This window comes from Colletotrichum chrysophilum (assembly GCF_026319265.1).
Source record: "Colletotrichum chrysophilum strain AFK26 chromosome Unknown scaffold_22, whole genome shotgun sequence".
NCBI lineage: Eukaryota > Fungi > Ascomycota > Sordariomycetes > Glomerellales > Glomerellaceae > Colletotrichum > Colletotrichum chrysophilum.
Window position 1 is genome coordinate 1 of NW_026517309.1, and position 134,617 is coordinate 134,617.

The following is a 134,617-nucleotide window of genomic DNA, read 5'->3' on the forward strand; positions in this document are numbered from 1 at the left end:
TACTCACTTTTAGATCTAGTTAATTTAGATTTTTCGTTATAAGCTTTAGTTAGATAAGATTACTTATAATGCCTTATAAAGTTAGAAGTTAAAATGCTTTTAACTTTAATAACTTAATCTTTATTATATCTAATAGTTAAATAATTCGTATAAGTATATTAATAAAACTAATTAATATAACTAGTTATGTATAAGTAGTTAAAGTAACTAATTATATATAATTAATTATATATAGTTATAAAAATAAAATACTTATATAATATATTTAATTTATATTTCTCTCTCTTTTTCCTTATTAATAAGTAAAAAAGTCTATATAAAAAGGTTATTTTCAAATATATAAGCTAAAGATTTATTATTAAGCTTTAATTTATAGTCCTCTTTATTATATAAAGAGTTTATAATATTATTATTAGCTATAGTTACTACTAATAAGGATATTACTAGTAGTAGTAATAAAAATAAAGCTAGAAAGTTAGGAGGAAAAATAAGAGAATTTATTTTAATATTCTTATAAAAGAATAAATAAATAGGTTTTTTTTAAAGATTTAAGTAGTAGTTATAACTTATAATATAATAGTAGTTATAGTATTTTATTATGTAGAAGGAAAAAAGGAAAAGTAGTAAGAAAGGGGAATTAATAGTTTCTTAATACCTTTACCATATTTCTAGAAGTTTCTAAGAATTAATAATATAACTACTAAACTACTCTTGATTATTAATTATTAATTATTAAGCTAGAATTAGTAATTAGATTTAATAGAAAGCTTTAAAATTAGTAGTTGAGTAGTTTAGTTAAAGTAATACCTATTAATAATCTTTAATTCTAAAAACTTCTACTTCTTACTAATTAGAATTTCTAGAAACTTCTACTTATTGATTAATATTAATAATCTATACTATTAACTAATAATTATAATTAATAATATAATTAGATTTCTAATCTATATTATTAATTGAAAGTGTTATTAATATATATTAGTAATAATAGTTTCTAGAAACTTCTACTTCTTATTAATTAGAATTTCCAGATCTTTCTAATTACTAATTAGAATTAGTAAATTATATTATTTATTAATAATACTAAATACTTTATATTAATAATATAGTTAGACTTTTAATTTATATTATTAATATAGAGGACTAGTAATTAATCTTAAGAATATTCTAAAAACTAAAATCCTAAGATATATACTTTCTACTTTCCCTTACTTCTTACTTCCTAAATTACTTCCCAAATTATTATAACCTTTTTATCTAAGTAATATTACTATATTACTTATAAAAATACCTTTTTATTATATATTTTCTTTTATATAAACTTATTTATAAAGTAAATTCTTATATCTTTATATTCAAATATTTCTAATACTTAATAGTTAATAAGACCTTTTTATTATTAATATTAATAAAAAAAAAAAACTAAAAAAAACTCCGTATTTATAAGTAAGTCTTTATATAATTATAAAAGCTTTTATATCTTTATATGTAAATATTTCTAATACTTAATAGTTAAAAAGATCCTTTTATTATTATTAATAAGGAAAAAAAGAGGAAAAAACTACTTTTTCTAAGTAAGTTTTTATATAATTAGTTATACCTTTATTAACTTATACTAATATTAATATTCTAGATATATAGTTTCTTTTTTAATATAGATTATAATATATACTTATTATACTATAAAGGTAACTATAAGTTATTTATAGTTAATTAAAATAGAGTTTCTATTAGTCTCTATTATTTGAGCCTATATAATATTAAATATATTTATACTTAATAAATATATAACGCTTTCTTAATATATACTTGCTATATATATAGTTAGTATATATAAATACTTTTTTATAGTTAATTAATATAATATTAATTCTCTATAATATCTAAATGTTAATTATACTTAGTTAATATAATATAAATTTCTATTATTAATAAGTATTTAGTAAAACTAATTAATAATAGTTATAATCATTATTAATTTATTATTACTACTATTGTTATCATTAGTCATTATCATCATTAGTTATTATTAATATTAATTAATTATTATTATAATAAATATAATATTTTACTTAATTTTTATTAATTTAACTAGTTATAACTAGTTAACTAGCTAGTTAACTAGTCCTAGTCTAGTTAAGTCAATATAGTAACTAAGACTAGGCTAGTCAAGTTAAGTCAACTAAATTAGGTGACTTAAGTCTGACTAAACTAGTTGACTAACTAGTCTGAATAAATACTAGGTGACTAGTTTCCCAACCCTGGTCGGGCCTCAAAATACAGTGTTAAAAAATATGATTGCCCATTCCAAAGTAAATACACACGGTACAATTTCGCCTCTGCTACCTGGGCTTCCCGCAATGAAGGCACCTTACCTTAGGTACCTAAGGTAGGTAGGTACAGTGTAGGTATGTTTGAGATGGAAATCTCCACTGAAACCTGAGCGACCAATTCCACCATTCGTTCATCCAATTGATTCATTCATTCCACCGTAACCAAGCACCCTTCCATCAATCAGTACGTCAAGTTCACCATGACCGTCTTCGGCTCTGTGAAGGCTCGCAACGCGTTGATGGCGTTCTCGCGACCCTGACCGCTCTGCTTGCTTCCGCCGAAAGGAGCCGTCAAGAAGCAAAGGCTGACACAATTGATGCCGACCATGCCGCTCTCAAACTCGGACGCCACTCTCAGCGCCTTGTTGATGTCCTGCGTGAAAACGCCAGCCATAAGCCCGTACTCCGTGTCATTGGCTTTGGCGAGCACTTCCTCTTCTGTCTCAAACTTGTGGATCACAGCCACCGGCCCAAAGATTTCCTGCTTGTTGATCTCAGCATCCTCTTTGCCGGCCTCAAACACGGTCGGCTGCACAAAGTACCCCTTCTCGCCGACCCGTCCCCCTCCAACCAGCAGCGTACCCTGCCCCTGTTGGCCTCTCTCGATGAAGCCTCGCACTCTCTCGAATTGCGCTTTGTCAACGAGGGGCCCAATCACAGTTTCCGCCTTCTCGGGGTCCCCAACAACCTTGATCTTCTCCTCCATCGCCTTCTTGTAGCCTGCCAAGAACTCATCGTATATCGATGACTCGACGTACACACGGCTGGCCGCAAAACATACCTGCCCAGTGTTCATGGTAATGGCGTTCGCACACCAGGTGACGGCATTCTCCATGTTGCAGTCTTTGAAAACCACCGCCGGAGACTTGCCGCCCAGCTCCAGTGTGACGCGCTTCAAATTGCTGCTGGCTGCCAACTTCATGATCGTGCGCCCCGTCGTCGTCGATCCTGTGAAGCTGACTTTGCGCACTTTCATGTGGCTAGCGAGAAGAGCCCCGGTACTGCCGTCTCCTGCAACGACCTGGAACACACCAGGTGGAAAACCAGCCTCTTTTATTAGACTGCCGAGGGCCAGGGCCGCAAAAGGCGTCTTTTCCGATGGCTTCAGGATGAAGCAGTTGCCAGTCGCGAGTGCCGGACCAGCCTTCATACCGATGTTTCCGATGGGCCCGTTCCAGGGAATGATGCCGCAAGTTACCCCAAGTGGTTCGTTGCGCACGATCTTGAGGAACCCGTCTTCTTGCGGATATGTCTCTCCGGCAAACTTATCGGTCCAGCCGCCAAAGTACTTGAGGCATTCTACCGACAGTTGGAGTTCAAAGGTGCCGAAGGACTCAAAGGGTGCCCCGAGCGTGAGCCTATTCATCTCTGCCAAAGCCGGTCCGTTCTTCTCAAGCAATTCCGCGAGTTTGAACAGCATATCGCGGCGTTCGTTCGGTGGTGTCTTCTTCCACTTCGGAAAGGCAGCCTCTGCTGCTGCTACTGCAGCATCGACATCCTCTTGCCCACCGAGAGCGACGTCGTTGGCAACGAGAGACTCGTCCTTTGGGTTGAAAAGCTCAAGCTTCTTGCTATTCTTCGAATCCACGTACTGCCAATGTCTCAGTCAGATGCATCGCCTTCAGGGGCAAGCGCCTCTTACTTCATTGTTAATGAAATGTTGCTTGGGAAGATTGTCTTTGTTCCAAGAGAATGCGGACTTCTGGCCGTCCGTGGCTTCATTCGATGAAGACGTGAAAAGAGCCATGTTGAAGAGTGAGTCAAATGCTTTCTACTGTAAGCCGGTTGATTTGTTGACCGACTAGAAGCATGAGATCCAGGGTCGGGCGTCAGCGATATTTTCAAGGACCACAGTGGTCGTATGTCTTCCTGTTTTCCTACGATGCGGGCAAGAGTTACGGACTGGTGTGAATGGGGAGCAGATGCATTCTCCTACGTGCTTATTCATTCCAGCTCCTTTACGAAACCTCTCGTTGCATCCGTAGTGAGGGGCCTGCGCCTTCTGATGTGATACGGAAGACATCCGGCTGCAAGACGAACTTGGCGCAGCGCGAGGTCGGCTTCTCAGGTACTGATGGTTCCACGGTAGTCCGCGGCAGACGTCACCTACCTAGGTCCGTGACAGCCAACGGCCGTCCAACAGCAAGCATCATAAGCTGGCTATCAATATCCTGTTGAGTCATGAAGCCAAGAGAGCCTTGTCAATCTGACTCGGGCCTCGGGCGTGATGAAGCTCCCGCGACGATCAAGCAATACCCAGTACCCCGCATGGGCTCCCGCTTGAGGTGGGGCATACAAACGTGGTGGAGGGGGGTGTATCTGGAGACCAACAGTGCAGAGGCGTGTAGCAAAGTTCCATCACTAGCACCCCGCGGAAGGATGAGATATGGCCCACTGTCAGCACTCTAAGTCTGCGACCGATGGATTGTCCAGGAAGAGGTGTTCCGGCGCAAGCATTCAGTGTTAACATCTTCCAGGTTAAGCTCTGCTGAAGTGGAAGATGGCACTGGCACGGCTAAGCATTACTTGGAGGTGTGTCTTGCGATAATAGACATGGTGAGTGATGCAGGTTAAAGCACATCGTCCAGGCTGTCGTACCTCTGGCTCACGAGGACCATCCACCGAGACTAGTAAGCTCCTATTCAAAAATCGAGACCAGCTTCTATCAAAATGGGTTCCATTCAGCCACAGCTTCCTAAGACCATGAAAGCAGGACAATGGAATCCCGTAAGCACATATATGGCTTCGGATAGCAGATGTAGAATTTTCGCTAACATTCCCTGCAGGAATTGCGAAAAGTTGTTGTAAATGAGATTCCCGTTCCAGAACCAGGCAAGAATGAGTTCCTTGTCAAAATCAGATCAGCATCATTGTGCCATTCCGACGTGCTGGCCATCCAACAAGCGGAGAAGACCGTAACGCTTGGTCATGAGGGTGCCGGTCACATCGTGTCGATGCATCCTTCAGCCGAAGAAAGAGGTTTCAGTATTGGAGACGCTGTAGGGTTTCTGTACATCCGAGGTTGTTGCTTCACGTGCTCCGGATGCCAGGTTCACAACCTCCACTGCGAGACGGGCAAACAGCTTCTCCAGGGCTTTGTTGTCGATGGATTTTTTGCAGAGTATGCGCTCGTGGACTACCACAACGCCATCGTTCTCGACGAAAGCAAGTGGAATATGGATGCTGCCTCGGCTGTGTTCTGTGCTGGTATTACCGCATTCCACTCTGTCGACAGCTGCGAGCTTTCACCGGGAGACTGGTTCGGTGTAGTTGGCTGTGGTGGTCTCGGCCAACTTGCGACACAATACGCCAAAGCCATGGGACTGAAGGTTGTGGGCATCGACGTCGCCGACGCGAATCTCGAGGAGACCAAAAAGCAAGGCGCTGATGTTGTCTTCAACTCCATGTCAAACTCGGAATGGGCCCAGGACATCAAGAAATTGACGGGTGGTGGCGTCCAAGCTGTTGCTGTGTACACCAATGCACCGCCCGCATTTGCTTCTGCTACCAGCTGTCTGACCTTAGGAGGCACATTGATGATTATCGGTGTATCGAAAGAGCCTATCAAGATTGACGGAATGGATCTTTTGCTGGGGAGATACAAGATCAAGGCAGACAGCACAAGTATTCCTCAGCGCATGGAAAAGGCTGTCGAGTTCACAGCCAAGCATGGTATCATGCCCGTAGTGGAGATACGGGACGGGTTGGAAGATCTGGCGAGCATGGTGGAAGATATGGAGAAGGGAAAGGTCGCTAAGAGGCAAGGAATCGCCTTCAGATGATTTATCGATGGCTTCTCACGCGGGCTCTATGGATATACGGTGTGGAATTCACTCTCATTTTGTATATATTGATAACACGACAGACTGATGATGAAAAATGACTGGAGCGACCACTAGTTGTAAGTGATAAATTTCTCTCCGTACATGTCTGCGAACTCCTTGTACCTTTCCGTGTAAGACTGGTGTCTTTTTGCGACCTCCGCTGCCTTCTTCATCTCTTCTCTTCCCACTTGATGTCTATGAGCTGCGTCCGGTCCATCAGCAACCCTCACGAAACGAGCATATGTCCACATCTCGGGAAGAGGGGTGTGCTGCGTGAGGCCCTGGCCGCCAAACATTTGCATGCACTCATCGATGATCTTAGTGGCCATGATAGGCACAAGGATCTTGCTCTGAGCGATAGCTCGCTTGCCCGCCTTGTTGCCGAGAAGATCCATGGTGTCGGCAGCGTTCAGGACTACCAAGCGGGCAGCGTCTAGCTCAAGACGCATTTGCGCAACGCGCTCAATGTTAGAATCGAACTCTCCAATGAGCTTACCGCGAGGCCTCTTGCGAGCATCATTGCATCGAATCAGCGCAAGTTCATAGGCACGCTCGCACTGTCCAATCAGACGCATGCAGTGATGAATGCGACCTGGTCCGAGACGGCCTTGGGCAATCTCAAAGGCGCGGCCCTCGCCAAGGATGACATTTTCTGCCGGCACGCGTACATTTTCGTATAAGTATTCGCCGTGTCCCTCCGGAGCGTGATCATATCCCATGATGGTAAGGTTCCGAACTTGCGTGATGCCGGGCGTGTTGCATGGCACGATGATCATCGAGTGGCGGGACCACTTGTTGGGGTTCTCCGGGTCGGTGCAGCCCATGAGGATGTAGAAAGATAGCTCTTTGTTCCACAGACAATTACCGTAGAGCTTTCTGCCGTTGATGACGTAGGAGTCTCCATCACGCTTGATGCGGATTCCAATCTGTGTCGCATCTGAGCTGGCAACATCTGGCTCGGTCATGGAATAGGCGGAAGAGGCCGTGCCATCCAGAAGAGGTTGAAGCCACTTGTTCTTCTGCTCCTCATTGCAGTACTTAGCCAGAAGCTCGATGTTGCCCGTCTCGGGAGCGTGGCAATTCATGGTCTGGTAGAACAGTGTCAGTGTAGTCCCGAATGAGCATAACTAGGTCGAGCCACGCGTACCTGCGCTGCCCAGTAACAGCGACCCATGATCTCTGCGCAACACGAGTATTCCAAGTTTGTCAATCCGGGACTTTCTTTGAAGTGTTTGGGCAGAAACAGGTTGAACAGGCCGCGTTCCTTGGCTTTATCCCGTAACTCATGTATCAACCGCGGCGTCGTCCACCGCCGACCCTCAAGCTGTGCCTTGAAGATTTCTTCTCTTGGGATGCACTCATTCTCAACCCACTCATAAACGGCCTCAATCTTTCCGATGGCCAGAGGAGAGAGTTTTGCTTTCACCCATGGCGGGAGATGATTGAAGGCTGGTCCATGCAGGGCTGCGGTGTCCATCTTCAGGGGCGACAAGATGGTGTTCTCGACTCAAGCGTCAAATGCAATTGAGTTTTCAGTGACCAAAATCAAAAGTCCCTATGTCTTCTAGAGTAGGCTCTTTTTGAGCAACTGCTGCTGTGAGAGTGTAACCGGTGGCGGGAGTCTTGTTCCCTCGCCGTGTCGAACCGCGGCACGAGAGCTGGGACAACGCCCCCGGCACGAACACAGGGCACTAGGTATGGGGAACCACAAAAACCGTTTCGCAGACAACGGCCGGGAATATTAAGGCGCTAATGATTCATTGGGGTACTTTCAGCCAAGAATGGGGTGTGATCTCCCTCTCCTGGCCATGTTTGGGGGAACCTTGACCTCGGTCTCCTGCGGCTCCCTTATGGAGGCTGCGGGGGTCGCGCGGGGTAGCTATGCGCCGCCATGGCCCACGGGTATCCGTAAGGTAAGGTAGGTACCTTAAGGTAGGGAAATCAATCATGCACTCCCATCAGCATCAGGATTTGCGGGGTTTGGGGACAGCTGGAGAACTAAAGGGTGCCCGTGTTTGGCTAAGAGACCACAGAGTACCTTATCTACAAGGCCCCCCCTGCCCATCACCACCCAGTACCTGCCATGTACGCCTGCGTTCCCATTGCCCCCAACGATCCATCCAGGAACTTCCTACAACTAGTGGATGATCCTAGCCTTCTTGAACCTGTCCAATGTGGTATACCAAGACTGCCTTGTGTCAATCTCCTCCGTGCTGGAACCCCACATCTCATGACACTTGGAAAGGTCAAGCTGCCGATCGAAGTTGAGCATGGTCATGATGAAGCTTGCGAAGCCACCGAAGCTTCGGTCGTTAGCAACGCGGCCGCTAACGAGACCGTGTCTCTGCTCCAGCGCTTTCCATTCGTCAATGTGGTCTGACAGGTACTGCGTTGGTTGGGGGGCCTGTCCGTCCGCTGGAGGCGACGTTCCCCTGAGGCCGAAGTACTCGCAGATGACTGGCCATTTCTTGCTCCATGATGAGGGCTGCGAACTGTCCGCAACGTTGTATCGTTGCTCAGAGGTAAGTTCCGGATGAAGTGAAGCGTAGATGCACACTTTGGCAATGATGTCTTGGTTGCACTCGCTGCTCAAATTGTTCCAAGACTTCTCGCTTCCGGGGAACGGGCATTCAGCCCCTTTCCCATGAAGCTCCGCGAACAAATTGAGATACGTGCCAACTGTCTGTGCAAGGCAGTAGATGTTGTTATTGGGCACGAAGCCAATGATATTGTCAGGTATGATTTCACACCAAGTCCAGTCTTTCCCTTTGGCCATCTGCGACAGCATGTCGGTTTGGTCATAGTAGAACATTTGGGACGCGAAGGGCTCTGGGATCCGCGGCAGAGTCTCGTGTAGGGGGACGTCCTTGGGGAAGGGGAAATGATCCAGCAAGTGAACTCCGTAAGCTTTGGTGCCGGTCGGCAAGACAACAAACTTCAGGTTGGGGGAGAGTGCCTCGACAGCGCTGACAGCTCGTCTGATGAGCTCCTTGTTGATGTCGCATTCCTTCGCAGGGTCGGCGTCCATAATGTATGCTTTCAACACCGTCAGCACATGATGACCAACGGGAAATGAGAGATAGGTCTCTACCAAAGAAATAAACGTGGCTGATGCGACTCATGTTCTTGACTTTTGCCTTGAGATCGGCCTCGAGGCCTTCCACGCCTTTCGGGGTCATGATATCAACGCCACTGGCGACCTGGAGCTGCGGCCTCTCAGGCTTAGGCCACAGGGCATCTTCAGTGTTCAGCGGTCGGTTTGTGAGAGCCGTGACGGAGGCGAAAGTGTCCTCGGTTGGGTAGCCATTGAGAAGCGCATTGGTGATAGACCATCCCGTGATCCCGCTTGCTCCTAGTTGTTGTCAGCACTGAACCTGAAGACTATCGCTCGAATGTACTGCATACCGTAAATGAGGGCGTGATTTTCTGGCATTTTTGCAAGCTTAAGCTAAGGGAGAACAGGCGAGGATATGGTGTTGAATGAGAAACGAAAAAGTAGCATAGAAATTTCTCAATGAAGGACACGATGTTCACGCAGGATCGTTGAATAAATGCATCATGCGCTCGGGTGGGGAAGCAGACCAAGTCACTCCGGTGTACCTACGGGTATTAGAACGCAGAGAGGCAGCAGCTCCCTCCATTACCTACGCACTGTTGCTTGAGTGTTGGCACAGGTGAAGGTCCAGACGGGCCAACCCCTTCAAATTCTTCCATCTTTTGGTCATGTAAGTCAGATTCCCAACAATGCTACTCTGACCGCAGGCACGTAATCAAGCCAGGCTTGGTTGAAACCCTTGGCGTGCGCAGCTCAAAAATCACCACACATCAGGTACAGCCTCGCACTTCATTCCCATAAACCATCGTGAACGTTGATGTTGGAAAACCCCCCAACAAGTCAAAGGGGCGCAAAGCTCCGAGCCGATGGAGATTGCGCCGGGCGTGCCTCCCGGCCAGGTACCCACTCATCCCGACTCAGTACGTACCGGATCCGGCCAGTGTACCGCCCTCAGATGCATTCTGGAAAATCTTACCCAGCTCTGGTACCAAGGAGAAGCTTGCCACACGACCCTTAGAACCAACAAACGCCGCCCAATCATTTGGTAGCCTGACGCGTGCCGTGCTCGGCTGTTCACCGACAGACGTGTCGCCCTAGGGGGAACACGAAACCACCGATTGCGTATTAGGCGCCGGCTACCTATCAGTAACTTTCGATGCGAGGCTCTACTCCTTGTAAGTCATGTATACGTACCGTATCCAGGCTGGCTGTCCTATTTACCCGCCGGCAGGAAATGCACATCCCGGACATGAATGCCACTGTGCCTGCTGTGTGACGCCCGTTAAACGGTCGAGGTTGGACTGCTTCCGTCGGCCACGATGAAATCCTCTGAAGATCGATACCCGCGCCGGAAACTCACTTGCGCCTTGGAACGGACCCAAGACAACCGCAATGCGTCTGCCGTTTTCCTGATCACGCCAGGAGCCCGCCATTATCGCCTCAGAAGTTGCACTCGCAACTCAGCCTGCTTGGCCACAACTTCATATCTCCCATCAGGAGAGCGACGTCTCATTCTTGAAATTCAGTCTCAGAGCCGTATCGATTCCCCCAGATTCATGCCCGTGGCTTCCAATCATCGTCTCTTCGCGAAGGATCGTTTTGGCACTCCGGCATCGATAGGCTGCAACAGCACACCATGGCTCCTTCAGCAGTGCCGACCGCTGCGAATCAAGAACTTGTGAATGAAAGCTTTGATGGGCATGGCAATGGACATACGAATGGAACCAACGGTCAAACCAAAGACAGCGCATCTGACTTCTCATACCCTCCCTCTATTCAGCCTGATGCCCCTTATCGAGTTCTGAAGCAGTACCACTCAAAGCCTACAAAGCTACGAGTGGCATGCATCGGAGCTGCCGTCTCAGGCATGTGCCTGGCTTACAAGATGGAGAAGCAGATGGTGCCTGGCTCCTGGGAGTTGACACTGTAAGCTTCATCCGGAAGATGTGGACGTTGCTGTTCTAACTCGCTATAGCTTCGATAAGAACCCGAGACTAGGCGGGACATGGCTCGAAAACACGTACGTTTCGCCGATGGGTATCGACGCTACTATGGCTGACTCTCGATGGTGATAGATACCCTGGTGTCGCCTGTGACATACCGTCCCACCTCTACACGTTCTCATGGGACCCCAAGCCCGATTGGACCGAGTACTACGCCAGCGGGAAAGAGATCCTCGAGTATCTAGAGGATTTTGCCGATAGACATGGCTCTAGGAAGTACATGAAACTCAACACCAAAGTCGTCGAAGGTCGTTGGGATGAAGAGAAGGGGCTGTGGTGCCTGACGCTCGAGGATCAGATCACCAAGGGGACGTGGCAGGACTGGTGCCACGTGCTGGTCAACGGCAGTGGTATCTTGAACAACTGGAAATGGCCAGACATTGAGGGCCTGCATGACTTTGCTGGGCCCAAGATGCACTCTGCCAACTGGGATCACTCGGTCGACTTCAAGAACAAGAACGTCGGAGTAATAGGGACTGGAAGCACATCGGTCCAAATCGTTCCTGCGCTTCAGAAGATTTGCGACAAGGTCCAGGTGTTCATGCGCTCGTCCACTTGGATCTCGCCCCCATTCGGCGGCGGTGTTTTGGAATCGGAGCTGCGCAAGGACGGTGATCCAGGACACAGGCAGTACAAGTTCACCGAAGAAGACATCAAGAGGTTTCGAGAAGATCCGGAATACCACTTGATGTTCCGAAAGCGCATCGAGGCCGAGATCAACTCATTGTTTGGCATGTACCAGCAAGGCTCGGAAATGTCGGACCTGATGAGAACCGTCATAACCGATGAGATGAACCGGCGCATTGGCGATGGGCCTGGGAGCGAGGAGTTGAAGAAGTTCATCATTCCTGACTGGGCACCTGGTTGCCGGCGAATCTCACCCGGCGACGGGTACCTCGAGGCCCTGGTCCGACCCAACGTCAAGCCCGTCTTTGGTAGAATCAGGAAGGTGGTCCCGGAAGGAATTGTCACAGAAGACGGCGAGACGCACAAGATGGACGTGCTCGTGTGTGCGACTGGCTTCAAGGTTGCCTTCCGACCCGCATTCAAGCTGATCAACGGAAGCGGGCAAACACTTGACGAAGATTGGGGCGACAGCGTCAACCTTTACTTTGGCGTATCTGCGCCGCGGTTTCCCAATTACTACACCATCGTGGTAGGTGGCAATGATGCGCTGCTGCATGCAGGTGTGGACTAACAACACCCACTAGGGCCCCGGTGCAACATGGTCATCAGGCACTCTCCTGCCGTCCATCGAGACAACCGTCGAGTATTCAATCAAGATGATGAAGAAGATACAGCATGACAACATCCGGTCAATCGATGTAAAGCAGGAGGCTGTAGACGACATTTATGGCCACTTTGACGAGTTCCACTCCAACACGGTCTTCCAAGAAGGGTGCCGAAGCTGGTTCAAGGACGGCAAGAAGAAGAACCGCATTTACCTGTGGCCTGGCTGTGTAAGAATAAGACTAGATCCGCGTCTCGCATGATTTTGATGATGAAATGGGTACTGATTTCGGCGGCTCTAGACCATCCACTTCCTCAAGACAATCAAGGACCCTCGGTTCGAAGATTACAACATCCGATACCGGTACGGAAACCGGTTCGCCTTCCTTGGCAACGGCGAAGTGAAGGCGAACACAACCAAGGACGTGAAGGGATTGAGCACATATGTGCGAGACGCCGATGACGATTGGACGGTTGAGTGAATGGACAGCTTGGAGAGCAGCATCCCGCCGGGCAGCCAGATGCGGGGGTGGGATATGACGATGCTGTTGTGTCTCGGCCAGATATTCCTCGAGAAGAAGCAGGAAACTTGAAAGGGAAAGGGACATAAGGTAGGTAGGTAGGAGTGGGTGCTGCGTGTGGGGGCACATGTGTCACACACATCTGTGGCCTGGTGGCTTCACTTGAGCAGGAGTCAACGAGGCCAATGTGCAGCCTGATGAACACACACTTAATTTCAATACGATTCAATCACACAAGATGCATCTCGAGTGCTACAAGAGAACTTTCTCGTCAACTAAGAGGGGTAGAGCAGACTCACCTAGTTAGGTCGGTAGGCGAACGAGGTAAGGTAGTGAGAGAGTGGGTGACAACACATATGCTGTAATGCGAGAGACGGATACGAACGACGGACCTCTCAACTACCGGCATATCATCGGGCGTAAAAGAGGACGAGCAGCAAACGAGTGGTGGCTGCGAGGCAGCACTTCGGTTCAGTGATTGCGCGTCGGAGACTCAAGAGTAAATAGGTTGGTTGCATGAGGTGATGGATGGACGGGATAAAAACCGCGACGCGACGCGGAGGTGGTGAGTGTGGGCGGGGACGAGCGCCCTGCAACACATTTTGATTGGCTCAACAGCCAATGGTCGGAGTTCAGGGTCCACCTGAGTCAGGCCCTTCGAGGTCGCATCTCGCTCCTGATTCAACACCGACCTGTCCGTCATGGTCTGTGCTTCGGCACTACACTGAGTGTGGACCACCCACACGCTTGGACACCACGGCTGGAGGAACACCACGACTGAAGGAGATAGAACGGATTTGCCCCGGGTGGGCCACGTGTCTGATTGGCCCCAACGTCTCAGAACGAACCCCACCCCACGATCTCAGCCCTCACTCAGGTGTGGTTGCCTTTTTCGACCTCAGCACTTCCGCTCGTTCGCTCTCAGCTCCCGCAGTCGTCAGTCGTCAACTCTTCTTCGACTCGCACGCCACAGCCTTCATCGAGGGTAGTTAGTTGGTAACACAAGTCTGACTGACAGGGACCGGGACCGGCTTTGAGGCCTTTCAGCCAATCTATCCCAACCAACCAATTCAACTCCCTTCCCCTGGGCCACCTCACTCATCCAGCCGACGGCTGCCCCTCCCCCCTTCCCGACCCCCCGTTGCTTGGAGAAAAGAGCCGGGGCAAAACCTCACTACCGCGGCCATCTATCGGCAATCCTCCTCGTCTCATTTGCCCTTTCCCTTTCCACGATACCGGTCAATACCTGCACTTTTCTAGTTCTGGAGGAACAGGTGGATCGAGCGACCACTTCCCCGCACTCAACGTGCCCTACCTAGTGTCCCTCTCCCTTTCAGACCTTTCCTCCTCTCATCCCCATGCAGCAGCCATGTCCATTACCTTTACCTAGTCTACACAGAACCAGCCCCCTCTCCCTCATCTCGTTTGTATCCCCCGTACGACCGGTCCAGTATCATAGCGCCCTCAATGATCCACTCATCCCCAGACCATCCGCAATGGGGGCCATGTCAGACTGGCCTTGCTCCTCGTTGAAATCCGGGGTAACAGCAAGGGTTGTTTCCCTTAGTCGCGTTCCAGCCTCAATCCTTCAAACCCCACTCCAGAGACACTTGACAGAACCAACAATACGTAGTCAGGTCTAGGTCTGCTCCGAAACCCGAGTCTCATTGCCTTAGTCGGCCTGGGGTAGTGCCCGGAAGTCGGAGCCTCCCCGGTGCCCTGTCTGCTCCAAGGACATCAATCCAAGAAACAGGCAGCCCACCCAGCCCGTCTGGAGAAGCTGCCTGTCTCATAATCTTTTCTGCTCATGCAACTACGTCTGCACCAGCCCCATCCCACCGCATCTTAGCTAGTTCGGGGTCCCCAGACTTTCCGCCTGCTCTACTACCTACGCTGGCAACCCTCTCTTGGGATAAACAAGTGGAGCGAGCCATGGGGGGAGAGGAGGGGCCGCATACGTGACGTTTCCACAGGTACCGCATGTTCGTCGTCACAGCGGGGGAAACCCGCCACACCCAAACATTCTTTTTATGCTGGACCTGAGCAACTCCTCTGCTCCTTTTGCTGGCTCTTCAATTCCACCTCTGAATCTCTCATTCAAAACAGATACTGAATCTGTATCTTTTCTTTGCCGCCCGGCTTTCCAACCTGACCCCTGCTGACCTGACCGTCTCTCACACCCTCTAAACCTGGCATCGATCGCATGTGACTGCACGAATAGGCTCAAGTCCCCGCCGAGATCAAGCTGCGTGACCATGGCAAGTCCGAAGGGAGAAGGAAAAACCTCCACGGAACAGGCTGGCGTTGCTGCGCAAGAGAATGTCTCACAGCGTACGCAGTCGTCCCGTCAGGCAAACAAGCAACAGGTGAGGCATCGGGCATCTGTTGCCTGTGCATCATGCCGCGATAGGAGAATCAGATGCGTCGTACCCAAGGGCGAGTCCGAGTGTGTGCAGTGCAAGAAAGCAGGGAATGAGTGTATAATCAAGAATGACGATGAGAGAAGAAGGTGCGCTCGACCATCCAATATATGACCACTGCCAGAATATCCTTGAACCTAACCCATGTCCAATAGGCCTATATCCAAAGCCTACATGTCTTCCTTGTCGGATCGCATCTCTATGCTGGAGGGAATGTTGCTGGAAAAAGGAGTCGCACCTCCTCCTGCCGCCCACCCCCCCAAGACAAGACACGAGGCTCAACCAAAGACCTCCGAAGAGGAGCGAAAGCATCATGGCACACAACAGAAGGCTCGCGAGTCATCCGAAAGATCACCTCAAGCAGAAGTACCCTCCCCACCAGACTCTGCTAATGAGGACTACACGATGCAAGACAGTGACCGCGCAGATAGCGCTCATGCCGACGGACCAGTCTCTGCAAGCCAGATCTTCCAACCGCTGCCGAAGGAGCAGTCTCCATTCCGGATGCTGGACCCAAAACAAGAAGACATTGTCCATCGCCTTCTCTCAACAAAAGGAAACCTCTCATTCGATCAACTGTCTGGGCGGCTACGTTTCTTCGGGCCCACTGCCAACTCACATGTATACGCAGAGCCCTCAGATCAGTTTGATTTCCGCGAACCTCCAGAGCAAGTCCGACGAGCCGAGCGCATGATCAGGTCCATCACGGCAGAAACTCACGATTATCTCATGGACAATTTCTGGACTCATTATAATTCAGTGCTGAAAGTCATACACCAGGAGGCTTTCGATGCCGACAGAGAGTCGCAGAACCCAAAGTTCTACTCTTCGTTTCTTCATATTTGCATCCTTGCCATGGCGTTTCGTTTCGCAGACGCCGACAGGGATGACATGAAGAGAATTGCGTTGGGCGGTCGAGAGAGTACGCTGCATCGGGAGGCCAAATATATGCTCGATATCGAGCTCGAACGCCCCGGCGGCATCCCCAGCGTGCAAGCCCTCCTGCTCCTCGGCGATCTGGAATGCGGTGTCGGCAGGGACAACACCGGCTGGATGTATGCTGGTAAGTCAAACGCGATGCATCTCGCCAGCACCACGGACTAATGTGCTATGAAGGTATGGCGAATCGTCTAGCATTCGACATCGGCCTTCATCTTGACTGTCGTAACACTGGGATCAATGAGCAGGAAGTTGACATTCGTCACATGGTCATGAGAGCCTGTGTTATTTACGACAGATACTGGGCATTGTTTCTGGGTCGACCAACGAGTATCAAAAACCAGGATATCGGAATGGATTTGCTTTCACGCCGCTTTTCTCAATTGACATCGTTGATGGGTGGGCCTGGCGCTGCTCACAAGAAGAACATCGCTGCCGAGGTTTACGACCAGCTGATAGAGTTGATGGAGCTTGCGGGACGAATCGTTGAGACTCGAGAAGTACGAAACAAGCAGCGGGGAGATGGCACAGACAATGTATTCAACACCAACGAAGGCGAAGATAACGCATACTTGCACGCTATAAATCTCGACCGACAACTTCAGAATTGGTATAGGCGGCTCCCTGAGCATCTGCAATGGAAACCATCAGCTATCAAGAGCGCGCCTTTCAGCTATTTCCTCTTACATCAACAGTACCACGTCTCCATGATCCTACTGCATCGTCCTTGGGCCAAATACGGAGCCATTGCTGGCGACGGCACCAGCACAGGATCGCATCCGAGCCCAGCGCCCGCCTCCGAACCCAAAGATGTCCTCGACCAGCACCCCTTTTCTCTGCCCATCAACTCCCCGGGGATGGCAGATCCTCATGCTATGGTGGATGACAGCAGAACAGCACTGTCACGCAGCATCTGCACACAGCAGGCGATTCGTGTGGCACGCATTTTCTGGCAGCATCGCCAACGGTTCGACGGCCGCAAGATCTTCGTCACCGGGATTCAACATGCCGGTACAGCTGCGATCGCCTTGATAGCTGCGCTAGCCTACAATCACAGCGAATCAGATAGGCGCACTTATCTTGGGTATCTCGAAATTCTTTCGAGTGCCGTCAGCGATATGAGCCATACGTACCAACCAGCATCCCGCATGGATGACCTTCTCAAGGCTGTTTTGGTCCAACTTCGAGCTGATATTAACGACTACAACGATGGGATCCAACCACCAATTACCTTGTCGGGTAGCGATAAGAGCCTGCTATCCAGTTCAGGGTGGAGAGGAAATATGGATACAATCTACTCCATCTTGCCAGCAAGGCGTGAAGCGGACGCTGGCAGTAGCCAGTCTCACAAAAGGCGCCGTCCATCCACAACCAGCCGCAGGGCATCGGAGTTCACCCGTCCACCACCGCCGTTCTTCCTTTCCCAGTCAAATACAATAACATCGCGGGCTTCGGGCCATCGGTCGGCCGGTCAGCATCCCCCAATCGACCCAGCAATGTACTCCTTGGGTAGCGGTGACATGCAAGGCTTCAATTTGGATTTCCTAAACGGCTCGGCGATTGAGGCTGACCTTGATGATGCCTCGGATGGCATGTTGAGACCATCTGAAGACTTCGTGCTCGTTGCTTCTCAATCAGATGGATGGACACTCGGCGGGTTGAACGCAGAGAACACGGCCCAACACGGCGAAGCTGCGTATGACGGGACAGGCCTGGGCGAATGGGCTTCAGGAACAACTAGACCGAACGCAAGCTCCGCACTCGGCGGTTCAGATGCCGTCTCATCGGCTGCACGTGACAACGGGCGGGGGGATGGCGGGGGAAAAGAGGGCGGCGCAGCTGTTCCGCGGGGGCTCTTGAGCGAGAAATTGAATCAAGGTTCATCTGTAAGTACAGGAGACGAGGCTGACAAGTCTCAACCTCTCAACTCGGTTGACTCTGGAAGCATGGATTGGATGGGCAGCGAAGGTGGACTGAACGCGCTGAGTCCAGTCAGCTTGAGTGGATTGGTGCAGAGCGCAATGCCGGATAAAGGAGAAAGCGAGTCTTCTGCGGTCAACAGAAACCATGAGCTAGACTTCTTCAGTTTTTGATGCGACGGGCTCGTGCACGCTAGCAGTCTGGCGATGTTTGTGTACGGTAACTACGAGTTGTGTCTCGCAGACTACGGTTGGCTTGTTATTTCATCTGTTTTTCAACGGGTAGGGGTTTGGGATTTCCGGCGTATCGAGGGGGTTTCCAGGGATTCGAACATAGGCAAGAGACGTGTTTTACACCATGAGAGACGTGATCTGAGTTCCGAGAGCTATTGGACCGTAAACCCTCCGTCGACCACCAGGCCAGCGCCTTGCATGAAGCTGCTCATATCAGAAGCAAGAAATGTGATGCAGTCTGCTATTTCCTCGGATTTCGCCATGCGGCCCAAAGGTGTTCGGCTGATATCTCGGGCAAGGGGGGATTCGGCATCCTGGGCCATTGTTTCAAGGACAAGCGGTGTTTCGACGTAGCTATTGGACCTCATTAGCGCCTGACCCATCAAACGACTCGTCTTGGACCTTTTCACCCTGGGCAGATTGCGTTGATGCGGATTGCTTTTGGACCGTATGTGTTGGCGTCAGCTTTCGTCAAACCAAGCACTCCTGAGAGAACGCTTTATTAGTAACTTTGAAATATAGCATGGGAAAGAGCGCGACTCACCATGCTTTGCGGTTGTGTATGCTGTATGCGACATGAATCGAGACGGCGATATGATGCCAAACATGGATGCCACGTTGATGATGGTACCACGACCTTGACGGGATCCCAAATCTCTGTCACAGACACCACAAATTTAGTATTGGCATTGGTATTCGAATCTGTAAGACTTACTCTTGGTTTAGCATGGCATTGATCTCTTCTTGCTGGCAACGCCACACGCCATGCAGGTCGACATCGAGAACTTTTGTAAACTCGGCTTCATCGATCTCATGAGTGGCGCGCCCACTGCCTCCAATGCCGGCATTATTTACGGCAATATCTATGCGGCCGAAGGCGGAAATGGTTGCGGCAATGCCAGACCTAATCTCAACGGCATTTTGAACGTTGAGGGATAAAGGGAGAAGCTTGACAGCAGGATAGCGGCGGCGGAGGAGATCAGTGGTGACGCTGAGGGTCGCCTGGTTCATGTCCGCGAGTGCCAGGCGATTGATGCCGTGCTTTGCAAAAGCCAGTGCTGTATGCTGGCCGATACCTATGATGCTTATCAGTATGAAGTTATTCGCTCTCAAGACCCAATGATGGAGCTAGCTTACCAGAAGCAGCACCAGTGATGAATGCGGTGCCGCGGAGAAGAGATGCCATTTCCAAGGTGATTGTTCTGCTGAACGAACCTCATGCTGGAAGAGGCGCGTCCGAGACCAAGACGTCTTAAGAGCACTGACACCTTGACGGGTGCTCACACCCGGTTGCTTGCTCCCCTCCCTTCAGACATCCTTATGGGTTGTTTGGAGCAATGAGACTGCACCAATCAATTTCACTGCAGCTGAACTGAGGTCGGATTCCTGAGCTGAGACAAAAACGCATCGGTGGATTCGTGATCCGGATGGACTGCGGGGTGGGCAAAGGCATCGGGTGAGGATATCCGGAGGAGGCCGGGCTCCGGGGCCCGGGTCTTCGGCGCCGCAAAGTCATCGATAGGCATTGCAGCTATTTGTACGGACCGTGGCATTTAACTGTGTATCTTCTGATCGAATCTCGCAAAACCCAAGTCAAACCACAACAAGGGATGCACATTGTCTAATGAGATGGCTGGGGGTACAGATGGCACGGCTTATGCACCAACGGGGCAATACGAGCTGGTGTCACATCCTCTGGGCTTTTCCATTGCGCTTTCCCCGTATCTGGAGCGACGGAAACAGCGTGTGCATGGGTAGGTACACCGCCAAGTTTCGAGACGAAAATAAGTGAAGTGAAGTAGAATGAAAGAAGCTATCAGCAAAAAGGAGACATCTCTCCGGGCTGTAGGGAGGACCCCCAGCTTCTTGCCTTGATAGAGTTTGTACTGTGCAGCTGCATTACGCCCGTCACCTCCCACCTCCCTGGGCAGGCACAGTGCTGCTGGACCAGCTCCCCGGAGCTCTCTGCCCGGTGGCCCACTGTATGCGGGCACGTGGGGTAACGAGGTGCTGCACAGACAGTGTGAGGTCATACCCTCAGTCAACGGGCAAGCATTGGATGCCTTCGCCTTTCTTTGGCTTCACTATGCCATGCCGTGCTCACCTTACCTGCCTTACCGTGCCTCGCCCTGTCTGGTGTTTTGGCACTGTACTCGTGACACCTCGCCGCCGACGACAACAACGACAGGAACAATAACCATAGCTGAACTGCGCTTCCACACACAACCACACACAATACCTACGCGTCCTTCACATCTCCACCATTGTCGCCGTGCCCCTGTCCGCGTCCCTGACAACCAGCGCACCGACCAGATACCGACCGCGACGCCTTCACTCTCCTCCGCACCTGGATACGTCGAGTACTTCAATCTTGCGCCTTCCCCCCCCAGTCGGCCATGGTTCACGCCTCTTTGCTGGTCTGACGACCTAGTATGACAACCAACCTGACCGAGTCCCAATGTCGCTTATACCATACCATCCGCGCGAGGGCCGCGAAATCGTTCTGTGAGTTTCTCTTTCGCCTTGGGCGGCGTGTCTTTGCTGACGTCCGTGTTTAGCCGTCACCGCAATGCAATAGTAGTTCGCGACCCCTCTTCCCAGCGACTAGAGATTCGAGGCCTGTCCGAATGTCCTACATGCCGACAACCTTTGCGCTCCTCCTCCCCCGATCGTCAATTCGACAGTGCGCGCCACCACGATTCCTTCGTTGACCCCAACTACTTCCGCATGCTGCGAGCTGGTCACCACAGTGTCCGAGCCGAACATCCACCTTCTAGCCCTATCCGCAGATTCGTGCAGCCTATTCTGGCGACTCCCCAACCCGCCGTTTTCGAGGACACACAAGATGTTGAGTTCATATCAAGCACACCCGCCGTCCAGGAAGGAAGTCGCATCCGCCGCGAAGCCTTCAGTCCGAATTATTTCAAAACCTTCTTCGTCGAAGAGAAAGAGCTTGGCCGAGGCGGAAAAGGAGTTGTCCTGCTCGTCCGTCATGAGATTGATGGCTGTCACCTAGGTACGACGTGTTGCTCACGGATAATCAAACATGACAGTCTAACTGCTCTTAGGCCACTTCGCATGCAAGCGTGTGCCAGTCGGAGACGACCATGCCTGGCTCGAAAAGGTGCTCATCGAGGTTGAGCTGCTTGCCAAACTGTCCCACCCAAACCTGGTTTCCTACCGCCACGTTTGGCTCGAGGACGTTACGTTGACGAGATTCGGCCCCAGCGTGGCATGCGCCTTTATTCTTCAACAGTATTGTAATGGTGGAGATCTGCTTCAATACGTCATCGGCGAGCAGCCAAAGGAGACTACGAAAGAGCAACTCAAGGCTCAAATGCGTAGGAAGTCAAAAGGTCAACTCGAAATTCCACGCGATCAATTCGCCTCTCAACGGCTCCTTTCTTTCGAAGAAATCTTCTCCCTTTTCAAAGACATCACATCTGGACTGGCCTACCTTCATGCAGCCAACTACATTCACAGGGACCTCAAGCCGAGTAACTGCCTGCTGCATCGTGAGGGGAGTGGCATGATCTGCCTGATCAGTGACTTTGGCGAGGTTCAGTCCGAGCACATGGTTCGCAAGTCCACCGGCTCAACCGGAACCATCTCCTACTGTGCGCCGGAGGTCTTGAGGAGGGACTCTGTGGGACGCTACGGCAACTTTACAACAAAATCCGACATATTCTCTCTAGGAATGATTCTCTACTTCATGTGTTTTGGCCGGCTACCCTACCGTAGCGCCAACACTATCAACGAGGAGTTAGAAGACATTGACGCCCTGCGCGCTGAGATTACGGATTGGCAGGGCTTCCAAGATGAGCGCAGAGAGCGTCCTGACCTTCCCTCCAAGCTGTACCAACTTCTCAAAAGGCTCGTCGCACTGGATCCTTCTCAACGCCCAAGCGCCAACGAAGTCTTAGCAGCCATGAAGACCGAATCCACCGTTGATAGCGTCCCTCGAGGCAGAAGCTCAAGTCCGCCGGTGGGTCTTCACAACCGCCGCATTCAGAATCTCGATTCTCCAGTACCTCCTAGTACACCTGTCCCAGGTTCGTCATCCACGGCACCATAGTGATCACGCTTTCTATCGAACTGACTTTGTCACAGATCCTCAAAAGCAGTCCAGATTCTCATCCTCTCAGGAAGGCTATAACATTCCTAGCAGGGCTGCAGAAAATAGCTCTCCCCGTCCAAGCCTACAGACAGGTATGCAAAGGCTCTCGGATCCTAGCTCACCGCGGCATCGTCCCCAGGCCCAGACGATGGTGGCCTCGCGCAGCCAGGACAGCTTTCCTCGTCTGTCTCCGGAAATTGCTGTGTCCGAAGGAAGCGCCGAGTCTGTCAAAGATGAGCCGTTGGGTTCTCCACCGTTGCTGATGCCACCCCCTCCCGGCACAAGATTTGCCGCCTTTCAACACAGGCTAATGGTCGGATGGCTCCGAGCAGGTCATCTAATCCATCACAATGCTAGTCCTCTGCTGGTCGTCACTCGTCTTGGTCTCTTTCTCAGTAAACTTTACAGCCTTACGCGTCCTTGTTGGCCTTACATGGTGGACACAAGTGTAGGGGCGTTTCTGGTCGTAATTGCTGCGCTTGATCTCGGTCTCGCGAACACCGATACGTCGCGGGAGCTGAGATACCGGCAAGATTTCAGGATACACAATGGGCTGCCATGGGCTTGGGGTTTACGTGGTACCGTGCTCCTTGCGGTCATACACCTCGTCGTCCTGTGGGCTGCCGGCCAATGGAATGCTCTGTGCACAACAGGCGGCAGCCGCTCGTGGAGCGTCCACGACGACAACCTGTTGCCATAGAACATCCGCGTATATGCATTTCTCGATGTTTGGGGGTTGAGGCAACGAGTCCAACATTCAGAAGCTCACAGTATATTCTGGTGCATAATCCGCTCAACATCAGGGCGCACATCTCGACTGGTTCAATAGCAGATATCTGTTTGCGATCTCATGTCACGGTGACAAGCGTCAACCACACGGGGCCCTTCAGCGAATCGGCACATTTGATATCGATTATGTTGATCACTAACAGGGGGTATACCTATGGCTATCTTCCGAGTAGTCTGGCTAGCACGGTGGTGTTTCATTATGAGTTTAATTCGGTATGGTGTTAGAGAGGCAATTAAAAACGGACGAATTCTCGAGAAAGATGCCAAATTGGTTTCTATAGGCCGCTTTTAACGGACGTGGCATTTATGGGCGGGCCGGCTCTAAGATGCATGGCACATGTCTCCCCGCCTTTGACCCCCATGTTGTTACGAGAGCTTCTAAGGCTCCACCAGTTCGACGGCAACGGCCGCATCGTACGAGGAGGTACTTTTTGCAGTTTGCCATTCACGACGTCAAAAGGCAGCAGCGCACTGCCGGCGACCTATCCCGTGCCCAAGGCTTATGACTTTTGTAGGGTAGGATGAACGAACGACAGTTCCTTCCGGGTCTCGAACCATGGACGCTTTACTCTTTTCAGCCCACCACAATCGAAGCTGCTTTGGGTTGAGTTGTTTGGCCAGGTGACTTGTCGCATCGCGTCCCGGCGACAAATACCTTCACCACCCCCAACATGTACATGATAGTGACAACATTCAAACGCTTCACCTCTCAGCCAAAGAAAGCATACAGCATAGGACAGTGAGACTCAGGATCTCTCATGAATACAGGAGCACAACCCCCATGCCCCGCCCTCGCAGCATTAATGTGTCTTCGCAAAGTCTTCATTCATCACCGGTGCGGCCACAAGATCACCGAGCTCCTGGAGCCGTGTGATGGCATCGACGGCTGTCCTGGCGTCGTAAACAAGCCCGTCATTACCAATCAGTACACGTGCATCATACGGAGTTGCATCTGGTATGGGCAGTTTTGAGGGTCTTTATCCGGAAAGCATCTGCTAATGGTGAGTTTCGCGGCGATTTCACGATCTTGGGCCGTCGACCTGATGATGCGATGACAGTCTGTACCCCGGTGGGAATATCAAGTTTTCATGTGCCTGAGTTATTTTATAAGGTAGCTGGGCCCCTGCATTAGCGGCCTGCGCTGCGAAGCCAAAAGACATTAGGAAAGGTGCCCATCTTGAAAGAGGGATGATCGTATAAGCCACTGATAGCAATCTGCTCGGTCACAACCAAGGTATATGGTTTTGAATCGTTCAATGTATCCTAAGCACCTGTCTAGTATTCTTCGGGGTATCAACACAGTTTAGACCATGGCGTTCAGGGGTATTGCCATTCAATGCTCCGGACCTACTCCCAACACCTTCTGCGCCCTAAATCAAAGTCAACAGTAAATCAGCGTCTTACGTGTGAAAGAGCCAATGCTAGGCTATGTCTCTCTCGTGGAGAATCTGCCACTTGGTGTGACAGGAGTTGATGTGCGCCGCCAACGACTGTGACGAATCATACGTCTCCGTCTGTCCGCTTGAAACACAAAGAATACACCCATAGACGTCCTTGTCGGAGTGCGACTTGGCAAGAAATCGGTTCGACATGCAGAACCCCTCCTTCAGCACAATAAAGTCTTTCTTCTCGGGCAGGACTGGCTTCCAACGGTAACCGCACGTACAACTCTTATCCTCTGGAATGGGCTTCGACAAGTCAACCTGAAGCACCATTGCCTTGGGGCAGAACATACTGAAAACGCTGACTTTGGGACGGAGGACTGCCGATGCATCACCACCACCACCAGCAGCCTCTGAGGGCGCCAGCGTTGACGGGGCAAAGATGGATGCCACATCGCTGACAATGAGCTTGGAGTCTGGCGGGGTCGGCGGAGGCGAAGGCGGCTCCGACTGGAGGCGGGGTTGATCGGTACAGATGGTCATCTTGTCGTCATCATCGTTGTTGGAATCGATAAAGCTTCCGGAGCGTCGGGACAACAAGCTACTTTGGCGGGACCGAGGCTTTGGGACAGGCAGGTCTTGAGGAATAGAGCGACCCACGGCCATGCGGCCGTAAAGGTCCGTTAGTGCCTTGACTGAGGCAATGCGAATAGCCTCAGATGTTTGAAGGATATCGGCGATATTCAGCGTCGCTGTCAGGCAGGTGGCGTCAACAGCCCGGCGCAAATGGGAAACGCGACTTTTGAGGTTGAACAACTGGTTGCAAAGAAGATCCGTACAAGTGACTGTGCAGTTCCGATATTAGACAAGTCCCTGGTTGTAGTCATGAGGACGATACACACCATCTCCTTTGGAGAATTCGGGCCCTACAATGGAGAAGGCAATATCAAACGTCTCTTTGATCTGTGTTTCGGCAGCGTCAAGAGATGTAGTCAAGGCGCAGGTAACGACGCCTTTCTGCCCAGCGGGACCCGTCCTCCGGTAGTGGTTTTGCCGGGACCGTTTTCTTTTCCACAGCGTGTAGTGTTGCGCGCCCTCTGCGAAGAGGTCGGTCAAAGCAGACACGCATCCGATGACTGTGGTGGGTTCCATTTCGGTTGTCACCTCGACAGCATGATGGAGGTGAGAGGATTGGGAGGGTTATTGCAGCATACACAGCAGAGTGCGACACAAAGACGATGGGATCGAAAATGAGAAGAGTCCTTGAAGGCGAGAAGAGAAATGGGAGCGCGGGCCAGGCCGAGGAGGAATGTTGGAGAGAGACCAGAAAGTGGCACAGCAGGCAAACATGCAATATAAGCTGAAAATTGGGGGTTGAGCTGAGGAGGGCCGGTATGGTCTGCGGCTGCCACGCGCAGAGGGTGCAAACAAAGTGCTTATCTCCCGGAGAGGGGAAGAGGCGTCCACGACTCAAGGCAGGCTTTTGGATGATGGGGTCAGAAGCGAATTATGTCTTGGTTGTGTGAGAAGAATTGGCTTTGAGGCGGATGCGAGGTCAAGTCCCGGCTGGCTGATCGACAGCAGCTAGGCGCCCTAGCACCTGGGTAGCAATGGGGAAGCCGGCTTGGGAGCTGGGGCTGGGGCTGGAGACAAGACAAAGGCACCTCATTTTTGGTGGGCAAAGGCAGGTCGACTGGAGGGAAAGTGTGGCGTTGGTTGGTGGACGCCAACGTGATGAGCGAACGCCAAACGGGCGCACGGGAAGTTGGGGGGCGGGTAGCCGACATGACATGATGCATGGCATGGCGTTGGGACGTGGGAGTGAGCAGGGACAAGGACAAGCGTTGCAGTCGGCTGTTGGTGAGAGTCATGTGTCCATGGACACCACCGTCTCCGATTCCTCTTGCTGGCGAAGATGCTACTGGTGATGATGGTGATGCAGCGGGCAGAAGATGGCCGATGGATGATGGTGTGTGTGGACGAACGGCGGCTTGGATCCCTTACCTACTTAGGTATTGCCTAGGTATTACCTACCTTACTGAGAGGGTCAGTTAATTAGTTGCCAGGCTAGGTATCGTGGTATCTAATGAGATGCAAAGACGGACGCAGGGCGGCTGAAGCACGGAAGGATTCCAGGGTTGTGGTTCACTAGGTAGCTGGACGATTTCTGCGCTCCTGGATGCAAGGAGTCGAAGTCGTAGTGGAGGTGTCTCGGCGTTTCGTGTCATTTTCGAGGGAGTTGGGACAAACATATGTCAAAGAATAGTGCCTGCATAAGTTCGGACGGTCCACGAGGCCGGTGCGATCGATGACGGTGGCATCCGTGCTCCTGGGGATTGAAAGACATCCACACGTGGAAAAGACACACCAACGTTCGAACAACAGAATCAGAAGTGAGGAGAAACCTGGAGGTGTTTTGTAAGGCAAAAGTGCATCCATACTCCGTACCTATCTAGGCACCTCCGTAGGTAAGTCAGGTAGGGAGAAAGTAGAAACCATGATCCATGCAATTGATTTTGGCGAGTCTGGCGGGCGCTACGGCACGCTAGAGAGGCTCCACTAATGTCGATCCGCCAGCGCCGGCGCCGAAGGTGACAAGTCGAGTACCCGACCTATCTAAGAAAATGCCAGCTGGCGACCCATGTCGCGGGCAGCACAGCACCTCACATCCAAGGTAGCTGCTCCCGTCATGCAGCACTTCTCTCCAGGCTGCGTCCCGTCCCCAAAAGTATCATACACCGACATGCCTCTTCCTCCGCGCAATCGTCAGGCATGCGACAGATGCCACAGCCAAAAGCTACGATGTCCGAAGCAGGCCGGCTCTGCCGTATGTGCCCGGTGCTCCAAGGCCAGCGTTGCTTGTGTCTACAGTCCCGCTGGTCCACGTCCGACAACTCAAGACTTCGCCATCCTGGAAGCCCCTCTCGTCGCTGAGACCTCAGCTTTGGACTGGGAACCCTTCTCTTTTGACCAGCTGCTGACTTCTCAGCCAATATCCCAACTCAACATCCCTCTCAGCGAAAACACTCGCGAAGCCCAACTTGATCCGAGAGCCCGATGCTTCGAACAGTTGTCCGCCATGATGCTCAAGCTGAACGAAGCTTTCAATGGCCTGCCTCCAGTCTCGAAGCTACACGTTGCCGCTTCCGACTTGAACTTGTTCTGTACCCAAGTCAACGAATCGTACGGCTTGCGCCGCTCACTCGAGTTGATGCTTGGCCAAACCCAGCAGTTGATCGAATTATATCCCGAGGCTATTCGCTTGGCCGTCGCGTACGATGCAGCCCCTGAATGCATCCTTCCCAATTGTGTCCATACCTTCAAGTGTCATGCTGATTTTGGATCAGACCCATTTGAGGCGGCCGACCGCTCGTCAAGCGTCGACTTCACCTTGCTCAACCAGCTAATCTCATGTCACTACCGCCTTCACGACATTACAGAACTCATATTCTCGCACGCTCAAGTATGCTTCAAAATATCTGCCGCCTCCGCAGAATACGACGGCGTTGAGAACCATCGATTCGATATACCCGAACTTCGCATCGGTTCCTTCACTCTTTCCCCTGGATCCTCGCCTTCTGTCATGTCCGCCATCCTGGTTGATCTTCAGTCCTCCCTAGCCCGCTGCATCCCCAAGATTCAAGCCTCGTTAGAGGGAAGGGCCGGCAGAGAGTGCCAGGTACTGTCTTTGCAGTGCGACATGTTGAAAGAGCGTGCAGACTCCATTGTGGATCGCCTCACGAAACTCAGGGCCGCCGGCATCGAAGCCGGCATCATAACATGAGGCCCGCACTCCACCCATCACCTGCACAACTCCTCTGAGATGCCCCAGAATCATCCAGGTTACTGGAGATACACCAAGAGAGCCTCGCTGGTCCCAACGCTAAGGGTGACTTTACCCCCCGAGACCGCCGCTGTCTCGAATGTCTCCGTGCCGCCGGTAATGCAAGTGCCGTTGTTGAAGTATTGGCCGCCGATCAACGCGTTCCCGCCTCGATCTTGTCTTGCTTCGGCGCTGGCCGCAGTAACCCGCTTGGACCGGACACTCGTCGCTGACAGCCCGCTGAGAACGAAAGACTCGACAGCTCGCGTGCCGGAACCGCTGTAATAGTTGGAATTGTACAGAAGAACTCGAAGTGGGGCTCCCGCGGCGTCATAGGTGGCATACGCTGCAAAGGCAGACTTGCCATCATCCAAGGCGGCGACGTGCTTAGCCCCAGCCAGAAAAGCTGTTGCCGTGTATGCGCCGACATAGGGGTTGCCCATGGAGTATCTTCCAAAGAAGCTGTAGGGGTTATTGCCAATGGTTCCGTGATGGAAGTATACGCGGGAGACGTTTGACGTGGCTAGGCGCACCGCATAGTCCATCACCCACAAGGCAGCCCCAAACGTCGGGGACACGTTTGCCGCACCTCCTCCAGCGACTGTTCAGAGGTTAGCATGTTCAGTGGCTCAATCAAGGGGAGGGCGTCATCTCACCTGAGTTGGTCTCTCCAAAGACATACGGCTTGTTCACCGCCAAGGCACTGGCGATATCGCGATCGAATCTTACACCGTTCAGCATAAAGGCCTCGACGCATTTGCGCACAGAAACTTACAAGTGGATATTGGTTGCAATGTTCGCGTGAGACATCAAGCTGGATACGGTGCCGCCGGGGTAGTTGTGGTGGGCATACGTCTTCACATACTCCCTCACCGTGGCATTTCCGCTGGCAATCAACTCTTCGGCCCCCCACGTGGGAGGAAGGGAGTTTGAGTTTCCGGCTTGGATGATATTCTTCTTGCCAATGGCATTTCCGACGATGATATCCCAATTATTCTGCGACGCGGCATCCACGGCAGGGTTCCACGTGCCAGAAGCAATCGGCTGGACTCCCGACCAATCTGAGATAAACTTTGTCAGTTTGATTAAGAATGGATCCCGGACTTCGAACTTACACTCAGGCTCATTTCCGAGTTCAATCGCATAGAGATTTTTCATCTCTGCGACGGCGACCTTGGCTGCTGCAATGGTGTTGTCGATGTTGTTCTTGCCTCTGTTCAGTCCCAGAGTCACGTCGCCACCGTATGTCGCAGCCAGCTTCATGAAGTTCGGCCCGAAGGTCAGAGTTGCGGGCGCATCGTTTGGGCTCGCAACAGTGTACACAACATACGCTGACGAAGAGGCATCATAGGAGGCTCGGTCCTGGGTTGTCCCGCCGATCCGGATAGGTGGCCAAGCACCGCTCAGCGTCTTGAGGTTGGTCAGACATTGGTTTGTTGCGGTGACGTTCTGGAAGTACGAGGGGAAGGCAAAGAACTCGAATCTGGACGGATATCAGCAAACAAGCATGGCGCAAAATTCAAGTGGACTGACGAGATTCCGACGGGTGCTGCTTCGAGAGGCGCATAAGAGAGGCCGCCGGTGTTCACTTTACTGGGCACAGTGAAAGTGGCGGCCGAAACAAGTTGCGCCGTTGACGCCAGAAAAGCGAGCGAGGGACCAGACAACATGGTTGGAGAGCCTATGGGCGCGACTGAGCGAGTTCCAGCGATGATTGCGCGATCATATGTCCGGCGTTACAGTCAACGTCTTCGGGGCCTTCGGAGCTACTTATACTACTACTCTGATCTCGCCAGCCAGCATGCAGATAAGCCATGCTACAAAGGATCTGCCCATCATCAAGCCTTAATTTTTCCACCACATTAATGAGGTCTTTTCATGACAAGCTCAATACTTGACGTGCCTCAGCCGATAGCCCTTGCATAAGCGCTGGCCTCCTGCCGGTCCGGCCCCCTCATTGCAGAAAGATTGAGCTTGACTCGAACAACGCGTATTACGAGCATCTAGGCTCCGACACCCCCTATTGGAGCTTTTACCACATGCCGTTTTGCCGAGAGGTCAGGGTTCACGATGTCTGCCACGAGGGCGGCGAGGGGCGCAAGGCCACAAGCTTTCCCCGCACCTTAACCCGTCGACTTAAGTAATCAAGCTACTGTAGTGGGTTACATCGTGTCCTTCGCCACGGAGATCAGCTGAAAATGGCAGGATAGAAGTTCTTCACCTAGCCGCACTTGGCTGCGAAAAGCTATGGAGATGACTAGTGTTGCAGGCTCCCTTCGACCTTGTTTGAACAGGATGAGAATGGGCTCCATATTCTGCTGAGTGTAGCGCCCAGATTCTATCAAGGAAGCTGACAACAGGCGGGGTCTGATTTCTCGATATTGCACGTTGTGTCGCCCTGGCTCGAGGACCCACTGATATCAAGAGCACAACAGTTGTCACATCAGAGTTCGGGTCTTGAATGTGACGCGAGTATCATACAACTCTGATCTGATGTCTCCCTAATATGGCTAACTAACCATTGTCTCTGAATTCTGGGTGCTATTGGACGATTTGAGGACGTCAAAATGCCCTTGGCTACACCAGTCGACATTCTTGCTCCCTTTGGGAAGATCTGAAGGCTTTTCCCACGACATGCCGCTCGCACTGCAACCTAACACACCAGTGGATCGCCTCCCGGGGTTTTGTAGTTTTGGGGAACGGGGTAATAGATGTTCACGACGAGACCCGGGTCGTTGGGGCTATATGCGCCAGGGAACGACATCAAGTTAGGCTTGTACGTGCCTGTGCCGCCGCTGACACGGAGCTGGGCGCACGAGATGTACAATTGAGCGCCGCCGACGCTACTAGCGCTGTGAAGAGCAATGTGTTCGACGCGGAGGAAGTACTCGCCATCTGCGAGGCACCTGGGAATCTGGACGTTAAGCGTCGTTTTGCCTGGGGTATAAATGTTAATACGCGCGAGAGAGGCACAACAAGAGATGAAGGTGCTTGCCTGAAGTGGGCCAGGTCAGTCCGTTAGAGGTGACTGTCGGGCCGTCGTTGTAGACCTTGAACCACACTTTTCCGGAGCCATCGAAGTTTGTGATGGAACCAGAAGGCGCCTTGGCCATGTAGAAGTTGACTGGTCCGGGATGGGAGACGGACGCCTTGGCGTTGTAGCCTTTGAGGAACTGAATGTCAGCGAGCTTGCCTTTGATCGTGAATGCCAACTTGAACACACCAATCGTGGATCCTGCAGTCACATCCAGCACCGTGGCACCCTCGTTACCTGGGGCTAGCTGGTAGCATGTCATCTGCTGGGAGGTCACGTCCGTGACCGGTCCGTTGGACTGGTAATTCGTCGTCTTGCGGACGACTTCCCAATCTTGTGTGGTCTTGCCATTGTAAGTGACGGATGGAAATACATCTGAGAGGGTTAGTAAGTAGCACAAGGTGCCCCCAAGATGATAGGAATGTCGTACAGTGAGCAGAGGCAAGGCTGGCCAACGCGACAACCACCGAGGCCTTCATAGTGACGCTTAGGGGCTGTTGTTAATAGGTGGCTTCGAAAGAGGAGCAGCAGAGGATGGAAGATAATGTGCATCAATACGCGCAGGAGTTTCACCCGAATCCGTCACTAGATGCTGAACTTATATCTGTGAAGAGCTACAACGCAGATCCTGAACAAAAGGGAGAAAGTACGGCATCTACATATCAAATGACCAGACCTAAAGCACACGTACCATGGTTGCGATGCTACCGGCGATAGAACAGCCGGCGGGTAAAGTCGCTCATCCAGTCAACAGTGACCTGCAATATCATCCGAGGTGTCCTAACAAATTGATCCAGCCGGCAGTGGCATTCTATATTGCTAATATCTGACTGGAGGTTGCGGGCAAGACGCATGGAGGCATGGGATTTGTTGAACTGGGTTTCGTGTAAACGACATTTGGTTTGGAAATTGATCCCGACGCCCGACAGCCAATTGTGATGCAAACTATCTTGAAATTCGCGCTTCTTTCTTGCGCATACCCTTTCTACGAGAACGCCGGATAATATACAAATCTTGTGTCCCTCCTGTTTGCTAATGTAAAGCCAATCTGGCTATGTAGGACCGGCCACCTTAACTCGTCAAACATCTTATGACGCTGTTTGATCAGTCATCGTCGGTGTATCTAGGCCCGCTGGCCGCCGGTGTCTCGGGCGCGCCATAGGCAGCAGGGGTGGGGGCGCCGTAATAGCCAGAAGAGGAGGCGAAGCCACTGGCCGCCGGAGTGGGAGCGCCGGCCGCTGGTGTAGGGGCCGAATCAGCAGCCCAGCCTCCTTGCCATCCTCCACCAGGAGTCGGAGCACTCGCGGCCGCTGGGGTGGGTGCCGAATAGGCACCCGGTGTGGGAGCATTGAGAGCACCGGGTGTGGGTGCACCCAGGAGGTTTCCACCCGGCGTCGGCGCGTCGTAGCCAGAGTTGCCTGGGGTGTATCCCCATGAATCACTACCGCTGGCGCCGGGAGTGGGTGCAGAGCCTCCATAGGCAGGCGTCTTCGAGCCTGAGCCCCAGGCATCGCTCCCGCCATAAGCTGGCGTCTTCGACCCCAATCCAAAAGCGTCATGTGCAGGTGTCTTTGCGCCTGACTGCCATGCCGGAGTCCTTGAACCTCCGCCATACGCGGTTCTGTTACCATCGCCATAAGCAGTCCTTGAGCCGTCAGCCCAGGCGGGAGTGCGAGAGCCGGATCCGTAGTCCTGGCTGCTAGACTTCCAAGCAGGTGTTCTGCCGCCAGTCGGTGCAGGAGCTTGATTTATATTAGCAAAGTAATCATAGCATCTCATGTTGGGCAGTGACTCACTTCGTGAACCCCATGCGGGCGTCCTCTCCGCGCCGCTAGAGGCGACTGGTGTACGTCCTCCTTGCCAGTCTCCTCCACGCCCGCCTCCAGGAGCGCCGCCTTGGCCCGGTCTTGGACCCCGTCCATTGATGTCGATCTTGGCACCGGTATTCTTGTCCTTGAAGCTAAGATGGTCCTTGGGCACCGTGATGGTCTTGCTCTTGGTGTGCAGCTCAACACGGGCGTGAGTTTCCGTGGCATCTTTGACGATACCCAAAAGACCCTTGTAACCACCCTTCCGAATGATGACAGTTTGGTTGATAGAACGATCACGGCCGAAGGTCTTGGGAGGTGCCATCTTGCTCTCTGCGCCGCCAGGGTTGCGCTTCATCGCCGGGTTCATTTGATCCAAGTTGGGACCCGCTGAAAGCACGCGTCCACCCTTGGCAGCGATAGTTGTGACATTGCTAGCCTTGGTAACGAACACACCGGCGTTCTCGTTATTGTTGTTGCTGTGCAAGAATACGTATGCGCGGTGGATGTGAATGATTTTGCCCTGCCGTTGTTGGGCGCCATACTCCCTGACAACATCATCGAGCCGGATCTCGGAGCCGTTTCTATCGGCAGCCACAGCAACCTTTCTCTTCGGGAGTTTGTTGGCAATTTGGGATGGCATGACCTGTCTAGTGTCTCCGTTTTGATCGAGCACAACCACTGACTCGCGATCGACCTTAACGATGCAGCCCACAGTGGTCGGGTCCAGCTGAACGAGGTCAAAGAGCTCGTACTGACCCAACGCACCTTGGCCGCCAATATCGCTGGCTTCACGCAGATCTTTGCTGAAGACCGTGACCTCCGTGTTGGTTTGGTCGGTCAAGAAGGTTACTCGGTCTTCGGAAATCTTGACAACCATACCAACTTCGTCGCGGAATCGGCTGCCGCTGGTAACCTTGACATGATCTCCGATCTTGAATCTCTTTCTCAAGCCCTTGGTAGGGACCTCAATGACCTGACCTACGAGGTCTCCCTCCGTAACCTGCATCGTGACGATGTCGCCTTGGACGTTTGTTGCTTTTCCAACGACGCCCTTTTGCTCACCATCGTAGACTTCGATGACATCGCCGGGAAGGTAAGTGACGTTGATGTTGCTGTCCTTGAGGCTGGCAGCAAGGGCTTTGAGATCGAGATTTTCGGTACCATCCTCAGCGCCGGAAGCGAACCTAGTGACTTCCTCTAAAGTGGGGTTGACGTCCGTGACAACTAGCTGCTGGATCTTAATATCCTTCACCTGGAAGCCGTTCTCAAACTCATCACCCATGTATGTCCAAACCTTGGTCGTCGGGTTTCCTTGGATATGCCGGGGGTGACGTTTTCGGGCCTCCGTCTCGTTGAACAAACGCTGTGGCGGTCTTGGTCCAGGCACGCCAACGGGGCGCTTCCGTTTGCCATCAGAGGTAAGGGCGGCAAGGGCATCATCTCTCATGCCGTAGTCAAGACGCGGGATGAAGCGGACTCGGGCTTCAAGACCATTTTCGGTAACGTCAATGACTTGCGCCAGGTCACCGGCGTGCTTGGCTGGCTTGCGAAGCCGGACCCAGGCACCAGGCTCGAGAGTGGGCGTCTTGGTCACACGGAGCAAGTCGGGCATGTCCTTGATGTCGACGAGAATCATCTTTGACCGAGGGTAGACGTTGAACATGCCGTCTAGCGCAACCATAATATCCGTTGAACGATTGGCCTCGACGTAGATGTAGCCTTTCATGACGGAGGTTGGGCCGCCACGTTCGAAAGCCGAAATGATAGCCAACTCATCCTTGGTGCCCATCCGCTCATCGATACGCTTCATGATAGAGTAGACGACTTCTCGCTCCTTGCCCTCCTTGCACCTAACAGCCCAGATCGTAGGATCCTCCACACTAGGCATCAGGAGGCGCTTGGGGACAACAGTGGAATCGCCGAAGCCCTTGTTGGGGCGACGGTTACCGTAGCGCTGTCGAAGAATTTCGGCCTGCTTCTCAGCATCCATGCTGGACTCCATCTCGCGTCGGCGATCCAGCTCGCGGTGCCTTCGGTCATCGTCGAGGCCTCCACTTTCGGCAATGTCGTCAGGATGAGCGTTGTCGATGAAGTCCTCTATCTCTTCACCGTCTTTCTCCTCATCCTCGCCATCTTCTTCGTCCTCGACCTCGGCCTCGATATCGAAGAAGACGGCGCGACGATCCCTGCGACGCTTGCGACGATGTCCCTGTAGAGTAAAGAAAACATTAGCAGTGTATCAATCTGCGGAGGAGACGCAGAACGAGTCGGCCAGATGCTCGAAGCTTGACGTATCCCCCTGTTAAAAGGAACAAGGAAAGCGAACTGCGAAAGCGGAAGGCTTACCTGCTGAACATCATCCTCGTCTTCTTCATCCTCGTCGTCCTCTTCGTCATCGTCGTTTTGGCCACCCTCCTCATCGTCTTGCTCATCATCCTCATCGTCATCTACTCGTCGAGATTTGGGGGCAGCGGCGGCGTCGTCATCGTCAGCAGCAGGGCTGCTCTCTCGCGCATCGCTACCCGCATGTCGCTGACCAGAGTTGTGGCTAGGTTCGTCGTCAGAGAGATCGGCAGGCGCAGGGTTGAAGTCATCCTCGTCGTCCGAGTCATCGTATCGATTGTGGTCGTTCGAAGCCATCTTGAAGGCAATTAGAAGAAGCGAACGTTGTTGGCCTCAAGTTTTTGGATGGCGACGTCAGGCGAAGACAGGTTTCGTTTGGCTCTGCTGGCGCAGAGTTGTAGAGAAGAGAAGGCCACTTCGAGGCTGGCACTCTTCCAAGGGGTTCGTTTATATTAAATATTTGGACGTAAGAAAGGACAACCGAGGGGAAGGAGCTACCATACAGTCGACGGCTGGGTTGGGAAGGCAAAAGATTGAGAATAAATTGTAGGTCGAGTCGAGGACGGAAAGCTCAGCCATGGTTACCTTCACGCGAAGGAGGCCCAGATTCCGTCTGAATACGGTTTAGCGTCAAAAGACACCTGAGGCAGGCCGGTTGTGGTTCGCCTGGGCAGCGTGCTGCAGGCAATCAAGGTGCCCCACAAAAGTCCATGGGAAGAATAAGTGCTGAGGTCGGTATTCGTACCTTACCTTAGGTAAGGCACCTGAGTATGTGTCTTTAAGTAAGCCCAGCTGAAAAGGCGCCGCGAGCACCTAGCAAGGGATACCAAGGGAGATTTACCGAACCACAGGTCGTTCTCCCCGATACAGTCAGTCTAAGAGAGGTTGAGCCGGCCCAAGCCTCGGCCTCTTTATGTCCAGCAGCAGTGAGAATCTTTCAAATAGAATAGCGACCTCCGCACGAGGATGCTGCGTAAAACTTCCCCAGTATCGAAGCTTCAATCACTGATGGCATCTTAATGTTCAGTGCCGGTTTTCGTTCGATATTTCAGTGTGCCATTGCTCCTCGGATACTACTAGTTAAGGTAGTTTTTGTAGCAAGCCTGTTATGTCGCCAAGTTCAAACATGAAAGCGATAGTAATCAACGACTTTGTCAAGGTCAGTGGGTCGCCCGCAATGTTAACAGACCAGACTAATCGAGTTCAGGACTTTGACGAGATCACGGTCGCTGAGGTCGAGAGACCTGTTCCCAATTCGAATGAGGTGCTCGTCCAAGTGAAGGCTGCCGGCATCAATTATGTGGATACGCTCTATGCATGTGCTTCCCTTCAAGTTGCTGTACCCATCGACTAACGGGGCCGCGTGCAGGCGAAAGGCAAACATCAGAATAACCAATCTTTGGTCCGGCCACCATTCATATTGGGTCTTGAGTTCTCGGGAGTAATTGTCTCGGCACCATCGGATTCGGGCTTCCGCCCTGGCGACAGAGTCTTTGGAGGGCACACTGGCTCATACAGCGAATTCATATGTCTTCCTCGTTCAGATTCTCTGCACCACATGCCAGCCAAATGGACGTTTCCGCAGGCTGCTGGGTTGGCAGCGACGCTACCCGTCTCTTTTGCCGCACTTATGCAAGCCGGCATCAAAGCTGGCCAAACAGTTCTCGTACACGCTGCAGCAGGCGGTTTGGGCACCATGGCTGTCCAAATTGCTGCCGCTCTGGGTTGCCGTGTAATCGGTACAGCTGGGTCCCAAGCCAAATGCACCGTGGCTACGCGGTGCGGAGCTCATGCTTGCGTAAACTACCTCGAACACACGGCATGGTGGGAGCAAGTACTAGAATTGACTGATGGCAAAGGAGCTGATATTGTTTTTGATCCCGTCGGCCTCGTTGACCCTAGCTTGAAATGCATCGCTCATCGGGGGAAAGTGTTGGTTGTTGGTTTTGCAGGTATACAAGACAACATGGAACGAGTAGTTATGAAACGCGTTCTTCTGAAGCAAGTCTCGCTCATTGGCTATGTGGGTTCCTCCTTTCACTCAAGCATTGTCCGTTTGCTGATAGAGGCACGCAGCGGTATGGCGAAAGTTCTCGTCGGTATCCTCAGGAGCAAAAGGCCACCTGGGATGGGCTTGAGCCGTTGATGGAAAGCGGGAGTATACAACCCGTGGTTTACGACACGCATTATGATGGGCTTCATAGTGTACCTCGGGCGCTGAGAGACATGGTGGATCGGAAGATTTGGGGCAAAGCCATCGTCACAATAGCCAGCGGTTCACCACTGGCAAGGCTTTGAAGTCCGGAAGTGCTTTGCAACATTTTTTGTGCAGGAAAGACACCGCACAATGATTATGACATTTCAAATCCACCTCCTTCCTTTCCCCTATGCCCGCCGGTATATAGCCATCCGCCATTCCAAGATTTTGTTTCTGACCACCAACCGAGAAGCCGTGCTGAGCCGGGGGGCAAGATTCTTCGTCCGCACTATGAGAAACCGTAAGGTACGAAGCTCCGACCACGGTAGCATTCCTCCCACAAGTGGCTCAGGGCCCATTCCCAAACGCCAGGCTTCGCGATGCATATACCACAATTGACCAGCCAGATCTATGAACAGGGTGGCAAGACGGCCAGATGATGCCACTCTTCGTCATCCCGCTCTTCAGACACCAGACCGTCCGCATGTCTTGACACCCCAAAGACCCCTGCCTGCGCTCACTCCCAACCACTCTCCTTGGTCGCTGGAGAGATGCGGTACCCACGCAAGGTTGCCGACTTCGTAATCACACTGCCAGCTAGCGAATGGGCTTCGTGTGCTATCGGGCTGGCCGGCGCCATTGGCAGCAGGACCGCCACCGAGGGAGTGGTTGTTGTTGTAGACATCCCAGAGCAAGACTTGGCAGTCGTCTCCTCCGGAAGCCAGGACGCCTCGCTTAAGGGGCGACCATTCGATGCTGTTGAGCGCACCGCCGTGGCCGCGAAGTTCCAACAAGGCCTGTCCAGGATGGCGCACGTCCAGAATGCGAATAACGTTGGAGTCCTGCGCAAACGTAGCCAGCAAGTGAGTGTCGTGAGGCGACGTCGCCAGTCTCAGCAAAGGAGGAGGGTTCGACATGGTCTGCTGGGCCAGGGTAGGACTGATCCGACCGCCATTGGCATCTGTGAAATCGGGTTAGCAAAGGCGCGAGGTGACTCTGCAATTCACACGACGTACCTCGGTCATCCTTGCCCGTGGGCTCGTATATAATTGTGCTATGCTCAAGACTGCGCAAGTCGAACATGCGGACACTGCCGTCCTGTCCACAGCTCACGAACACATCCACACTATTGGCACAGAAGCGCACGTCATATACCTCCTTGTCATGAGCAATCAATTGCGTCTTCGCCGTCAATGAGGGGATATCCCAGATTGTGCAGGTCGTGTCTATGCTCGAAGTAATGATCAAGCTTGGGGAGACCGTGTTCCAGTCCAATGAGGTCAGCGGCGCAGTGTGGTCCGGGGTTTTGGAGTTAGAGAGAAGCGCCAAAGGGGTGAGCTTTGTGACGCCGGGATCCCTGCCTTGTCGGTTGATCGAGTTGCTCTGGGACACAGGGCTTTCCGAGGGCAAAGACCACAATCGGAGGTGATCGCCGGACGTCGCAAGGAGATCGGTGGATTGTTTCTGCGAAGAGGGCGGTTCCCATAGGAGGCGGGTTACGGGGTACGAATGTGTGGCTTCGGCAACCTTTGAGAATTCGAGATTGAACTTGGGAGTTCCGGGCTGGTAGACGTCGTTGGGGGTCGGCACCATTTGGGTATCGAGGATTTGAATCTACGATAAAAAAGTCAGCATAGTCCTAGGCTGGCCAATGGGGTAAATCCGGGCCCTACAAAATTGTGTCCGTCCTCCAGATAGCTACCGACGGCGAGCTTGCCCGCTCCGTTGCCCTGAGGCGGCCACTTGCACCAGTCAAAGGCATAGAGTGCCCAAGGAGCAAGATAGTTGCTCGTTCCGGGCTGGACATTGGCGAGATCGAAGGCGGTGCTGCCAGGCACGCCATCCGACATACCAGAGTCGGCACGGGGCCGAATATCAGCCAAGCCTAGCGGAGTGTTCGAAATGTTCCGCTGAGAGCCGGGAGCATTGTATTTTTGATCTGGCGGCGACATGAATTGAGAACCGGATCCGCTGGGGGTCGTGGGGGTGTAGGGCGCGAATGTTGCGGCGCCTTCGTAGTTGGCAGCGGGGGAGGAGCGCGAGTAACTGTGTGTGAGACTCAAGCTGGGCTTGGAAGGGGTCTGGTAGTCTTGCGACTGCTGAGGCATTGTAGCCATGGCCGGGGCGGTGGTTGCGGTGATGGCGGGGGGACGGCCACCTGCACCGCCGGGTTGCAGTACGTTGGGCACCGACGATGTGCTCTGGAACTGGGGGGCGTTCGGAGAGGCCTGGTCCAGCTTGATCTGGGGAGCGGCGGGGGCGGCGGAGGAGGACGAGTATTCGCGGGGCGATAGCTGGCCGTGCTGCATCATGCCAGCAGGCATGTGCAGTTCGTCGTGCTGGGAGCCGTATGTGTTGGTTCGACGCGGGGTGGCCGAGGAAAACTGCTGTTGCTGCTGCGGCGGCGGCTGTTGCTGCTGCTGAGGTGTCGGTTGTTGTTGCTGGTTCATGGCCGCGACGGAGAAGGACGGCGCGTGGGAGGACGAGGAGAGATGAGTGACGGAGGGGGAAAGGCCCGGCGGCCCTGATGTCTCAGTCGCAGTGGGGTGTGCAGGCAGCGAATAGGTCGAATCGTGGTGATGATGGTGGTGCAGCTGGTGGCCATGGACCGGATGCAGCGCGGCGGGAATGGAAGCACGCTGCTGCTGCTGCTGCTGCTGGGAATATGAATGAGAGCGGGAGTGATAGGAAGGGGAGTGGGAGTAGGAATAGGAATGGGAGTGAGTGGGCGAATGCGAGAGGTCAGAAGATTGCGAGTAGGAGTGGGAATGGCGAGGCTGGAGGGGACGGGAGGAAGCGGAGTCGGGAGCGGCAGCGGCAGCGGCGAGGGGAGAAGGAGGGGCGGCAGCGGCGTTGGCGATGTTGAGGCCGCGATCGTGGTGATTCAGGTGCTCGGCGTCGTCTTCGTAGTAGAAGTTGGCGACGGCGTGTTTCTTGGGCGCAAGGGGCCCGGTCGCAGTCGCAGTCGCAGGCGCGGCTCCTGAGGCGAATTGAGGAGATGAAGTTGGAGAAGGAGAGAGGGTTATGGAAGGAGGATGATTGGGGTCGCGGTTGGGCGACAGATGCCGCTGATGCTGGTGTTGCTGGTGTTCGGGCTGCAGCTGGTACTGCAACCGCGGCGACTGCTGCTGTTGCTGAGAGTGGGATGACAAGGCACCAGAGGGCGAGGGTACCGGATTGGGCAGCGAATGGTGGAGGGAATCGGTGGCCGCCGTAGCGTCGTCCATGTCCATGCTGGCGCTGACGCTGAGGCTGGCCTGGCTGTGGCTCCGGCTATGGCTACGGCTCTGGTTCTGGCTCTGGCTGATGGCGTTGGCCGCAGCAGTGCTGCTGGCAGGGGCCCCAATGGAGCCCAAGGCCTGGGCCGCTTGCCAGAGCGCCGAAGTTGCGCTGAGCCGATGGGAATGTCGCTTGTGCTGCTGTTGTTCTTCCTCCTGCTTCTCCTTGTCGCCGACGCTCTGCTGCGACGCCGACCGGCGATGGCCCAGGAAATGCATATTTGCTGGTCAGGGCAAGTGGCCGTGATGTATGTAGAGTACCTAGGTAAGGAAAGGTAAGGTATGCAGGTTGCGTGGAGCCTCCAGCACAGGGCAAAACGGACGAGAGCAGAACAAAAACACCTGCTTGTCCAAGGAGCCCGGAATGACACGGCACGCGGCGAGGGACAGACCAGAGCAACACCAGCCGATGCCTGTGTTCGAGTAAGTCAGGCAAGGTACCGTGCCTCAACTCGGCGCACAAGACACGAGGGTCCTGATGCTACGTACTTGGCTGTAAAGAGTCAAAGTACTCTGGATCAATAGGAGCAAGAGAGTAATGAGACAGACCATGGGCAAGACTGACGACGAACGGTGGTGATGTCTGGACGCTCCGGAACACGAACACACAAACTTTGTCTTGGCCTCCGTCCGCGCGCTCCGCGTCGTCACTGCAGGAAAAACCGCCCTTCTACGGCATCACTTCTGACTAATAAAACGGCCTCCCAGTTGACTTATTGGCGCTGGACAAGGAGACGGGGGCCTTGGACGGGACGGGGGCAGATGATATAGGGATGCGCGTTGTTGCGAATCGTTTGGGATGCCGCGTATGTACTCTCCAATGTCTCGTCTCCCACAACCTCATTGCGTGAAGCTTGCCCTTCTCCCCTGATGGCTCCCTCCATGGAACTAACGGTTCAATGCCAATAAAGCTGCCAATGCTGCCAATTCCACATGGACGCACCTGATATGTCCCTGGCTTTAACTTGCCTAACCTTGTCTTGCCCAAGATGGCGCACAATACCTTGCCTTACCTGACTTTCCGCTCCTCGCCCACCAGCCGTGCCTTGCTTGAACCAAGTGCAACAAAACCTCTTCCTTGCTGGTGGGTTGGGATATCTGCACGCCGGCTGCCTGACTGACTCTTCCTCTTGGGCCAGAATGTGAGGCTGGGCGAGACTCCTTCCGACCGGTGCCCAACCCGTAAAACAAACAAGAAAACACATGGGAAACAAGGAAGAGGTGCCTTCAAAACGTCACATTGAGGGCCCATCCCCAGCTAGGTAGACCCAGTGGAATGGAAGTTTGTGGGAAATAAAAGACTGGAGACTTCAGACCAGACTTTCTCTGCTGTGTTAGGTTGGACCAAGCTTGGGCTCTGAGTAATGACTGACATTACATAAGCCACTAGGTACTCCACAAGCATTTGCTCCAGTGAATCAATGCTTACATGCAAGTCACCTTTATAAGCTTATCGGATTTCTTTCCAATGGATATTTCTTCCAGGTTGCGATAAGGAGCTAAGTCCAGTGACGTCTGTAGCTGGAGCAGAAAGGGTTGCCTCGTGCTGAACCGTGGCACATGCTCGGAGCTCGTGAGCTCGACACATTTACCTTCAGTTGCTGGCTTTCGTGACAAATCTTTGCCGTAGCCATAGCAGCCCCCGGATTCTCAAGCCGTGCCGGCCCATAGACTCCCCCATATCATCAACTTCGCTTCCGCGCCCGACAACTTGCTTACTCGTACATCTTAGCTGTCATCATTCATAGTATTACGCCATTCCACCCCATTCCACCCCATTTCTGCCGATTTGTCGCTCAAACAGCCCGACAGTCCTGTCGGCATCGTCCATGTGTCTTGATGGCCCCAGACTCCCCAAGATTCTTTGATCGGCTCTCGCTGAGCCGAAACAAATCGCCTCTCCTGCCGCTGCATATCTCTGCCGAAAGACGTGCAAACGATTACGATCTCGACGAACTGTCCCCACGACCGCACGACGCTCTGCTTCCAGAGTCGCCGCGAACACCCATTACGATGTCAAGACGCCGCTCTCCGTCTCCTGTGGACCCGTGGGATAAAGATGTTTTGGACGAAGACCCCCTCAGTCCCGCTGGGTCTATCTCCAAACTGAAGCCCAGGGCTAAGGCCTTGTTCGCCGGCCCTCCACCGCCGATCGCCGCCTCGATTCTGGTTCAGAATCCACCGCAGGGCAGAAGAAGTTCTAGAGAAGGTTCCAAAGCCGGTCGCAGTAGTCATGCGGCTGGGGGCATGGCCCCGAGCCGAGTCAGTTTCGGGAGCATTCTGTTCGATCAGAGTTCGCGCGGGTCAAGCTCCTCGTCCAGAGGTGATTCAATATGGCGCAACCTACAACATCGGGAGCGAGCGTTGCAGAAGGAAGTACAGCAATTGCTGGACATGCAGGCCACGGGACTAGCGCCTAGCAATGAGTCGACAGACACCATTGCCACAGGTGGACAGGACGCCTGGAGTGACTCAGGGAGTAGTACGCCCACGGGGACATTCTATTCTACAGCATCATCAAAGTCGCGGATGATGGCATCGCTCGATCCACCAGTGCGCGCGACCGCTCGTGGCGACATCATACCTGTTCGGCAACCGAAGACCTCGGGGCCTCAAGGCCTTCAGACCGCACGCAAAGGCTTGCGGCGTGCTCTAACGTACTTGACTGACTTGAAGTCCGAAGAGAACTCCTACATCGAATCCGCGCTGTCACAGCGCAAAAAGGCACTTTCGCATTTGGGCAACCTTTGCAGTCGTAAAGAAAGCATCTCTGCAGAGCTTCGTAGCCTTGCAGACAATGAGGAAGAGCCGCTGGGCAAAGAGCTTCGAGACCTTGGCGACCAGCATGAATCCTTGGGCCAGGAGATTCGTGAGTTAGAGGAGAAGCTCGTTGGCATGAGAAACAGGCATCGATGGCTCGAACGTAAAATGGCGGATGTCCGCAATCGCCGAGAGGCCGGCTTGAGCGGGTACAGAGGTGCGCTGAAGGAGGTCGAGGGCGAGGTTGCGTCTTTACTCCACCGGCCCCCCATTGAGCCTCTCGATCCCGACGTAGTCGAGGCTGTATCACGTACAGACCCTGGATCATCTTACGGGGCGAACGATTTGCCTGGGGGCGCTGATTTCTTTCGCATGATACCCGCCCGGCGTACGCTTAGCATGGCAAAAGACTGGTGGGAAAGTGAGGTCGACTTTTTGGAGCGACGGAAGGCCCAGGTTGACAAGGATCGTGAGGCACTCGACCAGGGCACGGCATTGTGGCAGGAAACCGTCGATCTCATCACCACGTTCGAGGCCGACCTGCGGAAGTCACTAAGCAGCGGCGTGAATGAGAAGGGCAAACAGACCCCGCGGATGCAGGAAGAGGCCGTTCAGTCGATGCTACCCAGGATGGGCAAGGTGATCCTGGAGCTCGAGGAACATATGCGGACTGCGGAGAAGAACAGCTGGAACCTCCTGATATGCGCCATCGGCGCTGAGCTCGAGGCGTTTAGAGAAGCTGAGCGCTTGCTTCGTAGCAGCCTCCCGCAACCCAGGGCGGAGGTTGGTGATGTCGAGGAACCCTGGCCAAATGATGAAGGCCAACAAGAACGCAACGAGAAGGATGCCGATGCCGTCGAGACGAATTCTGTTGGTAGCCACCACGACGAGAGTGACAACGAAGTACCGCCTGATTTGCTCGTATCGCACCTCGAAGAGCATGACGACGCACAACCACACGCCAAGCCCATTGGAGCTTCCTCGAGACGAGACAGCGACAACGAAGTGCCGCCAGAGTTCTTGGCTGAGCACAGTCTGTAGATTGTCTTCTTGGCCGGATTGAGGGAGCGCTGATGGATCACATTCGAGGGACTTGCGGTGACTGGTCGAGAGCACACGGCATGGATGATGAGTTGCGGGGAGGACCCCTAACTACGACTGCATTGGATTACTTACATTATGGCAAACGGCATTGGATAGGACAGGGCACGTAGGACAGGATACCCCACGAATAGTCAGTTTGAACGGCGTTTATCGGAATGCCTAGGAATCGATTTGCATCAAAGCCCACAGTTCGCCCGTCCCCATGTGCTCTCCGTCACGAGGCAATTTAGGTAAAGTCGCGGGTACGTACAAGTGAGCTGCAACTGTGGCGCACTGGATTGGTTGGTAACCTCGGCTATATCTGTATTTTGCGACGAGGACGATCCCGAAAGTGGGGTCTGAAGGTCCGGTGGTAAGGATACACGGGGGAGCCTGCGCCAGAGGCTTTTATAAAGAAAAGCTGGGCGACGAGAACGCCGTCTCGTCCACCATGCCCAACGACATTTGATAGCCCCCGCAGCACGATTCTAGCATCGCACGTAACATCTTCAGGGAGCAGAGTTTTGTCCGAAATCGAGAACACCGACCGGGTGCCCGCCGAGGCGCCACGCCCCGACCACCCGACCCTCGCCGAGCGTTCACCCAGGTGCCGAATCCCCCACGCAGCCGCCGAGCATTGCTGCGCCAATATTTGCAAGAAAAATGGCCGAATAGACGAGAAAATTGGAATGGTCGTTGGAATAGTCGTCGCGCCGTCGAAATTCATGAAAGGGGGGGGGGAGGAGGAGCAGTCATCGTCGTCCATCTACCGCGTACGCTCAAACCATCCGCTGGAGCCGGCGATCGCAACCGACTGGTCCATCACCCACTCGCCGACACCGAGATACTTGTCAATCCACTTCGACATGTCCTTGTTCTCGCCCGCGGCTCTGTCAGTCTTGAAACTGGGTCTGACGATTCCCAGAATGGGCACTTGTCAGCTGCCACGCATTCTCTTGACGCAGATTTGCACCTGCGGGTGACAGTTCTGTCCTGTCCAGTTCGGATCGATACTCACGTAAGGCCTGTCGAGCGCTTCATGCCAGCGAGGAAGGCGGAAACTGTAGGTAAAAGCATCAGCCGGTTGTCGTCCGACGGATCGGGGCAGTAAGAGAGAGGGGGGGGCAACGAACTGAGAACCGCATCGAATGCGTAGTGAGTCAGACGCCCAAACTTCGACCACAGCCCCAGAGTCAGCAAGTTGAGGAGCTATACGGAGGTTAAGACTGCGCAAGCAAGTCGAAGACGAGGCAGCGAGCGAGCACGCACGAGGAGGACTCGCCGCGCGGCCGGAAACGGGGGGAAGGAGGTGGTACCAACCATCTTGAAGATTCAGGTTTGTTGTTTCTGTTTCTTTTTTTGGCGTCGTTGGTTGAGGAGTTTGCGTGTTTCTATTCTCCTTTGCGTTTTGGGTTTTGTTGGTGTCGAAGAGGCGGTATCGTCGCTTGGGTTTTGGAGACAAAGGGTGTTGTCATGGGACAAGGCTCGTCTGGCACACCACCAGGGTGGACACTTTTCGCACCTGAGAGGACCCCACGGGAGGATGGGCTGGCGGCGACTGGTGCAGCGAGTGCTGTGCCTGGCCTGAGGTGGTCGGTGAGCGGTGCAAAGCTCGCGTGGACTGTGCGCTACTGCGTCCGCTTAGGTACCTGCCAGGCCTCAGGCTGCCGGGCCGCCGCCGAGGGTGGGCCGTTCATGTTCATCGTGGCACCGTCCAGCGAGGTGTCTGCGGCGATAAGGAGCGCGCGACTTTGGGAGAAGTACCTCTCTCTGAGACGGTCAAGTACCTCGACGTACCTCGATACGGAGCTCGCGTTTCAGTGGAACCAAGCGTTGTCAAAGTCACGTGGCCCTGAAGTCAGCTCCAAGTGGGGTCAGGTTGCTCTCATCGGTTACCCGACGAACTCTGTTTGTTGCATATTTCTCGCTTGGAGTCTTTTCGACGGTTTTTCCCTCTTTAGCCCCCTCAACGGTCTGCCCGTAGGCGCTCCCCTGCCTGGACGGCCGATAAGCGGCGGTGCAGGACGCGACTCGGTGCATGGTACCGTTATCGGGACAATTTGATTCGCGTCACGACGAAGAGGGGAATGGGATTGGGCGATCTGGTGCGGACCTTGGACCTTGTGCCTTGGGTCTCGGAGTTGGAGGACTTTTCCTCCTCCGCGGTTCAGATTCAGTGCCCCGTCGATTTTGGAGGGCCGGAGCTACAGTACCACTTATCTTTTTGACGAGGGCATTGGACATTCCGCGGACAGGCCAGGAAGCACCCCAAGTGGACCAGGGGACCTCTCCACTGCGACGCTTTCCCTTTTTTTTAGCTGGTGGGGAGCCCTGCTGGAGAGCCAAGGTGTCCAGCAATGGAGGGGCTTGGAGGGGTCGGGCTGGCGCTGCCGCACCCGTTGGAAATAGCTGTGTGTCAAAAGCATGAGCTCTGGTTTGTTGAGTGTTTGAGGCTTTATGGCCCAGCGCCCAGCCAAGGTCGCCCAAGGAAACGGAGCTCCGTCGCAGAGTGGGAGAAGGGACAGCAGAGATTGGACACTACCAGGAACTCGTGGACTTGGGCAGAGGCAGAGAGGACCCGGACCAAATGGTCGGAGGCGAGCGAGGGATGGGACTGTTGAAGGGGAACTTGGGAAGGGAAGGTGGGAAGAAGAAGAAAAAAACACGAAAGAAAGGCCGAAACTAACAATGCTATTGAAATCCCTCACATCCCATCCCGTCCATGCTCCCCGTTCCGCCATCCCCGCCGGTGTCTTCTACTACCTCCCTCCTCCCATTACTACTGTTCGCGGGGTTCCCTCTCTTGCGGGCTTCTCTTCATCATTTATTTTTATTTTCCGCCGCACCGCTTCTGAATCACTTCACGTTGGACAGCATCACGCTCGAGCGTCGACGAGAGAATAAATAGCTTGGCTCAGGTAAGTGGAACGAGTCGCATCAACACCAGCACCAAGCACTGCATCCCACGTCTACACCCCTGCCAGTTTTGTTTCTGCGTCTGGTCCTGTTTCTGTTTTCTCTCCCAGTTCCGCCTGGCACTATCACTGGCCTGACCTCACCTTACCCGACCTTGGGTCTCGCGTCACCCTGTTCCGGCTGGGCATTCTATTTACGTGTACTGCCGGGTTTGCGCCGGTGTGCAATGTACACAGAACGTGCGTGCCGAGCAGTGGGAAGACCAGAGAAAAAAGGTGAGGTGAGGCGGGAAAAGGGCAAGTGCGCACATACCAGAGGATGGGCATGAACAGGGTCCCCGTCCGGGAAAGGTGAGGTGAGGAAGGGACGAGGGTGCTGTCACAGCACCTCATGTTAGTGGGGCTCCCCGGTGGTGCTGGGTGCCCGGCGCTGCCAAAGCTGCTGGGTTCCCGGTCTGTTAGCAACGTTGGCTGATTGCTGCCACTGCGTTGAATTGAGGGGCAGTTTTCCCACCCGACCCCAAAAAGTCAATGGAAACCAACGAGGGGCAGCAGCACCGCACCAAGGTCCAGCGCCAGCCAGCGCTACCGGGAAACCGCCGACGCCGACCACCACCACCGCAGCAGCAGCGGCAATCTTCAGACGGACAGCAAGCAGCTTCTTCACTCGGTCTGGGCCAAGCAGCAAATTATTTCTCTTGCTCCCACCTCGTGTGTCTTGTCTGTCTGCCCTGTCCTGACGTCTGTTGTCTCTGCTCTGTCTTCCCCCCCCCGTCCTTCAACAAATACCCATCTTGGTTGAGGCTCCCTGTCTGCATAAATCTTGTACTTTAGGGTCTCACCCATCCATCAGCCATTAGATTTTTTTTTTTTATCTCTCACTGTCCTCCCACTCCCACTCTCCTCACATCATCCCTCTTCCTCCTCCAACCCTCCACTGCCTGTCGACCAAGCAGGATCTAATAGCTGCCGCAGACCAGAGATTGTCACGACGCCAGCTTATCCACCTCTCCCTTCGAAATCGATACCCCGCCGTCAAATCTTCACAATGGCTGCTACTGCTCAGGACCACCTTGATGTAGGCGGAAAGATCGCCTGGCTCTCCAGCCTCGACACTGCCTACCAGCCCGAGAAGAACTACCGCCGCTCTTCCATCATCTGCACCATCGGTCCCAAGACCAACTCTGTTGAGGCCATCAACGCTCTGCGCAAGTCCGGTCTGAACGTCGTGCGCATGAACTTCTCCGTGAGCCACCCCGCTGCCTCTCCCTGTTTGACGGCAATCGGCTAACATGTTATCCACCAACAGCACGGCAGCTACGAGTACCACCAGTCCGTCATTGACAATGCCCGCGCCGCCGAGAAGGCCCAGCCCGGCCGTCAGGTCGCCATCGCCCTCGACACCAAGGGCCCCGAGATCCGCACCGGCAACACCAAGGACGACGCTGATATCCCCATCTCCGCCGGCAAGATCATGAACTTCACCACCGACGACCAATACGCCACTGCCTGCGATACTGAAAACATGTACGTAATATCCCTGCCTCACGAAATTTTTCTCGGCCGCTAACACTTCTGCGCAGGTACGTTGACTACAAGAACATCACCAAGGTCATCGAGCCCGGCCGTATCATCTACGTTGACGACGGTGTCCTGGCTTTTGATGTCATCAAGGTCGTCGATGACAAGACCGTCCAGGTCCGCGCCCGCAACAACGGCTTCATTTCCTCCAAGAAGGGTGTCAACCTACCCAACACCGATGTCGATCTTCCCGCTCTCTCCGAGAAGGACAAGAACGACCTGAGGTTTGGTGTCAAGAACAACGTCGACATGGTCTTCGCCTCATTTATCCGCCGTGGCCAGGACATCACGGACATTCGTGACGTCCTTGGCGAGGAGGGCAAGCACATCCAGATCATTGCCAAGATCGAGAACCGTCAGGGTCTCAACAACTTCGAGGAGATTCTCCAGGAGACCGACGGTGTCATGGTCGCCCGTGGCGATCTCGGTATTGAGATCCCCGCCGCCGAGGTCTTCGCCGCCCAGAAGAAGATGATTGCTCTGTGCAACAGGGCCGGCAAGCCCGTCATCTGCGCCACCCAGATGCTCGAGTCCATGATCAAGAACCCTCGCCCTACCCGTGCCGAGATTAGCGATGTTGGCAACGCCATCACTGACGGTGCCGACTGCGTCATGTTGTCTGGCGAGACCGCCAAGGGTAGCTACCCTAACGAAGCCGTTTCCGAGATGCACGAGGCCTGCCTCAAGGCGGAGAACACGATCCCCTACGTTTCGCACTTCGAGGAGATGTGCACTCTGGTCAAGCGTCCCGTCAGCGTCGTCGAGTCTTGCGCCATGGCTGCTGTCAGGACTTCTCTCGACCTGAATGCCGGTGGTATCATCGTCCTGTCCACCTCTGGTGACTCCGCTCGCCTTCTCTCCAAGTACCGTCCTGTCTGCCCCATCTTCATGGTCACAAGAAACCCCTCTGCTTCCCGCTACGCTCACTTGTACCGGGGCGTTTACCCCTTCCTGTTCCCCGAGGCCAAGCCTGACTTCAGCAAGGTCAACTGGCAGGAGGATGTCGACCGCCGCATTAAGTGGGCTGTCGAGAACGCTCTGGAGCTCAACATCGTCAGCAAGGGCGACACCGTTGTCGTTGTTCAGGGGTGGAAGGGCGGCATGGGCAACACCAACACCATCCGTATTGTCAAGGCCGACCCTGAGCACCTGGGTCTCGGTATGTTGAACTAAATTGCATGTGAGGGAAATAGAAAATGCTGTTGGCGTATGGGAGGAATCAAAGTACCTAGTTAAATCCTGATAGACGATGGTGGGCCACGATGCCCTTTGACGCGAGTATGAATTACACAAATGAATAAAGCAGATATCACCTTCCAGTCGTTCGATCTATATTGATATCTTGATCTCAACCATACCATCCAGTCTCGACTGAGTTGCGGAGTAGTCGGAGTCGCAAGGAAGGGATGAACTCACACGGGTGCTCTGTCCAGGTCTAATGTATGGATGCGGAGACCTGTGAAGAACGGCTTTTGACCATTTCAACTTCACATGCAATGCACGTCTCTCGCAGCCATCGAACATGTCCTTAAATTTACAAGTTCTTCACCTCGAAGTTCTTCCGAAGATATTCGCCATACTTTATGATCAAGAACGGCACGGGCACTAAAGCTGCCGCAATGAATCCAAGAACACTGTTTCCCCAACCCACGCCCAAATCCTCATACATCTTCAGACCAGCAAGAGGCAGAACAGCGCCAGCCACGGACCGCACGACTGCATTCGCTGCCAGCGCGGAAGCCGCATAGATGGTAAACGAGTCAACCAGATAAAGTTGCAACGCCATGAAGATGATGAGGTTGCCAACGCCAATGATGGAAGTGCCAAGGATTGGTACGATCCAGTGCACACCGTACTCCGCTGTCCAGCCATAGATGAAGAGGCCTGCGGGAAGGAAAAGGGCGCCGGCCGGAAGCGAAACCAGCCGGTATTCGGGCTTCATTCCCTCGCGAGCTGTTCCAGCTTCGTCTGCGGCTGCATCGGCCTCGGCCGCTTTCTTTTTCACATACTTGTCTGAAGTAATGCTGAAGAATACCACGCCGATCATGGAGCCAACACCTAGACCGAGGAAGGCTAGACCGGCTGTACCGGCGCTAAATTGATACTGAAGCATGAAGACGGACGTAATGGAGGTGAACATGAGGTACAGATATCCGTATACGACGGCGATGTAGAAGCCACTGATACGAAGGGTCAGCCAAGTATCAAGGGGGCCGGTATGGATGGGCCTACAATATTTGAGTGATTGGCGAGAAGGCGATCATTTTGAGAGGTCTAACGATACCGCGCTTGAAGTAATCGGCTGATGAAAGACCAATGTCAAGCTTCGATCGCAGCATCTTGTTCCCCGTCTCCTTTTGGAGCCGACGAACCTTCTTGTCCAGAATGACGGCCGCATACGTCTCCTTGAGGAAAATGACCATGATGATGCTAATGACGCCTGACACGATCGAGAGTAATCGGAACGTCCAGCGCCACCCCGCGCTTTCACTCAAAAACCCACCAGCAACCGGGCCTACGATCGGACCGAGGAGAGGTCCGATACTGAAGACAGACATGGCGACACCACGCTTCTCCTGACGGATCATGTCGGCGATGGAGCCGCCCCCGTTAGTGATGGGGCACGAGCCGAAGATACCTGCGAATAACCGGAATACGATGAGAGCGTTTAGGGTCGGGGCGAAGGCGGCGCCGATATTGAAGCATATGAAGCAGAAGTTGCAGATATGATAGACTATCGTGCGGCCGTAGATCTCGCTGAGAGGAGCGCACAGGAGGGGTCCTGCTGCGAAGCCGAGTACGTAGACTGGAACTTTCTGTTGGCCTGATTTCTGCTTATGAGCGAGGGGATTGTTCACTGACCGGAGACGACGAAGGACGCTAGGTAGGGGCTGTCATTTTTAAACTCTTTCATGAGTTCTGGGACACCTGGGGCAAAGATAGCTGTGGCAGAAGAATTAGTTTTCGCTGGAGACAAGGTCGGAGAAGAATCATACATGAAGCAAGGGGGGTGACGAATGTCATGGCACTGATCAGTGTGCATGTCATGACTTTCCTCCAGGTTGGCCAGTTGTATGGGTTTTGAGGATCGTCGTCGCCATCCCACCATACCACATTCTCGTCCTCTGAACTTTCTCCACCGTCCGGCTCGTTTGTTTGAGGACCCTTCTCAATATCTTCATGTCTATGGTTGCTCGTAGTTGATTTCCGCGCGTCTGATGCCCGTCTGTGTCTTGCTAGGGATCGTCTTCTTTGCTGTTCGCCGCGCTCATCGAGTACATAGCCCAGACTAGAGGGGATATCGGCGTCGTGACCTTCTGCGTAGGCCTCTGCCGTCTTTTCTTCTCTTGTGGGCTCACGTTTCAGTAAGTGAGGTGGTCCAGGGTCCTCGTTGTCACGTTCAGTCTCTCGACTTGATGCGCGGTCATCTGTTGTATGGCCAGTCTCCTTTTCTGATGGATCTGAAGGCATGTCGTAAGAGGTCTGCCGAGCTGACAGTGAGTATTAATACTGATGTATGTGGTTTGAGGACTTCTAGATGTGTATCGAACGGAATAAAGAGTGTTTGTATGTGCATGCTATGCGATCCGTCCCGAGCCTTGGCAACTCGTTACGCTATCCACACGCGCTTGGGTTCTTGACCATCACCTGCTGAGGATTCATACGATAGGCTCGCATACGCAGAAAGGGAGTTTGAAGTGATAGCTTGGATTAACTTACGAATGGTTCAAGTCCAGCATACAAATCTGTGGCAAATGCAAAGTAGCTGATCAAATATCACCGCCGAGCTCGAATCTGACACACAAAATATGTAGTGATGGTGAAAATCAAAAGAGGTTCTGGAGGTCAAACGACGGGCAGTCAAGCTATGAATGAGTCAGGTTTAATGAGACCCATGGGTATCGAGCAATCGATGAAAATCAAGTGGCCTGACAAGTTTAGAGCAGGGGCAATCGCCGGACCACAATGAACAGAATGTGAAGCAAATCGGAAGAAAGACAGTCAACGGGGCTAAGAGTCATACAGCACCTCTCCCACTCTTTAAGGGAATGATCCAAGCCTTTCTCGGGTTCTCGGTCCCATCATGCAGCCCCCATCCCATCTGCGCGAACCGTTGAGATGGGATTGAGCAGTGTCATACGTATTGACCAGCGGAACCTGATCACACCACCAACTGAGCACCGTACCATCAAGCTAGTCGGCCTCCCTGACTAGATCGGCGGGGAGAAGAGAGGGGAAAGGGAAGTCTGGGGTCTAGCGCAAAAAATACGGCAGCTACAACTGTTAAATCCGCCCCGAAACCCGTGCGGTTAAGGCTGGTCCGTTGGTTTGGAGTAATTGGAACTTCTGCACGGTTTTTACGCGAGGCAACGAACCAATCTTGTTGCCGCAAAGAGCTCTCTGCCGCCAAGACATCGGGGTGAGTCGGCCGATTCTGCGCCGTTGCAAGTCGTTGTGTCTCGGCGCCCGATTTTCTTGGTGAGATCTCTCCCGCCCTGTGTCGTGGCCGGCTCGCACTTCCTGCCATCCACCCTACCTGCGATGTAACGTATAAGACGGAGCTGGTGCGGCAACGAATGAGAGCGAATGTTTCAAGGCCGGCTATCTCCGGTCATTTCGCTAAAGCCGTTGACCCGAATCATTGGTTCTCAGCAAGGGATTGAACCCCTGCAGCTATGAATACTCCCTCATACGAAAATGGGCACAGCAGCAAGAGCGTGATTCTAGCCACATGTAATCTGAGTAAGGGGTTTATCTGAAGAATAAGAAAACGCCTTTTAGACTTTTGGTTAGGCCCTATTCAGCGGCGCACCCCTCTGGTTAGCTAGCATACCCCCTCTGTAGCTGATTTTGCCTAGACTCTAATACTAGCCCTCTACTCTGCTTATTATTAAATTTTTAGTATTTTTATCTATAGCTTATTAATACTACTATTATTAACTATTTTTAAAGCTATTATAATATTATTATAAGAAAAGATTAAATTTAAAAAAGAAGAAGCTATTACTATACTTAGCGCTATATTAGTAGCTTCTATTAGCTTTACCACTACTAACTTTATCTTTTTTAATAACTCCTCTACTATTAGTAAAAGTAATAATATTATTACTATTAATTTTAGTTTTATTTATACTTATATTATTAAGTATAATAATTATAACTTTATTAAGTATATTTATCTTATTTTAAATAATAGATTTCTTTTAAAAAAAGCTACTTATAAAGCTCTATTTATTATCTACTTTACTAATAACTTCTTAGTATATATTATATAAGTAGTATGTAGTTTTTAAGAGAAAGCCTTTTATTAATATACCTATTTATTATACTATAATAATACCTAAATAAAGTAATATAGAGTTTAAGTTTATATATTAAAATGCTATAAAAGCTCCTCTTATATAACTTCTTACTTATAGTAAGTTATTATTTAACTTAACTCTACTTATAGTAATTACTTTATATATAGTATATTTAATACATTAAAGTAGCTTAAATATTATAACTACTATAACTATAAATTCTTTAATACTAACTTTTATTATAAGATATATTAACCCCTCTTTATTAAAGTAATACTAAAAATTATATACTTCTAGAACTATAGTATTTAACCTATCTACTTCTTCATAGCTTTATATATAGAAAGTACTTAATACAATATTATTAACTAGCTATTATAATATTATTAATATCTTTATTTATTATTATTATAAAAAGCTTACTAGCTATATATTAATTAAGTAGCTATTTAACTAATTAGATAAATTAGAGAAGTATTAATACTACTTTAAGTAAGATTTTAAAAGCTATATTATAGCTCTTTTTATAGTACTATATATAGTAGTTACTTACTTTAAAAGCTATTCAATATCCTATTAATAGATTTAATATATAAAACTAATTTGTTAACACAGGTATAAGCGTATTCAGGGGCGTGGTATATACGCCTATGTAGTATAGGGTTATAGATGGGCTTATGTTATGATGAAATGTAATAATCCTAAGCATTTATAGGCATTTATTGTATAGAGAATAATAAAGGAAGTGATGTATTGTGATGACTCTTGTTGTTGTTGTTTCCAGGTTGCATCCTCTAGTAGGCAAAAGTGAGGGGATAGATAATCTGAAACGTAACCTACTAAACTGCTAATTACATAATGTGCTTACGTAACTATACGTATTACATAATCAAGATTATAGTTATAAGTTGTAATAAACAGAGTATTTTTATATAAGGTTTTATAGCTTAAATGTTATTAGTTTATTTTATATAGAATATTAAAGTAAGTTAAGCGTTATTATGATTCTTATATTATTATTATTATTATTATAAAAGAATGTTATATGTTAACATAATTATTTTAATATACTACTTTTTAATATATATAATACTATTAGTAATAAGTAGGCTTTTTAAGTTACTTCTTATTTCTTATCTAATAAAAAAGAATATAATTACAAATAAGTAGTTAATATTTTTATTAAACTACTTAAAAACTATAATATTAAGTATTTATAAATTATTTATACTAATTATAAACTTACTTTTATTAAAGCTTTTAACACTAACCTTACTTTCTATAATATATTATACTTTTTCTACTACTAATATATTAATATAAATATTTTCATTAAAACTAAACACTATTTCTTCTATACTATAAAGAATACTAATAGTAGTATTACTTACTACTTGTAGTTTATTTAGTTTCTTAAAGATTAAAATAATCTTCTTTATACTAATATATAAGATATATATAACTAATAAAAAGCTACTTTTAAGAATATTAACTACTTTAACCTTATAGTTAATTATACCTTTTCTGTATAAATTATACTTTAATATAAAAAGCTAATAGCTTTTTAAACTAATTAGATTACCTATTTTAGCTATACTATAATATTAATTATTAGGTCTTCTTATACTTCTATTAAGTATTAAGTTTACTATTATACTAATAATCTTAAAAATATCTCCTAGAAATTAATAGTTTCTTAAGATTAATAAAATAATAACTTAATATAATATATTAAAATATATAAAGATAAGGCGCTAAGTTAGCTTAATAAAGTCTTTAGTAAAATTAAGTATTATATTTATAATAAAGCATTTAATAACTTTATTAATAAGCTAGCTAAGCTAGTAAAACTAAATAAGAATAGCTTAATATAAATATTAAAATATACTTAACTATAAGCTTTACTTAATTAATAAGTTATATAGCTTACCTTATTACTATATTCTCTAGTTTTATAAGTAATAAAATTAGCTATTATTACTTAAAAAGATTTACTCTTATTAGTTTAAGATTTAAAAACTACTTTAACTTATAGTTAGCACTACTAGCTTACTTCTCTTTAATCCTCTATAAGTTAAAGCTAAAAGTTACTCTTATATTATTAAAAAAGCTAATAATATAACTTCTAAGTATAATACCTCTTATTTTAAGTTTAAGATTATTAATAAAGCTACTAAAGCATTATTAATACTACTATTAACTATACTACTTACTTTTAGTGAAGCTATAACTACTTAAAAAGGTTTTAAAGCTATTAAATATAATAATATATATAAAGCTAATATTAAGTATTATTATTAATCTTATAAAGCTAGTTATTACTACTTTAAAATATATTAATAATATTAAAATAATTAATCTAACTACTAATATACTATTAAGCTTGTTATAACGCTTATTTATACTTATTAAGCTTATTTTATAAGTTAAAAATAAATCTATATAATTAGATACTATATAAGATATGTATAACTTACTACTATTTAGATATAATATTAATATTAATTTTAAATTTAAAAGTACATTAGATTATCTTATTCATAAAGTAGAAGTTAGTTAAGTATAAGAAGTAATAAAAGTAGCTAAACTATAAGAAATTAAATACTAAAACTAGCTAAACTATTAATTTAAATATTATACTTATTTATAGTTACTAGAGATTATATAATATAATAGCTTTTTAATTAAAATCTGAAAAACTAACTATTAAGCTTTAAATTATTTAAATCTAAAGAGTTTTTAAACTATTTAATAACTTAGTAAAACCCTAGCTAATCCTCTAGCTAATCTAAGCTAATTAGAGGCCTCTATTTTAACCGCTTAAGTAAGCGTTTCGCTAGTTTTACTAGTTATTAGAGGCACGCGCCTCATACGCCACAGAGGGGGTGCACCAGCTAACCAGAGGGGTGCGCCGCCAAACGGGGCCCTTTCGGTTCTGCAAGACATGGGTAAGGGCATATGAGGAGGGCTATCATGTCTTGCAATTACCTGTGCTGCCAAAAACGGCGTATGAGGCCGGCTCCGTGTATCGGGGCCGATGGCCCACTTATCGCCGAAGAACAACGGGATCCATGTGTCAATACCACTACCGGAAACTTCGCGAACAATGGCCCAGATCAAGAAACCAAGTCTTCCGTTTCAGTTAAAGAATTGCAGCCAACTGATTATTGAGTAACCCATGAGGACGGGGGATAAGTTGTCCCTATCGTTATGTTTCTCCATCGTCTCCGACGTCTTCATCGTCCTCATTCTCGTCTTCACTTAATAATGGTTCTCAAAGATCTGCCCAAAAGAGAAAAAAAAAACCCACAGAATTATTCAAGAGGTCATCTACAGGGGCCTGAAGCGCTAATATTCTGTAAAAGGCCAAGCTGAATATCGTGTCGTCTTCGCAGAGTCAGAAGCCACAGACCCCTGCTTGGAGGGGCTTTATGGGACCGCTCATTCCTCACCCATCAACATCCCACGTCTCGTCTAACCAAGGCCTTATTAGCGGTTAAACAACGAAGTTCACAGTAATGACGAATGGGAGATAACGAGGTAAGAATAACAACGGCTCAAGAACACAAGGATAAGAGGACGTCGCACATTTCTCGTAACCCCATCTCGAGGTACACAGCCAGCAAGACCGACTCCAGTACGAGGGTAGCTCTTTTGAGGATCAGATAGAGTTATACTGCCCGGTGGACAATTTTGTAAGGGAGTGAAGCGGAAAATGAGGTTAGATGAAGCCTGGAGGATAGTGAAAAGTTTACTCGAATGAGAAGAACACTGACCTTTAGATGAAAAGAGGCGGCGGTGACAGCCGTGACGGCAACCACATCAAGAAGGTGCAATTCAGTCTAAGCATGTATGGAATTTCTCAAAATTCACCAGGTCGGTCGCAAAGAAAGTCAGGCGCTTTCTTTCACCTCACTTGACGCACCGCCAAAGGCAGAATTTTGATCGATGCTACCACAAACAATCCTCACTTGAGGTACCTACCTGCCTTATTGACCAGGACATAAAACGCTCCCACAAAGCCGCTCTTCTTGGTTTCACCACCCAAACAATCTTCAGTTCGGCAAGAAAAAGGAACCCGACAACTCAAAGAAATCGAAGGGAAAAAGCACCCCGTCAAAAAAGCGCCGAGAGTCTCGTCTAGGAACATCACAAGAGCTTCTGCCTCAAGACACCACAAGTATGCCTCACTTTCCTCCGCCAGGAGAGGCTGAATGCTCAACGCCTCGAAATTTCTCGTGATGATGCTGACTCGATGGCAGTGGATGAAACGACGCTGAAGAATAGGGGATCACTGCCTCAGATGAGCCACATCTCGACGCCTTTGCCTCATCCTTTCCCCGCCGCACTGCCTCCCAAGGCAGCCCGCAGGTTGATGGAACCCCCCAAATCAGGATGGCCAGATGCACCACGCAAGAACTTACCTCCCTGGGACCGAGTCGTTGACATCGTCTACCACAAGTACCGTCGCGGAAAGAGGCCTAACGTGGAAGATTTCGCCTTCGATCAGTCCGTCGCCATGTTCTTCGCTGAGCGCGGTCGAGCCCCTGACCTGGATCCCGTATCGCCATTCTTCAGACTGCCCGCTATAGCCCGCTTCAAGATCTGTCAAGATGTGATCATAAGCCACAGCTCGGAGCTCCCGATCTCTCTCACCAACAGTCGCTCGACGAGAGAAGTCTGGAAGGACGACGAGTTCACCTCTCTTGCTAGCGCCATGGAGCCTTTGCAATCGTACTTGCAAGTCTCTTTTGCTCTCCGCGCCGACATGATGGTTTCCTTTTTGATGACTGAGAGATTCCATGTCACGTACTCTCCGTTCGTCAACGCGTACTTCGACCCCCTGGCCACGCTGTGGTACAACAGATATGGTGCTTTCATGCAAGACATCATTCTCGAGCTCGACATGACGCGATTTGGCTTCGGCCCCGGCAAGCAGGCTTACAAGCTTCGTGCAGGAACGATAAAACTTGACACCCTAATCAAGTTATTCGTCGAGACACAGCTAAAGCGCTCTTCATCGCTCAAGAGCCTCGTGCTTCTTTGTCGAAGGTTTTACGGCCAGCGCCCAAAGATTTGCGCTCCGTTGGGTGCTGCCAACTCGACGCCGGACGACCTGATCGAGATAGATGAGCCAGAGGGTTCTCTGGCGGTGCAGAAGGTGGACGACGCCGTGTACTACTGCCCGGACGAGGAGCTCAAGGTTTGTGAGCCGCTGGTGCGAATGGAGTGGATGATCGACTCGATGCGTCTGGCTGGCTTCAGCAATAAGTACACGCACTCCCTGATCCGTCGAATTTTTCCGATTCCCGACGATGCAGACTGCCTCAAGCACCATTCTTACAGAGTTGCGCCATCCTCAGTGTGGCCGCGGATACCTGGACAGTCTTCTTGGATCGATGCAGGACGTGGAAAGTTGAAACTCGACGACCACTCGAGGGAGTATCTTCGCGGTCTTTACTCTCCCGAGGGCGCAATTCAGCTGCCGCCACCCTACTTTGACCCGGTCACCGGCCACATGTCGATGCGCCCGCCCAGTGAATACATTGAAGAACCATCTGCTGCTTACGACATGTATGACCGACCCGAGACCAGAATGACCACTTCTGGAAAGAGTATCAAGAGCTGTTCGACTCCTTCTGACGCCGGTAGCCTGGAGCGGAGAGTGCAGGGGGTCATGAACAAGCTTCGGAGCATGTCCCGATCAAGCCGTGGGACTGAGGCAAGATCCTCGCTGGAACAACACCTGCTTGATCGAGAGTCATTCGAGAGCACACCATTCCAGGCGAGGTCTGCGTGTTCCGATGGCTACAGACGCAGCCCCGTCGGACAGGTCTACATGGGAGGTGATGGCACGAACATCACAGTTCAAAGACCAAGGAGCGAGAGAGCCTCCAGTATGGCCAGCAAGTCCCAGACGTACTGATGTGAAACGTGGGGGAATATCGAGAAACAGCATCCATCAAGGAGGATTTGGCGAAGGGAGTTTTGGAGTTGAAGATCGTGACAAGGTTGGAATTTTGACGATTAGGAATGAGTCTCACCTCGGTGAACCTTCGGTGAGGAAACTTTTGTGAGGTGAAGGGGATGTGGATACCCGATTACGTATTTGTAGGATACCTTGCAGCACAGTGTATTGACGTCAGTGCACCCTGCGCGCTGAGCAAAAAAAGAAAAAAAAAAAGATGTGCATACAAAACGCCTCAGTGACCTTCAGAGAGCATGTTGTAGCATATCCTTTGGGGCTTATTCGTGTAAATCTCACAATCTTACGGAAACAAGAAGATTTAAGATATCTTGGCTTGGCTAGTAGGGTGAAGGAAGATCCTGTCGTAATCAATTTCTTCATAAAAGAAAGTAATAGGGAAGAGAAAAGAAAATTGGGGTATATCCATAAGGCACCTAAAGCAGGGAAACCCCGCGGTTGTGCTGTGCGCTGCTTTGATCTTATCGGGCTGCGAGTACCCCACCATCAATCTTCAAAGCTTTGCCAAACAAACTACCGCCCACGAACCTCTCCTTGCGCCCGATTGAATCTGCCTACGTACAAGCCGTATCATCCGACACAAACCCGTCGCAAAAGATATCAAGATGTCTATGCAACAGGTTCCCAACAACTTCAACGCCGAGGAGGCTGACAACCTCGAGGATGTAAGCCCTCAATCCACGGACATTCATTCCCCAGATCAAATAAGCGATGCGCTGACTCCTCTGCTCTCATGGTCAGATCGAGAAGCAGTTCGCGGTCAAGGGTACGTAAACCCATGTTGTAAATGCACTCCGAGCGAGAAAGAAACAAGCTAATTCGCTCCTGTCCGCAGTCGTCCAGCACATGGAAACATACTGGAAAATCCTTGAGAAGGTCAAGGGCTCTTCGCTGCGCCTAACCAAGATCGACGACGAGATCTACGAGCACCTCCAGACGGACTTCCCCGAGTTCGACCCCGCTGCGACCATCAATGAGGATGAGATGAAGAGCAAGAACGGCAAGGAGCGCTGGAGGAAGTTCATGATGGCCTACGAGAAGAGGGTTGACGACTACAACTTCGGCACAATGGTTCGCTCCAAGCCTGATGTCGAGTACGGCCAGCACGACGTCATTTTCGGTAGGTCTCTTCGCAGACGCTGTCTGCGCTGTCTGAGTGCTGGAGGGCATAAGTTGACTAGAGATTCAGTGCCGCGCATGCAGTTCTACGCCATTGAGATTGCCAGGTAGGATCAGCCAACCCATTTTACCCTACCAAAGCCAAGGCTGACAGTTTATCTCAGAAACCGCAAGGGTCTGAACGACTGGATCTACGAGAAGGCTCAAGCAGGCAAGGCCTAAAGTGCGTTCCGAACAATATCAATTTGTCAGGCTATCGCAAGCATCCGAGTGAATGAGCCGTCAAGATGTTGAGCCACCTTTGTGGCCAACGCATCGCAAGCGAAAGGGATCCTGTCAGTCGCCTCAGATGGGTATCACGAGGCGTTTTCTGGTCTCTTAGAAATGAATTATGAGGGAAGAACCGCGAGCCGGTCGCTGACTGCATAGCATCGCACTCGGCTCTGGATCGCTGCCATGAATTGGAGTTTCGCTCATATACAGCGTACGGCGGATGGGACGCATCCCGTCCAAGCCTCGTTTTTCACTCTCGACCTTCTCGGTCAAGTTTTACGTCAAGCAAATATCAACAAGAATCTTTCATATTCGATGCTGCTCTTTGCAATTGTGACGACACAATACATTGTGTTTTCGGCGCTCTTTCACGACGGGGGATGCCACTTGCGTACAAGACACGGCTTGAGAAGTTTGTGCGTCAAAGAACTCTCTGCAAGGCTGATGCGAGTTCGAGAAACTTCTGTAAAGGTCATCATTCATGGTCCTGTCTTTGATTCAAAGATTTCCGAAACTCAGGACTGTCTCCCTGGCTTTCAAGAACATTGAACAAGACCCCAGCTCTCTGAAAGACATGTTAATGGTCTAATGCTATTGCTACTGATCGCGGAGAGTTCCTTTGCTTCGTTTCCTCTTTCATTCCCAAATCCTACTTTCGTTGCCCTTGTCATGGACTCGGAGATTCTCAACAAAGAATGCCTACAATGCAGCTTCTTACCTACGATTCAGAATGACAGCCGAGTGCTACTTCAAGAGGATACGCTTGCACATAGGCACACAGGCACACCTAGCTGGAGTCCACGATGCAGATATCGTCCAGCCACAAAGAAACTAGCAGGCACCATATGCGCATCTTCTCCCTCCAGCAACCCACATCGAGAATCACTACCCTCGAGGGTAGCACCAACTCGCCATGCTCCTCAAGACCCGCCCAGGTCTTTTCTGCCTGTTCTTCCAGTGACTCTTTCCTTCTAAGCTCTATCTAGAGATTTCTCTCTTCCATCATCTCTGGCACCCCCAAAATCCTGCATTTCCCTAGGCCACAGGACAATCCCATCGCCATGGATCAGGATCCCGATTCACAGCCCCGGGAAACGGCTACCTGGAAGCATCTCTTCGCTTTTACGGAGTGGAAGCACTTGTCAATCCTGGTTCTTGCCGTCGTAGCTGCCTGCATTTGCGCTGCAGTGAAGATAGGGTACGCGCTCATCCTCGGTCAAATTTTCCAGGTCATCGCAGACTACGGCAGTGGCATCTTGGACGACGCCGACGCTTTATCCCAGACGTCAAGATGGTGCGTTATTCTCTGCTGCGTCGGATTAGGAGCACTGGGTGCCAACGCCTCACTCATGTCGTCTTGGATCCTCTTTGGCGAGTTCCAGGCTAGACAGGCTAGACAGAACATATTTCAGGATCTTCTGCATCAGAGAATGTCATGGTATGATTGCCAGGCCGATGGAACGCCTAGTATTCTTGTTCGGGTCGAATCGTGAGTCGTCATCCCGTGAAGCTCCTGCTCCTTGCTGACATCAACTAGACAAATCCGCGATCTACAGATGGCAACGTCTCAAGTCTTCGGTTTCTTGCTTACAGACATCTTCTCATCCATTGCCTGCATCACTGTGGCTTTCGCATTTTCTGCGAAGCTGACTCTTTTCTTGATTATGACGGCGCCCATGTCTGCAGCCGTCATGTATGTGGTAAACCGCAAGCTGGGTCCCGCGATCGAAAAGCAACGGCAGCATCTCGATGACGCTTCTAAGCAAGTCAACGCCTCAGTCAGCGGTATCGACCTGGTCAAGATTTATAACGGCTTCAACCAAGAGGTGTGGCAGTATCACAACACCATCAAAGCCTCGAAGGAGCAGCACATGATTCAGGCTCATTGCAATGCCATTCAAATTTCCTATATGCAATGTTGGATCTCTTGTCTCTTCGTGGGCGGCTTTTGGGTCGGTCTTTGGCTGGTGACGCTCGGCGCCAACGCAGGACAGATTCTTACGACTTTCTACGCGACTTTGACGGCTTTTCAAGGAATAGCGAATGTCATCCCTCAATGGCTCATCCTCGTCAAGGGTATGTCCGCCGGCCAGCATCTCAAGCAGACGACAGGAATCTCTCCCGATAGACGACCGCAGAGAGCGAGTCAGGCCTTGGTCACCCCGGAGACCTGTCATGGAGATATCAAAGTCAAGGAGGTAAAGACGAAGTTCCCTCAGAACCATATCATGGGTATTTAAGTAACATCTTCAGGTGACCTTTGCATACTCGTCGAACCCTCAACACATAATATTCAGCAGAGTTTCGCTTCACTTTCCCGCTGGACAGACATGCTTCGTTGTCGGCAAGAGTGGCTCCGGAAAAAGCACTCTCGGCAGCCTCTTGGTCAACTTCTACGACACCTGGTACGGAGATATACTTGTCGACGGCCGTAACATTGGCACACTGGATAAAGAATGGCTCCGCAGGAATGTCACCCTGGTCCAGCAGTCTAGTGTCATCTTTCAAGGCACCCTTCGCGACAATGTTACCCTCGGTCACCCTGCACCCAACTTCGTCTCCATGGAAGAAGTTAAGCAAGCCTGTGACATGGCACTTCTGCAGTCTACGATAGCAACCTTGGACCAAGGTCTAGACACGTTGATCGACTCCGTCGGCAGCGGTCTTAGCGGTGGCCAGAAGCAGCGTCTTGCCATTGCGCGAGCCAGGGTCAGAGATCCTCCGGTTCTGATTCTTGACGAGGCCACTAGTGGACTAGATCAATCCACCAAGCAACTCGTCATGGAGGCGGTTCGCTGCTGGCGAAAAGACAAGACGACAATCATCATCACCCACGACTTGTCTCAGATTGCGGACAACGACTTCGTCTACGTCTTGGAAAACAGAGAGGTTATCCAGCAAGGCACTCGGAAGACATTGTCAAGAGCCCGAGATGGCCTATTTGCACGAATGGATTCAGGACCAAACGAAACTTGCATGGAGATGAGTCCAGAGCAAGCCGATATGTCGATGGGTGAAGTCAACGATGAAATGACAGAGTCCCAGATTCAGCACATCCCCATTGGAATCGAAGGGTTGCACTCTTTCAGAGACTCTCGCCAGGCTCGCGCTACCAAGAGATCTACTTGGTGCAACTCCATGGAGCTCACCTCCGCCTACACAAGCAAATGGGGTATGAATGCAGCACGTCCAAACTCGTTGACTGGGTTCAGTAGGGCTCTACCTCTTTCGGAGAGCGCTGATATTTCGACCGAGTGGGAGAGTATCAGAGGTTCTTTCTACGACCAGGCCCCCTCCCATCACGATTCTGTCCAAGCCCCGAACCGGTCAAGCATAGCCGCCTTTCAGATCGCAGGTGACGCCACACGGAACTCTCGCGCAAACTCAACTCGAGTACATCGCCAGCCAAGTGCAACCCAGTTCGTCACCTCTGACGATGCCGAAAGTCATGGCACCCAAGACCTTGGCCAGGAGACAAACATGGAGGTAGCCAAGCCTTCATGCACCAATGTCGTGCCCCTCAGTTCTGTCCTTCGCAGTGTTTGGCCAAACTTGTCAGACAAAGACAGGTCCAAACTTATTGTTGGTCTCTTTTCCTGCGTCATCGCCGCTGGATGCAATCCTGCTTTTTCCTACTGCTTCGCTCGACTCCTCGCCACTTTCTGGGAGGATGGGAATAGACTGGCTGCCAGCAAAGAGTGGGTCATCTACATGATCATCATTGCAGTCATCAGTGGTGCTTCGATGTACCTTGAGCGATATGCCATGGAGGCTGTTGGTCAAGCCTGGATCTGCTCTCTTCGCCTCGAGGGACTGAAACGCATCCTTCAGCAGCCAAAGGCATGGTTCGACGGAGACACGAACTCCGCGCGGCGCATCAGCGAGTCTCTAGACCGCGATGCAGAGGAGATGAGAAACTTGGTTTCTCGCTTTGCACCAATTGTTCTGATGGTGACTGTCATGGTCGCGGTGTCGACACTCTGGGCTCTAACAATCTCTTGGAAGCTGACGCTTGTAGCCATCGCCACGACACCAATCATCCTGGCAACCGTCAAGATCCTTGCTTTCACCAGCGCCAATTGGGATTTGACTTGCGATGAAGCTGCGAGCAAAACGGCATCTTTCGTGAGAGATGTCCTCGTCAATATCCGCTTCACCCGAGCATTTACATTAGAGAAGCACTTCAGTCAGCGGCACGCCAAGTATATCAGGACGATTTACGACTTCGGAAGTGAAAGAGGTTGGAGAATAGGCGCGCTGTTTGGTCTCAACCAGTCCATGAACTACTTCGTCATTGCCCTCGTCTTTTACTATGGCATCTACCTCTCGGCTGATCAGACCGAACTGTCGCCTGCCAGCCTTCAGCAAGTCGTCAATCTACTCCTTTTCTGTGTCGGCCAGGCAGGCTCGATGGTCAACTGTATTCCGCAACTCTCAGTCTCGCAAGCCGCCGCATCACGCATGATCCGTCTTGCTACCTTGCCATCCGAGAAATCCGAGACAGACGATCGCCGAGTTCTCAGCACCCTGTTTCCAATCAATATGCGCAACCTCGAGTTCTCATACCCATCGCGCCCCGAGCACCAAGTTTTGCACAATATTTCTCTGCAACTTGACCAAGGAACTTACGCGGCAATAGTCGGTCCTTCAGGATGCGGCAAGAGCACCATTCTTTCTCTGCTCCTGGGAATTTATCAGCCATCTCGATCGAACTCTGCCGGCCAAACCCAGATGGCTCATTTGACCTACGCAGGAGTCGAGTTCAACCGAATCAGCAAATCTCAACTTTGCTCTCTCGTCTCTTACGTGCCGCAGACGCCGTTCCTCTTCCCAACCTCGGTCTCGGAGAACATCGTCTATGGCCTTGCAGATGCATCAGACCTGCGCCATCCCAACAACTTGCAAAGAGCTGCCCAGGCCGCGGGCATCCACGACTTCATCATCTCACTCCCTCAAGGTTACAATACGATGATCGGCGATGGTGGACAAGACTTATCTGGAGGTCAGGCCCAACGCATCTGTATTGCAAGAGCCATCGTCAGAAGACCACGTCTATTGATCATGGACGAGCCCACTAGCGCACTGGATGGACAAACTGCGGATTTCATCAGGCAGACTATCGGAAGAGTGTTGAAGGATCAGGTAAACAGCGGTACGAGTGTCATCGTTGTCACACACAACAGAGAAATGATGCGCATGGCTGATCGCATCATTGTTATGGAAGAGGGTCAAGTGGTCGAGGAGGGCGGATTCGATGAGCTGCAGCTCAGGGGTAGTGTGTTTCCCAGACTCATTGAGGAAGACCTCTAGATAGAGCCAAGAGTCTTTTGCAACTTGCAACTTGTGTGTATATACAGTTTATAGTCAACATCACTCCCGTCCAATGTGTTCCGCTTGCCAAGATGTGTTTCTGGAAGCTTTCCTTCTGTACATCCCCATCTTCTGATGCATTCAGAGAACCTACGTCCGCAAAGCACCACCCCCTTTGTCGCATACAGTTCACAGCCGCACATAACTCAACGCAGTCTAGCCTCTACATCGTGATGAGTCGCCCACCTCAGCCCTCGCCCTCATCGGCCAATGACACGTCCTTCAACCACCCATCCATCCCCCACGCTCAAGAGGCACTAGAAGATTTTTTTCCTTCCTCTTCCGCCACTTGAAGAAGGAAAGAGCAGGGTAGTTACCGCTTGAGCAGCTTCCTCAAGGACTGAAGACGCGCCCCTGACCGCTCCGGCTTTTCATCCCAAGCTGTTGAAGGGAGAGACGAGACGCGGCAGAACGCCTGGGTTGAATAATATTCACCGACCCTGCCTGAGAAGCAAACTTTTCTTCCTGCCAACCCATCCTCACTCGCTTTACCATCGACACTTCCCCATACTCTATTCTCTCCTTTGCGTCGCTACATTCGCTATCTGTGAGCGAGATCAGCTAGCTCTCACTCTGAGTTTGACTATATCCTGTCGAGCTGTCTCCTTTTCAACAGTTCTCAGGCTTCCAATATTACCTGCGAGTTCCAATTTCTCACGGACTCGTCCTTCACTTTACAACTGCCAGCCCAGATCGTGAGTGCTGCCCTTCACCCCCATATCTCTCAATTTAATCTGACATCAGAAAAACGCAGGGAAACTTTCATCTCTTAAGTCTGTTCAAGATGGAGAAGATCGATCACAGCGGTCTTGCCGACGGCAAGACCATGGGCTACATTGCCATGGTTACGGAGACTTCCAAGTCTGGCCGTCAGCCTCCCGTATCAGCTTCCAGTGACTCGGCGTGGAACTCGGGCGGCGCAGTTGCAACCCGCGGAAGGAAGAAATTGAGTAAGTTCAGCTTCAATACGATTTGACTTTTTGAAGTAAGTCACTTACATGAGAAACTAGCCACGGCCACTGCCGAACCTGCTACCACGAAGACTTCCAATGTTGCGACCTCTGCTACCGCAAAGTCCACGAAGTCCGCCGAAATCACTTCGTCATTCAAGACAGTCACTAGGCCTACTACAGGTGGATCAACTCTGTGGTTCACGGAGCCGACTACTTTCGCCACGACTTCGGCTTCTGCTTCACAGACGGCGACCAGCGGGCTTGCAACCCCCACCAACAGTGGGGTGCCAGCTCCGGAGGCCAGTGATAACAGCGCGCCCAACCCGCAGTTAATCATTATCATCCCCAGTGTCGTTGGTGGAATCATTCTTTCGCTCATCGCCATTGCCATTCTCAAGGCATGGTGTCGTAGCCGTGAAGCGGTCAAAGATGGCAACGCTCGCCTGGCTAACAGCAGCCTTGGTCGGTGGGAACCTACATACGGCGAAACTGCGCACTCGCCGTCCGCGGACGAAGGTGCCTTCCCTTTTGGTCATCGCGCCCCTTGCCCACTTCCTCGTCCGGAGGGCATGCAGAACGGAAGCGCTCAACAGAACCAAGATGAGTACCAGCTTCAGGACCTGACCCCGACTCAGTACGGCGGCGGAACGCAGACGGAAATCTTTCCAGCCTATCAGGATCGTGGTTCGCGTTCTTATCCTCAAAGCACCGTGGGTTCCCAGCGCAACTACATTGCTTACCAACCTCACCCGCAGCACCAAATCCAGCTTCAACCGGCCGAACTGCCCGGTGACAGCTATATTCAGAGTCCGACTACTGCTGGACCATCTATCCAGAGTTCTCCTTCGGCAACGACTTACATCCAGCCTACTTCTACTACTGGATCCCCCGACCAGGCTACTCCTACCGATGCCTACCCTCAGAACCCGCCCGCTGGCACGTACCACCAGACTTCTCTCACTGGCACTTACATGCAGGCCGTCAACCAAAACTAAGAACATGGTTCGCGGAAAGACCGGAATTCTTCGTTCATTCACCAGCGAACTACCGGCATAGGAAGGCTGACGAAGAAAAGGCGATGAGCTGTTGGATTAATTCGACCGAGCGTACCAAAAGTCCTCGGTACAATTTGTTGGATTACACACAAAAGGACACGGACGCGCGCAAAAGAAGTTTTTGTTTTCAGTTATTCCAGGTAATGGCGGGGGCAAGGGGATGAGGAGAATGGAATAAGAGGTTCTGAGGTTTGGTCAAGAAGAGAGGATTGGTCAGGGCATTATAAATAGCCAACAAGGATCAAGGAATCTCACCGATGCCGTGGAGCATCGGGAATAACAGGGTTTAAAAAAGTCATTAATCGCGTCTACTCCACGTAAGCTTGGCACATCCAACGTGGATGTGACTTTGATTTTGGGTCTTTGCCGACATTTTGCCATCTCGGTGATCTCACACTAAATCTCACACCGTGTCTGTGTCTGCTTCAATCGGCTCTCCAACGGTAGGCTCCCCAGACCAGACTGGACCAGATCAGAACGGACCAGCTTAGCATCATCACGACTCCATCATTCAAAGGCTAGGAATAGCCGGTAACCGATGCACCACTCCGTCTCAAGATGACGCCGTCTCTGCGGCTACTTGAGTCTTGCGCACTCGCCCAGACCACCCGGGAATAGGATGGGAACGAAAAAAGAGTCGAGACGTAGATGCCGGTTCATTCCCAGATTGGTTAGAGATGGCGGGGACAAACGGACGGACGGACGATTCAGGCACTTGTCAAAGCAGCTCGCTTGCTCATGGCCATGCGACCACCCCAGATGACCCCCGGGGTCGACTCTTGGCAACGAGACGACCCCGTCACTAAACCCACGCGGGTTTCCATGCCCGTGGTTTGGTTTCGGTCTGGCCCTTGCCAGCATCATGAGAGAAGCAGCAGCCGCAGTCTGTCTGTCTTCGATGTCGATATGCCAGTTTGAGCGAAGTGGAACAACCTGGCAAGCCGTAAGTGTGACATTGGCGGCATGGATGGACCGTCTGTTGGCGATCTGCGACTGCATCTACCATCAAATTTTGGTTCCCGCCATCCCCTAGACCGGGACAGCAGCATCAGGCAGGATGACGAGCGATGACAACCTGAGTCCTGAGCGAGCTAATTAGCAGCGACCCCGAGACGCGCCCTCCCTGACTGAGGCTGATGAGGTGGTGTCGCTGCACGCGGGCTGATCCTCCCCGCGTCGCTTCGCTTCGCTTCCCTCCCCTTCCCTTCGCTCCGGCAAACGGCAAACACGGCCGGGTCAGCACAACACATCATGTCGAGATCCGTTTCGCTGAACTCGATATTACCAAGATTCGCGGGGTACCGTCCACAACTGCGCATCCGAGGCACAGCACAGCGGACCGGGATACGATTTGCGTTGGCCTGTCGCACGCAGACGGCGGACGAGGTCGGAGACCGGCCTTCCTCCCGCCTCGAGTTGGGCTGAGCTGAGCTGCCAACAATCGCATCTCCCATCTGCCATCCGGCATCTGGCATACTCGTTCTCCAATCTGCAGTCTCCAATCCCCATCCGGGACCCTGACCGCCTACGAATACGGATAGGTGCCAGCGGTGCCATGCTGCCAAGGGGGGAAAGGAGCAAGGAACCAGTCGTGTGCAGATTGACCAGGCCGGGCTTGCCAGGGTAGGGCACAGCCAGCCGGGTCCCTCTTCTCTTATTCCCGCTCACCTGGCCGCATATCCGGTCCTATAATATAACATCCTGCCACGCCCTCGATGCAAACTCCAGGAACGTCACTTGCCTGCTTCTCTCGGCTTTTGCGCACCCTCTTTTTGGATCTCATCTGTGCACCGTGTGGAGGCCGGTCATGGATTCCGGAATTGTCAGCAACTTACTTGCCTGCAGATACTTAGGTTTCTGATCAGGCCGCTGCCGCCGCCTTCGATATAGCCCGTCGTCTTTGCACTTCCTCACACACCTCGGCAACAATGACGAGCTCAAGCCACGATATCGAGAAGGCGCCCCAGGGCTCTGGCGCAACGGGGCAGTCACCCTCGCTCCTCCAAACCTCTCTCCAACCTGGCTCGGAAACCCCTCCTCTTGACGAGAACAGCCCCATCACCTACCAATACCTCACCTTCGAATCGGTTATTCCTGAGCCAGCTTTTCTCGAGTCACCAGAGTCACCACCGCTTCCACCGGCCCCGGATCTCAACCGCTTCTCCAATCCTCTGCAATGGCCTCACAGACGCAAATACCTAATGTTGGCCCTCTCATGCATCGCCACCTTCTTGACAGCCTACACTGCTGGATCCTACTCGCCCCCGGCCTCCATCATGGCTGCAGACCTGGACACAACTCGTCTGGCAATGCTTACCGGTATCACCACATTCTGCATAGGTTTCGCCCTCTCGCCCATGGTTCTGGCCCCCCTGTCAGAACTCTGGGGTAGATATCCCGTCTTCATCATATCCGGTGTGATCTATGTCATATTCCAAGCCGTCTGCTCCGTGGCACCAAATCTTGCCGCTATGCTCATTGCTCGCTTTCTGGTGGGCGTGGGCGGCTCCGTCTTCAGTTCTGTCATTGGCGGCGTCATTGCGGATCTTTGGGCAAAGGAGCAGAGGAATACGCCGATGGTATTTACCGATTTCCCGTGCCCTGGGTTCATATTAGTAATTAACATCACCCCAGGCCATCTTCAGCGGTGCAGTCTTGGCCGGGACGGGGGCAGGTCCATTGGTTGCTGCCATCATGACCAAGCGTATGGGAGCCACTGACCCGACCATGGCATGGGTTTGTCTCCCGGCTGTTTCTGTTACACCATACACGTGCTAACCAATATCAATCTAGAAATGGATCTTCTGGCATCAAGTCATCATCGACGCGGTTCTCGTCATTGCTCTTGCTGTTCTCTTCAAAGAAAGTCGAGGCTCGGTCATTCTCTCCAGGAAAGCTAGGTTCATTAACCACTGGTACGAGCAACTCGAGACGGCTGGCCACTACGGCGTGTGGCTAGAGGACACGACGAACAACACCAACAACACCACGACGGATTCAACTTCGGATACTGATACCCAAGGAGGCTCATGCTCCGGGCAAGAAAAGTCGTCTACAACGTGTCGCTCAAGTCCACGATGCTCAACACAGCTGTCGCCGCAAAGACTTCGCTGGCTCGTAAAGGAGGACGAGGAGAGAGCTTCTGTCGCCACGATGATTTCCGTCTCCGTGTCCAGACCATTTCTCCTCCTTTTCACGGAACCTGTCGTCTTCTTCTTCTCCCTCTGGTGTGCTTTTGCCTGGGCTGTCTTGTACTGCACATTTGGCAGCATCCCACTGGCATTCTCGCGAACGAGGAATTGGGATATTGAGCACTCTGGGTACTTCTTCAGCGCCATGATCGTTGGCTCCGTGGTAGCCACCATCGTTGGAGTCCTGCAGGATGAGCTCCTAAAGTTGCCTCAGTGGCGTGCCGATGTTGCCCCAGACAATTTGTCTTCATTCTGGCTCTTCATGCGACGACGCTTACCCGCCGAGGCACCTGAGTCGCGTCTTTATTTCACTTGTATCACAGCCACCCTGCTACCCATCGGTCTCTTCCTCTTCGGATTCACTGCTCGCCACGAGGTTCATTGGATCGCTCCTGCAATTGGCATTGCCTTCGCTACGTGGGGTATCTATTCGGTCTACCTGGCGACATTCAACTATTTCGCCGACATTTACCATAAGTTCGCTTCCTCGGCATTGGCGGCGCAGTCCTGCTGCCGTAACATCTTGGGCGGAATATTCCCCCTTGTGACCGGTGCATTATTCCGAAATCTCGGCGAGGCCCGTGCTGGGGCACTGCTCGGCGGCATCGCCACGGGCCTGACCCTCATTCCTTGGGCGCTCGTGTTTTTCGGTGAGAAGATCCGGGCCAAGAGCAAGTTCGCCATCGTGAGTACTCCTCATCCTTCTGCCTCTGAAACGTATGAAGCTAATTCCTTGTGAAAAGAATCTCGAACCTCAAAGATGAAAGGCGCGACTATCTACTTGGATGATAATAACGACATGTTGGTCGCAATCGGCACCATACAGGTATGCCGTCGATTTGACGATGTGATTTTGCATAAAAGTAAATGAAGATACCCAAGACAAGATTTCAAGCCATGTCGATCATCTGCACAGCAACGCATTTTCTATAACATCATCATTTGCAACGACTTCATACTGCATATCTTCAATGTTCGTGGGCAAAAAAGTTCCCAGGCATTTTGAACCAACTTCATGAGACTGGGTTCCCCGCCTTACAGACCAGATGCGAGTATTAGATAGACACATACATAGATTCCGATAATGCAGAACTTCTCTGTGAAGGCCATACAGGTGTCTAAAACTGTTCAAAACCACTGCTCAATTGTATATACTCTACGAGCGCCTGAATCACATGCATTGTCCTCCAACCCATATCCACGAATCGCTCAGTCCACATCATCAGCATTCGTATCCGCCTCTTGCGGAACCGGGCCCAAATGCTTCTTGGCCTCGTCGAGAGCTTTGGTTTCGTCATGGGCGTCCTGTTGCTCCTTGTCGGGCGGCGGCAAGTCTCCGGCCTTGGGCCCATCAGCATCCGCCTTGAGCGTCCCGTCCTCGTTTACGTCGGTCTTGTAATGGATGGTGAAGAGGACCACGAGGTAGACGTCGCCGGTGGAACGGTTCCGGAGAACATATCTGAGCTGGTGTGAGCGCTTCGGCCCTTCTTCCCTGCAAAGAAGTAAGAACGACATGAGAAGTGAACATAAGAAAGGTTTCCTCGTTTCCAGGAATGGCGTGCCATGGCGTAGTGTCGCTGAATTCCGATCCCAGTTCCAATTCCAAAATCAGTCCCAGGGGAGGGGACTGAGTACCATGAAAGAATCAAAGCGGGGTAAAATCGCAGGTAAAACACACAAGAACGGCCAAGCCTGGAAGAGAAAAGGGGTAGTCAACTCACCTCAGTCCCTGTCCGTCCCAGTACTTCATGATGGCAAGCTGGAAACCGGGCAAGCGAAGAGCCAAGTTGGAGAAGTCCAGGTACGGGTTGAAAAAGTCCATGCCGTACGTCTTGCCGTACTCAAACACCCACTGTTCCTTGCTGTCTTTCCTCAGCGCCCACTTCATGCGCTCTTTGGACGTTGCGGGCGCACCGACCGTCTCCCGCATCTCCAACCCGTCCTCGTCGCCTCCCTCCTCAAACCAGAGTCCTCCCTTCTCCTCGTCGTAGGTGCCCGCACCCGCATGGATTACGTTGAAGGAACTCAGAGCGGGCCCGTAGAGGTACGGCGTGTCCGCGTAGGCGTCGCCCTCCAGGCCGGGGTCGATCCACCATTTGACGATGTTCATGGCCGTGTTGAAGCCCGGCGGCAGACGGTCCCTGATGGGGTGGTCAAAGTCATTGCCGAACTGGAGGTCGGCGGCGGAGATGCCCTGCTCCGAGGAGCCCTCGGGCTTTTTGGGCGTGAAGCGGAAGGAGATGCTGTACTGGTCATTGTTGCTGGAGTGAGGCTCCGTGGAAAAGTAGGATGAGGTCGTTGGTGATTTGCGGGGGAGGCCGGCGTAATTCTGTATGCGGACATTGAGCTCAATGTCGGCGAGTGACGTGCTGATTTTGATGGGCTTCGGGGTGTTGACTTGGACTTCGGTTTGTGAGTCTGCGTCATAGTTCGGGCCGGCCGTCACCCGTAGGATGTACTTGTCTGACATGGTGGGTGAAGGGGAGGGGTCTTATTTTCGGGTAATGAGTTTGGTCCTGCTCTCCGCCGTAATCAAAGGTGTTTGCTGATACTGACGGCGATGAAAGTGAATGCAATCTCAGTCCGGACGGGGATGTCGTCACAAGACAAAACGTGTGAATCCGGGGACTGTGCTGTAATGTTTCAGGATTCCAACCAGAGCAAGCCTGAAGTTTGCTGTCTTGGTCCGGGACCTCAATGAGCAAGTCAACAGCAAGAGTAGACTGATTTAGCCGCGTGCTGCTATCGTGAATGAAGTCGCGATTGGGACGAGGTTAAAAAAGTAAACTAGGTGTCGTCCCAAGATGCGGAACTTTGGCGGCAGACAAAGTTCTGAAGGCGGGTTTACAGCTGGGTGGTTCAAGTGTGAAAGTCAAGCAACGCCAGGATCCTTGCTCACCACCACCACTCTTCTAAGGCGGAAGGATGCGCCAAGTTTGGAAGGCTTAAAAAATGGGGGGAAAGCGAGCCGCAATGACGTTGAGATGAGAGACTAAGGGACTGCCACTTCGCGTACCAGTAGAGAAATGGACCGACCGTCTGGCTGTTTCCTGCCTTACCTCATCCAACCAGAATAATTGCATGTGAAACAATGAGGGGTGGCGTTTTGAATGCCATTCGAGCTGGACAAGATTGTAAAGTTTTCGTCATTACGTCAGATAAAAGCGGGAGCAAAGAAGCGAAGAAAATCAGCAGGAAATAAATTCTCGCATGGCGCTAATCTCACTCAACATGTGTTTTGCGGGGTGGGGTGGCGGGGTCGAGGTCAAGCTGTTTAGCTCAGTTCACAACGACAGATTGCGACACTAATCCTGGGTAGCAAGCTCTGTAGGAACGACCTCTATTTGAGCGCGAGAGCTGACAAGCATACCGTATTTTAGAGGCGTTACTGAGTTATTCATTCCCCATCTCTAGGCTAAGATGTGTAAATCTGTAACGTTCGCATCTGCAGCGAAGCCCGCCAACTCATTACACGGACACAACACTTCCACGTCTTCTTCGATGCCATGACTCTCAACAATCTTCCGCCTGGGGCTCACGGTGTAATGAACTCGTCGATATTGACCCTTTCAAAGAAACTTATGTGACCAAATGTGACCCAGTATTGCGCAAGTCTGTCATGGGAAATAAGCATAAGCTGGGACTCAATGTATCTGTCTGGAAAGCAAAGAGCGGTTAGCATATATTCATCATCGACGGAGTGAGGACGCTGGCACTAACCTTCCATGAAACCGGTTCCAGCCACATGTCCCTTGCTCTTCACAACTCGTGTGCCCTGGAAGGGAGGTTCCTGGGCTAGCCCTACAAAGCCTGCCTCGCCGAGGTCGTCTGCAACGAAGGTATACTCTCCCCTGGGCACATTAGGGTCCCCGGTGAGCTTAATTGCTTCCAAACGGCCTCGGTGTACTCTCGCATCCGTACGTCGGCGTGTCCACTCGTCGTCCGACTCATCAGCAGAGCGCACCAGACCAAGCTCCTCGTCAGATACTTCTTCGTCGTCCGGCTGGTTGATCAACAAGAACTCGCAGCCGTGACCGCTGTAGTCGCCTACCCAAATGCCGCGCCATGGCTTGAGCGGTGTCGGCGTGTAGACGATGGGATCCAGCGTCGAGTAAGTGACAACCTCCTCGCCGATATGCACTCCTGGTAGGCCTCGCGCCGAAAGATTGGCATGAATAGCCCGTATCAGGCCGGCAGGGCCCGCGCCGACAAACAGCCCCGCTGCCGGCGCACCGGCCATCTCCATCCAATGTCTGATGCGGAAGGCTTGGTCAGAAGCCTCGGCTCTTCGAGTCGGCAGATCTGTTGGCGTGAGGTCGTCACCGTGCAGTCCTGAGACAACGCCTGCCACACGATGGCGAGCCGGAATCGCTGGAGGAGGCCAAACATTGCCATATGGGAAGAGCGTTCCCATTCTCGAAGTGGCCGTGGCTGCATCGAGCGGCCGAGCCAGGAGGAAATTGCTGAACATGGCATCGGACCGGTCGTTAATTACCATGGGTACTTCAGCGGCAAAGCGATTCTTCATCGCCTCATAAAAGTTGCGCGACTGCTCTCGGTAATTCGGGTAGAACTGGAGTACCGGTTTGTCTAAATGGAGCTTGACTTTCGGCTCGAACGCATGGATCATGACGGTTGTATCGGCAGGCCAGTGCTGGTATGTAGTGCGATTGCTGATGGCCAGCAGCTGATACCCTTCAATGCATCCTCTCCGCGGGTCGTACCTCACGACAATCATCTTGCCCATGAGGTCGCGGTCGCAGAACCAGATCTTGTATTTGGGTAGAAACCATCTTGGATCATGGGCTGTGTACAGCTCGTGGTAGGTACTACACGGGTACGGTGTGTCGAGTTTTACGCCCGGCACGTTCGTTTGCACCCTTTGATACCAATGGACGTCGGATGCGGCGTGGGCATGGAGGCTACGACAAGTCTCGGAGACAATGGCCAAATCGCAAGGCGACAGGTATGCGAGGATTGAGTCTATGAGTTCAGAGGGCAGTGAGAGAAGTAGGCAGCCGTCGGCTGGCGGAGGATAAACGTCTAGCAAATGAGTTGCAAGTTAGATGGCGGTTGGACAAGGAGCTTAGTGTGAAAGACAGCGTACCAGCAGGCGTCACGTTATTAAGTCCAGTTGGAAGCGGGTAATAGTCGGTCTGAGGTGATCCAATTGTTTTCCGGCGGTCCGTAACATCGCTTCGCAAACCTTCGTCGGATACGTATGGTAGAATATAGAGGTTCGACTCAACTTCCGGGTCGATGCCGCCGTAGTTGCTACTCGAATTTGAAGTGGTACTGGGTGCTGGGGCAGCGTCGTCGGAGGCCGAGCTGGAGGCGGGAGGAGTAGAAGCCATCTTGTCGGATGTGACCATGTCTGGACAGGGACAAAGCAAGGCAAGGAGTCGTGTGCCACACAGTCGGCAACCGTTGCCGATCAGGGCGAACAGCGTCGTGCGATGTCCAGGGCAGGAAGAAGGTTGGCCAAGTAGGTGTTATGGCTTTCCTTTCCGGATGGACTAGGCACAGCTTTATGGGGACGACCTTGGAGGCGAGACCAGCCAAAAGGGGGTGCTGGGCGTTCGTTGGCTTTGGTGGCAGGTTGTTGAGGTAGGATGGTGCAGGTCGTCGGTTCGATCGGTCGGTCGGGCGGTGGTTCGAGGACGGGTGGCTTATCAAGGTGTCAAGTCAACAAGTCATGGAGGACGTGGTCGGGCAACAATGATGCGTGGGAGGCGTGGAGTCGTCAGTGTTGGGGTCATGACTCCAGACTTTGTGTCTCCACGTCTCCGTCGCCGTCTCCGTCTCCGACGAGCCGGGGTGAGGGTGTGAAGGTGACAGTCGTCGTCGCGGTCGGACCAGAGGTTCCCTTGGTCTAGCAATCGGTGGTGGTTGCTGTTGCAGCAGCTGTGAAGTCCCGGTTACGGCATGCCAGGAGCCTGGTAAGGTGTGCAGCTGTTGTCGGGGCACGACTAATGCAGTGCCCGGCGGATGGGATCTGGTTCTCGGAAGAGGAAGGCTGCTCGGGGCGTTGCATGAGGTGCAGCGGTGCTAGCTGGGGTGGAGGATATGCATGCCGGTGGTGGTGCTGCTGCTGCTGCTGCACCTCTCACTCACTGGAAACCAGCCCGGGAGGATACGTTCCCGTCAGCTCCTCACCGGGCTGGGTCACAGCGCACGGGGCACCGGGACCCGGGGGCAGCAAGATTGCGGGGAGCCTTTTGGCCATATTGGATGTACGCACATGGTTGCGTTCACACCTTACCTACCTACCTACCTAGTACCCTACCTGCGAATACCTAGCCGATACTATTGCCGGTAGGCGTACGGGAGTATGCCGGCCTCCAATTGAGGTACGTGAAGCTTGAAGTTTGCAGTCGGGCGTTGAGCTCCCCTGACAAAAGAAACAAGCCCCTTGCCCCCTTTCAACACTCCAATCTCAACCTCAGCTCATGGCTTGAGTACCCTGTGAGCTCTCGCTTATCGGACGTTATGCCCGATAGATGCAACTGGGCCTAGCCCGGCGATAACGCCATCGATAAGCCTGGTCCTGTGGTCCTCTCGCGGTGCATACAGCAGCTTGGAGCAACACCACGGTGCCTGTTGCCGCCCTTCAGGCTGCCATTTGGAGACTTGCTCCCAGCATCCAGCAGACTGAACGAACATCTCGTTCTTATCTCGAGCCTGGATCCTGTTCCATCTGATGCTCGTGCAGCTGCAGCCAGTCAGTCGATCCACAACCTCGGCGTGGCCAAGCCGGCGGTTCTCTTGTCGTGCAACCAATGCATCGTCAAAAGGCCTTGGCCAAGCCTGGCTTAGAGGAACCTTTGCGAGTGGAATATGGAGAGGAACCTTTGCTGAATGGGAGTGAGAAACATCCATTGGTCCATGTCGAAACTGGCCCAGTCTCTTTTGTTCGTCCGTCTGAGATGCAACTACAGACGTATTAACGCATAAGGGACCAGCCCCTATGCATATATATGCATCTAACGGTGTACATACAGGTCAGCGAGAATGTTCACCAGCCTGCCCAATTAGGTAGGTAGGCACCCAAGACATGGCGGGGCTCCCATCCACGTCTCCTTCCTCTTACCACTACGTCGTCCGCTACGCTACGGCTCACTTCATTCCAATTCCCTCAGATCCAGCGAATCTCGACCCTCGACCCTAACCACTTTCACCTCAATCCAAGGCTGCCTGACCTTAACCTTGCCTTACCTCCCACTTGAAGCCTCGCTTCCCACCGGCCCTTGGGTTTTTCTGACCAGGCTTAATTACGCTTATCCTTCGTTCTGGGAATCACATCATTTTCCCTAGCCTCGCTCCAAAAACATCCATACCACGCCCCTCACTTGGCAACCATATCTGAACCACCATCCAACGTCAGAATCGACTACCTTCTGGCAGTCATCATCCGCTGTCAACGTTGCCGTGCAGTCGGCCTCGCCGCCGGCTCTCCCCACCACAACACCTCCTTCACGACGGACGCGCCTTGCTCCAACAGCTCAGCTTGCTTGAGCACCTTGTCACATCGTCTCGTCTCGCATCAACGCGTGTGACACTCGCAATCCGATTTTCTCGGGGCTACCATAAGTCATTTAGCCAGCAATATAGTCGCTCGGTGTCTTGGAATCCCGGCCATTCGCTGTAGCCGTTGCCGGAGTGCCCACTTCACCTCCAAGACCGCCCAACGTCTCCTTCCTACTTGGTGATAGCTTCCGTCCGCCACTGGAGGGCTGCCCTACCAACCCCGACCCGACCTCTTCCTGTCTCCGGAGCGCGTCAAGACGACACGCCTGAACTTCCAGACCGCTTTCTGCAGTTCCGACCTTGGAGGACCACCGGAACCTCGGAATCCCGCCTGACCAGCATCCTGCAGGAAACCATGTCGTCCTTGATCCCTCTCATCAGCGACTTGCTTCCCATGATCATCTCATCCTCCTCGGTTCACATCACAAAAGCAACAACGCTACGCGCGCCCGATACAACTCCAGAACCAGGCCCCGCCAAAGAGGCCGATGCCATTGTCAGCAAAAGCGATAAGCTCTGTGCTTCTGGTATGTTACACCCGGCCGGTCCAGCCTGCCTCTCCCCCTGCCCAACCAGCACGCAACATACTTCCTCACTGATGGCGCTCCCTGTGTAACTATTTTAAGCAGTTTTGACTCTCCAACCGCACACTACATCCTCTGTGCGTCATCACGGCGAGCAAGGTCAGAATCGTGCCCCCGTTTTATCCCCTCTTTCACGCCCCCAACCTGTCACTGTACTGCCCTCCCGCCCCCTTGTGATGGGTCTCTAATATGTGCCAAGATACCATTATTTACACAACCTCCGGCACCGGAGTTCTACTTGTCAGCCCGGGCGCGGCGCAAGAGGTCAAGCGACATGATATGGAAGCCGGAGACTTCGCATTCGTTCCGGCTTGGACGGAACACCAGCTGCTTAACGAAACAGATCAAGAGAATGCGTGGGTCATCACCCGCAGCGGCTCGCAGCCGGTGGTAGTAGGCCTAACAGACTGGGGTGGTGACCGAGCCAAATGAGACCGTTTGCGAATGAAGTTGGACTGCCTTGACAGCTGGCTTCCTGTGGTATCACATGGTACAACACTCCGAGTCTAGGAGTCACCACTGAGAAGCGACTTTCCCTTTCCCGCACGCAAGTTCATTTTCTCCATGGTGTATTTGCCGAGCCGCTTGCCTGTCATTTCTCGCAGTATTCTCGTACGACATCGACAATACGCCCTCTGTCCTGCACTGAGTCAAACACCTGCCCGTGGTCTCTGGAGGGGAACCAGAGCACGTCTATGTCCGACCCAGCTGAATGTCGATGCTCGCTTCCCAAACCAGTCACTCCGGCAGCATTGCGCCGACCTTGCTTCCCTTCGCCCTGCGCACATGCGGGGTCGCTTGACTTCCCGTCTGCCAAATATTTGGCGACAGCATGGCTGTCAACTATCAAATCCTGCCCCGATAAGCAGACGGTGATCTTCCTTGTTGCGGTTCGCCCATCGCTCGTTGATCCGTCAGTTCGAACCGCGTTTTCCAATTCTGGATGGTGTCCTGCGAGCTCCTCGGCCCAGATGACATTCTCCCTCCAGAAGAAGTGTCTGCCGAGGCAACGGGCAACCCCTGGGTCTGTACTTGCAAAGTACCATAGCTGCCACTCATTGGCGCGCTTTGGCTGACGCCGTGTGAAGTTGAATGCCACGTCGGGGAGATGGAGTAGTATGCTCACGGGATCGATGAGCACCGCTCGTGGGATTCTCGCCTGCAACTCCGGACAGCGCAAGACATGCGTTGTCAAAACAGACCCATATGAGTGAGAAACAAGAACAAATTTGTCCCACGAATGACGGTCGAGAATCTCGGTGAATTGCTTGAGAAAAGCGTCCTTTCCCAGAGGAGGCTTCGTCAACCGAAAGGATATCGGCAAAATCTCGAGAGCTATAACCCCAACCTGGCCCTCCCCTCTGAATTTACTGGCACTGATTTCAGCGAGAAAACGAACGTACACCCAAAGCCCTATGCCTATGCCGTGGAAGAAGATAATAGGAAGTCGATCAGATTGTTGATGTGGGCGGTGCCAATAGCTCAGCCCAGTCGAAGAGCGACGCTGGGCAGCGAGTTGTTGAATTCGTGGTGGGAAGACGGCAAGGGTGTCTTCTCTGCTTTGAGCGTAGTATTCAAAGCCATTGAACCCGAGGAGAACATGGGTGCCGGCGTCCACGACAGCCATCATGACGTACCACCAAAAGCTGCGATACTTGGTCTCGATGTCGTCAAAAGTAAGCCGTAGACTTTGCGCAGGGCCACGACCGTCCTCAAATGATCTACCCAGCAATTGTTCAGTCCGGCTGATGTATCGGCCCACTTCCTCCTCAACTTCGCTTGAAGTAGGGTTATCCTCAGCGCCTTCGTCAAAGAAGGCCCAGAGAAGAAACTCGTGAACATTGTCACGGCGAATGTCCTTGATCTCTGACCCCAGGAACCACCCACGGAGATACAACTCCGGGTTCGGAACTGTGGCCATGCATCGTTCAAACAGTGCGCGTCTCGCAGCCGGCGATAACGGGGCTGGATGTTTCGCGGCTTCCCCAAGGCGGATCTTATACGGTGTCCAGACGAATAAGGCATACGCTAATTCAACAAACATGAAGCCGACAACCCATAAAGCAGCGGCCGTCCATCGCGGGTCTGGTGAGCCGAGCTTGGGACCCAGGAGGCAGACGGCGAGAGCGGATGCGTATGTAATGATGGGGTATTGCAGGAAGAATATGCATATACGAATGAAGATGAGTTCGTGCAGCGTGTGTCCAAGCATTTTGGCTTGGTTTTGTGTCGTTTGCGATCAAACTGAGAATAAAGCTGTCGACGTGATGACGAGCGGCAACAATCAGCGACGAACGGCGACAAATAACAAGGGCGGTAAGAAGTAATTGGACACAGTGACGCAGCGTCGAGAATATTTTAAGAGCATCCCAGCTTGTAGGGCTTTTAACCAAGCTTGCGAGCCCGATGTTGATAGACATGTGATTTATTGTTGGGATTCGCTTGTTGCGCTGGGGCCTTGGGCGTGCCTGGTATTCTTTCAGACATGCACGTGTCGCACGAGAAAGACTGGGATTGAAACCGAAGAGCCCTGCTGATTGGTTTTTCAGCTCAAATCAGCGCGTTAAATCCTCACGACCTGTGCGTCCGAATTCTATGGGTCCTCAGAATGATGAGATGAGTTATCCGTAGGTGCGCATGAGGTCGGTACGTACCGGACTCAAGTCGATGGCTGTTTCAACCGACCCCGAGAAAGGAATCCATATTCGATGCAAGTCGACGTATTCCCTTCAAGACAATATTTCGTGTATTCAGCCTCTCTATTTATCTTGGGGCATTGCTGCAGAAATGCCGGCGGATACCATGCATATCGAACTCAAGTGATGCTATGCCATCGCAATTCGTTCCTGCATGGATGGCCGACGTACGTAATCTTGCCTTGCCTCGGTCCTCAACAGTCATGCTCAAGAAGTGTCAGATAAGGGCCATGGAGGCGAATTCCCCGCCCGAGGCTGGACACCCTATCATATGAAAACACTTTGTTCCGTAAGTCATGCTACAAATATCCTCACTAAAGCGTTACATGGCTGCAGAATTCAGCCGGCGCAGATCAAAGCTCGACAGAGTGTTTGACAGATTAGCCGACCCTGAAAAGGTAATTCTCCCTCCGATATGTCCGAGTTGGGATTGTCGGCGGTGTTGTATATATTAAAAGGCATGTTATTATCTAGCTGTCGGCGGGGAAGTTGACGGCAGTCAATTCGATTTGGCAATGAGGTGCGCGTTCAGTGATTGAATCTTCCCTCAACGTCTTAAGGCTGTAAACATAGCCGCCGGTTTTCAATGGCAAGTAATTCTTAGCTTATAGGATTGCTACAGATCCATGCGTCTACGAGAAGCTCATGCTACTTTCCCCGCGTGGGTACTTCCATTTCTCCGGGCCTCTGTCGGGGGTTGGAAGATAAAATGGCCCTTCAAGAGCTTGAATACACGATGATTGTCTCATCAATCCATTCGGAACCAGACCCTTCCGTCAATTCCAATCTCTCTACCTCTTGACAATACAAAATGGCCCTGCGTCTCGCAGTCACACTGCTTGCAAGCTCTGTTCTGGCATTGCCTGCCGGGGACTTGTTCGAACGCCAAGCTGACTGCAGCAAGGCGAAGACGAACGTCCCAGCAGTCAACGATGCAAAGCTTCCAGACCCCTTCACGTTCGCAGACGGCTCTAAGGTCACTACAAAGACCGACTGGGCCTGCCGGCAGACAGAGATTCAGAATGCCTTCAAGCAATACGAACTCGGAGATTTCCCTGGGCCCCCGAGCAAGGTCGAAGCCTCGCTTTCTGGAAACACGCTCAACCTGAGGGTCACCCAAGGCAGCTCTACTATCAGCATGAGCGCCTCCATCCAGAAGCCCTCTGGAAGCGGACCGTTCCCCGCCATCATTGGCATCGGGGGCGCAAGCATCCCTATTCCTGGCACTGTCGCCCAGGTCACTTTCAACAATGACCAGTTCGCTGCTCAGAACGGACAGTCCAGTCGTGGCCAGGGACTTTTCTACAACCTGTTTGGAAGCGGACACAGTGCCGGGGCGTTGACTGCCTGGGCCTGGGGTGTTGGTCGCATCATCGATGGCCTCGAACAACTCGGTACTGCGGCCACTGGCATTGATACCAAGCGCCTTGGAGTCACCGGCTGCTCGCGCAACGGCAAGGGTGCCTTTGTAGTCGGTGCATTGGAGAAGCGTATCGCCTTGACCATCCCTCAGGAGTCCGGCTCCGGAGGCGCAGCCTGCTGGCGCATCTCGGACAGCGAGAAAAGCAAGGGCAAAAATATCCAGACCGCAGGCCAGATCGTTGGAGAGAATGTTTGGTTCTCGCCGAACTTCAACACTTGGACCTCGAGGACATCTCAGATGCCAGAAGACCACCACTTCCTGGCAGGATTGGTGGCGCCGCGAGGCCTGTATGTTGCAGAGAACGACATCGACTGGCTGGGCCCCGTGTCGACCACAGGATGCATGAAGGCCGGAAGACAGATCTATCAGGCCCTTGGCGTGCCCGAGAACATGGGTTTCTCTCTGGTTGGCGGGCACAACCATTGCCAGTTCCCGAGCAGCCAAAACTCGGAGCTCACGCAATACATCAACTACTTCCTACTCAATTCAGCAACGAAGCCATCGAGTACCGAGCGTAGTACCGTCAACGTCAATCTGCAAGATTACGCCAGCTGGACGGCTCCAACACTCTCTTAGCCAAATTGCATAATAGGCTTCAGTTTTGTACATAGGAACCGGGGAAATACAGGCCTGGATGGGGAAGGATTACACTCTTTAACTAGGTACCTCACAAGACGTGTGAACCAAGACAGCAACATGGGAAATACTGAAGATCCTCGTGGACGAGTTTTGTTCGTGTGTTTATCGTCCTCCAATGAAGCGCTAATCTACACCGGAACCCAGCCGGGCTTCGGCTGGGACCACACCCCACCAAGCCGGGTCCGGGTGGATCTGACAGACGGGAGTCGTAATTATGCACACGCGCATACCTAGTGATACAGCATGCTGTTGGCTCGTGCTTATGTCTTCCCCACTTCCAAAAATGTTAAGCGAGTGCCTGCTCCTGGCCCCTGCGTGGAACGTCAGGAGTTCCTTGCCCCCCGGTCGTTCAATTAAACACAGCTCTGAGCCAGACGCGGCAAGGACGCGGTTACGCGACTCCACGATCTTTCCCGACGCGATTCCCAGCACTGCCGGGGCACAGCACTTGCTGCAGTCCCAAAAAGGTACACACCCACCCACACTCCGGACCTTCTGCCTTCTCGCTCGTCTTTTTAGAGCTACCGTCGAACGCGGCGTTACCAAGTCGACTCAAGAGCTCTCGAATCTGTCAATTGACCATTCTTCTTTCCACTGATTACTTTCGTGTAGCCTTCCTTTATCCCAACTAGACCGGGAACACACCGAATTTCGATTCTTCTTCCTACACGACAGACTACCTTCGTTTGACCCACAACCACACTTTCACCGATCCAACTCGCCGTCATGGCGCCCAAATCATCACCAGCGGCTCGCACGCCAGCCAAAACTCCCTCGCTGAAGCGCCAGCCGTCGTCGTCTTCGGGAACTCAGAAGACTATAGTACAGTTCTTTTCCAAGTCTGCCTCCAAGCCGACCCCCAAGCCCGCGGCCAAAGGCCCCGACTCATCGCCATGCCTCAGAGAGTCTACCCGAACGAACGAACTCCCCAAGGTCAAGCAACCTCCCAGCATGACCCCCGTCCCCAGCAGTGACGCCATGGAGCCCTCGAGCTCCCAGGAGAATATGGACGGCACAGGACTCAAGGTAGCTCAGGACTCCTTGCCATCACCGTCTACTCCCGCTGAGACTGTGACCCCGCAGGTGTCTCGTAGCAGACCTGTTCTGCCTTCCTCTAGCCCTACGCGAAAGGTATGTTTGCCACGATGCTAGTTCCCCGAGGCGGCATGCTGACTCGGCGTCTTCACAGGGTAGAAAGGCCGTCAACTACGCTGAGCCGTCCGATGACGAAGACGATGACCCGTTCGATCGCATTAGAGCCGCAGGCACGCGTCGTCGTACTAAGACACCCGCTGTTCCAGCTGATGATGGCGACGATTATGAGGATGCCGCCAGTAATGATGGGCCTGACGAGGACGAAGGTAAGGATGAAGCTCGTTGCATAAAATCTTCATGTTTCTAATGCGGTGTAGAAATGGACGACTTTGTCGTGTCCGACGAGTCGGATGCTCCCTCACGCTCTAAGAAGCGCAAGCGCCCCGAGACTACAAAGAAAACACAATCAAGGAAGAAGACAACAGTCTCTTCGCCAATCAAGGAAGAAGAGACCGCAGACGAGGACGAGATGATGGAGGAGCTGCCTTCGACTTCCACTGCCCAGCAATGGCGCTACGATCCGAACAGCGTTGCCTCCTCTGCTCCTCGTTCTGCTCAGGGTCCGGCGGTTCGTCGACCAGCCGCTTCCAAGCGGAAGGAGAAGGCTCACGCCACCGAGCCCGAAGCCCGATATCCTTGGCTGGCAAACATCCAAGACATTAACAAGAACTCCCCTGGCGATCCCGAGTACGATCCCTCCTCTGTCTACATTCCTCCAGGAGCGTGGAACAAGTTCTCTCCCTTTGAGAAGCAGTACTGGGAAATCAAGCAGAAACTGTGGGATACCGTTGTCTTCTTCAAGAAGGGCAAGTTCTACGAGCTGTACGAGAACGATGCCACTATTGGTCACCAGCTCTTTGATTTGAAGCTCACAGACCGTGTCAACATGCGCATGGTCGGTGTTCCTGAGAGCTCCCTCGACATGTGGGTCAACCAGTTCGTTGCCAAAGGTTACAAGGTTGCTCGCGTTGATCAGATGGAATCCGCCCTTGGCAAGGAGATGAGAGAACGAGGCGATACGTCTGCCAAGGCGAAGAAGGCGGACAAGATCATTCGTCGAGAGCTAGCCTGCGTCTTGACTGGCGGCACTCTTGTGGATGGTAGCATGCTGCAGGACGACCTGGCGACCTTTTGCGCGTGTATCAAGGAGTCCGTCATTGACGGCAGCCCCGCATTCGGCATCACGTTTGTGGATTGCGCGACTGGCCAGTTCTTCATCTCGGAGTTCGAGGACGATGCCGACTTGACCAAGTTTGAGACTTTCGTTGCGCAGACCAGCCCCAGAGAGCTCATTCTGGAGAAGTCGAGAATTTCAACCAAGGCTCTTCGCATCCTCAAGAACAACACTTCCCCAATGACCATCTGGAACTACTTGAAGCCGGCCACTGAGTTCCTTGACGCGGACATGAGCCGCCGGGAAATATCCAGTGGTGGCTACTTTGCCAACGAGGACGGAGAGGAGACATGGCCTGATGCTTTGGCCCAGGCCAAAGACAAGGACCTGCTGATGTCTTCTTTGGGTGGTCTTATCCACTATCTCAAGTTTTTGAAGATTGAGGGTAGCCTGCTGTCGCAAGGCAACTTCGAGTGGTACACTCCCATCCGCCGTAACGGCACTCTCATCCTAGACGGTCAAACCCTGATCAACTTGGAGATTTTTGCGAACACTGTGAATGGCGGCCCCGAAGGCACGCTCTTCACTCTTCTGAACCGATGTGTCACTCCGTTCGGCAAGCGACTCTTCCGTCAGTGGGTTTGCCACCCGCTTTGCGATATCAAACGCATCAATGAGCGACTTGATGCTGTCGATATGCTCAACTCTGATCGAAGCGTCCGAGAACAGTTCTCGTCCCAGATGACGAAGATGCCGGACTTGGAGCGTCTCATTTCCCGAATTCACGCAACGCTCTGCAAGCCCGAAGATTTCGTCCGTGTCTTGGAGGGTTTCGAGCAGATTGAGTACACTATGGGCCTGCTGGGTGCCTTTGGCGGCGGCAACGGCCTCATCGATCGCCTTCTCGCATCCATGCCTAATCTCAACGAGCCACTGTCGTACTGGAAGACTGCTTTCGACCGGAAGAAGGCCAGAGACGAGAAGCTTCTCATTCCGGAGCGTGGCATTGAGGAAGACTTCGACAACAGCCAAGATCGCATCGAAGAGATTAAGGAAGAATTGCAATCGCTTCTTGGAAGAAAGAAGTCGGAGTTGAAGTGCAAGACAATCAAATTCACGGATATCGGCAAGGAAATCTATCAGATCGAAGCACCCAAGGCTGTCAAGGTGCCAAACAACTGGCGCCAAATGTCGGCGACTGCAAGCGTCAAGCGCTACTATTTTGAAGAGCTGACGGACTTGGTCCGTGAACTTCAGGAAGCAGAGGAGACACACTCTCAGATCGTCAAGGAGGTTGCTACGCGCTTCTTTCAGCGCTTCGACGCTGATTACGACACGTGGTCGCAGTCGATCAGGATCATTTCTCAGCTCGACTGCCTCGTCAGTCTTTCCAAGGCTTCGTCATCGCTGGGTGAGCCCAGTTGCCGCCCGGAATTCGTGGACGAAGACAGGAGCGTTGTCGAATTCGAAGAACTTCGCCACCCCTGTATGCTTAACACAGTGTCTGACTTCATCCCCAATGATGTCAAGTTGGGAGGCGATTCTGCCAAGATCAACCTGCTGACCGGTGCCAACGCTGCTGGCAAATCGACAGTTCTGCGAATGGTAAGAATCCTGTGCTATATGTTCCTAGACTAGATGCTGACTTCATGACAGTCTTGTGTTGCTGTCATCATGGCGCAGATCGGATGTTACGTGCCCGCTGTGTCTGCACGACTTACCCCCGTTGATCGAATCATGTCACGACTTGGTGCTAATGACAACATCTTTGCATCTCAATCAACATTCTTTGTCGAACTGTCGGAAACCAAGAAGATATTGTCGGAAGCCACACCACGGTCTCTGGTCATTCTGGATGAGCTCGGACGCGGTACCAGCTCCTATGACGGTGTCGCCGTTGCGCAGGCCGTTTTGCATCATGTTGCAACCCACGTAGGCTGCGTTGGCTTCTTCGCGACTCATTATCACTCTCTCGCCACTGAGTTTGAAAACCACCCAGAGATTGTGCCTCGTCGTATGCAGATTCACGTCGACGAAGAAGAGCGTCGTGTTACTTTCCTCTACAAGTTGGAGGAAGGTGTTGCGGAGGGCAGTTTCGGAATGCACTGCGCAGCGATGTGTGGCATTTCCAACCGCGTAATCGAGCGAGCTGAGGTGGCAGCCAAAGAATGGGAGCACACTAGCAGGCTTAAAGAGAGCCTGGAGAAAGCCAAGTCGGGTTGCTACATCCCTCTTGGTGTGCTCAGTGATGTGGCGTCACTGCTTAATGGTGGCGATGAGGTCGGGAAGAGGGGTGTTGAGGTGCTTTTGAGAGCCGTGGAGGCTCTTTGAGTCGGTTTATTTCTTCGGGAGTGAAAATATCGGTGCGAAGCTATACCGTGGCCAACGATGGCCACCTGTTGTTATGATAATGTCGAAAGGGTTTGGCGTCGAGGAGTTTTACATGGTCGAAGGATGGTCATACAGGAATGCACATGTAAAGATAGAGGCATGTTGCTCGTAACGTTGCTTGGCATTCTGGTCTTTGCAAATAAATAGGTTGTTTCTAAGTTCGACCTACACTCGGAAGCGTGTCAGATAACTTGCATGAACTTCATGATGCTGCATTGATGATGGATAGGTAGGTATCGGTTGGCCTGGGCCCGTATGTATTCCGGAACGCAATCCAAACCCTCGTCACACAACATTGCCAGAAGGAAAGAAGGCGTGGCGGAGAGTGAGTCGATGAAAGTTCGATGTCACGCAAGCTAACCATGGCAAAGAACACGAATCTGGCATCGATTAGACGAGACGAAGACCTTTTTGCCATGAGGCTGATGAATTTGGCTTTACCGTATCCTACGACAAGATACCTATGGGCGTATGCTGTGTACCGTCAGAAGGAGCGAGCTGAAAAGCTTCCGCCCCTGGGCCAGCAAAAGGGGACTCTGCAGGACCTTCGCATATCGCACCCGAAAACGGATCCTTTCCGACAAATGCCACCTATTTCTCCAACCAACCGGGACGAAGACGCGGCGACTAGCGCAGGAGGACACCCCTGGGAGGCGTTGGACTTGAAATGTCGATGTGACCGAGGCTGTCTGCGAGGTTGGAATTAGCCGGCGGCGAGATGCAAGTTCGCGGATTGCCCGGTCCGGGTTGCTACACGGCAGCACGCCGGGCTTGCGGCGCACGAAACAGGTCCTCCACCAGAGGCAAAATGTGCAATGGCTTATAATACAGGGGTCACACCATTCCTTTGCGTGAGCCGGATCTTTTGATCTGGCGCGACAGGACGGGTGGCGTCGGTGAACTCGGTGAGGCGGGAGACTAGGGGTCACGGCACGGGGGAGAAAGGGAGCCGGGGGACGGACTCCGATTCCCCCACACCAGCGGTATCGATTCCCAAGTCGTCTAACTCATTGGTGCAATTTCCATGGTACATGAGCTGTCGCATGCGCCGTACGCTAGATGATCTAGCAGCATTGAGAAGGCCCCTAGGGTCTTAGAGATGTCTCCCGCCAGGGACGTATGCCAGAAGCAGATCTGTCCGCAGACAAAAATGGCCAATTTTGTGCCCATGCTGATTTATCCCGAGATACGAGGTCTAGACCGTTTACCAGAGCCTACAAGCACACGCTGGCATGGCTGATTGTCAGCGAGGAATGGATTTATCTCGTCAAAGCACGGCGAATGTGGATTTGTACATTCTCCAAGACACGCAGATTGTCTTGCCTCTCACCAGGAGCCCTGTCAATGTCGTCTTCGATGTCTGTATAATCCAATGGAGCCCTCAGCCGGAGTAGTGCCTAGATTTGTCTCGCAGAATTCTTCGGGAACATGTTGGCCGCTCACAGAGCCCACCACTACCATTGCTGCCAACGAACTTGCGCGCCGAGAGAAGATCGGCACCCTTCGATAAGAAGACAGCCACTATTTCCTGCTGCCACGTCTGAGGGCGCCTGGGGCGAGGGATTTGTGCAGGGGAGGGGCATAACCCCCATGATGGCAGTGACTAGCACACGACCATCATCGGCTAGTATCAATGACGGGAACCATCTTCACCCCAAAGTTTCGCCGTTCTTCTCTCCCCCGCGCGGTCGACAGTTTGGCTTTTGAGGCTGCCTGGGCGCCGAGACAGCCTTTCGTCCGACGGATGCACTGGATCGAAAAATGAAGGCGTCGATGCAAGATGGACCTGGAGATTCCAAGGCCCTGTCAAGTTGCCAAGCCGTTCAGATTGCTCGCTGATCGAGCACTTCATCCCCGCTCGGGGCAATGTGTCTGGGGTTGAACCTCGCGCTAATTGAAAACGAAAGCCAACGGTGACGGTCTGTTGGGACTGATGCGTAACGCTTCACTGTCGGGCTTGGGAACGAGTCAGGGTTTCCTGGCCGAGATGGACCCTGGGACAACCATTGCTATGGCGAATTGGACTGGACAGGCAGCGAGCACCAGACGAGCCTGCAATCTCGCTGTTAATGAACAATTTCAAGGCCTGGCGTACGGGAAAAGGAACGGACGATAGGCACCAGAGCCTCGTGCTGTGAAAGATGCTGTCTTGTGCCCCCCAAAACATCTTGCCGTTGCGCACTGGAAGACGGGCAAGAAACAGCAGTGGATCAAGTCGGCTGTGATCTTGGCTCGCGGGGGAAGTACATAGTAGAATCAGTGCCGTAGTGATGGGCATTAGTGGCGGGTTCGTCCCAGTTCAGTCTGGCTTATTCGAACGTTGAGGGGTTGTTGACGACAGAAGACTGCCGGACGCGAAACCGGAGGAGAGTCCAAAAGGATGGAGCCTGTGGGTGTGGACATGCGCAAAGAAGTGGGAGGGAACCCAAGAGGGCTGCAGCAACAGCGAGACTGGAGAGTGCTCAGAAGACTGGGGGAGGGGAGATGGCGTCCTGTTGCCAAGAATCGCCAAGCCATTTCATGTTGTTGAGTTTGGAGAGTCGACGTTGGTTCGCAGATTCGGTCTGGAAGTCTGGAAGCCTTTGGCCTAAAAAGGGGGCTGACCCATGCTGTCCCCGGTTACCCCATGAGCCCCCCGGTCGGGACAGACGCGTCCCTGTGGATATCCTGGTCTCGTGCAGGGCAGGGAAGCACATCCATGGTCGAGGTCGGGTTGGATGCAGATATGGTATTCTGTCACCTGTATCCGTACGTACAGGGCACCGGATGCAGGAGCGAACGAGAGATTGAGGGCTCTCCGTCAGCGTCGTATTAATCACTCTCTGATCTGTATTTCGTCAGCAACCAAGCGACCGGCCAGATCCTCAGCCAGTCAACGCTGGCGCCGTCAGAAAGTATCCAATCACGGCCAGGAAGCGCAGCCATGCATCTGGGACGGGTCCTCGGTTCGGACATGGCAGCGACCTGAGGTTGGGTACTTTGGGGTTGCAGTTCTGCATCTGGACCAAGTTTGCGAGGTGAGCAAGAGGTGGTTGATAGTAGGTGTGTACTTTGTAGGCGGCGGCGGCAGGGTGCGGTGCAGAGTCAGCAAAGCAGCCTGAAAAGATGCCGATGGTGAAAGCGAGGCGTTTTCATATTGGCAATTGGAGTCCCGAATAATGCTTGCTGGACCGGTTTGCTGCCTCGAGGAAGGAAGGAGCCATCCATCAGCAATTCAGCCGTGCGAGTTGCTGCAGGACGAGGAGGACACGCTCCTTCCATAATCTCAGTTCCCGAGGGTTTGACTGGACGAACCGGTCCCACTGGGTTGGAGCGATGTGGAACCGAGCTTCGCAACACTGGCCATTCAGAGCTCATGGTTATCTCAGTCAGCGCTTTCGACAAATGGAGCTCCCCCAAAAATGAGGGCGGGTGGGCGTTCTCGACCCAACGTGCCTAAACTTAAACCTAATCTGGCGGGGCAGCACCAGTCAAAATCTTGGGGTAACGATACGTACCTCCGTACCTATCTATGTATCTTATCTTACCTACCTACCTAGGTACCGTCGTACACCATCCACCTCTCTCACGTCTGTGAGCTTCAGGTCAGTTCGTGCTTCCGTCGCCATTCTCAGTTACACTACAGGCAGTTGGTCCTGTCACCAGCAAGTGTGGCGGACGCTAGGGCCGAGGGAGCCTCTACCTAACATGCAGTGTTGAGGGCGTGTGTATTTACCTTAACCTGATTTACGTTTCTTCTCACGTATCCGCTGCGACAGCCAGCTGAAGCGCCTTCATCAGCCACGTTTCCCTGACCCAAGCTCCCCTGTTCGTATCCAATGTCGTTCTTGTCTTACCGCTGATCAGTCAGCTACAACAACGCGGTACATACTAATTAAGGTGCCTACCGTAGGAAACGAGTCCAAACCAGCATCGGGCAACGGCCCCTCCCCCATCTTTTCCAGCTCCAGACCTCCACTGGCCCCGAATCCCCAGGAAAAGGGACCTCAGGTTTCCAAAGCAGCCCGCGAAATGCGGGCGTACCCCGTGTCCTGTCAAAACATGTGCCTGCTTTGCCTGCGCAACAGTTGGCGGGGAACGGTGGCGGAGCAGGCTAGTCTGTGCCAAGCTGTCGGAAACTCGGTCGTGCTGCCTGATTTGGCTCGATTCGTCCGGGGTCCTGCCAGCCAAGACTTTTAGACGACATCAACGACCACGTCCTCATCCTGTCCTCATCTTTTCCCCTCCATGTCCACGACATCTTCCACCGCCTTACCTCGCAGCCATCCTTCTCTCCCATCGCCGCCTACATCCCATCCCGTGTGCGCCCAGCACCGTGCCTGATGTCTCTCCCGCCTTGACTGCATTCACCAGCTTCATTCCTCGTGGCGTCTCCCCTCCCCTCGCTACAAGCCTGTTCCCTTACCCGCCCATCTCCCTGCCATCGTGCGCCCCCGAATCTCTTGTCCATGTATCACCAAGTGTTTGGCTTTCTGATTGAGGATAATATTCCATTCGACCGGCGCTAATTTTCTCTAGCACTCTGGTACACGTGGCTGTAGGTTCAGCCAAGAACTGTCTGGCATGCCTCTAATCGCGACGGAATATTACCCGTCGTCTGTGTGACTCTTGGTGTCTTGGTGGCTGCCAGCACGAGAGGGAACGTCTTTGTCGTCTCGGTGGAAAGGCACCGTGGCATAGACTCTCTTGGCTGCGGCATCCCGTGCTCTGGGATCAGGAACCGTGTCCTCGAAGCTTGAGCTTAGAAGCATCCCCAATATCCGGATACCGAGAGTCTATGCCGTCACACACCCACATATGGCGAAGGCATTGTCATCGCAGAGAACATCGCGATGGATGGAGTTGTAAAGGCCAAGCTAGGTGGCACTGCAGCCTTGGCTCGCGGAGCGGGGAGTTCGGATGCTCGCGTCTCTCGTAGCACCGTCCAGGCCCATGTCTCTCGCGCATGCCTGCGTTGTCTTGCATCCAACATTTCTGGAGCTTACGATGTCTCAACCAGCAGTATGGTTCGCGAAATACTGCTTTCCTGGCTATGGCGAATTTGAGGAGCCCACAGGCCAATGTTACCCTCCGGGCTGGATAGCCGCATTCCGAAGCCTGTGAAGTACTTCTGTCGTTTGTGGAAAATCCGGTTGCATATACGGTACCATAGATGCAGAACCGCGTCCATGGCCAAAGGAAGGAACAGTCCGATAATATCATGGGGATTGGGTAGCACGCCAGCTGCTTGGGCCCTGACATATGCTCTGTGGAGCATGGGATGGGATGGGATGGGATGTGGGCAAGGGAGAAGGGTTCTGCCTGTGTTCGTTGAAAACGCTTTGGCCAGCACTACTTCTTGTGAAGGAGACTAGCGACAATCTTGCCCCAAAACCTCATTTCAAAAAAAACGAGAGTCCTCGAGGTCCATATCCACTCACCCGAGCTGGAGGCATGGTTGGGGTTGGGAGATTCTAGCTTGGCCCTCTTGGCGGCTGCACTTTCACGGGGTAAAGAGGTTGAGGCCAGGCGGAAGAAATCAGATTGGTATGCGGGGGAAAGATTGGATGCGGAGCATGCCCCCATAGATTGTTTGGGGAAGTTGGGACTGCCAACCCAGGGAGGGACTTTGGCGGGACACTGACTGAGTGGATGAACGGGGCCGACAGACATGGGATGGGTGGCAACGATGCGGCCGTTGGCTTGCTTTGGATGTGGATGTGTGACTCTTCTTCCATGATTACACTGTTCGTGCCCCAGAGAGACCTGAAGCCCTCGTCAACTCGGCACCAGACTATGTATGTGTGACACAGCTGACGGCGCTATTCTGGTTGATGGATTATGAACAAACGGTCGTGTCCGCCGGTGATTGTCCAGATATCTTGGGCAAATCTATGATTATCTTGAACGCACGCTACTGCTGCGCGCCCACCGCATGCTTCGGTGGTCATCAACGTCGTCGCGCCGCAGCAAGTACCTAGGTAAGGTAGGGATACATGGCCTCGACGGCGGGACTGTCTCAGCTGCACTAAGGCGAGATAGGCGTGGCGCGCGGGTGGTGTGCGGCGCCGGGCAGCCTATGACTGGCCCGGACGCGGCCGCTCAAGAGCCAAAACGGGATAAGCTGACAGGATCCGAATCCTGAGAAGCGGCAGAGTAGCAACGCTCTAGCTCGCAGTCTCGGGGATGAGGTAGCGAACGGTGCATGTACATACTTGCAAAGGTACCACGCCTTACAGACTGACCGCAGAAATGACCAGGCCTTGGGCTGCTTCACATACAGACACAGAGAAGGGACAGACAGACCCTGGTCAGGTACCTAGGTAGGAAGAAGGTAGGGGTTGCTTGTAACCAGCCCGGCGAGACATCCGGACCTTTTTTTGCTATTCTCTTTACTTTTTTGCTTTCCCACAACCATGAATTTTGAGCAGTTTGCCAAGACATTAGACAATATGGATATATGGATGGGGTTGGTGCCATCGGATTCATTTAAAGAGGAGAGCTTCGTCCGGGGTCCTATCTTGCTCTCACGGATCTCTCCTGCCTCTCTTCTTCTTTTCTCATGCTCGATCTGCGCCGCTCTTGCATCTGCACCTGCTTTCGCATCTGCTCTTGTAACTGATCGCCCTGTTCATTGTTCATCTCTCTCGCGATCAAGGTCAAGTGAGACAGAAGGAAGACGATAAGTCTCGGGCTTCATCCTTTCCCCTCCGCCATCCCTAGGCCGAGCCGCCCTTCTCAACAATACCAACGTCTCGTCTCATTTGGCCAGAGTGCCAAATTTGTAAGCCCGAAGCTTGCATCGCTCTGGAGCCCCGGATAACTGCAGCGGCCCTACTCAGCTGCATTCTCGTCACCTGAAGAGGCGCTCATCTTGATTGGCCTCCGAACTTCACCTGGCTCTCTTTTCCGAGACACCCAGCAACATTCGTGTGAGCTGTCTCGCGCTTCGTCAAAGCACTTACACGCACTCGAATCCTTCCCCCGTCAAGTGTCGGCCACTAATCTTCCGGCGCTCCCCCGATATTCTGACGTCTCGCTCGTCGCAACCTCATTTTTCAAAACGTTGCGCCTCTGAATAACCCTCAAAATGTCATCAACTTCTGAGAAGGACACCAAAACCCAGGGCGTCATCGACCCCTCGATCGAGGTCGAATATGTCAGCGATCCCGAGAGGAGCGGCTTTGACCAAGCCGCTACCAAGAGGCTGTTGCGCAAGATGGACTGGGCTCTCATCCCCTTCCTCGCTCTGCTGTATTTGCTGTCCTTCCTGGACCGTACCAACATCGGAAACGCTCGTCTTGCCGGAATTGAGACCGACTTGGGCATGAAGGGTCTCGACTACAATGTTGCACTCTCCGTCTTCTTCCCCTGGTACGTGGCCGCTGAGATCCCCTCCAACTTGGCCATGAAGCGTTTCCGCCCCTCCATCTGGATTCCCTCCATCATGATTGCCTGGGGCATCTGCTGCACCCTAATGGGTCTCGTTCACAACTACGCTGGTCTCCTGGCTGCGCGCATGGCTCTCGGTCTTGCTGAGGGTGGTCTGTTCCCCGGCATTACTTACTAGTAAGTGTGAAAACACTCCAGAACCCCCCAAAACTCATCTGACGAAATGATCCCCAGCATCACAATGTGGTACCGTCGTCACGAGTGCGGTTTCCGTATGGCCATTTTCTTCTCCGCTGCTACCGCGGCCGGCGCCTTCGGAGGTCTTCTCGCTCGCGGCATCGTCGAGATGAAAGGCGTCGGCGGCAAGCCTGGCTGGGCCTGGATCTTCATTCTCGAGGGCATCATCACTCTCGCTGTTGGTAAGCACACTGGTTCTTTCTTCCCTTGGTTGCTCCAAGACTAACGAGGTTGCTCTTTCTCAGCCGTTGCTGCATTCTTTATCATGAACGACTACCCCGCTACCGCGAAGTTCCTCACCGCCGCCGAGAAGGAGGAAGTCACCCGCCGCCTCGAACAGGACCGTTCCGCTCTCGCCGACGAGTTTGACATGGCTTACTTCTGGGATGCGCTTAAGGACTGGAAGATCTGGGTTCACATGGTGGGTAGCAGTTGGCGCAGAAGCTTCAATCCGTCTGGATCGCATCGCTAACCTATGTTCTCACCAGCTCATCACCATCGGGATTTACACGCCCTTGTACTCCTACTCTCTCTTCCTCCCGACTATTGTTCAGGGTCTGGGTTACACCAACAACACTGCTCAGCTCATGGTAAAGCAAGCCCTTCAGCAACTCAGTTGACTCATACTTACCATCTGTAGACCGTCCCTCCTTACGTCGTGGCGTGCGTCTGCTGTATCAGCGGAGGCTGGTTGGCTGATCGTCACCGACAGAGAGGTATCTACATGATCTTCTTCTGCGCTATTGGGTAAGTTACGCCTCAGTCCTCTGATATCACACACCAAATCCTAACGCTGTCAGCATCATCGGCTTCATCATGCTTCTCGCTTCTCAGAGCAACGGTGTCAAATACGCCGGTTGCTTCTTTGCTGCCTCTGGCATTTACCCTAACGTGCCCCAGGGTGTTGCCTGGAACGGCAACAACATTGGCGGCTCTGTCAAGCGAGGTGTCGGTATCGCCATGCACGTTGGCTTCGGCAACCTCGGCGGTGCCATCGCCGGTTTCCTGTACCAGGCCAAGGACAAGCCTCACTACTACCCGGGACACGGCACCCTCCTCTCGACCATGACGATGTCCATGATTCTCTCCACGTTCATGACTATCTACCTGCGCCGCGAGAACGCCCGCCGAGACCGCGAGTACAAGGACCCGAGTCAGTACACCGCTGAGGAGAAGGCTGCCGAGCGGACCAAGGGTGACAACGCCACCTTCTTCCGTTACACCGTTTGAGAAGACCGTGTTTGTTGTTTCGATTTAGCGAGTATTTGCTTTGCAAGTTGGTTGGATTCTCATCTACTCTTCAATGGAATTGTGAACGATGCGACGGCAGCCCACGTGCGAGGGAAGGAAGGGTCATGAGTGAAAATGAAAGACAATCGGGTACCCTAAGTGGCTATAGAATTGCATCACAGGAGTCAGAGGAATATCCATGCCGAATGAGTTCTTAATGAACATGAGTTCTTAATTGTCTCGACCTGTTTTGAAGTCAATCTTCGTCTCCATCCACCAGGCGTTCTACATTCACTCATGCCATTAAACAAGTCTCCGTTAAACTGTATAGCGAGCGGAGGGTTGTTCACTAACATGCCATGAAATCCCTCGTGAATACACCCCGAGGACGAGTTCTTCCTTTCCAGCAGCAGCCTCTGTCAACACCGCTGTCTCTTGCTGTCGCAGAACCATCAAGAAGCCTCCTCATCAGACAGATAGATGTCCTAGTGCGATGAGGATGGGACTGTCTTGGCCCACTTGGCCTTCTCCATCTCTTTCTAGCCATCGAGGCATGCTAGTCATATGAAGTTAATACAACCCGCGCCAGTGGCTGAGCCACAGCTTCTACTTATGGTGCTACCCGATGACGCCTTGCAAAACAGAGCTTGGCCCCGTTTGCTAGTGTCCTCGACGGCGCCGTGCCTGTGAGTTATGCTTAACTCTTGGCATCTAACATCCGTTCCCCCGAAACGTGGGGTTGATGGGGGCAGGTGGGGTGCGGTAGCTTCGACGCAGGCACTAATGTCGGCCGGTTGGCGCCGGCGGAAGGGGAGGCCAATTCCGTGGACCTGGGGCCAGCCGACTTTGGTTTCGGCTGGCTCTTGACAGGTGTCACGCATACATGTGTGCGTCAGGCAGTGTGCTGGATCTTGCTGCCCACGCGCGGAGTGCGGTGGATCGTGCAGTGGTTCTTCTTTGACAGGCCTCAGTGTTTCGCGGGGTGAGCAGGGTGGTTCCTTGTCTCTGGCTGGGGGTGGAGGAGGATGGGTGCAGAGGGATCTGATCTGGGCCGTGTGGTTTTTGATGGCTGACTCCGGACCCAGGGACTCGGGACTTTGTCGTATGATGATTGCTGTTCGGGCGGTGTCACCAACGTCATTTCATCTACCTCGCCTTGAGACCCAGGGGCCACACCATCACCCCGTTTGTGCCATATTCCATGGTTTGGCCATTTCCGCTGTCATTAGCGCACTTGTAATCTCGATCTATGGAATCCAAATGTGACTCACATAATATGCCTCTAATCATAGACCCTGTTCCAGCCCAAAAGATGTGGGCAATAATATCAGGTTCACTAGCGAATTGGCCTCTGGTGCAGGATGAAAGCTTCTCTGGATATTTGATCAAACTCACTACGTGGACGAGAGAATCAGATATTGCTAGATCGATTGGTGGAAGACAAGATGCCTTAGGCGTAGAAGACGACCAGCAGTAGGAAGTGTTTTTAAGGCACGATTATCCCTTGACCATTATTCAATTATCTGCCATGAGATTTCCCCAGTGAAAAGAAAGCAAACGTTTTCGACAGAACAACCAATTAACCTGGTGGTTAATTCTATCGTGGTATTCGAACATAAGTTTTCCATCCATCCTTATTTTGAAAAGCTAGAAGATTACACAATGTGATAGACAATTATGTATACAATATCAACTGAGAGCCTTTCACTTCTCGCCCTTCGTCCCTGAGATCAAGCCACTCTCGCTGTGCTGAACAGTGGCCTTCGGTTGCACGTCATGGTGCTCGTGATGATCATCAACCTCGTAAAGCGCGGGGAAAGGAGACACATCCCGTCGTAACAAGTACTTGTTCACATACCAAGGCATCTTGGAAGTGTAGTACTTTGCATGGTCCCTGTTGCGCACCGAGAAGACGCTGTCGAGCTCCTCCAGCGTCAGGTTCTTCGTCTCGGGCAGGAAGAAGTACGCGACGACAAAGCCAAAGAGGTTCCAGCAGGCGTACCACAGGAACGCGCCCGTCGGGGTGAAGGCCTTGGACATGGACGGCCAGGAGAAGCTGATGATGAAGTTGAAGCCCCAGGTCACGGCCGTGGCGCTGCTCATGCCGATGTCGCGGATGTGCAGCGGGAAGGCCTCGGCGCAGTACGTGAACGGGACCGGCCCGGCTCCGGGGGAGTACACGGCGGCGAAGATGTAGATTCCGGTCGCGATGCAGGCGAGCTTTGCGGTTCCTTCGGGAATGTAGAAGCTGAAGCCGGTGAAGATGAGGGAGAGGGACATTAAGGGGAAGGTGACCAACAGGAGCTGCGTGAAGGTTAGTAATTTGTCTGCCAGACCTAGAAATGAACTTACGTTTCTTCTTCCGAATGTGTCGATGGTGTAGAAGGCGGGGAGGGCGAAGAGCCAGTTGATGAGGCCCATGCCCATGCTGGTGAGCAACGCCTCAGACCTGGTGAAGCCTCCATCCTGGAAGATGGCCGTGCTGTAGTACATTCTGTGGATATGTTAGCCTTCTGATCTGTGACTTCTTTCAATTAAATCATGTGCGCAGGCAAATAGACTGCTGTTCCCGGCGAATATTCCCCGGGGGAGGGGGGAGTTCCTCGGACCAAAGCTCCACCACCGGCCCCATCACCGGTGCCGGGTGGGTCACATAATCGGCCCCATCGGCTTCTGAGCCCCGGCTCCATATTCTGAAAAGAGGATACGAAAATACCAAAAAGGGTAGGAAAGTACTAACACAACATTGATTCCACAGAACTGTCAAATAATTCCTTAGCATGAAGACTTTGGGAGTGCCGATCCATCACATACCTGCTGCATGAACATGACAAAGTAGGAAAACGTCGCAGCGCGTCTGTTCCTCCGGACAGTGAAGAACTCCTTCCAGTTACGGCCACTACGGGCCTGGGTCTCGACTTCGAGGAGCTTGTGTGCATAGTACATGTCTCGGGTGGCCTGGATGACGTGCTTGCGCAACCGGCGTACAGACCTGAAGGCCTTGTCGTACTTGCCCTTCTCCATGTACCAGCGCGGGCTCTCGGGGCAAAAATAGACCTGTTGATAGAGAGTCAGAAAGGGAAGATGTACACAGATGGAGGTTAATTACCTGGCACATTACAAGCAGTGGGGGAAGAGATGTACTTCCAAGCATCCAGCGCCACTGCGTGTCTTCTCCGAGGAAGTCGGTGTGGCGGAACGCGACTGAGACGATCAATCCAAGGGCAATTCCGAAAGCTTCGACGTGTTAGTCAAACATACTTTTCGAGATCGCGGTGATATCTGTACCTGTCCACATTTGCCACATCATGGTCAATGCCCCACGAATGGTTTTCGGTGTACTTTCAGCGCTGTACACAGGTGTCGTGCTGCTTTTTGCGCCAACTGCGAGACCGAGGCCGAGGCGAGCGATGAAGAGATTGTACCATCTGCCACTTGTGTCAGTTACAGCCAATATTTACGATTTGGAGAGGGACCTCACGTGTCGGCGGCAGCCATCCAGAATCCCGTTACGACGGAAAAGAAGCATGAGATGAAAATAGTTCCGCGCCGGCCAGTCCATTTATTGAGATAAGGACTCGTCCAACATCCGAAGAGAGCACTGCAAAGGTATGGGGCTACGTGGATTTGTCAGAACATGTACTACTCTGCATGATTCGGGTGAAAGCATACCGCCGTTGATCAGGCCCTGCATCAATGGGTCTGTAATGTTGAATGTCGTGTAGTAAAACTCCTGGGCTCCGTTGACTGCCGTCTGGTCCATGCCCTGCACAATGGCCGATCCGGCGCACAGGGAGCAGAGGAAATACAGCATGAACGGCTGATCCCATCGGTGGTTGACCTCTCTCCGGAGCATTGCCTTTTCTTCCTCGTTCAGAGCCGTGATAGTCTCGAAGCCATCGGGGCGGTTGCTGGCCTGGGCAACTAGGGCGCCCTTTCGGAATTCTTCCTTGTATTCGGTTAAGCCGTACTTATCGGTGAACGTGTCGACATCTTTGATGAGCTCGTCGTGACTCAATCCCACCAAGGGGTTCCGGAGCAGGGCGGCGGTGGAGCTTCGCGCGGCTTTGTCTGGAGGGCCATCACTCCCCGACGTGCGAGTGCCGGTGTGGAGGTCATCCGCCGGAGGGGACTCCGTGTCTACCTTGAAGGGAGGCATTACGACAGATCAGAGGACTGTGTACCAAGCAATATTGCAGAGATGCAAGTCTGTTTGGTGGGTCAAGTCTTAGGAAGCAACAATGATCATGTAGGAGCAGAAAAGAGGGGAGTATGGAGAAGAGGAGGGATGAAAGGTGTTTATAGACATCCAACCCCATGGGCATTACCCTCCTCATGGTATCGACAAGACGTTGCATGTGGGCCCCCTGTGCTCCAAGATTGAGGGGTCTTTCTTGGTTCATGATGGCATATACGGCCGGGCACCAATCTCTGCGTTCAACGAGGATGGAGGAGTGGAACGTCCAAGACTGGAGTCTGGGGAGTCGGCGGTCAAGTCGAGGCTGCATACTGGTCCATCTGACCATCGCTTGGTCGAATATGTGCGGGAGTTCTGTTCAAGCCAAGGAGTGTTTAGTGGAGCAAGGCGTTGCCTCCTGCACATGGACGACCTCGACGGCGGTAACACCGTGTAACATCTCGTGCTGGTTGACCACCAGGAAGGGAAATGTGGTGGGTCTTTCGCCCATTCAGAGAGACGGTAAGTGAAGTTGCACCCGGCATATTCTACGCGCGTTGCCGCATTTCCTGCACTTTTAAAGCCGAGATGACGTCGTCCAACATTTGGTGTTCCAAACTCTCGATATTGTGCAGCCCTGTTGCCATGGAAGTTCACTTGCAAACTGTCAACAAACACACTCGGGTCTTGAGCTGCTCCAACAGTGAAGCTTTCTACTACATGCACGATATGAGTGACCACGGCGAACGTTGACCACACTAAGGTAGCCAGACCAGATGCTGGCCAGCCGCGTCGAAAACCAGACGTCAATAGTGTCTCACGGCCGGTCAGCCTCCAAGACGGCCGCCAAGGCGACGTTGATGGCAGTCGGGTGATGATCAGCGGCACCGCCAAGCGGACCTCGTGCTCGGCGGCGGGGCCTCCGACTTTGAGGACGCAGTAAGCGGCCGTACGAGAGGTAGAAAATCGGTAGACCCCCTGGACACGGTCTCGGCGCGCGGCGCGGCACTCGTCACACCCGCGGGATTAAACCACCAGGAGCCGGACATTGTCCCCTGCTTCGACTTTTCGAGCCGCCGGAAGCCTCGCCTTCTCGATGAAAAGTTTGCAAAATCTTTCAATCGCCTGGCACGGTATGACTTCATACCAAGCCTTCAGCAAGCCTGGGCCGTAATCCTTCCGGTCGCTCGACGGCAACCTCGATTACATGCTACAGCGCGCTGCAGGATTCTTCCCGATAGTTTGCGCGCCTTCTTGCTTACATCGCAGTTCTGGCAAACAAATACCGAGACGTCTGCTTGCCTCCCTTGAGCTTCCGTGCGGCGTCGACTGATCCATGTCCGAGTCGCACTTCATGAAATCGTCGCCATAATCCTTCTGTCGTCATTCGTGTTCGTTGATCAGCTGGCGATTAATCGGCGATTGAGGGGTCGACGACATGTGATGGCAAAGTGTCGCGTGTTGTTGGGCTCGGGTTTCCTTCCGCGGTTGGCCGCGGCGATCTTGGTGCTCTTCATGGTGCTCCTCTTTCATTCGTTTGCGATCCAGTGGCGACCTACTCCAAGTCTAGCGCCAACAGTTGTGAATGGCATTGACGAGCCGCGACAAGACGCTTGCCCCCACCCCAAGATAACACCAGAGGCTTCTTGGTTTCCTTCCTTTGGGATGGCCATTGAGTGAAGCCCCTGGCTCACCCTGAGCCGAACATTGACCGAGGCAGCAAATCGACTTGGACGAGAGGAGACTGCTTGCGGTTGGCGATCGGAAACGGTGCGGAGGACGACGGCTTGTGAATTCATCGACCCTGGCCGATTCAATCAGAATAACCATGTCGAATCATTCAATTCAACCAATGACATCTGTCGGATTCGATTTATTGTCTTGGTTGGTTATTTTTGTCGATACTGCGGTAAGGCTGTTGTTGGCGATTGCGGTGCGACGCATTCATCGGCTGTTGTCGGTCCGCCGATGCGATGGACGTAGAAACTTGAGAGAGACAGAACGATTTCAAATCAATGACTGGGAGATCTGAAGCTACATATAATCAAGAAAAGTGGAGGAAGTCTGAATCTAATTCGCATCCCGAGTCAAGCGCCGATGGTTTCTGTCGCTCGTTTGGAAGTTGGAGACACAACAGGGTGAGGGGAATTTCAGGACAGCCGCCTTTGGCGATGGCCGCAGCAAAGACGCAGCTTGGCAGTGTAGATACTGGGTATGCATCAATCCACTCACCCATGCAACAGCATCATGCAGCTATCCGCCTAAGTGCAATACCACCTCCCTTGCGCCTCAATATCTTCTAATCCAGACGCTCCCTTCACGTTCGCTCAGCCGTGGCTGAATCAACAGCATGTTAGTGGCCCGACGACTCCTTTCATCTTCTTTCGGCCGTCTTAGATTTCAGCTGCTCAGTGCGACCAAAATGTGACGTTTCACCTCTTATCATGTCAAGTTTCCTCAGTCACAATGGCCGAAGCATCGAAACCCCCGCCGAAGCGGCGGATGAGAGTGCAAAAGTCGTGCACCGAGTGTCAAAAACGCAAGCAAAAGGTGAGAGATCGCCGTGCTTTCAAAGTCAATCCAGCTCGGCCCGGACTGTGCGATCCACCCATCTGCCTTACCGTCTGAATCGGTGTTAAGAACAAGGGGTTGCAGTGCATAATCCGACGGCCAGATGCCCCCTGCGTGAACTGCTCGAGGCGCTTCCCTCCGGTGGAGTGTACCATCACGCAGGTCGAGTCGATCCCGAAGCCCGCCTATGAGGACCAGGTCCTCACCTTTGAGCTGTCGTCCTTCTCTGTGGGGTCCGGCAAACGACCCGAGGACTCGTTTGCGAATCACACGTCTGCGCGCTTGAAAGCTCCAGGACCCGTGGCTCTGCAGACGCAAGCGAAGGAAGTCGGCAAGAAGCCTGGTGCTCGTGGGGGTTCTTCCTGGACGGACTCTAGGAGATCGTCCGAAGAAAAGCGACAGGAGAATGAAGCCATCATGGCGAGGGCGCGAGCCCGGGCCAACCTCTTCCTCGACGGAAACGGCGACCCGATGGCCTTTTTCTACAACAGTCCCACATCCATCGGAGGCATTCTCACCGAGGTGACAACGCTCAATGGGATGCCGCTTCCTCAAGGTCCCAGAACCACGGAGCTTCTTCACTTCTGTTAGTTGATGAGCTGCACTAATGACTCGCATCCTGGCTAATGGGACTGTGTAGACATCCAAGTCGTCGCTCCCAACATGGTGTCAATCGACGGGCAAAGCCAGCCTCCCGTGTTTCTGGCAGAGGTTCTTCCGTGGATGCTTCAGTCACCGCTGTTTCCAAACATTGGTATTCTCATGTCGTCGACAACTCAATCGTTGGAGCATGGGCTGGAGATCACCAAGAATCCAGAATCACTGGCCCTGAAAGCTCACGTTTTGTCAATCATCGCTGAGTACATGGAGCGCCCGTTTGACGCAATCGCCGTGGAGATGGTACGAAGCGTTGTGAATCTGGTGGTCATGGAGGTAAGTTTGCAAGAGACTCGCACTCTTGCTTCTTGGTGTGGGATACAGAAGAAAAAGCTCCATCAAGGACACGACTAATTGTTGCAGTGGTTCTGGGGCGCTGACGAGAGCATGTTTGCTCACATGAGAGGCATCAAACGCATGATCAAGCTGCGCAATGGGATGAGAGGGCTGAAAGACATTGTGGGCGAGTCGATCATGATTTTGTAAGACCGCAATGAGCACCTTCAGAGTGCCGCCGCAATAATACTCACGATCGATGACCAGGACCGACTATGAGATTGCATGCTGCTTCGAGACCGACCTCTACTGGCAGGAATACGACCCGGTTCGGGACGAAGAAATACCAGTTCCAACGACGTGGCCGGACGGGTACGACAGCCCACTGCTGGCTTCACCGACAAGCTTCGAGAGTGTTGCGGAGACGCTTGGGTTGTGCGTGGAAGCAGCGCGAGTGCTCGACGACGTGCGTTTTCTCACGATGTCGGTGACCTCGGCGGCGGCAGGGTTGGCGACAGGAGGAAGCCCGAAGATCCGAAGCACGGCATCGTGGCTGTACGATAAGCTGGGAAATTTGGGAGCGTCACGTTCGCGGCCCACAGAAGCCAGCTCAGAGGCGGACTGGGTGCTTGAGACAGTCAGGCTCGCGGGGCTGATCTACAGTTGGGCGGTGAGGTCTCTCCGCCAAATTTCAAAGTTTGACGATCAGGAGGTGCTGGAAGACGCGTACATGGCAATGCGACGGGTGAGTCTGGTGACCTGGAAGAAGATTCCGGGGGTCTTCTTGTGGATCATGTTGGTGGCGGCACCCAACGCGGGAGCGGACGCCAAGGGCAGGTTCGTCCGGAGGAAAATGGCCGTGACCGGGCTGTCGATCGGGTTTGAGGACTTTGTGCTCGGGATATCGTATCTGAAATCGTTCTGGGCGGTCCAGCAGTGGATCGCCAAGGAGGGCGATGCAGGTGTGCAGCGGCTCGAGGACAAGTGGTCGCTCGGGCTGGGAATGGGAATGGGAAAGGAAATGACTGCGACGGTGGCAATGGGAGTGAGAGAAGGAGGAGTGAGAGGAGGAGTGGGAATGGAGAGCGGCGGGCGGAAGCAGAAGCCGCAGCCGGAGATGGAGCTTGCGATAGAGCCGGGACACTGACAGAGTGTCAGAGGCAGGAGAAGGAGATGGAAAGGAAGCTTTGACATTGGTGAGAGCCCAACAGAAGCGAAGGGAGGGTCGGGAGGAGAGACGAGAGAGGGTCAGGCTCTGGCTCTGCATCGGCTCGTGTTTGGTTGTTGCATTGCGTGTTCGAACGGAGTCATGCGTCACGATGGCATCAAAATTTGACTGGTCTGACCGAGTTTGTTGGTGGCGCAGGAGTCGGGGATGTTTGATGAGCTCGTCTCTGGGTCGTCTGGCCGAACGGACTTACAATCACGATGGTGGCACAAACCTAAGGTAGGCAAAGGAAAGGAAAGGAAAGGGCAGAAACATTGGGGGCCCCTTTGCACCCTGAAAGGGATTCGCCCTCGGATTCCCCTTTTGGGCAATCCGGCGGGGGGTCCCTGACTGCACTCCGCATTCCCCCAGACTGGATCCACTCCCGGATGGCCTGGACTGGGGGGCGTGGAGTTGCATTGCTCGACGTGACAGTCTGGACTTCTATTTCGCGGCAGACGGCAGGGTCCAACTTCCCTGTGCAGTGGTCACGAAGACAGAAAAAGGGTTCACGATGGACCCATATCTGCAGCCCAGTGCTGCTACTCTCGATGTAGTATCCCAATAGTGTTTGACCCGGGATTCCAGCCGGGACCCAGCAGACCCAGCAGTACCTTACCGTGTATCCATCATTCACTTTCACAGCCCAGAAGAATGTTCCATTCGCATCCTTGACAGTTGAGGCAAGCCTTGAGAGCTTTACTTAGACAGTACGGAACGTTCCTTGTCTCCCGACGTTCCGACGAATCATGTCTCCGTTTCGTGTGAACCGTGAACCAACGGATCCCGCCGGTGTGTTTCCGCCGCGGGGCCCAGGGTCCTGTGTCCGCTTCCAGGATGCCTGCTTGTGCTTGCTTGCTTGCTTGATTGATTGCTTGGAGCCCAAGCTCGTGGGTGGTGGGCGCCTCCAATTGCTGTTTCTGAGCTTCTTTTGGTAGCTCGTCCCTCGTCGTCCGTCTCGCCATCGCTTCCTTCCCCCTCCTTTCCTCCCCTCCCCTCCCCTCGTCTCCCCTTCCCCCCGGGGCGCTGGCCTAGTACCGTAGCTAAAGAGCTTACAGGAACATGGGCGGGGATCTTGAATCTGATATCTGACAACCACCGCATGACCTGTCTCGGAAAATGGCGGACCCTCTGGTTTGGATGTTCTAGCCTTCCCCCCTACCTGGGAGAGACCTGCAAGAGCTCATGCGGCCGCGACGCGCAGTTGGGACGGACACATAGACACGCACATACACACACACATCCTATGCAGTACACATGGACCTAGAACAACGGGGCGGCACCGAGCCCGCGGCCGCGACGGTGGGCCACTTCCACTTTTTTGCTGCTCACTTGACATCCGACGATGCTAAGAAAAGAATAGGGCAAGAGAAAAGAAAACACGGTTGAGGCGAAAGTTAGGGCGGGACGTCCGGCCAGACGACACGAGGCTTGTCGCAGTCGCCCAGTCCGCATCCGGACCGGACCAGCCAGGGACATGTGTCTGTCTGTCTACCTTACCTTAGTGACCAACAACAACAACAACAACAACAACACAACCCCCCTGGCGCGCACCAATCAACCCAAAGAGACCAGACCTTGTCGATGTCAATGCCTGCTTCGGCGCTAGCAGCTGTTCTGTTGGTGCAACTGTCGCGCGTGCGGTTCGGTGCCGTGCCATTGAGCTTCGGTTCGGGGATGCTGATCTGAGAATTGGATTGGCATGACGGGAGGAAAGGATCCTATCCTGGATGGGCGTGGCGTGGCGTGGGTGAAGGAAGGGTGAAGGGTGAGGGGGCAAGACCTGGACTACCTTGGGCATTGCCTGTGCGGGGGAACGGGAAACCCAGCCCGGCATGCCAAAGTTGACGATATTAGTCGTTCCAAAAGGTATAAAGACGAGAGAAGACGAACCGCTCTCAAGTCTTGAGGAACAGCTCGTCACTCTACACACTCATCAACTCATCACTCTTACAACACACACAAGCAACCAAACGCTCCTCCTCCTCGTCGATAAAGTTTCCGCCCTCCCGTCTTAGACGCCGCCGCCGCTTTCATCTCAAGCTCATTCACACACACACTTACACCCACATACCTCGACCGTGCGACATCGCTCCTCCATCTCCTCCGGCTGCCCTCCCAGAGACAACCACCGGCTTCCACCACCAACGGATCACCACTTGCCATTGACTTCCAGGCCAAACTTCATCCTTCTTGGACTTTGCACATATCTTAACTGTCAATTCGACAAGATGTCTCGGTACGTAACCCGTCTGAGGCCGTTCGTTCTCGGCGCCCAGCTCAACAAGGCGCATTCCAGGCTCGCAACCCAATCTCTCCCCGTCGCTCCTCTGGCCGCTGAGCCCCTCCTCAACCAAACCGTCGTGAACCCCGTCGTGAACCCGGTCAGGAGCTTCAACACCACTCCCAAGGCCGCCGTCCCCCTCACATCGCCCACCATGACCCGCGTCCTCCCCGAGTTCAGCCTCCACGGCAAGGTCATTGTCGTCTCCGGTGGTGCCAGAGGTCTTGGTCTCACACAAGCCGAGGCTCTCCTCGAGGCCGGCGCAACTGGTAAGAACATCATACAAAAACAACTTACACACTTAGGCACACGACACTAAAACACGCGCTTTCACAGTCCACGCCATCGACCGTCTCCCCAAGCCCGACCCCGACTTTGAGAAGGTCGCCCTCAGAGCCGAGACGGAGCTCGCCACCACCCTCACCTACCACCAGGTCGACGTCCGCGACGTCGCCTCCCTCAACGAGATTGTCGCCGGCATCGCCGACAAGCACGGCCGTCTCGATGGCCTCATCGCCGCCGCTGGTATTCAGCAGGAGACTCCCGCCCTCGAGTACAAGGCCGAGGACGTCGACAGGATGATGGGCGTCAACGTCACCGGCTGCTTCATGACCGCGCAGGCCGTCGCTCGTCAGATGATCAGACTCAACACCCCCGGCAGCATCGTTCTGATCGCCAGCATGAGCGGCACAGTCGCCAACAGGGGATTGATCTGCCCGTAAGTTCTCACATCTCATCTACCCCTCTCTTCCCCTCAACAGCAATGAGGATTCGCAAATCCTTCTATGAGGAGAGGTTCCTTCGTGGTGACACAAGACTGACGTAACACGCGGCTTGCAGTGCATACAACGCCTCCAAGGCTGCAGTTCTGCAACTCGGACGCAACCTCGCGGCTGAATGGGGCGTGCACAACATCCGCGTCAACACCATCTCGCCCGGCTACATCGTGACCGCAATGGTCGAGGCGCTCTTCGAGACCTACCCGGAGCGCAAGGAGGAGTGGCCCAAGCACAACATGCTGGGCAGACTCAGCAGCCCGGGCGAGTACCGCGGCGCCGCCGTCTTCCTGCTCAGCGATGCCAGCACCTTCATGACGGGCAGCGACCTGCGCATTGACGGAGGCCACTGCGCCTGGTAGACCATTGCATGGTTTAGAAGGGAGAAAAGTGTCTTTTTATTGGGTTGATTGGTCGTAATACATCGATATCAGGAGTCTAGCGTATCATCTTGTTTTTTTTTACACATATAATACAATCACATTTTATATCAGCTTTATTTGGTCCTTCTCAAGCGGGACTCGTGATACCCGGACGACCCAGTTTCTCCACGATACCCTTGTTCAGATTGAGTCTTTCCTCAATCTGAGCTGACGAGTGTCCCTTCTCACGCATCAGGTGCATCTGCACGATGGTGTTGAGGTCCAGCAACGTTCTGCCGTCGTTCCCGCTCCTGCCCATACTCTCAAACTCCTCTTCAGCTCGCTGTTGCAAGGCGCGCCTCGCCTCGAGAGTAGCCAGTGTCGCGTTTCGTGACGTTGGAGGGAACAGGGGCCCCGGATTTGAGATGGCAGCCGCGTGAGCTGGCAGCGACGCCGTCGAAGTGGCAGAATATGTCGGGTTGGGCTGCACAACGCCCATCTGGCGCAGGCGGGAGGAGAACTCTTCGCTGACTTCGGGGTTGATCGAGTCCGCAAGGACATCTGGAAGAACAGCATGTCAGCGACGCTTTTCGGGCCATTCGGTCAGGAAGAACAGCTCACCATCTGTCTTGGACGTCGCAGCCTGTGCCTTTGCATGTGTGGCGGGCTGCGATTGAGTAGGGGGGGCCGGAGCTGCCTTGCTCGCTGATGTGGGCGGCACGGCGCCGGGCGCGCGGGTCGGGAACTTGCGCGCCGCGCCTTGTGCTGCTTTTGACGATGATGCGCCCATTGCGTCGTGCTGTGTCAATTGGTCGTCGGTGAGAACCAGCTTTGGCGAAGTGGAAATGGAGAGCAAATGGAACACTGTGAGCGACCGGGGAAGCTTGAGATTCTTTCGCGGGCGACAGCTTATCGATAAGCAGCTTTACAGGAACCGCCGCCGATGACGCTTCTATGATTCCTGGGGGACCGAGGCACGTCAGACGATTCCTTTGAGTTCTGATTGGCTGCAACTACAGTGGTCACTTTTCCAGGTCTGGGGTAGCTGATCTTTTCTCCAGCTTTTCAATCAACACACACAAAGTTCCATTAACACACAATATGTACAACGAAGAAGAAGCTTATTTACGGTGTTTTTGCGAGATGGTACCGGCCGCATTGGTTTCACCACTTCTCGGGCCTCTCACTCATCATTTATCAACACATCATCACACTCAGCTAATCTCTGCGACGTGGTTCGTGACCAAGCAAGTCCACTCGTCGGTGCCGTAGTAGATAGTGTTGCCGTCGTTGTGAGTCTGTCCAGTGCTGATGGTGTCGCCGAGTTGCCAGAAAGCATCGCCAGCCATGCCGGCCGTCGTGGCCGACGTGATCTGCCACGGCCTCTCCAGCTCGCAGTGCCGCTCGGGGGTGCCGTCTAAGTCTCCGTGTCAGCTAGCGTTTCTTCAATCGCCGCCTCGAGTGAGGCTACGGTTGTCGTTGCGTATCGTTCACTTACACTCCTCAAAGAAGCATGGCTTGTTTGCCGCAACGCACTGAACAGCGTGGTCCGTCACCCACTTGCTGCCCGCATCGTACCCGAGTCCCCCTATCTTCATGTCAGCTACCGTCGTCACCCTTCGAGTGAGATATCTTCCCTCAGAACTTACATGAGTTGGGGTAGAAGTGGAAGGTCGCAAAGTCGAGCGTGGTGATGTTCAAGAGGGCAACCCAGTCGGTTCCCTCAGAGTACTGGTACGGGTACGAGGTATCCCCGGGCAGCCCCATGCCCTCGTCGCCGAGCGTCACCATGTGGTTGGGGTCGAGGCTCTTGACGTACTGCGACGTCGTCTTGGCCCAGTTGTAGATGACGCTGGTGCTGCAGCCCTGGCAGCGGGGCTCGTTGGCGAGCTCCCACGCGAGGATGGCGGTGCTCGACTTGAACCGGCTCACCACGGCCTCGATGTACTTCTTGTACTGCGTCTGCGCGGCCGTGTTGGTGTACCAGCCGTTGTGGTCGCCGCCGAAGGCGTTGACGTAGGCGTTGATGCCGCCGTAGTCGTTCCAGTTGTTGACGAAGTTGATGATGAGCTTGATGCCGTTCTTCTCCGCCGACGCGACGACGGCGTCCAGGCGCTGCAGCCCGTTCGCGCCCGTGTTGATGGTCGACCCGGACGCGCTGAGGTACTGGAAGTACACGTCGTTGGACGGGATGGAGTTGACGTCGTTGAAGCCCCAGATGCGCAGGATCTTGAGGCCCGAGGACTTGAGGTGGCCCATGACGAGGTCGACGTCGGCGTTTTGCGAGGAGCTCAGCATGGAGATCCAGTACGAGTTCGTGCCGGCGTAGTACTTGGTCACGCCGTCGATGTTGAACTTGGTGCCGACGGCCTTGGCGAAGCCGGTGCCGGTCGCGGGCGGCGCGGCGGTCGAGGAGGTCCGGACCGAGGAGGAGCTCGAGGTGCGGACGGTGGAGGTGGCGAGGGTGCTGGTCCGGGAGGTGGTCGTCGGCGCGGCGGTGCCTGTAGACGTTCAGCTCTTGTTCTTCACCAAGAACGATGTTGCGACGACTTACCGGGAACGCACTGCGAGTACCAGGCGTTGGAATACTGGCATACGGCGCCGGCCACGCAGGTCGTGGGTCCCGTCCAGCCCTGTCCACCGCATTGACCGTACAGAGCTTGCTGCGCCGAGACGGCAGCCGCAAGAGAGAGCACTCCGGCAGCGACTGACTTCATGTTGAAAGACTGTGTCGGTGTTGTTCCTGCGAACTACCCTTCAAAAGCAATGAGAAGGCGCCGGTGGGATGCCGTCATTTTGTAGTCTCGACGTGCATCGCCCACATTGTCCTGATCGGCAACATCAGCCTCGACGGATCGTCGTCCTCCTTGCCCCTCGAAAGCTTCTTGCCATGTGACTGCGAAATTCCATCAATGGCGTGCTGAGGACTCGTCCTGTGTCAAGCCACGGCGGACAGCTGGACCCTGATCTCGAACGATGCTGTTAGGCACTCCGCAATCGAGGGGAACGCATCCGAAAACACCGGGGCGGATGCGAAAAAGCAGCTGGTTCACACCCACTTCAGGTCTTGGGATGGGTGGCCCGATATGACATGCCTGCGCCGGTTCTGCGTTACATTGCATGTCCAGGGCGGGAGACTGCTCGTCAACTGGAAATAATCTGGGGCGGCAGAACCAAGATTCTCTTTGTCGCTTCCACCGATCTGCCCAACATTCACCCGTCCATTGTTTTGAACCAGCAAAACACGGTATCAACCAGCTTTCCACCAACTACCCATTTTCTTGTAATTATTGAACTACTGATGAGATAAGTGGTGAGTCAAATTACAAGTCACATCAAAGACCCAGCGGCCCTTCTTGGACATAATGTCCGCCTCGACGTATGGGGCTGCAACGGCGGACCATGGTCCCCCGAATTCCGCTTTCGAACATCGCGCCCTCGACCCCGCGTCAACGGCAAACCGGCCACCAGGCTAGCAAGCTTTTGCAGATGTACACGCACAAAAGCGAAAACGAGCTGAGTCGACAACGCGGGCCGTCAGGTTTCTGGATTTGATTTCAGGTAGTCATCCGCAGCTTGCGGGATGTACGCGATGCAAATGGCGGGTTGTCCCGAACACCGCCCATCCGCGACCCCGCCACTCCGGCAGCGTGATCCGGACGTGGACGTGGATGCAGCTGAGATGTCGGACCACAATTCCTGTCAGCAGTCTCTGGGGTGGCACAAAGTTCATGTGCAAGGGCGAGTATATTCTCTTTCGTCTTTTTGTTCATTTCTCGTCAAGTCAATCCAAAGGCTGCTGTAGGCCGTACAGTTATTTCTTAACTCCGGAGGTTTTCTGCTTCTTTCTGCTTTAGCTCCGTAGCCATCGCCGATGCCGAAGACTTTTCGGTGGCCACGGGCGCCACTCCGTCGGTCTCGATGTATAAGGCCATCACCTTCGGGCCGGGGTAATGTTTGACGGCGTGCGCCGCCCACCACAGCCCGGTAATCGCCACCGTCCCTACCAAGATTACACTGCTCCAATTCATAGATGCTTCGCTCACTGGAAGCACAAAGGCTGTTGGCAGTAGGTCAGCCTGATTATCCCGTATAGCACAGGGAAACATCACAGACGAAGACTTACGAAAGCAGAAGAGAACATCAAACAACACAATGAACAGGACAGCCAGGCCGTTGACCGCGTACCCCGCTCGTCCTAGGTGGAACGGCCCCTTGGGGAAATACTTGCGGCCCGACAGCATGTTTGCCGCGAAGGGGATGGCGTAGGATATGGTCGTCAAAACGACAAACGATCCAGCGATGGCGAGAAAAGCCGTCGAACTGCCAAGCGGAATGGCACCTATCCCGGTAGCAAGCACGCCTAGATCGAACGTTAATCAAATGAGGACTGTGCAAGACCTCGACTCGACTTACAGACGAACAGGGTTGACCAGACGGGACAGCTGAGCCGTTCGTTTACTCGGCCAAACAAAGCTGACAGCGGCACGGCGTTGTCTCTGGCCAGTGCCCAGTAGGTCCTCGAAACCTTTGCGAGTTGGTTAGTCGTTGACGCGACTCAGACGGGAGTTGTTTCCCCTAGTCAACCCCTAATCAAAGGTAAACCGGCACTTTTGCTTACAGTCAACGTCAGACCCACACAGCAGGTCAAGGTGCAGATGAGCATGATGAACAGAAGCCCGAAAGCTGCGCCCGGGTTGCGCACGCCGTTATCCCCGGCCGTTGCTTGAACGTAGATGTTGGTCAACGGGAAGGTGTTGAAGCCGCCCTGGAGGGCGGTGATGTCTGTGATGGCGTACGATAAGGCGACGGCGAAACAAAAGGCATCTGCCACACAAGTCAACCAACGTTTGTTTCTCAATAAGACGAGCCAAAGACTTACAGACGAACCCCAGAGTGATCTGCAACATGATCGCTTTGGGCAGGTCCTTCCTGGGATGGCCCATCTCCTCCGCCATATGCGTAACCGAGTCAGGAGTCCCGATCGTAAAGGCGCCGTTGAGGACGCCCAGGAGAAACGCGACCCCGCCCGACCAACCGGTGGCATTATTCTCGTTGAAAGAGGACCACACAAAGTGGTTGGTCGCGTGGCGTTTCGGCATCGCCGCCAGGATGATGATGGTCACGATGCCGCCGACGATGACGAAGAAGGTGCCTACGTGCTGGGTGTGCGGCGCGTACTTGTTGGCGAAGACGATGAAGAACGCGGAGCCCCAGAGGATCAGGAGGTACCCGATGAAGACGTGGTACGGCTGGCTAACGTAGGTGTCGAGGTGGTAGACTGCGTACATGCTCACGGCGACGTTGCTCGAGATCTGCATGAGCGACGCCAGGGCGAAAATCCAGCCGTAGAAGTTGATCCCTGGTAACATATCAGTGAGTATCGCTTCACGTAATGCGCGATGCAGCAGACCGACGTACATCCGGTGAAGAAACCTAATATTCGTCCCCATCGAGGGCCTCCTGCGATGGTAGCCCAATGGTAGACGCCGCCGGCGGTCGGGACCGAAGAGGCAAGCTTGACGCTGCATCAGTTGCAGCTCACGATGTCTTCAGAACAAGGGATAGAAGTGGCAGGTACAGACCTCCGACAGACTCAGTCCGATTAGAGAGTAGTAGAAGACGGCGACCAGGAGGCCGTAAACGATGCCGGGTGGGCCACCGTTGACTAGACCAATCCCGGTTGGTTACGGACATTTAACCTGCGAGACTGAGCGTGGACTCACGAATAGAGACCGAAATCGACGAGCCCAATGCGACCCAAGCGTTGTCCACGGTGAGGGCCATGCTGGCAAGTCCCAGAAGGCCGTATTGGCGCGACAGCTGGTCCCTGTGGCCTGCAGCGTTCAGGGCGACGCCATCTTGGATGACGACGACGGTTTCGTCGTCCGAGGTGCCTGGCTCCTCGACTCTGGTTCGTACTTCTTCTCGCATCGTGGTGGGTTTCTCACGTAGATGCGCTTCCAAGCGGATCTAGTGCTGTTATCTCGAGTCGTCTGCGAAACGGTGTGTGGACCGTCACGATGCACCGCTTTAGGAGGGAAGACGAGGTGTAGACAATCAAGGGTGACAATAGACACGGCAAGCCGGAAACCCCAGCGTGGTAGCCCGCGCGGGAGGCGAGAAAAGAGAAAGACCAGACGGAATATGTGTTATTTGAAGCAATGGGCTATCTGCTTGAGCAATGCCAACGTAGCATCGTGTAGCGCCATGTCTTGGGATGAAGATATCAGACACTTCATCCCTAGTGGCCAAGACGCAGACTGTGCGATGGCGCGGTGCTAAGATTGACGTTGCATAGTCTTCTTTTTCAGCCAGTCAGCCCGCATAAGCTCATGCTGCTGTGCATCGGACTCGTAAAGCCAAGATAAGACAAGAGGCAAAATCGTACATCAGTAGCGTGTTATCGGACTGCGTGATACGGACAGGACGAACAGTTTCTTTGCCTCGACGTGTAGAGGATTTAGGCTGTGGCATTTCGCTTCATATGCGCGCCACATCTTGCGTGGGACGGGCCGTCCAATCTGTGCCTGGCTGATGGACCATTCAGGACGGCAGGATAGCTAGAGGTCTGTGGTGTAAGGGGGATGCATTTTGACAAATGATGTTCGCCGGTGCGTGCGGAAGGATTCCAACCGGCAATGTAAGCTTTCCTTGGGCAGCTTTTCCCATGTCCATGTGGCATGTGCTACAGAATCAGTCAATGCTCGAAAGCCGGCAAACAAACCGAAGGCATATTAGTTGAGCGTAGCAAAGGATATAAACGCCAAGACGGCTTGTTTACTGATGTGTCCGATACCCAAGTTTATGAATGAAAGAAAGCGGCCAACCGAGGCGCGCCGCGGCCTGTGCTGCATGCAATGGGAGAGAGCTATGTTGGTGTTCGAGAGTCCGAGGTGGAAGAGCACCAGCCATGCAGCCAAGGTTCGCAATGAAACACTGCCAATTCGCATCGCGTTCGGTGTTGTGGACCGCAGTCAGAGTCTACCTTAGATCAGAGAGGCTACAGGGGACTTTTGGGCCGATACGATGCTCTCGCATTCGTAAGGTATGTATGCCTCATCTGAAGCACCAGGCCTCGGAGGCCTGAACCAAATGTCTTGGTGAGATATGAGTGAGCGAGTTTAAGTGCCAAGCGTGATGGCCAACCGGAAGAAAAAGATGCTGGAGGATGGCTAGCTCATTGGGGTAGCACTGGAAAAACTGTTGGCGAGTAGAGTTTTTCTCGCTGACCGGGTTTTGAGTCATCACGATGGTTCGCGATTGAAGGCGATCTCCTGCTGAGACAGGACGATGCCGGTGAGAGAAGGGTTAATAGATGAATTAAATAGACGAGGTTGGATGAGATGGGCTGATGTGAAGGATCGTGTTGGGTTGAGGGATGGGAGGAAGACTTAGCACTGTAATTAACCCCGCGGCCCGGGCATTTAGCGCCGATAGCGCCCTCGTCCTCCCTCTTTCGGTCACTTTAGCGAAGATGAACAAAAGCTTAACAGAAGCGCCAAGTGGGGCCCTTCTTTTCAACGTTCCATTTCGGCGAGGAACACACACAGCCCACTCACCCTCTACTCATCCATCTCCTCCATCTTCGCGAAACAAAGATTCACAGCTTCACATCTCCCTGTCAAACACCAATGGGCATGCAAGTCATTTGCTTCCAAGCCGCGGAAAACCAGCGCAAGTAAGCACTTTCGGGCCACTGTGCCCCTGTTTCCACGTTGCGACGACGACTCGGCAGTCGTGCCATTGGCTTGGAACCTGCCGTCGAACCTTCGCCGCCACAAAATCCCTGCCGTACGGCAAACCTTCAGGCTTCTTCTGTCTGTCGAGATCCCTCGAAGAATCTGCTGCTGTCCTTCCCCCTTGGCAGCCTCGAGTCTTTTTTGATGGGTTAGGGGAAGACGGTGATGCTTACACTCTTGGCAATAGAGAAACACGGTTCGGCAAGCCACTAACAAAAGCTGACATGACATCGAAATTTTTCCTCCTCTGGAACTCTTCCTACTTTCGGCATGTCTTCTCCTTTCAGAGAAGGATGATTCTTATCGTCTATAAATAATACCCACAAAGCACCGCCGACGAGTCTGTCCACCCAAATCCACGCAACAAGCAATCCCCTGCCCCAAGCGCCGACCGTGTCTCTCATCCAATACCCCACGAACACGGAACATCTCACGCAAACCTGTCATTCCAGAGCCCGGACACCTCCTTTCTTAACTGCCGGTTCTATCGGCCGGGGACCATGCCCAGGTAATCTCCCTGCGATGGCCATGGTTTCCCCGTCCATTCGGAATCCCATCCCGAGCACCACCTTACCGGTCATGGAATCCTCGAGGATTGTTGATCTTGCCGCTTTTTGTTTTCAGGCACATTACATGGGCCCCGAGGGAACCGTAGGAACGGCAGCTTTTGTCGTGCAGGCATCCGGCTGGACGTCAGCTTGAATCCTGGTGCCTTCTTTAATGTGAGACGCTGAACTCATCATTGCAAATGGGGTATATACATAGGCGAACGACCCCCATCCTGAAGCACTTTGTTGAGAGCCTCCAGCGAGTTCGTTCTGCCCTTTTCGTTCTTTAATCTGTTGATGACTTGTTCCGTTGCGATGTTTTCCATTCAGCATCACCCTTGCGGTTACCTCCTCCTAGCCTTGATTTCCTCGGTGCTTGTAGAAGCAGCCCCCAACCCTTGCAAGGCCTGCCCCCCGTTCACCAAAGGCAGCTTCACAATCCAGCAGTATCAGCTGTACCCCGAAAATGCGGACTGGGACGTTAACAACTGTATCGTCTACTTTGGGTAACTGAGCCCGACCCCTCTTACACAACTCACGCACTAACCCGGTCCCAGGTCCTTGTTCAACGCCAGCGTAGCCGTGTACGACCCGTACAAGGACTCGGTGGTGGACATCCTCGCCTTCGCCGGCATCACGCACAACCCAACCCTCCACATCGGCGGCGTCCAGGTCGACCAGCACACCAAGCTCGTCTCCGTGGTCGTCGACGCCGCCGCCGCCTTCAACACCGCCGGCCAGGACATCTCGGGCGACAACTTCATCATCAAGTACGACCCCGCCAAGAAGCAGGTCCTCTGGAACAAGAACATCACCGCCGTGACACAGGGCCAGTACGGCGGCTTCCAGGACATCGAGCACGACCCCCGCGGGAACACGTACGTCGTCGGCTCGTTCCCGGGGACCATCATGAAAGTCGACCCCCAGGGGTCCGCTGTCGATCCCTGGTTTCTCCCGCAGCAGATTAATCACACCAAGATGGGCTTTTCCGGGCTCGCGGCAACGGGGGATATCCTCTTGGCGAACAACAACGAGGACCGCCAGATCTACCGGTTCAATATGAAGGACGACAAGGGAAAGCCTGAGCTGGTACCGAGAACGCCCGAGGTCAGCCTGGACAGCACGGATGCGATATACCTGCCGCCGAGGTATGACGGAAAGGTTCTGCTCATCGCAGAGAACCTCAAGGGCATCACCGTCTTGCGGTCCAAAGATGGGTCGTGGAAATCAGCTGAGCACTTGGGCACTGTTCCCAACAACTCTACAGCAGCCCAGGGCGGGATCGTCACGGCGCCGGTACAGATTGGGGACAACCTCTTCATGGTGGAGGAGTTCTTCGCAGACCCTCCCGTTTCCGGCTCAACCGCAGGAAACAGAACTAGTTTCCCATTGGTTGACATCACTTCTGACGTTGAAAGGTTGCTGAAAAAGACAGCCGGCCGTAGATGAGCCAGATCAACGGACCGAGAGTAATAAAACACATCATCTTTTCTACACTTTGGTACATCTTATGCACACCCTGATTAACTCTGAAGACTGATAACGTCCCCGAATTCGATCTGCTGCCAAAACTCCAAGGCATCATGTGAAATCGCCAGAGTCCAAATCGCGAGTACAAGCCAACATGACGCCCAAATGCCGTCGGGGTATTACCAAGCTAGATAGGTCCGAACCAACAACCAACTGCCCAGATGCGCAACCAATTTCGCTCGAAGAAAGTGGATAACCGCCGAAAACCTCAAAATTGGATGCCGAGATGTTCGTCGTACAGAGTCGAAAAGGGATCGTCCTCCTCGATGCCCAGAATCTCGTTTGCTTCCCTCAGCCAAGCCGGGGTCGGTCCCACCCGGGTGGTAGGCGGCTGGGATTGAAACAACTCCTCTTCAAATATGTCCTCATAATCAGCCGTCTTAGCTCCCATCCATGCGTCTTTTCCAGTTTTACTCCAGGGGCTGACATCTTCCTCCACCTGCTTCGGCATGGCCGTACCCTATCCGGGGCCGAAAAGGTGTGAGGCTCCAAAATCTTCCTTAAAGCCAAGGAACTCTCCTCTCTTACCCGGCATCGGCTCTCCGATGCCTGAAGGCGAGATCTTGGAGACGTCCCTTCCGAACTTGTCCTTGTAGATGACATTGCCCATACCGTCAGCTTTCATTACGGCAATCTGAACGGGCTCGCCATTATAAGGATCGATCAGGCAGAAGTGGCGGCCGACCTGGAAGGGGCCCTTGTGCTTGTCCTTTGCGAGCTCGCGCGCTTTCTCGACCTGGCGACCAACCATGCTCTGATGCTCGCTAATGGGCTGGGGGTGCAACATCATCATCTGCAGTTGAGCGTCGGACTCCTTGGTGGGCTTGAAGGGATCGGCCAGCTTTGTCTCTCGGATCGGGCTGCTACTCATCATAGCGCCAGGAGCGTATCTGCTTGGGGATGGAGTGATTGTGCTGCTAGATCTGTTGCTGGATCTGTTGCTGGACATAGTGTTCGAGGTGCCATCAGAGGTCGGGAACGAGACCTTTCGGAGTGACGAAGGGCGACGAGGTGTCGACGGTGTGCTACTCGATTGACGGTATCCCGGCGTACTGCTAGATGGAACAAGGCTGGCTCGGTTGTTTCTATCGGTGTCTACATGACGAGGTTAGCTAATCTGGGTAACTCTGGGCACAAGGTTGTGTTCATACGAAGTTGCATGCGGGGCATGTTGGACGAGAGGGCGGCCACCATCGGATTCTGCGTCGGACGACCAGACGGGCTGAAGTGCGACACGTTGGCTTGAATTGTCAGTAAATCTCTGGGCGAATATTTGAGATGAGACTAACGAAAGTATTCCATCTGGGACATGTAGGACGCCATAGACGCGCCGTCCAAGTTCAGATCAAGAGGGTCGCTCGGGAAGGCAGGACCCGGGGAGACGGGCTCGGGGCTCGAATGGCTCATCTGATCGTAGGAACGCTTCAGACGGGGAAGTTCCATATTTTCCCGAATATCAGAAGCGCGTTGTTGCATGGCGATTTCGGCGCGGTAGTTCGGGATCGCCAAGTGGCTGCGGACTTGGTCGGCACGGCGCTGCATCTGAGGCTCGGCAGGGCGGGGCAATGCCGAGATTCCTGATGAGACACGTTCAACGAGACTCCGTGTTACTTCTTCGGCTGCCTTGGTCGGGGTCATGGGTATGGCTGGTAGAAGAAGGACTCCAGGCAACTAGAATTTCACCGGAGACTGCCTGGCGGGGTGTCGCAAACCGGTTAACCAAGGAGGTGTAATGAAGGTCAAAACGAACGCGAACTGCCAATGTCGGCCGTGATGTGGACTCCGAAGTGTCGTTCTGGAGGAAAAACGATGGTAGTCGAGGGTGGGAAACTGCAGTAAAGGCTGCCTCGACACAAAAGGATATTGTCGAGTCGCACGTTATGCGGTTGCTAGCCTCGAGCGCCTGGTGAATAAGACGTTTGTTTACCTTCGCGTGGGTCTGCAAGGCAGGCAGACTTGGGAAGGTGCTCTTGGTCGTTGCTTCCTTTGGTGACAAACATGTTCTTTCTACACAGCCTGTTGACGGCCTATTCAAGCAACCTCGAATCAGACCAGCTCCTTGTCTTTGTTGACACTACCCCTTACCTCTCTCTTCCTGCAATGCCCCCAAGCGCCCAAGTATCACGACGCAACGATTTGAACCAAGTGTGACTGCAGTGTCTAATCTTATACATTGAATAATTTGTGGTTGCCTCTTGCGTTTCTTGAGGCTTCGTTTACATCTCTTACATTACTCGACCTGGAACCCTCGCACAGGCCAGACAAGACACGTAGATATCCTGCATCCATGACCGAAGGCAGCACCCGTCCAAGACTTCGGCAGCCAGTCCCGAAGCCATCGCGAATCCCTCACAGTAAGCAACCTGCGTACACCCGAAAAAGGGCCACCACAGATCCCGTCCGCAAGCGAACCCTCAAAGACGCTGCAAAAACCTAAACCTAGACTTGGGAGGCTTCGCAGGCGGCATCTCAGGCGGGTTCCCGTTGCCCGGCATGCCTGGCATGCCCGTGCCGTTGTTCGGGGGAGAAGGATTTCCCTTCCCTCCGCCCGGCTTGTCGCCGCCCTTACCGCCGCCTTCGCCAGGCTTGTCGCCGCCTTTGCCGCCGCCTTCACCAGGCTTGTCGCCGCCCTTTCCTCCTCCTTCTCCTCCTCCTCCACCACCGCCGCCGCCGCCTCCTTCACGGCAGCCACTTGCAAATAGCATGACCTCAGCGCAGTTCGCACCCTGGTCAGCCTTCTTATAGACGTTGTACTGCTGCTGCTCGGCCTCACACTGGAAGAACTTGGTCTGGTTCTTGAACGTAATCTGCCCGTCGCAGCCAACCGAGAACCCAGAGTCGGGCTTCTGGCCAACGTCACACTGCAGAGTCTCCGTGGGAGCTAAGTCGTCATAGTTAGTTTTCAGAGTCTTCAAAATCACAGACACCCGGATTTACTTACGAGTCCACCAGCAGCCTCGCTTCTTGTCATCGTTGACCTCCCCCTTTTCCATGTGCATGGTCGCCGGCTCAAGTCCGATTCTAAGCTGTCCGCTTTCCAACTGGCCAATGGAGCCGGAAACAGAGCCCTTCGCCATGAACTTGAACGACTTGCAATCTCTCAAACGGCCGCCCTTGCAGTCGTCACCTCCCTTTCCGCCTCCGCCGCCGCCACCTCCTGGGCCAGGGGGCGGCTTTGGCTTGTCACTAGCTCCAGGTTTGTCAGGTCCGGGCTTGTCAGGACCAGGCGGCGTCTTCGGGGGGTTTTCGCCGGGTGGTGGCATCGGCTTAGGCTTGTCGCTTGATCCGGGCTTGTCAGGTCCAGGCGGCGTCTTCGGGGGGTTTTCACCACCCGGAGGCATCGGCTTGGGCTTGTCACCTCCGCCCGGCGGCGGCATAGGCATGGGCATGGGCATTGGCATGGGCGCGTCGCTTGCTCCAGGCTTGTCCGGGCCCGGCGGCATCGGCTTCGGTTTGTCGGGCTTGTCGCAGTCCTTGGGGCCCTTACCACCGCCATGACCACCTCCCGGGAAACCACCTCCCGGGAAGTGGTTGTCGATCTGAGGGTCTGCATTGTCCCTCTTCATCCCACCACCGCCGCCGCCTCCTGGACGTTCGCCAGCGCGGCAGCCTTCTCCACGGCCGCGGCCGTGTTCGGCAGCCAAGGCATTTGCGTCGTCTCTGCTACCGAGGGAGAGAGCAAGGGAGCTCGTAGCCAGGGAAACGACAGTGATTACCGACAGACGCATCTTCCTGTTCTCTCTCGAAGGATGTACAAATTTTGAGTGTGGTATAATACAAATTAGAAAAACAGGTGACAAACGAACGTCACACGGCCCGTCAGGGGAGTATGCCCTTGGGGGAAAGGAGTTTACTGTCGGAATGGGTAAGGTAAGGAAGATTTACTCGTCTTCTCAACACGAAAAAAGCGAATGCTGTCGTGAAGAAAGGGGCAAAGGGGCGGCGGCAAGTACTGAGGCGATGGACGACGGACGAAGTCTTCTTATCTTTTTTAGGCTTTTCTTTTCGAACCACCTCGAAAGCTTGAGAAACGACATCGGAGAGAGGGGACATGGCTGCGAACACAAATCACAACGTGAGGCGGCCGTCAAATGACTAGCCGGGCGAGAGCAGAAAAAGTCTGACCGGAGCGGAAAAGGAGAACGAGGGGGTCATGAGGGGGAGGGGTTGACGGGGGTTCGATGATGTCCGACGACGATGTCAACATCATGAGAGAGTCATTCAACAAAGAGGGGTGTGTGTGGGATGGGTGTGGGTGGGCAGAGGGAACAACCAACAGGAGGCCTGAGGAGGAGGCCTGAGGAGGAGGCCTGGAGGAGGCCTCGAGGCCTGGGTAAACATGATCTCATGAACCACACACGGCATTCGTACAAACATCGGATACGGCATCCACGTGGAGACTTAAAGGCAATTGCCCTTCCAGTTTTTTTCTGCCGCCTCTCAGAAGCGAAGGAGATCATAAAAGATCAAGCTATAGAACTTCAGATGGAGCCAGATCGAGATGACATCTTGGCTGGGAAAAAGGGGGTGCGAGAAGTTAGAATCACGAACTGGCGAACCACGCAGAAACAACCACCAAAGGCGGTGACTTTTCCGACGACTTGGTTCGATTGGGCCAAGGAATAAAACTCGGAGGATTAAAAGGAAGAAGGAAAAAACTCTCTTGCTTAGTCCTGACAAGAACTCAAAACCTTGCCATTCAAATCACCCCTCTTCTTCCCATCCCCTCATCTTCGCTTCTCCGTCGCCCGATCTTTCCAGGGACTACGCGGCAAGATGCGGCGGTGAAGCGAACGGCCAAGGTCAAAACAAGAAACATGGGGAGGGAACCGGAGAGAAACAAAGTTTGCATCGAACGAATCATTTCTATTCTCTTGACTGATGAACGAGAGTCATTGTGTATGTGTGTGTATCTTTCTCTAACTCTTGGTATCTTTTTCTTTTCTTCCCTTGCGAGACGCTGAGTCGTCCTCCACTAGAGACGATCCGGGGGCAGACGAGGTTTCGTTTCCTCGAATCACAAAATGGGGCCTTGTTCCACGGGCAAAGGCTCGTTTGCCGTTTCGATCGCGACGAAGACATGGGTATCATACGGTTAAACACACTTCAAAGCTCAGCTCTTCCCCAGACGCGTGCGTGCGGAGCCTCGGAACAAACACCTTGCGGCTGAAAGCCCGTGCCAGGCTGGTGGGAGGAACAGGGAAGTAGGGGTTTTGCGGTTCTCCGGAAGAGCCGCATTCGGGTCGCCCAACATCGAAACGGTGTGCAGGTTCAGGCCGCAATCAGGTTTGTAACGGCTGCCGTTGCCCTGTGATCTCATACCAAACAGTGCGGTGACCGCACGCTGGCGGGCGCTGAACTTTAGGATCTGGAGTCCCTGAGTCGGCCCGATCGACGATGATTGGACTGTTTCCCTACCCGAGCTGGCGACGTTGCCGAAACTTCGGCGACGCGACGGATCAACATCATCTAGCTTTTCAGAGAGCCTCATGTCTTTCTCCTCTTGGCGGCAGTGCTGCTCCTAGTACTCCTTGTACTGGCGCGATCCGAGATCGCACGGACCGAGGTATTGTAGCTCGTCTCCGAGGCAGCGCCGTCACCACCCTCACTGTCACTTGCGGAGTCGTCATCAGAGTCAGCGTCCAGCGGGATCATATCGTCCGAGGCTTCATCGGCGTCTTCAGACGCCTCGGCCAAGGACTTGTCGCCCTCGGCCTTACCGTCTTCGGATCCGAAACCCTCAAACTCATCATCGTCCTCCTCCTCTTCCTCATCATCGTTGTCACCAGCGACTGTGGAAGGTCCCATTGAGGTATCAGGCATGCTCTCAGCATTCTCAGCATCATCCCGCTTTCGCTTCAGGGGCATCTCTCCGAGTCTACCACCGCGACCCTCCACGGCCTCACCCGCCTCGGCATCCTCATCCACCGGCGCAGGAGTGAACCAGGGAATCTTGCCGCGCATGAAATCGTTAAGGATCATCTTGGCGACACCATCCACGTCAGGCTCTCCCTTGCGGAGGAGACGACCGCTCTTTCGGGCAATCATCTCGAGGAACTCGGTGTGGTTCTTCCAGCCCTTGAGTTCGTAAGTCCTCTCCATGTGGTGAGGCTTCACCTTGGCGAGTACGGCAGGGATATATTGTTCAGGGTGCTCGACGTTCTCGACACGCACAACACCACGCAGAAGCAGGTCCTGAGGCGTGTCCGTCTGAGAAGGCGGGACGATACCAGGGCAGTCAATGAGGTCTGGGCGTGTTAGCTCATGCACATTGACATCGAAAGAGGTGAGCGCGACTTACAGATCTTCTTGGTGAGAGTGATGTATTGCCAGACCTTGGTCTCGCCAGGAATTGGCGCAACATTGGCGACCTTCTTCTTCCTCAAGGTGTTGACAATACTGCTCTTGCCGACGTTGGGGTAGCCGATGAGTCCGACAGAGATCTGCTTGCGCTCGCTGTGGAGCTTGGCGTACTGTCTGAGCAGCTCAATCAAACTTCCCTTGCCGAAGGGGTTGGTAATGCTAGAGTGCATGGCGAGCGTTGGCCTGACCTTGGAGAAGTATCGCACCCAACGAGCCTGTGCCTGTTAGCTTCCGCTTAAGAAAACAAACGACACAGTCATATGTGATGATATGTATGCTTCGCTACTAAGAAAACCGCCATATCGAGGCTCGGGAGAGCACTAGCAGAGTTCAACTCAAAGTGATGCAATTTCGTCTCATGATGGGAAATCCAAAACGGACCCCATCAGCCCTGATCCAAGGACCAGGACAGCGAGACGACCCTTGATATTCCCAGCGTGTAACGGAGAACCTTCCATTGAGGGCAACAGAGTGCGAAAGGATTCCTGACAAAACGACTGGGGTCTGGAGGAAAGGTAGGAAAAGAAGGAGACAAAAACTTACAGCTACGCTGGTGGGCACCAAATCGGTCTTGTTCAAGACGAAGATGAGGTGCTTGTGAGGAGCCTCCTCTGAGAGGTATTTCTCAACACTCTTGCAGCGCGTGCCCAGAGGGTCGCGAGCGTCGAGGACGTGGATGACAACATCGGAAGAATCCAACACGCGGTACAACTCGTTCCAGATACGCTTGCTCTGTCCCTTGTTGAAAATGGGCTCGATCGACATGGTAACGTGACCCTCGTCCTCGCCGTCCGCCGAAGGTCCCGAGTTTCCACTGAGCAGCTTGGCCTGCTCGAGGCGCTCGTTGTACGTGTCCAAGCTCTTGTCCGCGTCGTCCATCAAGTCCGTGATGGTGCCCGAGCTGATCTTGACACGCTTCCTCTGCGCCTTGGGGCCGAAGGTGCTGCCGAAAGAGGATGTCTCAATCGTCATCTTGGCCTGGTGCTTCTTGAGGCCGTTGGTCTCGCCTTCCTTGATGAGAGACATGGGAAGCTTGTTGCTCTTCAGGAGGACCGAGTATGGGTCGGCAGCCTTCTCCGCCATGGCACTGCGAAACGCTGTCAAGCTCTCTTGGGAGATGACGCGAGTGTTGTTGAACCACTTGCGGTTGGGCTCGATCCGGGCGTTGGGAACTTCGCGGCTCTGGAACGACGCGGCCTTGGTGATCTCACCGTCGGCATTGCGCTGGGCCTTTCCATCCTTGAGGATATTCAATTGGCGCACCCTCTTGGCAGAGCTGCAAAGATATGTTAGCGACGCGTCCAATGGGTCCAAAAGCCATGTTCCTGAAGCAGGAAGGGGGATAGGCTTACCGATAGAAATTTTCGCCCTTAGTCTTGACGTTGCCCATGCCATCGCCGGTCTTGCCCTGGCGAACCTTTCGGTTCGCCTCCTTCTTTCCGGATCCCATCTTCTTGTGACCGCGAACTCGCCCAGTCGTAAAATTGAAAGAGAAGAGGGAGGAAGACTGGGCAGGAGTTGAAGTCGGTGAGTTGTAAAGGAAGTTTGAGAGGGGGAGGTTGGCGCTCGCGCAAAAGAAGAAGTTCTCTGCGCACTGGTGGGGTCCTGGCATTTTTTTAGTGGAGTTGCTGAAATTTTTGGAGACTTCGGGTCAAGCACGCGCCGTACCCCCGACCAGCCAATCAAAACTCTGATTCACTCCTCTCCACTGTGAATGGCACATTCACGCCCCGGTGTTGTCTCTTACTGGTGCTGCTCACCTACTGGCAGCGCAGAAATCCCACCCAACTGCCCCTCCAGTCAAGCCACCGGTGTGTTTCTATCAAACCCTGGACAATCGAGAATTTCTCAGGTCCATGAGCCTACCACCACGGAAGGTCATCTCAAGCCGCGAGCCGACTCCATTCCCAGCGCCGTCAATCTCCTCACAGTCGGTGCCATTAAGTTGGTCGAAGCCGACTAGGCTAAAATGTCATCACGATGCGCATGCGCGCGCCTGGCACGGCTCCCCGTCGCCGCTGGATCCAGCATGAACCTCACACGACCCTTCTCGACCACGACTGCGAACCTCAAAGTGCCTCCCGAATCCCCCGAATGGATCCAGGTCCCGGTACCGCCTCAATCTCAGTCCTCTGAGCAGAAGCTCAAGGTCATTAGGGGAACCCTCCCCGTGCCCCGCGACCCCTTCCCGCGCAAGGAAGGAGACCGCAAGGTCAAGCCCGAATACCTCGAACAAACGGCCCCGACACCCTCGAACGAAGCCTCCCAGAGGCCTGTCGAGCCAGGCTCTCGCCGGGAGCACCGCCGACTCATGGCTGATAGCCGTCGTGAGAACCTCAAAACCGCCCTCAAGGGCCTCTACCAGCGCAAGAAGACCACCGTCAATGCCATATCAGCCACTTCGAGGCAGCGTCGACTCGATAACGCACGCGCAGCCAAGGCCCCCGAGCGTGAGGACGACCGTCTCACCCGTAGCTCAGTTCTGTCATCTCTCAAGACTACAATGTCTGTGGACCTTGATCCTCTCCGTTACGAGCGCGCTGCGGAGAGCAAGGCCAAGACCGCCGCCCTCGCCCAGCAGAAGACCGATGCGAAACGGGATGCGCTTATGGAATTGTACATTAACGCCTCCAACTTCATCGTCACCGAGGAGGAACTGAACGAGGAGCTGGACAGGCTGTTCGCCGAGGATTTCTGGAAGCGCCAGGGCCAGTCTATGGTCATGGACCAGGAGAACGCTTGGGACGTCTGGGGAGCGCCCCCAACGGTGCAGACCATGTTGGAGGAAATGTTCAAGAGAGAGACAAACGCCATCGACTCGCAGCAGACCGAAGGAACCAGGTCCGTCAACAGACAGAAGACAATTGCCGAGGAGTTGACCGGTGGCAAGATGAAGGGTTCAGACTAAAGAGCCGGCTCAGCTGGCGGGTCGTACACAAATTGCGGTTCAGCCCTGTAAAATCTCACGTCTTCAGTTGTGGTGGCTTGAACCAGACAGCATCCGCATGTCACGCCTGGGTGCAGTGTCGCCTCGGGTGCATTCAACTTGTACTACCATAGATTCTTTGTAGCATTATAAAAAGCCATCGATATCAAACTAACAAGACGTACATGTCCTCCAACGCCGAAGAACCCCATATGCACATTGACAGGCTTTTGCCAGTCGAAATAGAAACTGTTATGTGTCTGCGGGATCTCTATGAAAACGACCGGAGCCGCCACGTTCTTGATGCTGGCGGCCTTGATGCTCCATAATCGTACACTCGTATACCAAAGGTACTTTTGCCGCCAGCAGGCATGGCTCATTACCTCTTCTCAACGAGAAGGATGTGCATGGCAGCATAAGCAAGGATGATGAAGACGACTCCAAAGACACCGAGGCTAATAACATCGGTCCAGAGAGCATCGTTGTTGAATCCGAAGGAGCTGAGAATGGCTGCTCCAGGGACAGTGATGTCTAGTCCGTACTTCTTGTCCACCAAAGTGAGTTGGAGGACTTCGTTGACTATGAGAGACTCGAAACCGTAGTGGAAAATGGAGAGAGTCTGAAGCCAGATAGCGGCCTTAGGAATAGCGTTGTGGTTGAGCAGCAGGCCCGCAAAGAGCAAGCTGAACAGCATGACCAAGCTGCCAATCAAGTTAGCTACTCCGCCATCCTTGCAGATGATGCCGATGAACAAGCAGATGGCGGCAGCAGCCAGGTTGAAGAGGACCAGGACGAGGATGAACTTGAAGAAATGGCCGGCTTCAGGGACCAAGCCAGTCATTGGGTAAATGATGGCACCCATGAGAAGGGGAGGGATGATTCTCAATGGGACGATGTCGAACAGAAGCTTGGCCGCAAAGTATGTGATGGGATGGTAGTAGCCGTTGGCTCGCTCGCGCACGAACAAGAGCCTCTCGGTGGCAAAGACGTTCAAGCTCGTGAGTGTGCTGAACCCGAAAAGAGCCAAGAGGAAGAAGAAGAGACCCAAGCGGTTTTGGAATCCGGGAATGTCGTCAGTCAAGCCGTAAAACAGGTATCCAGACAGAACCGCGAGAAGGATGGCGATGGCGTAGTGCGTCAACATCAGAATTGGGTTTCTGTAGAGGTTCTTCCAGGTTCTGTTTGAGAGAATGATGAATTGGCGACCAAGACCGACCCGAGCATAGCCCTTGCCGATGGCGCTGATGTTGATGTTGGGGCCCTCTGGGTTGTATCCGTTCGCATTCTGGCCGTTGGCGCCTCGGGCAGCCGAAATCGATTGCTGGATCTCATCGTGTGTGGAACCAGCGATATCCGACTCCGCAAAGGATCTGATCAACATGTCCAGATCGGTACCGATGTAGGCAGCAGGGGGAAGATCATGGGGATCCTCAACGTTGATCGTGGGAACAAAGCCAGCAGGTTGGTTCTGTAGCTTGTAAGATCCAACATCCTCACCGCCAGCGTCGGAGGAAGCCGCAGTGTCGACAGTGTTCTTGCGACGCGTGTAGAGCTCCCGCTCCTGACGAATCCTGACCGAGTCGCGGCGGCTGTTCTTTGGGCGCGAAGTGGAAGATTCGACACCACTGTCCTCAGCAATGCTTCCAGGGATGCTCGCAATGGACTTAACAGCAGTAGTGCTGCTGGGTCCCAGGCTGGCGACTTCCGCGTTGAGGGTGCCATCATCCTCTGACGTAGTAGATCCGGCATGCATCGTGAGGTCGACGAGGTAGTCTGCAATGTTGAAACCGGGGGGGCATGAGTATCCAATACGGTCGAAGTAGCCCTGGCATTGCGAAAAGGGGCCAGAGTAGACTGCGCCTCCGCGCGCCAGCAAGATGAGTCGGTCGAACAGCGCCACAATGTTGGATCGCGGCTGGTGAATCGTGAAGACAACGGTTCGCTTGTAGTTCTTGGCCAAGGTGACCAGGCACTCGATGACGTTGAAGGCATTGTAGGCGTCGAGGCCGCTAGTAGGCTCATCCAAGAACAGAATCGAGGGGCTGGTGACAAGTTCACAGGCGATACCAACTCTGCGTTTCTCTCCGCCAGAGATACCTCGGCCCTTGCCTTCCTCAGAGCCAATCAGCGAATCACGAATGTGGTAGATTCCGAGTTGCTTCTCGACTTCGAAGACGCGCTGTTCCTTGGCGGTTCGGCCCATATTGCGAGGCAGACGAAGAAGCGCGCTGTTGAGAATAGTCTCATGCACCGTGAGGGTGGGCAACATCGTGTCTTCCTGGTCGACGAATCCGATGACATTCTTGTAGTCCGTGTCGTTTACCTTTTCACCGTTGACGAAGAAGTCGCCAGAAATGTTACCGCGCTTGTTCTTCCGAGCCAGGATATCAAGGAACGTAGTTTTTCCAGCACCCGATGCACCCATGATGGCGGTGACCTCTCCGGGATGGGCCATGCCTTGGATGTTGTTCAAGATCCTCTTGCCGTTGAGCTCGTAGGCAACATTCTCGAAGTACAGAGAGGCAGGCTTGTGGTTGGTCATAAGCTTCAAGCTCTCATCATCCGAATCATCCAAAGCGATAGCGCCATAGTTAAACTGCCTTCTAGACAGGTACCAGGTGAGAAGAATGATGGCAACGACAAACAGGGAGCATGCCGCGATGATACTGGCGATAAGTGGAGTGTTGATCTTCTTGACGGGGCGCTCGTAGCCAGGGACCTCGGTGTGGTACAAACACTCGCCGGAACGGCAAGTGAGCTGGATGCTGCTGTCGCCGATCAGCTGAAGGATGAGATCGTCCATTGCGGGCTCTTTAAACGCGCAGTTGTTGATCCCTCCATTCTTTTGAAGACACTCAAACTCGGCGGGGCCCTTGATCTCCTCGACGAGGAAGTCGCTGATGTCGACGGAACCATTCTCGCCACAAAGCATTCGCTCGGAGATGCAGTTGCACTCGATCTTGTTGCACTTGTAATCGGTGCTGTTCTGGCTCTCATTGATATCGGCCTTGGACGAGCACTCGGTCAAGTGGCAGTAGAAGGACTCGCGCTCGTCAACCCAGACTGAGGATGGTTAGCAACAGATATTGACTCGTAGCTTGAAGCGCAAGGACTCGGCTCGGACTTACATTGGAAGTCACAGTTACCCTCCTCTTTCTTACAAGTGAAGGTAACCTGGGGTCGCTTGTCGCCCAGAAGGTCGGTAATCTTCTTGTTGGTGACATCACAGATCTGGTAGTTGTGGTTGATGACCTCGCCATTCTGGTAGCACACGCCACCCTCTTGAGAGGGCATTAGAGCATTACACGCCTGGTTGCTCGTGCAGACGTTGCAGTTGATGCCGGTCCAGCCGTCGTCGCATTCGCAAAGGTCGCCAGATCGTCGTGGCCTGTCGGTGTTGTCGCCACGAGAGAGGGAACCGCAAACTATCGGGGGTGTCAGTGATGCGCCTCGCTTGTGCGACAAAGCGGTTCCAAAGTGGGCGGCGTACGTGGTTCGAGGCAGTCGTCACCGCCGAAACCCTCGGGACAGTTGCATTTGCCTGTATAGTCATTGCAGCCGGCGAACTGAGTGCACTTGTGGGCGGGAAGGAGACAGTTGAAGCTGCGCGCAATGTTGTCAGCCTTGGGGTCATGGTCGCAATTCCGACAGCGGTTCGGAGTGCCAGTAGCGGATTCGACGAGGTCGCAAAAGGCGAGATGGAACTCACCAGGGAGGGCAGTTGTCGGGACGATCGTCAAGCAGCGTCAGCTGAGCTCGCAGCATATCGGCGGTGGAATAGTTGCGCTGGGCCATGGCGAATGTTGGAAGACACGCCAGGGCCCCGATGAGGAGACTCCTCAGGCTTGGAGGAGCCATGATGGGCGTTTCGATGAAGAGACGACGCCGCACCGATAAGCGGACGAAGGAGCGGGCTCGGTGTTATCGTCGATGATGAAGGCGACTAAAGGAAACAGACGATGTCAGAAGAGAAAAGGAAACATGAAGGTAAGCAAACGGAGTGATGGATGAATGGCAGCAGAGCGGCGGATGGCGAAGAAGCTCTGGCTC

At 53.0% G+C, this 134,617-nt stretch overlaps 40 protein-coding genes across 40 annotated transcripts; 19 read left to right on the forward strand and 21 right to left on the reverse strand.

Moving 5' to 3' along the window:
• Positions 1-2,514: 2,514 nt before the first annotated feature.
• Positions 2,515-4,080, reverse strand: COL26b_003758 (uncharacterized protein; the record flags this gene model as incomplete). Its single annotated transcript, XM_053176649.1, has 2 exons — positions 2,515-3,924; positions 3,976-4,080. 2 exons carry the CDS (start codon positions 4,078-4,080, stop codon positions 2,515-2,517), a joined length of 1,515 nt encoding a protein of 504 aa, XP_053039259.1.
• Positions 4,081-5,003: 923 nt separating this feature from the next.
• Positions 5,004-6,115, forward strand: COL26b_003759 (uncharacterized protein; the record flags this gene model as incomplete). Its single annotated transcript, XM_053176650.1, has 2 exons — positions 5,004-5,060; positions 5,120-6,115. 2 exons carry the CDS (start codon positions 5,004-5,006, stop codon positions 6,113-6,115), a joined length of 1,053 nt encoding a protein of 350 aa, XP_053039260.1.
• A 113-nt stretch (positions 6,116-6,228) lies between these two features.
• Positions 6,229-7,331, reverse strand: COL26b_003760 (uncharacterized protein; the record flags this gene model as incomplete). Its single annotated transcript, XM_053176651.1, has 2 exons — positions 6,229-7,245; positions 7,305-7,331. 2 exons carry the CDS (start codon positions 7,329-7,331, stop codon positions 6,229-6,231), a joined length of 1,044 nt encoding a protein of 347 aa, XP_053039261.1.
• Positions 7,332-8,294: 963 nt separating this feature from the next.
• Positions 8,295-9,590, reverse strand: COL26b_003761 (uncharacterized protein; the record flags this gene model as incomplete). Its single annotated transcript, XM_053176652.1, has 3 exons — positions 8,295-9,193; positions 9,249-9,509; positions 9,563-9,590. The coding sequence occupies 3 exons, from the start codon at positions 9,588-9,590 to the stop codon at positions 8,295-8,297; spliced, it is 1,188 nt and encodes a 395-aa protein (XP_053039262.1).
• Positions 9,591-10,848: 1,258 nt separating this feature from the next.
• On the forward strand, positions 10,849-12,927 carry COL26b_003762 (uncharacterized protein; the record flags this gene model as incomplete). Its single annotated transcript, XM_053176653.1, has 4 exons — positions 10,849-11,138; positions 11,288-12,371; positions 12,427-12,675; positions 12,748-12,927. The coding sequence occupies 4 exons, from the start codon at positions 10,849-10,851 to the stop codon at positions 12,925-12,927; spliced, it is 1,803 nt and encodes a 600-aa protein (XP_053039263.1).
• Positions 12,928-15,530: 2,603 nt separating this feature from the next.
• COL26b_003763 (uncharacterized protein) lies at positions 15,531-16,490 on the forward strand (the record flags this gene model as incomplete). The annotated part of the gene is made up of 1 exon (XM_053176654.1): positions 15,531-16,490. The coding sequence occupies one exon, from the start codon at positions 15,531-15,533 to the stop codon at positions 16,488-16,490; it is 960 nt and encodes a 319-aa protein (XP_053039264.1).
• Positions 16,491-19,189: 2,699 nt separating this feature from the next.
• COL26b_003764 (uncharacterized protein) lies at positions 19,190-19,664 on the reverse strand (the record flags this gene model as incomplete). Its single annotated transcript, XM_053176655.1, has 2 exons — positions 19,190-19,554; positions 19,616-19,664. 2 exons carry the CDS (start codon positions 19,662-19,664, stop codon positions 19,190-19,192), a joined length of 414 nt encoding a protein of 137 aa, XP_053039265.1.
• A 1,272-nt stretch (positions 19,665-20,936) lies between these two features.
• Positions 20,937-23,295, forward strand: COL26b_003765 (uncharacterized protein; the record flags this gene model as incomplete). The annotated part of the gene is made up of 5 exons (XM_053176656.1): positions 20,937-20,983; positions 21,163-21,494; positions 21,547-22,530; positions 22,589-22,687; positions 23,048-23,295. The coding sequence occupies 5 exons, from the start codon at positions 20,937-20,939 to the stop codon at positions 23,293-23,295; spliced, it is 1,710 nt and encodes a 569-aa protein (XP_053039266.1).
• Positions 23,296-24,805: 1,510 nt separating this feature from the next.
• On the reverse strand, positions 24,806-25,918 carry COL26b_003766 (uncharacterized protein; the record flags this gene model as incomplete). The annotated part of the gene is made up of 2 exons (XM_053176657.1): positions 24,806-25,518; positions 25,669-25,918. The coding sequence occupies 2 exons, from the start codon at positions 25,916-25,918 to the stop codon at positions 24,806-24,808; spliced, it is 963 nt and encodes a 320-aa protein (XP_053039267.1).
• A 1,650-nt stretch (positions 25,919-27,568) lies between these two features.
• Positions 27,569-28,550, forward strand: COL26b_003767 (uncharacterized protein; the record flags this gene model as incomplete). Its single annotated transcript, XM_053176658.1, has 2 exons — positions 27,569-27,593; positions 27,667-28,550. The coding sequence occupies 2 exons, from the start codon at positions 27,569-27,571 to the stop codon at positions 28,548-28,550; spliced, it is 909 nt and encodes a 302-aa protein (XP_053039268.1).
• Positions 28,551-28,609: 59 nt separating this feature from the next.
• Positions 28,610-30,259, reverse strand: COL26b_003768 (uncharacterized protein; the record flags this gene model as incomplete). Its single annotated transcript, XM_053176659.1, has 5 exons — positions 28,610-29,190; positions 29,246-29,313; positions 29,365-29,650; positions 29,705-30,072; positions 30,123-30,259. 5 exons carry the CDS (start codon positions 30,257-30,259, stop codon positions 28,610-28,612), a joined length of 1,440 nt encoding a protein of 479 aa, XP_053039269.1.
• Positions 30,260-31,242: 983 nt separating this feature from the next.
• COL26b_003769 (uncharacterized protein) lies at positions 31,243-32,102 on the reverse strand (the record flags this gene model as incomplete). Its single annotated transcript, XM_053176660.1, has 3 exons — positions 31,243-31,495; positions 31,563-31,998; positions 32,054-32,102. 3 exons carry the CDS (start codon positions 32,100-32,102, stop codon positions 31,243-31,245), a joined length of 738 nt encoding a protein of 245 aa, XP_053039270.1.
• Positions 32,103-32,727: 625 nt separating this feature from the next.
• SPT5 (transcription elongation factor spt5) lies at positions 32,728-36,074 on the reverse strand (the record flags this gene model as incomplete). Its single annotated transcript, XM_053176661.1, has 3 exons — positions 32,728-33,365; positions 33,420-35,643; positions 35,781-36,074. 3 exons carry the CDS (start codon positions 36,072-36,074, stop codon positions 32,728-32,730), a joined length of 3,156 nt encoding a protein of 1,051 aa, XP_053039271.1.
• Positions 36,075-38,438: 2,364 nt separating this feature from the next.
• COL26b_003771 (uncharacterized protein) lies at positions 38,439-41,471 on the reverse strand (the record flags this gene model as incomplete). The annotated part of the gene is made up of 3 exons (XM_053176662.1): positions 38,439-38,935; positions 38,991-39,588; positions 39,648-41,471. 3 exons carry the CDS (start codon positions 41,469-41,471, stop codon positions 38,439-38,441), a joined length of 2,919 nt encoding a protein of 972 aa, XP_053039272.1.
• Positions 41,472-43,646: 2,175 nt separating this feature from the next.
• Positions 43,647-45,053, forward strand: COL26b_003772 (uncharacterized protein; the record flags this gene model as incomplete). The annotated part of the gene is made up of 2 exons (XM_053176663.1): positions 43,647-43,734; positions 43,765-45,053. 2 exons carry the CDS (start codon positions 43,647-43,649, stop codon positions 45,051-45,053), a joined length of 1,377 nt encoding a protein of 458 aa, XP_053039273.1.
• An 808-nt stretch (positions 45,054-45,861) lies between these two features.
• Positions 45,862-46,418, reverse strand: COL26b_003773 (uncharacterized protein; the record flags this gene model as incomplete). The annotated part of the gene is made up of 4 exons (XM_053176664.1): positions 45,862-45,985; positions 46,114-46,156; positions 46,229-46,304; positions 46,365-46,418. 4 exons carry the CDS (start codon positions 46,416-46,418, stop codon positions 45,862-45,864), a joined length of 297 nt encoding a protein of 98 aa, XP_053039274.1.
• A 2,640-nt stretch (positions 46,419-49,058) lies between these two features.
• On the forward strand, positions 49,059-50,764 carry PKI1 (Pyruvate kinase; the record flags this gene model as incomplete). The annotated part of the gene is made up of 3 exons (XM_053176665.1): positions 49,059-49,256; positions 49,320-49,537; positions 49,594-50,764. 3 exons carry the CDS (start codon positions 49,059-49,061, stop codon positions 50,762-50,764), a joined length of 1,587 nt encoding a protein of 528 aa, XP_053039275.1.
• A 361-nt stretch (positions 50,765-51,125) lies between these two features.
• COL26b_003775 (uncharacterized protein) lies at positions 51,126-53,062 on the reverse strand (the record flags this gene model as incomplete). Its single annotated transcript, XM_053176666.1, has 3 exons — positions 51,126-51,771; positions 51,824-52,397; positions 52,588-53,062. 3 exons carry the CDS (start codon positions 53,060-53,062, stop codon positions 51,126-51,128), a joined length of 1,695 nt encoding a protein of 564 aa, XP_053039276.1.
• Positions 53,063-59,149: 6,087 nt separating this feature from the next.
• COL26b_003776 (uncharacterized protein) lies at positions 59,150-60,820 on the forward strand (the record flags this gene model as incomplete). Its single annotated transcript, XM_053176667.1, has 1 exon — positions 59,150-60,820. The coding sequence occupies one exon, from the start codon at positions 59,150-59,152 to the stop codon at positions 60,818-60,820; it is 1,671 nt and encodes a 556-aa protein (XP_053039277.1).
• Positions 60,821-61,485: 665 nt separating this feature from the next.
• Positions 61,486-62,221, forward strand: COL26b_003777 (uncharacterized protein; the record flags this gene model as incomplete). Its single annotated transcript, XM_053176668.1, has 5 exons — positions 61,486-61,545; positions 61,622-61,646; positions 61,716-62,000; positions 62,070-62,106; positions 62,164-62,221. The coding sequence occupies 5 exons, from the start codon at positions 61,486-61,488 to the stop codon at positions 62,219-62,221; spliced, it is 465 nt and encodes a 154-aa protein (XP_053039278.1).
• Positions 62,222-63,333: 1,112 nt separating this feature from the next.
• On the forward strand, positions 63,334-67,582 carry COL26b_003778 (uncharacterized protein; the record flags this gene model as incomplete). The annotated part of the gene is made up of 3 exons (XM_053176669.1): positions 63,334-63,761; positions 63,810-64,470; positions 64,526-67,582. The coding sequence occupies 3 exons, from the start codon at positions 63,334-63,336 to the stop codon at positions 67,580-67,582; spliced, it is 4,146 nt and encodes a 1,381-aa protein (XP_053039279.1).
• Positions 67,583-68,426: 844 nt separating this feature from the next.
• On the forward strand, positions 68,427-69,590 carry COL26b_003779 (uncharacterized protein; the record flags this gene model as incomplete). The annotated part of the gene is made up of 2 exons (XM_053176670.1): positions 68,427-68,592; positions 68,653-69,590. 2 exons carry the CDS (start codon positions 68,427-68,429, stop codon positions 69,588-69,590), a joined length of 1,104 nt encoding a protein of 367 aa, XP_053039280.1.
• Positions 69,591-71,578: 1,988 nt separating this feature from the next.
• COL26b_003780 (uncharacterized protein) lies at positions 71,579-73,580 on the forward strand (the record flags this gene model as incomplete). The annotated part of the gene is made up of 3 exons (XM_053176671.1): positions 71,579-72,229; positions 72,285-72,386; positions 72,444-73,580. 3 exons carry the CDS (start codon positions 71,579-71,581, stop codon positions 73,578-73,580), a joined length of 1,890 nt encoding a protein of 629 aa, XP_053039281.1.
• Positions 73,581-74,050: 470 nt separating this feature from the next.
• COL26b_003781 (uncharacterized protein) lies at positions 74,051-75,311 on the reverse strand (the record flags this gene model as incomplete). The annotated part of the gene is made up of 2 exons (XM_053176672.1): positions 74,051-74,333; positions 74,563-75,311. 2 exons carry the CDS (start codon positions 75,309-75,311, stop codon positions 74,051-74,053), a joined length of 1,032 nt encoding a protein of 343 aa, XP_053039282.1.
• Positions 75,312-76,556: 1,245 nt separating this feature from the next.
• Positions 76,557-78,195, reverse strand: COL26b_003782 (uncharacterized protein; the record flags this gene model as incomplete). Its single annotated transcript, XM_053176673.1, has 2 exons — positions 76,557-77,647; positions 77,949-78,195. The coding sequence occupies 2 exons, from the start codon at positions 78,193-78,195 to the stop codon at positions 76,557-76,559; spliced, it is 1,338 nt and encodes a 445-aa protein (XP_053039283.1).
• A 6,264-nt stretch (positions 78,196-84,459) lies between these two features.
• On the forward strand, positions 84,460-85,647 carry GE2 (4-O-methyl-glucuronoyl methylesterase; the record flags this gene model as incomplete). The annotated part of the gene is made up of 1 exon (XM_053176674.1): positions 84,460-85,647. One exon carries the CDS (start codon positions 84,460-84,462, stop codon positions 85,645-85,647), a length of 1,188 nt encoding a protein of 395 aa, XP_053039284.1.
• A 789-nt stretch (positions 85,648-86,436) lies between these two features.
• Positions 86,437-90,250, forward strand: COL26b_003784 (uncharacterized protein; the record flags this gene model as incomplete). The annotated part of the gene is made up of 4 exons (XM_053176675.1): positions 86,437-86,841; positions 86,900-87,071; positions 87,123-89,524; positions 89,576-90,250. 4 exons carry the CDS (start codon positions 86,437-86,439, stop codon positions 90,248-90,250), a joined length of 3,654 nt encoding a protein of 1,217 aa, XP_053039285.1.
• Positions 90,251-97,379: 7,129 nt separating this feature from the next.
• On the forward strand, positions 97,380-99,148 carry COL26b_003785 (uncharacterized protein; the record flags this gene model as incomplete). Its single annotated transcript, XM_053176676.1, has 6 exons — positions 97,380-97,858; positions 97,916-98,100; positions 98,164-98,339; positions 98,407-98,508; positions 98,559-98,665; positions 98,719-99,148. The coding sequence occupies 6 exons, from the start codon at positions 97,380-97,382 to the stop codon at positions 99,146-99,148; spliced, it is 1,479 nt and encodes a 492-aa protein (XP_053039286.1).
• Positions 99,149-100,852: 1,704 nt separating this feature from the next.
• COL26b_003786 (uncharacterized protein) lies at positions 100,853-103,307 on the reverse strand (the record flags this gene model as incomplete). The annotated part of the gene is made up of 6 exons (XM_053176677.1): positions 100,853-101,452; positions 101,501-101,642; positions 101,889-101,908; positions 101,963-102,205; positions 102,258-102,385; positions 102,821-103,307. The coding sequence occupies 6 exons, from the start codon at positions 103,305-103,307 to the stop codon at positions 100,853-100,855; spliced, it is 1,620 nt and encodes a 539-aa protein (XP_053039287.1).
• A 2,484-nt stretch (positions 103,308-105,791) lies between these two features.
• COL26b_003787 (uncharacterized protein) lies at positions 105,792-107,976 on the forward strand (the record flags this gene model as incomplete). The annotated part of the gene is made up of 5 exons (XM_053176678.1): positions 105,792-105,875; positions 106,059-106,482; positions 106,537-106,829; positions 106,917-107,035; positions 107,097-107,976. 5 exons carry the CDS (start codon positions 105,792-105,794, stop codon positions 107,974-107,976), a joined length of 1,800 nt encoding a protein of 599 aa, XP_053039288.1.
• A 2,291-nt stretch (positions 107,977-110,267) lies between these two features.
• COL26b_003788 (uncharacterized protein) lies at positions 110,268-111,458 on the forward strand (the record flags this gene model as incomplete). The annotated part of the gene is made up of 3 exons (XM_053176679.1): positions 110,268-110,589; positions 110,657-111,038; positions 111,161-111,458. 3 exons carry the CDS (start codon positions 110,268-110,270, stop codon positions 111,456-111,458), a joined length of 1,002 nt encoding a protein of 333 aa, XP_053039289.1.
• Positions 111,459-111,606: 148 nt separating this feature from the next.
• COL26b_003789 (uncharacterized protein) lies at positions 111,607-112,248 on the reverse strand (the record flags this gene model as incomplete). Its single annotated transcript, XM_053176680.1, has 2 exons — positions 111,607-112,019; positions 112,080-112,248. 2 exons carry the CDS (start codon positions 112,246-112,248, stop codon positions 111,607-111,609), a joined length of 582 nt encoding a protein of 193 aa, XP_053039290.1.
• Positions 112,249-112,672: 424 nt separating this feature from the next.
• COL26b_003790 (uncharacterized protein) lies at positions 112,673-114,175 on the reverse strand (the record flags this gene model as incomplete). The annotated part of the gene is made up of 4 exons (XM_053176681.1): positions 112,673-112,875; positions 112,957-113,046; positions 113,108-113,959; positions 114,013-114,175. 4 exons carry the CDS (start codon positions 114,173-114,175, stop codon positions 112,673-112,675), a joined length of 1,308 nt encoding a protein of 435 aa, XP_053039291.1.
• Positions 114,176-115,279: 1,104 nt separating this feature from the next.
• Positions 115,280-117,392, reverse strand: COL26b_003791 (uncharacterized protein; the record flags this gene model as incomplete). The annotated part of the gene is made up of 6 exons (XM_053176682.1): positions 115,280-115,461; positions 115,585-115,821; positions 115,875-115,986; positions 116,080-116,243; positions 116,341-116,820; positions 117,185-117,392. The coding sequence occupies 6 exons, from the start codon at positions 117,390-117,392 to the stop codon at positions 115,280-115,282; spliced, it is 1,383 nt and encodes a 460-aa protein (XP_053039292.1).
• A 2,556-nt stretch (positions 117,393-119,948) lies between these two features.
• COL26b_003792 (uncharacterized protein) lies at positions 119,949-121,197 on the forward strand (the record flags this gene model as incomplete). Its single annotated transcript, XM_053176683.1, has 3 exons — positions 119,949-120,011; positions 120,079-120,254; positions 120,306-121,197. The coding sequence occupies 3 exons, from the start codon at positions 119,949-119,951 to the stop codon at positions 121,195-121,197; spliced, it is 1,131 nt and encodes a 376-aa protein (XP_053039293.1).
• A 541-nt stretch (positions 121,198-121,738) lies between these two features.
• On the reverse strand, positions 121,739-122,916 carry COL26b_003793 (uncharacterized protein; the record flags this gene model as incomplete). Its single annotated transcript, XM_053176684.1, has 3 exons — positions 121,739-122,168; positions 122,430-122,478; positions 122,568-122,916. 3 exons carry the CDS (start codon positions 122,914-122,916, stop codon positions 121,739-121,741), a joined length of 828 nt encoding a protein of 275 aa, XP_053039294.1.
• Positions 122,917-123,692: 776 nt separating this feature from the next.
• Positions 123,693-125,006, reverse strand: COL26b_003794 (uncharacterized protein; the record flags this gene model as incomplete). The annotated part of the gene is made up of 2 exons (XM_053176685.1): positions 123,693-124,159; positions 124,220-125,006. 2 exons carry the CDS (start codon positions 125,004-125,006, stop codon positions 123,693-123,695), a joined length of 1,254 nt encoding a protein of 417 aa, XP_053039295.1.
• A 1,759-nt stretch (positions 125,007-126,765) lies between these two features.
• On the reverse strand, positions 126,766-129,253 carry NOG2 (GTPase required for pre-60S ribosomal subunit nuclear export and maturation; the record flags this gene model as incomplete). The annotated part of the gene is made up of 4 exons (XM_053176686.1): positions 126,766-127,526; positions 127,580-127,856; positions 128,185-128,917; positions 128,994-129,253. The coding sequence occupies 4 exons, from the start codon at positions 129,251-129,253 to the stop codon at positions 126,766-126,768; spliced, it is 2,031 nt and encodes a 676-aa protein (XP_053039296.1).
• A 417-nt stretch (positions 129,254-129,670) lies between these two features.
• On the forward strand, positions 129,671-130,549 carry COL26b_003796 (uncharacterized protein; the record flags this gene model as incomplete). The annotated part of the gene is made up of 1 exon (XM_053176687.1): positions 129,671-130,549. One exon carries the CDS (start codon positions 129,671-129,673, stop codon positions 130,547-130,549), a length of 879 nt encoding a protein of 292 aa, XP_053039297.1.
• A 397-nt stretch (positions 130,550-130,946) lies between these two features.
• Positions 130,947-134,425, reverse strand: COL26b_003797 (uncharacterized protein; the record flags this gene model as incomplete). The annotated part of the gene is made up of 4 exons (XM_053176688.1): positions 130,947-133,630; positions 133,696-133,992; positions 134,058-134,170; positions 134,277-134,425. 4 exons carry the CDS (start codon positions 134,423-134,425, stop codon positions 130,947-130,949), a joined length of 3,243 nt encoding a protein of 1,080 aa, XP_053039298.1.
• Positions 134,426-134,617: the final 192 nt, after the last annotated feature.